This window comes from Aquarana catesbeiana, linkage group LG02 (assembly GCF_042186555.1).
Source record: "Aquarana catesbeiana isolate 2022-GZ linkage group LG02, ASM4218655v1, whole genome shotgun sequence".
NCBI classification, from domain to species: Eukaryota; Metazoa; Chordata; class Amphibia; order Anura; family Ranidae; genus Aquarana; species Aquarana catesbeiana.
The window spans coordinates 71,356,799-71,500,977 of NC_133325.1; the positions used below are offsets into that span (position 1 = coordinate 71,356,799).

At 43.8% G+C, this 144,179-nt stretch overlaps 1 protein-coding gene across 1 annotated transcript; it reads right to left on the reverse strand.

Moving 5' to 3' along the window:
* Positions 1-12,458: 12,458 nt before the first annotated feature.
* Positions 12,459-103,382, reverse strand: LOC141126957 (phosphatidylinositol-3,5-bisphosphate 3-phosphatase MTMR2-like). The gene is made up of 15 exons (XM_073613042.1): positions 103,296-103,382; positions 95,780-95,980; positions 92,403-92,468; positions 77,380-77,474; positions 70,260-70,370; positions 70,067-70,168; positions 65,785-65,868; positions 61,429-61,578; positions 58,390-58,578; positions 50,385-50,570; positions 46,636-46,842; positions 44,049-44,144; positions 41,655-41,768; positions 32,036-32,212; positions 12,459-25,712 (listed from the first exon to the last, which is right to left on the reverse strand). Exons 3-15 carry the CDS (start codon positions 92,458-92,460, stop codon positions 25,563-25,565), a joined length of 1,719 nt encoding a protein of 572 aa, XP_073469143.1. The 5' UTR covers positions 92,461-92,468; positions 95,780-95,980; positions 103,296-103,382; the 3' UTR covers positions 12,459-25,562.
* Positions 103,383-144,179: the final 40,797 nt, after the last annotated feature.

The window sequence follows — 144,179 nt, forward strand, 5'->3', positions numbered from 1 at the left end:
ATGATAAACGGTTTTCAATTTTTTTTTTTACAAATAAATATGTGAAAAGTACGGCGTGCATTTGTATTCAGCCCCCCCCCCCTCAAGTCAATATTTTGTAGAACCACCATTTGGCTGAAATACAGCTGCAAGTCTTTTTGGGGATGTCTCTACCAGCTTTGCACATCTAGAGAGTGACATTTTTGCACATTCTTCTTTGCAAAATAGCTCAAGCTCTGTCAGATTGGATGGAGAGCATCTGTGAACAGCAATTTTCAAGTCTTGCCACAGATTCTCAATTGTATTTAGGTCTGGACTTTGACTGGGTCATTCTAACACATGAATATGCTTTGATCGAAACCATTCCATTGTAGCTCTGGCTGTATGTTTAGGGGTGTTGTCCTGCTGGAAGGTGAACCTCCGCCCCAGTCTCAAGTCTTTTGCTGACTCTAATGCCCCGTACACACGGCCGGACATTGATCGGACATTCCGACATCAAAATCCATGGATTTTTTCCGACGGATGTTGGCTCAAACTTGTCTTGCATACACACGGTCACACAAAGTTGTCGGAAAATCCGATCATTCTGAACGCGGTGACGTAAAACACGTACGTTGGGACTATAAACGGGGCAGTAGCCAATAGCTTTCATCTCTTTATTTATTCTGAGCATGCATGGCACTTTGTGCGTCGGATTTGTGTACACACGATCGGAAATTCCGACAACGGATTTTGTTGTCGGAAAATTTTATAGCCTGCTCTCAAACTTTGTGTGTCGGAAAATCCGATGGAAAATGTGTGATGGAGCCTACACGCGGTCGGAATTTCCGACAACAAGGTCCTATCACGCATTTTCCGTCGGAAAATCCGACCGTGTGTACAAGGCATAACAGGTTTTCTTCTAAGATTGCCCTGTATTTGGCTCCATCCATCTTCCCATCAACTCTGACCAGCTTCCCTGTCCCTGCTGAAGAAAAGCATCCCCACAACATGATGCTACGGCCACCATGTTTCACAGTGGGGATGGTACATTCAGGGTGATGTGCAGTGTTAGTTTTCCACCGCACATAGGGGGTCATTTACTATAGCGCCGCTAATTAGCGCTATAACCGCAAATTGGTGCTAATTAGCGCTAAAACGGTATTCACTATAGCGCTCAGGGCCGATCCTAGGGTCACCGGCGCCTGGGTGCAGAAATATTTCTGGCGGCCCTACATGGGCGTGGTCATCTTACCAACTCCTCCCCTTTACAAATGTTTTCTATGGCAACGACTCAAACACAGAGATGCTCCCCTAAGAAGTCTTTGTTACCCTGGGATCCTCCTGTGATCTTTTAATAAAGAAAATACAGGAAGAGAGTACACTAATGAGACCTGGAGGGGAGTATCTCTGATGCACACAGAGAGGGCATCTGTTAGAGAGTCTGTTAGAAAGAGCCCCCAGACATAGTACAGGAGATGATCAGAGACTGCAGACATAGTACAGGAGATGATCAGAGACTGCAGACATAGTACAGGAGATGATCAGAGACTGCAGATATAGTACAGGAGATGATCAGAGACTGCAGACATAGTAAAGGAGATAATCAGAGACTGCAGACATAGTACAGGAGATGATCAGAGACTGCAGACATAGTACAGGAGATGATCAGAGACTGCAGACATAGTACAGGAGATGATCAGAGACTGCAGGATTGAGGGGTAGAAGCATCTGATATGGGTAAGGAATGGGGAAAACAGCAAAATTGTATCCTCTCCTGCCCACTCCCCCCCGCTCTCCTAACCCCCTCAGCAGATGCTGCTGCCCCCCCCCCCCCCCACGCCTCAACTCTAGATAAGATGGTCAGAACTTCTTTCTGCATGCCTCAATCCTCTTGGAGTACTTGTCCATCTCCTTTCTGTGCTGAACCTCTCTCTGCTTTATGTACTCCTCCATCCACTTTGTGTTCTCCTCCATGCACGTTCTCTGCACCACCTCCTCTTATTTTTCTGCACTTCTCTATTATCGCTGAGTACTCCTCCATCTTCTTTCTGTGTTCCTCCTCCTTATTCTTTGTGTCCTCCTCCAGAACATGCCCTAGCTTCAGAGGGAGGGAGGTAGGGACAAAATTATTTAAAGGGAGCTAAGGATTGGGAAGTAGAAGCATCTGATAGGGGTAAGTAATGGGGAAATCAGCAAAAATGTATCCTCCTACCCCCCTCATTAGATGCTGTTGCCTCACTTCCCCCCACTGCTCAACTCTAGATCAGAATGTCAGATTTCAATGGTAGTGTGCCCTTGTAGATTGCCAACTCAGGGTTCCCCAGGGTGCGGTGTCTAAGCCCCAGCCTGTTTCTTCACCAGAGCCTCTGATGGTGGGGATGGACTTGCAACAAGCTGGAACCAGGTCACGGCTCCCCTGGGTTGAACGATAAATAATTTGCCGTGTGTTCCAGAATTAAGCCCCCTTCCCTCATCTTCTCCTCCCTTCTGTCCTCTAAGAGATCTTCTTTCTGCACTCCTCAAATCTCATGGAGTACTTCTCCATCTCCTTTCTGTGCTACACTTCCCTCTGCTCTTTGTATCCCTCCATTCACTTTGTGTACTCCTCCATGCACTTTCTTTGCACATCCTCCCCTTTGTTTCTGCACTCTATCATCAGCTTCATCAATCCGATGTTAGTACAGCGATCTCCCCGCTGAGCTATTGTATTCTGACGGGTTTCCAGTCCAACATTGGCCTTTCAGCTGATATGCATGCAGCTTCATTTGATAAGAACGCCTGGTGACTCAAGCCCAGAGTAGTTGAAGGAGAAGACCAGTGAGCACTGTTGTGCTGGGTGGGGGGTCAAAGGTGCTATTCTAAAGCCTAGTACACACACGGGCCGCATTGGCCGACATTTAGACCGTGTGCGTCGCAGACGGGTCAGCTTCTGTTGAAGGCTCATGACCAAAAAAAAAAAAAGTGTTGACCGGCTCCTGATCAGCGCTCTCAAGGCCGTCCCCCTGTCAGAGTACAATAGCTCAGCAGGGGAGACCTCTGTACAAACATTGGATTGTTAGTACAGCGGCTCCAATCTGAGCTGTCAGTCTTTTTTTTTTTTGTTCCCGAACGGGTTGAAAAAAAAAAATAAATAAAAAACTAGTGGTGTGTACGAGGCTTAAAGTTAGGGTGGGAAGAAAAGAACGGCTGCACACCACAGGAATGTTCCAATGATTTTATTCCAAACAATAGCAATAAACAGCCAACAAAGACAGAGTGTCCGAACCCAGGAGGTGACGCGTACGTTTCACACTGACCTCAGTGCTTCTTCTGGTTTGAACGTTCCTGTGGTGTGCAGTCGTTCATTTCTTTCTATTGATCATCGGTGGCGGGCTGTGGCTTGCACCCAGCGCATTCGGACTGTAGTGACTGCTCGCCTGGAGCGGCGTCTTCCTTGTTTGAATCTTAAAGTTAGGGTGACCAGACATCCCCGGACTGAGAACACTGTCATTTTTAACCCGTTCTTTGGGGTTAAAAGCACCCCACTAACAGCCGAAAAGCGGTGCAAATGTGCCACTTAAACAGTGCTACAGCGCCGCTAAAACAAGCAGCGCTTTACCGCTAGCGGCTGGCGCTTTCAGTGTGAAAGGGGTCTAAAGGAAATGTGTTTTGTGCAAACATCTGATAGCTGCAAAGGTGAGGGCAGCTAGAATTAGTGAGCACCATGTAAAGACATGATAAATTGTGACATCTGAACATCTACAAACTAATGTGTAATGCATTCCTTACTATATTTAGCAAAATTTGCACACAATGGGGGAGATTTAAACTGTATCACTCAGAATCTGGTGCAGCTGTACATGGTAGCCAATCAGCTTCTAACTTCAGCTTGTTCAATTAAGCTTTGACAATATATCCTGGAAGCTGTTTGGCTGCTATGCAGAGCTGCACCAGATTTTGCACTCTCCAGGGTTTAGTAAATCAACCCCAATGTATTCTATTTTAGGGCTCATGATTCATACCATATACTGTATAGGTGCATCCAAGTTTGCATCTTTTTGTGTATTTTTAGCAGATCACCAATTTCAATTGGCTGGCAAACACAAAGAGAGTACAGCAGGCACAAATTTTAAAATTGCACCACAACTTCAACACACAAACCCCACAGTACTGAAGGTACTTTTCTTTCTGGTGGCTGCACACGCATCTGCGTTTTGCTAGATGCATGAAGTGCCCTAAGGAATTAATGACACCCTCACATGTCTGCAGACGGCAGTGCTTTTCTGTGCAGTTTGTCTGAACAAGCCCTTAGGATTAAAATCGTTGTAAAGTGAGTTTTTTTTTTATCTTAATGCATTACGATAAAAAACCTTCTGTGTGCAGCAACCTCTCTAATACTTACCTCAGGTTCATCTTGATCGAGCAATGTTGCAGGGGAGACTCAGCTGCCCGGGAGTCCCCCTCCTCATTGGCTGAGACAGCAACCCGGCACCATTGGTTTCCACTGCTGCCAATCAAAGTCAGTGAGCCAAAGAGGAGAGAGAGGGGGGCGGGGCCAAACCGTGGCTCTGTGTCTGAATGGACACACAGACCAGTGGCTCAGCTCCGGTGTCCCCATAGCAAGCTGTTTGCTGTGAGGGCACTCGGCAGGAGGGAGGGACCCGGGGCACAGAAGAGGGACCTGAGAAGAGGAGGATCTGGGCTGCTCTCTGCAAATCCATTCCACAGAGCAGGTAAGTATAACATGTTTGTTATTTTGAAATGTAAAAAACAAAACAAACAGACTTTAATATCACTTTAAGGATATTTAGGTGAATTTTCTCCTTTTCACTTTGAGGGCTCATTAACACCAGATGTGTTGTGCTGTGCTGATCTTCATTGATCATCCCAGGCTTAACACAAAAACACAGAGTACACAATTGTTCTCTATGTTCCCTATTCACACAGTACCTCACAAAAGTGAGTACACCCCTCCCATTTTTGTAAATAATTATATCTTTTCATGTGACAACACTGAAGAAATGACACTTTGCTACAATGTAAAGTGTTGAGTGTACAGCTTGTATAACAGTATAAATTTGTTGTCCCTTCAAAATAACTCAACACACAGCCATTAATGTCTAAACTGATGGCAACAAAAGTGAGTACACCCCTAAGTAAATGTCCAAATTGGGCCCAATTAGCCACTTTCCCTCCCCGGTGTCATATGACTCTTTAGTGTTACAAGGTCTCAGGTGTGAATGGGGAGCAGGTGTGTTAAATTTGGTGTTATCGCTCTCACTCTCTCATACTGGTCACTGGAAGTTCAACATGGCACCTCATGGCAAAGAACTCTCTGAGGATCGGAAAAAAGAATTGTTGCTTTACATAATGATGGCGAACCATGGCACCCCAGATGTTTTGGAATTACATTTCCAATTATGCTCAACTACACTGCAGAGTGCATGAGCATCATGGGAAATGTAGTTACAAAACATCTGGGGTGCCAAGGTTCGCCATCACTGGCCTAGACTTTAAGAAGATTGCCAAGACCCTGAAACTGAGCTGCAGCTCCGTGGCCAAGCCCATACAGCGGTTTAACAGGACAGGTTCCACTCAGAACAGGCCTCGCCATTGTGGACCAAAGAGGTCAGCGTCATATCCAGAGGTTGTCTTTGGGAAATAGACGTATGAGTGCTGCCAGCATTGGTGCAGAGGTTGAAGAGGTGGGGGGTCAGCCTGTCAGTGCTCAGACCATACATCGCACACTGCATCAAATTGGTCTGCATGGTTGTCGTCCCAGAAGGAAGCCTCTTCTAAAGATGATGCACAAGAAAGCCTGCAAACAGTCTGCTGAAGACAAGACTAAGGACATGGATTACTGGAACCATGTCCTGTGGTCTGATGAGACCAAGATAAACTTATTTGGTTCAGATGGCGTCAAGCGTGTGTGGCGACAACCAGGTCAGGAGTACAAAGACAAGTGTGTCTTACCTGCAGTCGATCATGGTGGTGGGAGTGTCATGGTCTGGGGCTGCATGAGTGCTGCCAGCACTGGGGAGCTACAGTTCACTGAGGGAACCATGAATGCCAACATGTACTGTGACATACTGAAGCAGAGCATGAACCCCTCCCTTCAGAGACTGGGCCGCAGGGCAGTATTCCAACATGATAACGACCCTAAACACACCTCCAAGACGACCACTGCCTTGCTAAAGAAGCTGAGGGTAAAGGTAATGGACTGGCCAAGCATGTCTCCAGACCTAAACGCTATTGAGCATCTGTGGGGCATCCTCAAACTGAGGGTGGAGAAGCGCAAGGTTTCTGACATCCACCAGCTCTGTGATGTCATCATGGAGAAGTGGAAGAGGACTCCAGTGGCAACCTGTGAAGCTCTGGTGAACTCCACGCCCAAGAGGTTTAAGGCAGTGCTGGAAAATAATGGTGGCCACCCAAAATATTGGCACTTTGGGCCCAATTTTGCCATTTTCACTTAGGGGTGTACTCACTTTTGTTGCCAGCGGTTTAGACATTAATGGCTGTGTGTTGAGTTATTTTGAGGGGACAACAAATTTACACTGTTATACAAGCTGTACACTCACTACTTTACATTGTAGCAAAGTGTAATTTCTTCAGTGTTGTCACATGAAAAGATTTAACCGCTTCCCGTCAAGCGTACGCAGATGTGCGTACTTGGCTTTCTGGGGTTATACCGGGATGATGTCCGCAGCTGCAGGCATTATCCCGGTACTGTTGTTTAGAGCAGGCGATCGGCTATCCAAGAATAACAACCGATGCGGCTAAAAGCCGCTCAGCTGTTATACCGGAGGAGCGGGAGGGGACGTCTCCGCCTCCAGCCGCTCTTACCGGGCCTCCCGTTCGATCGGGAGGCCCGGTGACCAATCGGCTGCCTCCGGTGGCCCACGCCTTCGTTCCAGCCTCCTAATCGTAAACATGGAAGCAACGTCATGACGTCACTTCCCGTTTACTCGGGGCGCCAATGGCGCCGGTTTTAAAAAAATACACAGTATTCAGAATCGCCGTTTTCGGCGATCTGAATACTTTGAAGTGCAAAGGAGGGATCGGGGGTCTTTGACCCCCGATCCCGCCATAAAGAGTACCTGTCACCACCTATTACAGTCACAAGGGATGTTTACATTCCTTGTGACAGCAGTAAAAGTCATCAAAAAAAATTTTTTTTTTTAAACACAATTTATAAATATATAATTAAATTAAATAAATAAGAAAAAAAATTTCTTTAAAGCGCCCCCGTCCACGCGAGCTCACGCAGCAAAGAAAACGCATACAGAAGTCGCGCCCGCATATGTAAACGGTGTTCAAATCACACATGTAAGGTATCGCCACGATCATCAGAGCGAGAGCAATAATTCTAGCACTAGACCTCCTCTGTAACTCTAACCTGGTAACTGTAAAAAAAAAAAAAATGTAAGGACTCACCTATGGAAATTCTTAGGTACCGTAGTTTGTTGCCATTCCACGAGTGCGTGCAATTATAAAGCGTGACATGTTTGGTATCTATTTACTCGGTGTAAATCATCTTTCACATTATACAAAAAAAATGGGGTAACTTTACTGTTTGGATTTTTTAAAATTCATGAAAGTGAACACCGCTGCACAAATACGGTGTGATATAAAATATTGCAACAATCTCCATTTTATTCTCTAGATTCTCTGCTAAAAAAAATATATATAATGTTTGGGGGTTCTAGCAAAAAATACGGATTTTAACTTTTAAACACCAAATTTCAAACATAGGCTTAGTCATGAAAGGGATAATAAAATATTTACAAAAATGTGAGGGGTGTACTCACTTTTGTGAGATACTGTAAGTGTTGGTGTCATGTAAAAATGCAGCATGTCTCCATTTTTATCACAGTCCAACACATGTCTCCATAGCACATGTAGCTGAATGAATTGTTTTTCAGTAATATTGAGTGAATCTTAAAAAAAAAAAAAAAAAAAAAAAAAAAAAAAAAGAGAAAAGTAAACTGTGCAATGCATTTTAACAAGATATTGCACTGCCCTTCTATAATACATAACAGCAGGCACACATCAAATGGACCATAACGTGTGCTCACTGGTGTGAATGGGCTCTAATTGCTAGTACCACCTTATTTTCTCTCCACCAGTTAAAGCATCTCCCACCCACCTCTCTCTCGCTGGCCACGGTGCCTCTCTGCCAACTACTTTACCTTAGAGATCACAGCACCTGAACTCAAACATCGCCTCCTTATTCCACCTCCATTCTACCCACCTTTTAACTCTCCAGAATTTCCCTCTTACCCATCTCCCCCCCACCCAATTTCATTACCGCCCCCCTATGTCATTCACCTCTCACCCCTCAGATCATAGCACATACCTTCCACCTCATATACCCTCTTCCCTGTAACCACCATTCCCCTTGAACCCCAACACTACCATCTCCCTTCCCTTTGGCAGAGGGGGGGGGGACAGCTTGGCAGCTTCACCCTGGGCACCAGCTGACTTTGTCCCAGCACTGCTTCCTTTTCCTAATGCCGAGTCCTCTCTCTTCCCGGGCTCAGCATAGAAGTTTTAGTTTGCCTCACCCGCCAGCTGCCCATAGCCAGTGAGGGGAGACAGGGAGTGCATAACCCGGCCCCCCTTTCTACACTGCCATTTAGTGGAAGTTCAGTACAGCTCAAATTTTCAATGCTGTGTGACGTCCTGCATGCTGCACCCCATCACATTATGAGTGCAACGTGAAGGCGGTACCAGTGCGACTGCAGACAAGTGAGGGGACGTGGGGAGGGAATAAACCCAGTTTGCATTGAGGAGGGGAGTGGGGTGGCAGGAGGATGGCAGTAGTGGTTGGAATGGGGGGGGGGGGAGGTTGTGGCAAAATGCACCTTCGCCTGTGTGGAAAGAGATCCTTGCACTGGCCCTGCCTGGGTGGGCAGTTTCCCGTTTGGCGGGGGCCATGTTGGCTGTGAGAGGAGTCAGTTTCAGCTCTGTGCACTTGGGCAGTAATACCCTGACCCTGGGCACTGATGAGGTGGCATGGATAGGCTGCACTGATGGGCACTGATGAGGTGGCATGGATAGGCTGCACTGATGAATTCGAGCTGATGAGGTAGGACTGATGAGACTACACTGATGGGCACTAATGAGGCTGCACTGATAAGTTGGCACCGATGAGGTGGCACCGATACAAGACATACATTGAAAAGTTTTTTTCTCTATCTTATCGTCTTTTTTATTTAATCTGATGGACAAAATCTGAGAAATACCGTATGTATCATACAATCATTCCATAAACACATACACTGCATATATATAATTTGCGGAAAATATGCTTATAAAATAGTAATACGGGACAATTCCCCCAAGGGTTTTTTTTAGCAGTAAAGTATTAAATTAAAAAAATAGTGATTTAGTAAAATCTTTTTATTTCACAAAATAGAATTCAAATACCAATGGGGTATTCATATGGATGGCAATTCTGTAATGTTCAATTTGCTCCACTGTATGACTTTCGCTATGTATGATGGAAAATGATTTTTAAGTCTGTAACCAGAGCACATATATTTTGAATTCTATTTTGTGAAATAAAAAGATTTTACTAAAATTACAATTTTTTTTCCTTTAATACTTTGCTGCTAAAAAAAACCCCTTTGGGGGAATCATCCCATATTGCAAGTTCTATGGGGTGTGCAGCTATACTGACTCTAACATATGTGTTTTTTCTACTTTTGCTTATAAAATAGTTTACTGTTTGCCAATAAAAAAATAAATATGTCCCCAGATTTTCTTTTGAAAATCCGATCACCTTACTTAAAGTGTTACTAAACCCACAACAGTAAAATCAGTCTGTATATGCAGTAAAGCATGCTGGTTATACTCAATGTAGAACCTAAGCGGTTAATCCTCTGCATTGTGTAAAAAGACTGTTTGATCCTGTCTTTGCTGATCCTCCCCTTCTTCCACTGTCCCCAATTCATCTGATCTAGCTGATAGTACAGAGCCTCCGAGACACTCTGCACATGCTCAGTTTGCTGTGTATTGCTAGAGTGTTTTTTCTTTCCTGGAAGAGTGCATGTGATCAGCACAGGGCCAATCAGCACTGTCCAGAGGGTCAGGGGTCCTGCAGCTTCATAGGACAGTCAGGAGAATGAAAACTCCTCCTACAAGCTTTAAAGTGGTTGTAAACCCACATTTGTAGGTTTTACCTATAGGTAAGCCTATAATAAGGCTTACCTATAGGTACTGCAAATATCTCCTAAACGTACGCCATTTAGGAGATATTTCCTGTACACTGCACCGATGATGTCATCCGTGCCGTTTCTTCACTCGTATGTGCTGTGACTGACTGCTCCCGCGCGCAGGGATGACACCACAAGGCTATGGCCAGAGCTGGAGTCTGCAGCCGCGGAAGTAGGAGGGCAGAAGATGGATGTGATGATGTGCAGGTGTGGGGTTGGTGGCGCTACCTACTGGCTAACTTATGAGGATGATTATAGTGGCAATGTGGATGCCAGTGGTGAATGCGTGTACGGAAGGGTTAGTTACCCGATAATGCAGGCTCCATGCATCCATACCAATGTTCAAAAAAATTAAAAAATGTGCAATACACAGATAAAAATAAATATTAAGTGAATCCCAATAAACCTCACATATACAGTGGGGACGGAAAGTATTCAGACCCCATTACATTTTTCACTCTTTGTTAAATGCAGCCATTTGCTAAAATCATTTAAGTTATTTTTTTTCCTCATCAATGTACACACAGCACCCTATATTGACAGAAAAACACAGAATTGTTGACATTTTTGCAGATTTATTAAAAAAGAAAAACTGAATATAACAAAGACGGAAAAATGTAAGGGGGTCTGAATACTTTCCGTCCCCACTGTATATGTGTGCATAGGAATAACCTTGAGAGATAAACCTCATGGGATCCATGTACCATCAAAAAAACCTTAATGTCCAAAAGATAAAAAATATATATAAATTATGTGCAAAAATGTATAAAACCCAAAACCAGCAAAATCCAGTGACACATATGTGTAGTCATAAACCGTAATAGAAAAATCAGCATGAAGATATAAAATATATATAAAAAATGATTTGTGAAGCTCCAAAAATTCCCAGTGAAAAACAAAAAAAGTCCAAAGTGCTCAAGTGACTCTTGTGTTCAGAGAATCGAGTGATTTCTGTGCTCCCCCTGATGGGTCCCCACTCACCAGCTCTCTGCACCCCTGCAGGGGTAATGGGCATGTAAAGATGGGATGGTTCCTGGTATCTCTCCTAGTGGTCCACACGTGGTATCTGTGGTCTGTAGGGCCTCAGCAGCTCACTCCACCCAGTAAGGGTATCCAAGGGAGTCTTCCTGGTCACTTTTCCCAAAGTTGATTCGTCAGCTGTTCATAGTTAGAGCCTCATAGAAAGAGATAGGGCTTCCATTGTGTAGTATTTTAAAAAAGTATTTATTAAAAGTTATAAGCAATAACAAAAGGTGTTCCAGTACAGGGAGACCTATAAGCACAATGAAACAGGCAATCTGTAAGGGCACTGGTTCACAGCCCCAGAAGATGGATGCGGCCACCAGTGGGGACACCACGGGCTTAGCTTGCAGGTAAGTGGCACATGATGGGCTAGTATGCGATGCACACTAGCCCATTATGCTTTTACTTTGCAGGGTTTGCAGGGGAACAAAGAGGAAGTAAAACCCATTAGGGTTTACTTACTCTTTAACCAGACACTGATAGAAGTCACAAGACTGCTCTAACTGACAATGAGAAAAGGTATTTAGCAGTTTATATTTACTAAAACTGTTGCATTTCTATGTTCTGTGTACCGTGGGAGAGAAGATATAGTGAATGCAGGGTCCTGGATTTAGTAACATTTTAACTCACCACCATGGCTCTGGTCCACAATGTGTAGTTTCTTGCTCATGCAGATTCCCTATAGGCCAAGAAAGCTTTTACATGACGTGCATGAACAATCAGCAGCCTGAAAGGGGACATTTAGACAATCACAGGCTAAGATGTAGATTTGGGTCAGTCCAAAGTTGGCCATTCGCTGATGAAAATTCGACCAGTTCAGCAGAGACTGGCTCTATTTCTATCAGTGTGGCCATCCCTGCTCAACAGAAGTCGATAGTTTGAGCAACTCCTGTTGAATGGACATGCTGGATAACTTTTATTGATCAGCAGCTGCAGCCGCTGATTGCTGTATTCTTAAAACTAAAGAACTGGGGGGGGGGGGGATTCCTCCACCCACCTCATTTGTGTGGATGGAACCAGTTAGGTTTTTTTTTTTCTCTGCATTCAGTAACATGAACAGTGTATGGCCAGCACCACACTACTGACACCATTCACCTTTCATCCACTGAACACTGCCCACTATAGATCGCCATCAAGGAAGGCTGGATAAACCGCAGCCCAGTGCTTCCCAAGGAACAGCTAGTTTCATGATCATCATATATGTAAACCTATATGCATACATACTGTACACCCATACATACATACAAAAATAATTCAGTCAACACAGAAAGAATATACTTTTTAGGAATAATCAGTTGTAAATGGTTTTATTCTGGTTGTTTTTTCCATTTTAGAAAATCAACATTTCTGCTATATTAAAAATAGATCATCATTCGTACATTATAAAAGTAATTACAGTATTTTTAGTTAATGTAATTACTACAGTACATTGTACAGTGATATTTCATAAACATTCACTTTAGTGCTTTTAATAAATACCGAACAATTACCTTAAAGTCCAATTGAACATTTTTATTACTGTAATTTACCTGTTTTTTTTTTTACACTCTTATATAACTGGTAGCCCTATGTGAAGGCTGTGTTTACTCACAAGCGAATGCACAGGTGTTGCATGCAACGCAGTGTAGGCAATCCCATTCAGGTCAATTAGGACGCAGCTGCAGGACGAACACAGCCGCTGCTTACAATATGATAGCCATGTGGGTTCAGGTGCATGGCACCAAACATACATCTGCGTTTTGGGACCATGCATTTGCACAGATTTTAAATTGGAAGCAGCTGATGTGTCTATGCAGTGCCTGCACCCCAACTGATATGAATGGGACGCCTGCATGCATCTAGGTGTGGGAAAACACAGCCCTCACACGGGTGTACACTGTAGTATGCCCATGTTAATGAGGCCATAAATGCTGCAGTAATCTGGAGAGTCAGGCTGCCCAGCTCTCCTGCTATCCAATGTTCCCCACCTCCCCCCCGAACGGTGCATTATTTAACACTGCTCAGGTAGTAAGAGGGGTTTGCTATGGGGCTTCTGTTGGATTGCAGGAACGCAGGGCTGCTGCTTTGTGTGAGAGAGCCGGGGTCAGACAATTGAAATATCGGCACTTTCCAATTAAATAAAGAGTAAAAAAAAAATTTAAAAATAATAATTACTGTATATGCAGCTTGTCTGACTTATGCCCCGTACACACGGTCGGACATTGATCGGACATTCCGACAACAAAATCCTAGGATTTTTTCCGACGGATGTTGGCTCAAACTTGTCTTGCATACACACGGTCACACAAAGTTGCCGGAAAATCCGATCATTCTGAACGCGGTGACGTAAAACACGTACGTCGGGACTATAAACGGGGCAGTAGCCAATAGCTTTCATCTCTATTTATTCTGAGCATGCGTGGCACTTTGTGCGTTGGATTTGTGTACACACGATCGGAAATTCCGACAACGGATTTTGTTGTCGGAAAATTTTATATCCTGCTCTCAAACTTTGTGTGTCGGAAAATCCGATGGAAAATGTGTGATGGAGCCTACACACGGTCAGAATTTCCGACAACAAGGTCCTATCACACATTTTCCGTCGGAAAATCCGACCGTGTGTACGGGGCATTACAGTAACAAATTGTGGGCATTCAACAGAGATTTACAGTGTACATATGGCCAAATATTTTAAAGTTTTGGATGGAGTAGGGAAGGGTTGTAAACCTAATTTTTTTCTGTATTTTGGCAACAAATGTCACCAGTTGTACCCAAAGCAAAGGTCCACATTGGAAGTTTTCCGCTTTATTTTCATTACGTGACAACTCAAAAGACCTGACAGAGGGTCTAACACTTCCCTATTCCATCACTATATATATATAAAAAAGTGGTCTCAAAATAATTATTATTTTTCTTGCAGTGTAAGGCACGTTGGGAAAAAAAACAAAGCATGCAGCTTTCTGTATCTTCTTTAATTCAGATATCAAAAACTTGCCATCACCCTCTGGCAGTTAAGTATGAGCAGTAAGGCCCCTTTTCACAATGGCTTTCCGATCAGGACCGCCTGTCAGTTTTTCTGATCGGAGCCTCCTTTCACTCCTATGGAGCGCTGGATGTCAGCGGTGACATGTCCGCTGACACCCGCTGCTATCTGATCCTGTCTGTGAAATCCAGACGGATGGAGACCCTATTTTCCACCCGTCTGTCAGATCAAATGAAAACGGACAGGTGGTCCATATTCATCTCATCTCCCCATAGAGAAGAGCGGCGCTCTGACAGGTCCGTCTCTGCACAGTGAGCGGAGACGGACCTGTCATCTGCCTGCTCAGAGGGGGATCAGCGGAGTTATCCCCCGCTGAGCAAGCAGAATCAGCTGGACGGATCGCCCGTGTGAAAGGACCCTAACTGAACAAAGCTCATACTTCCTATCAGGCATTAACATTCTGAAAGAACTGTCTAAGTCCTTAACAACAAATCAGCTTCCAACAAATGTGAATGGAATCCAATTTGTTGATTAGTCCAGCACTGACAGTTGTTCTTTCATACACCAATAAATAAGGCCTATAATGGGTACCTCCTTGCATATTCATTCTTTTATCAAACATACCATACCGCTGTACATACTGGCAATTATAAGACATCTAACATTAAAGGATAAGTGCAATTTAATACAAAGTGCATTTATCCTTTTTGCCCTGACCAAAATCAACCAACTCTACTAACCTTACAGTGATAATTCCGCTGTTTGTTTACAACCGTCGCACAAGTCTTCAGTGTCCTGGCCTCGCATTACAGCCCCATTGACTTCTATAGGACTGTGAGGCTGGAGATGAAGGGAGATGGAAGGAACCAGCCCTGAAGAAGTCTATGGGGCTGTAATGCACAGATGTGGCCAGGATGTAAACAAACACCAGCAACCACGGCTGTCAGATCCGAGTATGAAGATGGGTTAGTTTACATCAGGGCAAAGAGGAAGGGGAGGGAGGGGGGAGATGCACATAAAAGGTTTTAAATGCAGAGAATGCATTAAGGTAAAATACCTTTAGCCTTTGCAATCACTTTAACCACTTAAGGACCGCCCCACCCAGATATACTGAGGCGGGGCGGCCCTCCTGCACGAAATCACGTATAGGTACAGGATTTCGTGCAGTGGGTCTGGGGCGCACACCGCCAGCGACACGCTCCCGCTGTGATTGGACGCAGTGGGTGGCAATCAGCAGGCCACCCGCGATCGTTCACAGAAGAGGCAGAACGGAGTTCTGCCTATTTAAACAAGGCAGACCGCCGTTTGTGAAGGAGGAAGATGGAGATCTTGTGTTTCTGCTAAGCAAAAACACGGATCTCTGTGTTCCTCCAGTCACAGGATTCCCCCCCCCCCCCCCAGTTAGAAAGCATTATCTAGGAGCACACTTAACCCTTTGATGGCCCCTAATGTTAACCCCTTCCCTGCCAGTGTCATTAGTACAGTTACAGTGTATGTTATTTAGCACTGATCACTGCATTAGTGTCACTGGTCCCCAAAAAGTGTCAGGTGTCTGATCTGTCCGCCACAATCCCGCTAAAAATCGATGATCACCGCCATTACTAGTAATAAATAAATAAATAAAAATTCCATAAAAATATCCTCTAGTTTGTAGACGCTATAACTTTTGCACAAACTAATCAATATACGCTTATTGCGTTTTGTTTTTTTTTACCAAAAAATATCTAGCAGAATACATATTGGCCTAAACTAATGAAGAAATTAGATTTTTTTACATTTTTTTAATTGGATATGTTTTATAGCAGAAAGTAAAAAATCTAGTTTTTTTCCCCATTATTGTCGCTCTTTTTTTTGTTTATAGCCCAAAAAAGAAAAACTGATCAAATACCACCAAAAGAAATCTCTATTTCAGGGGAAAAAAAGGACATCAATTTTATTTGGGTACAGCGTCGCACGACTGCGCAATTGTCAGTTAAAGAAACACAGTGCTGCCGTATCGCAAAAAATGGCCTGGTCACGAAAGGGGGGGGGGGGTTGTTGGGGTAAACCTTCTGGGGGGCTGAAGTGGTTCAGGTAAATGCTTAATGTATAGGGGGGAAAAAACGCGCTTATTAAAAATGATATGATAAATAAAATCCAATAGATCAAAAAAGAGCAGCAACTCTCATGTGTGATATCCCTAAAGGATCAATAAGTATAAAAACAGAGTCGCGCTTAGACATTTAGTGAAGCATACTATTCATACACATATCAACATAATATTGAAAAAAATTATATGTAAGGAAGACGCTCTTCCATTTTTAAACAACTGTGTGTTGGATCTTACACTATGTGGAGCATCTTTTTTCTGAGTGGGATATCCCTGAGTCTATGAAAACGAGAGAGTGTCTGCAGGATTCTGGTTTACCGAGCATCCCAAAGGCCTTGGCGGGGTAAAACAGTCACAGGCGTTTTTGACCTTTTGCAGGTCAGATCTATCTGGTAAGCGGTAAGCAGACATCCTTCCTTGGGTGATGGTCGCATGCGGTGTTGATGTTATATGGGACTTGGAATAACTGGAATATCCTATGAACTGTGATTTAAGGATCTTAGTGTATGAGGTTTCTATTTTTGCACCATCCTTTGTCCTGCACCTGCCTCTCTTTACCCCACGAGACTGTGTCTAATTGGATGCTCATCCTCTCTTGTGAAAATTCACTGTTAAATGCTTAATGTGTCTGAGATTATTTTTAGTCTCACAGATGGTTTCACTGCTCCCACTACAAGAAGTGAAGGCCCAGGAAAACAAAATTTAGAGTTCACTAAAACCCGTTATTTCAGGTCTTAGAAGGCACTGGTAGGTTCAATTTAATATCCTTTGCTATTGCACCTCAGTAGTTTAAAGCTATGCATCTTTGCAAAAGGCAGGAATCTCTTCTGCAGCTGGATTTCCCAACCGCTTTATTCTATGTACACTAGCGAGAATCCTTCAGAGGACAGTAACACCCCTGAGGTTAGGGTTGTCTAATCATAAGAGTCCATGAAAGATGCACTAGAATGTCAAAAGTATGTGGACACCTTTTCAAAATGATTGAGTCCAGGTGTTTAACGTGAACAGTACTGATACAGCGTACAAATAGATTTTAGACAATCGTGCATTTCCAACCTTGTGGTAACAATCGGGAGGAGGTCATTTTCTGTTCCAGCATGACTGTGCCCCTCTGCACAAAGCCAGATCCATAAAGACATGGTTTGAGGAGCTTGGTGTGAAGGCACTTAAGTGGCCTAAAGCAGAGCCCTGACCTCAGTCCTAATGAACAGGAACACCAACTGTGAGACAAAAATTCGGAGGAAATTAGTACTAAATTGAGAACAAATTCACACAGACACACAATAAAAGCATGGAGTGGAGGCTGTTACAGCCACAAAGGTAAAGTGCGGTATCTTCATATTAATGCCTATGGTTAGAGTTTTGGCAGTGTTGGGGTTTAACAAGGTCATTAAAGTGGTTCTAAAGGCAGAAGTTTTTTTTTAATCTTAATGCATTCTATGCATTAAAATAAAAAACCTTATGTATGCAGCACCCCCCCACAGCCCCCCTAATACTAACCTGAGCCTCCTCCAATCCAGCGATGTTACACAAGAGACTTGGCTGACTGGCACTCTCCCTCCTGATTGGCTGAGACAGCAGCGGAGCTCGGTCAGTGAGCCAATGAGGAAAGAGGGAGCGGGGCCGCAGTTCTGTGTCTAAATGGACACAGAGCAGCGGCCCAGCTCGGATGCCCCCATAGCAAGCTGCTTGCTGTGGGGGCGCTCAGCAGGGGGGGAAGTGCCAGATGCGCCAAAGAGGGACCCAAGAAGAAGAGGATCTGGGCTGCTCTGTGCAAAACCACTGCACAGAGTAGGCAAGTATAAAAAAAAATCTTTTTTCCATTTAAAAATAATAAACAAGACTTTAGTATCACTTTAAGTGTAATAGTAAGGTGTTCCCAAATTTGTGGCCACATAGGAAGCTAGCCTATGATTCAACTTGCTAGCAATCATTTAGAACTGAAACATATGTTTTGTGGAAGTTGTTTTTTTTAAGTGTTACCCTTTACAATTACAAAGAAAATAATTTAAAACACACAGAAAATTAGCAAACATTTTGGTAACTTTAAACTAGTAACTTCAAGTAGTTCAAACCTTGTAGTAACAAAATAAAATCACTCATTTGAGGCAAAGCAATTAAAGATAAAGCCCCAATAACCAAAACACAATATGTAAGGAGCAGCAGTGCTAAACAATTATTGCTCTTGTGCTAGTGCTAAAATTAAGGCTTCTCTCAATGTTACTGGTAAGTGATCCCATGCAAGGTGACTGACAAAGCACCTTTGAACATTAAGACCTTAGTGCTACTATGAAACAGTCTAGCTTGATATACATGTCAATGCAATGATAGCCTCAGCACATTACAGCTGTACTCAGAAAGGCACATTTAGAAGTAGGAAAGTTATAGAATAGAAGCCTGCACAGGTACAGAGGTCTCCAATTTACTCACAGTAAAGTGGTTGCAGCAAAGGCCCAGTCTGGCCTTTTCAGCTCCTGCTCTATACTGCCCATGTCAACTACACGCAATGACGTCAAAACATTTTAAAGCACATTCTGTCTCTCAATTTTATTTCTCATTTGTCACATGCACCCCTGATGTAGACTACAATAGGTCAGGAAGCCAGTCCAAAGCATTGATTGGCAGCAGATGCTGGATTAAATAAATGCATATAGACAAGAAGTTATTGGGAAAAAAAAAAAAGGATGGATAATATGCGAGAACAGTATTTCATAAAAGAACATGGCAGTTGTTTATGATATACTGTACACAGAGCAAATTAAATGTCATCCAGTTATTGTTTACATCTCCTTTAACCTAGGTTCATACAGCTATGCAGTAACCAGCGCAATTCCAGTTCCCACATCGCATCTCTCCCACAAGCAGTTCACACTGCCGTCTGCGAACCGCTGCGGGTGCCAATACAAAGTTAATGACACCCCCAGATCGATTCACAGATCGCAGTGTGAACTGTGAATTCGGACAGGAATCAGATCGCATGGGTGTGAACACCCATGCAATCCAATTCCAGTGCGGGAAAAAAAAGTCCCTGTACCTTTTTTTGCAAATCCAATGCGAGTTCAGCCATACAAACTGTATGACTGAACTCCCATTGCACAGACATCGCATGTGATCAGCACAAAAATGTGGGTGAGAATCGCATGTGATGTCTGTGTTTGTATATGTGTGAACCCAGGCTTTAGGATGAAATAATAGAAGTACTCAACATAAAATACTTTCCTTAAGAGTCCACTGAGGGACAGAGAAAGTCTTAAATCTTTGGGTTATACTTTCACCCAAATGAAGATTAGCTAAAAAAAAAAAAAAAAAACTGTAGGCCAGCCCAGGGTATTATCTCTTTTACTACTGACATGCCTTAGTTTTGTAGGAAAGCAGTACATGATCTTAAATCTTGGAGGGATGGAACCTGTGTCCCTTAATGGACTTGAAGAAATGGATTTTACACAGAAAGTTTTAAACTTTTGTGATGTCCGAAAGCAGTCCACATGTTGCTCAGCCCACATGTGTGGGCTGAGCAACGACAAACAATCTCTAACAGGCCCAACGTAATGATAAGAACTAGGGCCTAGCTGCAACTTAAACAGCTGCCTAAAAGGACCTTATGCCTGAAGTCGGTAAATCATGAGGCAGAAAGGCCCACCTGGTTGAACTTATGGAACGTGTGAACAGAAGACCAGGTGGCAGCCTTGCAGGTCTGGGAAACAGAGGCTTGAAAAGTCCAAAAGGTGCTCACAGCTCTAGTGAAGTAAGCCTTTACAGTAACTAATCCTTGAGACCATAACGATGGTCTGTCTGCCACCTGGAGATGGTGGAACAAGAAGCACCCTTCCAGGCTCATGTGGAACGACAAATGAGAATCAGTCTATCGGAAAGAAGCAGTGACTGAGAGATAGATTTGCATAGCCTGAACCACATCAAGACAACAGAATTTCCTATTGATAAACTGGAGCCTGACAAAAGGACTGATCAACAATGTCCTGGTTAAGGTGAAAGGCAGAGACTTACCATGACAAGATGGAAGTTCTGGCCTGCAACACCACCTTGTCCCCACGTAGAAGCGCTGTCCGGATGAATCCAATGGAGGGCCCTTCAAAAAGGTTGGTCCAAAGCTGAAGGGACAGCCAAATAGCCCAAAGCTCCAAGATTTTTAATCTGGTGAAAAGATTTCTCTGACTACCAAGTCCCCTGTACCAACAAGATGCCCATGACTCCCATCCCAGCCCAAAAAGCTGGCATCCATCCATCCATCCATCATAAGAATCTTCCAAAAGATGCAAAAAAGGACTTCCCCGACGCCACAGCTGGATTACAGAGCCATGAAACCAGGGGTAGCTTGTCCAGGACCAGACTAAATTTCTTTACAATGGCTGAAGATGGTGTTGCAGATGTCTAGAGTGAAATTAGGCAAAGAGAAAAGCCTTGAAGAAGGCTACTATCAGTCCACAGTTTCTCATACAAAAGCAAAGAATTGGATGTCTTCGATTTTGAAGGGTTCAAGCTTGACACGGGAAAGGCTAAAGCCACTCCTGAAGAAGGAACACTGTGGCCTGAGACGTGTCCAGGACTGCACCAAGCAATGTTTCAGTTCTAGCAACGATTTTTTAAAAGTTCGGGATCCACCTGAACCTTTGCATTGTCTGGATATGTAGATACAATGTCCGACAAAACACTTGCGGACTGTTCCCCCACAATGGGGATATCCCGAGAACAAAATTGGAGCCAGCACTTTGTTGTACACACAAGGTGTAGTAGATAAGCCAAAGATTATACCCATGAACTGGTAGTATGGTAGTGTAGTGGCCCTGCAGCATACCACAGAAAAGGTTGGTGCTCTGGAAAGATGGGTACATGCAAGTAAGCATCTTTTATGTCCATAAAAAGCCAGAAAGTCTCCCTTGTGAAAGGGGCCAATGAGAGAGCTTGTGGATTTCAACTGGGAATTTTGGGCCTGAATGCAAATATCTGGGGCTTTAGGGTCTAAGATAGGGCAGATGTCCCCTTTTTGGTTTTTGAACATTTAACAACTTGGAAAAAACAAAATAAATGGGGAATTATTTAATTTAGGTGTTTTAGACTAAATATTGATTGGTCTTAGTACCTTCTTTTTCTAGGTTGGGGTTTAGCAGTGAGAAAACAAGGAGGGGCAGGGGAAAAAAACTTGACTTTGTAGCCCTGGGACATTACCTATTGAACTAAGGCATCTGCAATGCAGGCTGTCCAAGTATCTTAAAATGTTAACCGCCACTGTGAAAAGTGTGTGTGGGGGTGGGGGAGGGGTACACTCTCTTGTGAGGAAGGCTTGTCTGAAGATTTGGCCAACTTGGAATGCTAAATTTGCAGGTGATTGGACGGCCTTGCCACGTTAAAGGAGTGGAGAAATTAAAGGGATGCTTCTTGATGTTCAGAGAGAAAGATGATTTGACAGTCTACTTCTGAGGCTTCTTCCACTGGGGAAGATGAGTGCTTATCCCACCAGTAACATATTTAATGAGAACATCTACAACTAGAGGTACTGTCCTTGAAGGCCATACGGTTCAAACGCTTCTTACAAGGCAGTTCCACAGTCCGTACGCATATGTACTGACATGAGACATATGCAAGAAATTAGCCAGGAGGCTTTCAGTAAGCCATCACAACTGAAATTAACTCCACAGCAATCTGCTCCATGCGTTGAACGAGCAGAGGATCCAGCAACCAAAGAAAATGAAGAAACTCCTGATGCTGAGCCCAACCAGTGTACTCACACAGGGCAAGCCCTGAGGCAAAGCCAGCAGCTCTGTGTCTGGAAAGCAGTCCACAGTCAAAGCGGACCTTCAGTCATTTTTTCAACTTTCCATCTATTAAATCTTCTGCCCTTGTTGTTTTAACTTTGGAAAGGTAAAACATTTTTTTCTGCCAGTAAAAACCTTATACAGCCCACTTCCTGTTTCTTGTCTGGTAAAAAGTCTTGGCTTATGACATCATGCACAGCTCTCACTCTCTGAGAGTTTGCCATGAATGGAGGGGGGATGAGTCATAAAGGGTGCAATGAGAGATGGCTGCAGATCTGGAGGTGTGTCTGTGTAAATCCAGGAAGTGAACAGGCAGCAGCTTCAGCTGCCCACAGTTAAAATGGTTGCAGCCAGACTTTTTTTTTTTTTTTTTTTTAACAGAAGGAAAGGTTGCAGCCAGACTCAGTGGAGGGAGATTTCTGAAGCATATTTAGCAAGTACAGAATCACAGTATATATGAAATAATATGCAAAGTGGTTGGAGGGAAGCTTCAGAATGGCAAAGATGTTTTTATTACAAATTATGTGAGCAGACTGCAGTTCTTCTTTAATTTACCCAGCCTGGAAAACACCCCACATGGAACCCAGTGCCGGAAAGTCATTTCTAGGCTAGCCCCACAACATCCAGTCCAATGTGCTCTGTATACAGTATGGTCCAAAAGCCAGGCTGAGGACAACCATGTTGGATAGCTGAAATTTGGAGGTAAAACCTCCAGCAGCAGTGTAGAGAAGAAAAAATTTGTAGAAAAATGAAAAAAGTATTTAATACAACAGAGCGTATGAAAGGATGCCGATCCTCCTAAGACACTAGCAAAAAACTGAGGCGAGCTGGTAATTGAACGGGTAATACTCTGGGATAAACTACATTTTTTTGTTTGTCAGTGTCCAACCCTTCTGTAGGCGGCAGCATAATTCAAAGGTTAAGACTTCTTATGTCCTTCAATGGACGAGAAAAAAAAAAATGGTTGCATACCAACAGTGCTTTGGGAAGAAAGTGGTTAAGTGTTATATAGAGTGATTCATGTAGAAATAACAGTACATGTATACACGTCTTCAAAAAGAGTAGAGCAAAGGGAGGCTCCATTCTAAACAGTACATACAGCAGCAACCTAATACCTAGACGTGTTTCATGCTGTTGCACTTAGTCGAAAGGCCTTGCAAAACTGGAGAGTCGGCAATCAAAATAGTGTAGTTGCATGTGGCAGCGGTCTTTGTGTCTCTGTTCTAGAAATAACAGTAACTGCTACCTTTAGGCATTCTATTAAAAGCATTGGTGTTGAGTGAATGACATCCTCTGGTCAGCAGGAAGAGGCAAGCCATTTGCACAGAACCTGAGGATCTGGAAGACCACAGCTATCACTGTAGTAGCACCTACTAGTACAAATGATTTCCAGCTGCCCCAACTGTCCATCAGTTATAAGATTTGTATTTTTACAATGTGCCAAGATGGACCAAAGTAAGTATGCAATACAAATAATGGAGCTGAGCTTTAAGCAGCTCAGGTTCTCCTTCTTACCTGATGCTGATGGGCGCACTGTCTGAAAAAGAATAATCAGTAGGCAGTGGGAAGAAGCTGCAAAATCTCTCTTTAAGCACTGATTAACTGATTCCCTGTCTCAAGCCCAGCACATGGGTCAGTTTTTTTTTTTTTTCAGCCTGCTGGGTTGAACGAAAAAAAAAAAAAAAAAAAACCTGAGGAGCTTGCTCTACTAATAATCCGATAGTAGTTCAGCAATCTTCCTGCTGAGTTTTTGTATTCTGACATGGGGATTGCAACAGAAGCCACGGTGGGCATTTCAGTTGCTGGTCTGCAGGATGCCCAGTGCAGAACATACAGGAAATGGGCACAGGATAGACTTGCACTTACTGTGCTGCACTGAAGTCCCAAATTCAGTTTTTAGCACACACGCTATTAGCATTGTTTGCAAGTTTTTCCTATGTTTGTGTGGGTTTACTCAGTCTTCCTTCTGCAACCAAGGGAGCGAGGAGAGATAGACAGAGTACATTATTATAGGGACATTCGATCGTAAGCTCCTTTCAGAGAAGGCTGAAGTAAATGGTCCATGTACTCTGTAAAACAGGATATAAATACTGAAAGTGATAACATTAGTTAACTTGCAAACAACTTACATTAGGAAGGTACAAAACTAGCATTAATCTGATTGGAAAATTTAAGGATATCTAAAGTCATATCTTCTTTGTAGGTTCAGACGGGAGTAGGGAGGGGTAAAACCACTTATGGTTTTTTTTTTTTTTCCGTTTTTTTGTGTCACATTGGGGAGATTCCCTTTCACTCCAATAGACACATTAGAAACAGCAAGCCAGTTGTAACCGCAACAAATGTCCCAATTGAAAGACTCATCCCCCCTTCTTGTTCTGTTGACAACATAAAATTTAGAATTTTCCCTCACTTTAGGTCTCAATAACAGTGGCTATAGGGAAAAATTGGGAGGGTGAGAATCCCCAGTGGGGACACAGACAGCAGTACAAATTTGACAGAGTTCTAACCCCTCTATCCAATTAAAAATAAGTCAGGGCTTTAGACATACTTAAGTATTTCAGCACATCTTGAAATATCATTTAGTGAAAGACTGCTGGAGCTGTAGACTGTAAAGCTCACAATACATGTTACAATCTGACTGTACAACCTCCTTTAAACCTACCAACAACTCTGTAGTGTAAGGGCCTGCCTGACTGATACAAATTGAATAGTTTAGGTAGGTGCTCATATAACATGCTTTAGGTAAATCTAAAGGAAACTGTGCAGTCAGATAGTAACATGTATGGGAATAAAAAGCAGAACCCCAGGTATGGATTTTATTGTATAGTTATATTGGTCAAGCACGGACTAATGTAAGCATACATAGTCTATACCTGTGGGACTACTGTTGCTGTGGAAGTGGGGAATCACTGTAGTGGTTGCTGCTGTCTTCCAGGTCCCATGCTGAGCGGCTGCCCTGATGCGTAATAACCACAGCGGGTCACTTGCTTGGCACAGTCTCCATTCGCAACAGAGAAGACATTGTACTAATTGGGAAAAATGCAAGGCATTCTGTGAACAAGCGAGCGACCACCTGTGTTTACTATGCAGCCACTCAGCACAGGACCCGGAAAACAGCGGTGATCACTGTAAAACGGCTACTAGTGATTTTCTGCTTTCACAGTGGTCCCACGGGTATGGTATATGGATACCTTCATTAGTCAAAGCTGGACCAATATAACTATGCAATAAACTCTATACCTGGAGTTAAGCTTAAAGATTACCAGGTAATTCATATTTAAAGCCAACAGAACAAGTTATTTCCATTAAAGTCAATAGCTGATGATTAGTGTACACAATAATAATGGGGTGATCACTTCAAGATCTGAATTGCTACCCTTCATGTTAAACTGAGAAGATAAAGTCCACTGCAATTCCAGACATGAAGTCTAATCAGTGCATATAGAACTATTTTGGAGCACAGGACCCTACAGACAATGGTGAGCAACCTAACCACCAAATGCATGAGGTGCTCTTAAGACATAAGGTTATTATTAGTTCCAGATGAATAGAACAGGTTAAACGATGGTCTGGGTGACAGAATGCACAGACCCTCCCCGGTCAGAGGACAGAGAGCGGTTACTCATCTCCTGCTTGAGCTCTTCCAATTTCTTCTGTAGCTCCGCTCGCTTGACAAGCAAGTCCTTACACTGACTCTTGACAGCATCCTACAAGAAATAACCAGGTGCTCAGTGGCTGGGTTTCCAAGAAATATAGTACAAGGAGATAACAAAACCTATATATACACATGCAGTAAACCAACCAAAACAAAGGCTAATGCACTATTATTTGGTGTATTTTATATAATGGAAAAAATAAGCCATATAATGAAGCATGTGTAATACTGTAGTGAGGGCACCCTGTCCATATTTATCAGTGACCTCATTGTAGAAAGCACAAGATCCAAATGTTTCCTAAAGTCAGCAACCAGTCTTTCTATTCTGGCTCTAAAAATATTTTCCTTTGCAGAATGTTCCTAGTTCAGAAATAGGCTCAGGATATCTAGCAAACACTAAATTTCTGACATCTTCCTACACGTGTTAAAAAAAAAGTATATATTAAAAATTAAAAAAGTAAATATATATATATATATATATATATATATATATATATATATATATGTACACACACACACATATATATATATATATACACATACTCACACACATATAGATATATCTATATCTATAAGCTTTTTTTATTTCCAGCATGACTTCCCCAATGCACGAAGTCGGGTTCATAAAGACATGGTTTGGTGTGGAGAAACTCGAGTGGCCTACACAGATTCCAAACCTCAACCTTACTGGACATCTTTGGGATGCATTGGAATGCCTATTGTGAGTTAGGTCTTCATCAGTACCAAACCTCACAAATATTTTTTTTGCTGACCGCCAACACACTCCAAAATCTTCTGGAATACATTTGCAAAAAAGTGGAAGCTATTGTAGGTACAAAAGGAGGCCAACTCCATATTAATGTCTGTGGCTTTGGAATGGGATGTTTAATAAGTTCATAGGGCCAGGCATCCACAAACTTTTAGGGAAAATAGGATTTATTTTTTTTTGTCATACTTACCTGTAAAATCCTTTTCTTTGAATACACACCGTTGGGCTAATATTCATTACCTACTGGGTTATACGCCATCTCTAGGTGAATGGACGCTGGTAGACAGGAAGTCCGCCCCTATATAACCCCTCCCATACAGGAAGTACTTCAGTTTTGTAGCAACACTGAATCCTCAAAAGAGGGGAGGGACCTCTGTGTCCTGTGATGTATGGGATTTTACTGGCAAGCATGACGAAAAAAATACTATTTTCTTTATCATACATCACGGGACACAGAGTTAGGCTAATATTCATTACCTACTGGGACATCCCAGAGCAATATCCTTGAGGGGAGGGAGACACCCTGCCAAACAAAAATAGCCATCAGACTTTAAACGGCAGCCAGTAGTACACTACAGCCAAAAGGCGAATCTTCGGCTGCTCTAACATCTACCTGATAAAATCGCGTGCACGTATGCACTGAAGACCAGGTAGCAGCCTTACAAATCTGAGCCACAGATACTTGATGCCGAAAAAAGCCCAGGAGGTTCCTACACCCCTGGTAGAATGCGCTCTCACCCTAAAGGGAGGAGCCTTACGTTTCAGACCAAAGGCCTGAATGACCAACTGGCAGACCCAATTGGCAATGGAAGCTTTGGAAGTTGCCTGCCCCTTCTGGTAAAACAAAAAAGGAGTCTGATCCTCAAATTTCCACAGATCTAGACAAATAAACTCTGACTGCCCGAACGACGTCCAAGGAATGCAGTTATCTCTCTTCCGCCAAACGAGGCTGAGAGAAAAAAGCCAGGCAAAACAATGTCCTGATTTAAATGAAAGGCCGACACCACCTTTGGCAAGAAGGATGAAATAGGATGCAACACCACCTTGTCGTGGTGAAGAATTAGGTATGATTATAAAAGTGATTCCGCGCTACAGTGTAAAAGTGTAATATCAAATAAAATAATCATTCAATTAATAGATCATTAAAGCGTCAAAGCTTACTAAATGGTTAAATTAGTGTACATAGTGTTAAAAATAAAAAGTATATATTCAAACAAAGCCAGGGCAGGTGATTTAGAGTATGTTCAGTCTCTTGACCACATTATCAAAAAGATAAAAAGTTTTTATCCACAAACAGTATTATAAAGAAGGGATTTGAATGTCTGATAAGATGCACAAGTAGGGGTTAAAAAAAAAAAAAAAAGGGGGTTGAAAAAAGCCCACAAGTATTGGTCACAGAGCCCTCACCTTCATACACTGTTCAAAACTGCATATATTGGTGATCTAAAGTCCGTTGTTTGACGTTATTTCAACTTCCACCACTAGGGGGTCCTCCGTGCCAACATAAGTGAAATTGCAATTAGCCAAAGTGTCAGCATATAACCATAAATATAAATGTCATCCGTTATATTTATTTCCACCACCAGGGGGTCCTCTCCTTCGTCCACCAAATCTCTCAGATATTACTGCACATCCAACGTCTTCTTATACCTCGTATCCTCCGCAAAACGGGGGGACGGCAGCAAACAAGGGTGGAAGAGAGAGAGAAAAAAAGCCCCAATAGTGTAGTAAGGTTAGAATACACAAATTTTATTATAAGGTTTAAAATGGACTCTTACAATGATAAAAAAGAAATGGGCATAAACAGTTGCTAAGGTGTCTGAGCACCGCTCTCACATCACTTCCTGGTATCGCTCAGTCTCTACGGCCACTCCCTACGCGTTACGTCATCACGTGACTTCTTCCCTACATGAAAGGGCCACCAATTCCGACACCCTTCTAGCCGAGGTGATGGCCATCAGGAAGGCTAGCTTGCGTGACAGCATTTACTTGATAGGCTCAAATTGTTGTTTCTGTAACACAGACAGCACCAAGTTCAAGTCCGAAAGACACATAGGTGACCTAATAGGGGGTAGCAAATGAGTTGCCCCATGCATAAAGGTTGGGACCAGTGAATGGGATGCTAAAGGCCTTTGGACGGCCGAAATCTGACCTCCGATTGTACTCAAAGCAAATCTGATTTCTACAGCCGACTGTAGAATAGAGTGAGAATTCTCCCAATCAAGTATTTCCGAGGATGCCATTTTCTGGCTTCACACTAAGCCTCCCAGACCTTATAATAGATAATAGATGTTCCTAGTGACCACTTTCCTAGCATCCACTAGGGTAGACACCACTAGTCCCGAGATGACACGATCCTTCAGCACCCTGGCTTCAATAACCATGCCTATCAAATTTAGAGACTGTAAATTGGGGTGGAATATAGGACCTTGAGATAGTAGATCGAGGCAGCGTGGAAGCATCCATGGCCCGGCTGTTGCCAATCTCACAATCTCCAGGAACGACTGGAACCCCCTCTCACCGAATCCTGCGCAACAAAATGTGGAAGGAGAGGGATCGGGGTAAAGCATAAACCAGGGAGTAATGGCTCCATGGAGCTACCAGATCATCTGGTCCGATTGCCAGGGGATCCCTTGTTCGGGACACAAACTAGTTTGTTGTTGAACCTGGATGCCAAAAGATTGACATCTGGCCATCCCCAATGCTGGCAAATTTCCTGGAACACCCTCGGGTGTAGGGACCATTCCCCCTTGCAGATCTGCTGGCGGCTGAGATAATCTGCCTTCCAGTTCTCTACCCCTGGGATATGAACCGCCGACGGGTTCAAATAAAACCCTGCGTCTCTTTTGGATACAGGAACCTATATAAATCACTCTCATTATGATCTAGTGCCTGAAACAATAAATTTCTCTTTGGAGGATCCGCGGGAACGCTGGGTCTCAGAAACCTCTGAGGGGGAGCTTGTAACCGCGGGATACTGTCGAGGTGACCCACTCGTCGTGAACCATTGTTCTCCAAATGTCCGCAAAGTGCAGTAGCCTTCCCCCCCACCCGATAGAGTGGGGGCGTTTCCTCAAAAGGAGGGCTTGGTGCCAGGTTTAGAAGAGTTTTGGACCCAGGGTTTCTTCTGGCCCTGTGACTTGCCCCCCGGCTCTAGCGCCCTGTTGACAGTGGAACTGCCTTGGCGCTGAGACACCTGAAGAAGCGGTCCCTGAGGTTTTAAACGAGGGAGGTCTGGTCCTTCTCTTCACAGGAAGTAGAGAGCGCATCCCTCTGGAAATCTTTTGGACATATTTGTCCAAATCATCACCAAACGTTCCTCATGAAAGGGGAACCCTGCCAATAACTTCTTGCAAGGAAGCTCGGCTGACCAGTTCTTAAGCCACAAAAGTCTGCATATGTGTACAGACAGGAGAGCCAAACGAGAAACCTGCTGCATTGAATCCTTCAAGGCATCAACATCAAAACAAAACATTTGAGGTATATATTCTCTGCTTTCAGCAGGACCATCCTCCTGGTTAGGCCTGTCAGGCCGTCTGACCTGATTCCTCCATGGGATATAAAAGGGAAAACCTCTTAGGAAGAACGAAAATCCTGTCAGGATGTCCCCAATCAGCATACACCACCTGTTCCAATAGTGGGTGTAAGGGGAAAGCCTGTGCGGCCTGAGGAGGCCTCAGGGACCCCAAAGAGAACCAAGGGGGATCAGAAACCTCTGCAGGAGGCAACTTAAAGGCAAAATGAACCATCTCGGTAAGAGTCTGGATCAAAAGCCTTTGCGACTGAGAGGCTGATACCAACTAGACATCATCTGGCCCAGATTGCTCAGAAGCAGACTCATCTGCCAGGCCCTTCACAGAATCCTTGGCCTTTAGCTCTTCCCCATCCTTAACCCATTCCTGCTCCAAGATAGGAGGCTCAGAGGAGGGGGATCTGTCACGGTTCTTACCATCCTGCGAGATAGAGGCAATTATGCCAGCAATCCTGTCCTCTAACCCAGCTAGGGCTGAGGACAGGTCATCCCTGGTGATAAAGGCTGAAGCAGCAGCGTTGAATGTAGGCACCATACCATACCAGACAGGCACAGCGGCTCAGATTGCCCGGAAGCCTCTGGTCTTTCAGGGGATACAACACCAGGGTTTCAACTAGGCTCCTCAGGAGCTACTGACGACATAGATGTGCCCTTCCCTGTAGTGTTAGTCCTGCTCCACTTTTTTGAAGCCATTGCAAGCCACAAAAAAGGGAGTACCTGGGTTTAGTATTTACACACCCCAGAAGGAAGACCCTTTAATAGAGCTCAACAAGCCCCTATGTAACAATCCTGCTAAGCACCTTAGCCTGCCAAGCAACTCCTGGTCACTCACATGACCCGGGTAAGGAGAAATGAACCACTGAAAAATGACTGGTTCAGAGCCTGGTCTGTGTCCCACAGCTGTCCCCTGGAAGCACCGCATGTCTGCAATACTCAGCTTAAATAAGCTGGCTGTGCGCTGGGACTTCTGAGCATACATGCGTGGTCCCAGCAAATTGGCGTGGCAGTATTGGCATAGGACGCAAATCTGCGCACCAATATTAGGCTATGGCGCATGCGCAGCTTCATGTGCGCACAATGCCTGTGGAAAAGCTGCGTGCGCCATGGCCGCCAAACAGCCACGAACATTCGCGCACTTTGGTGAACCAAGATGCGCAATGGCGCACGCTCATGCGTGGACCAGCCATAAGAGAAAACAGCCAAGACAACAGGAAAAAAGGTACTCTTAGCAAACACCCACAGCTAGCCCAAACTCTCCCCCTGTGGTCACCGCACACAGGTGTCCAGCCTCTAGCTAGCTTGACATTGTTACAATCACAGGGGCACCCCACCATAAGTAAATAAGGGAGTTTCACTTACCCGACCGGGCGCAGGGCAGCCTTAGAAATGAAGAGCCCAATCTTCACCCATCACAGCGGGTTCCGTCACTTGGGGTCCTTCAAGGACTGGGTACCCTTTCATGTTTTAAGGTCCACTCCCTTGGATCTGTACAGCACCCTGCAGGAATGCCTTAGCTCTGTGGTGTCCAGGATTCCACTACACAGTGTCGAGCGCCCGAGGGTCGCATTAGAGGCAAAACCTCGCAGGATCCTTGCGTCTTCTTTGCAAGGCTCGGGTACCATTTAGGCATAAAAGCTTTTCTTCAAATGGATCCGATCGGTCAATGCCTTGATTCATTTAAGAACCGTTTTTGGCACTAAAGTCTTGGAGCTCCGACAGTTCAACAAACGTGCCCATCCACCTTGCAGACACTGGTAAAAAAAAACTGAAGTACTTCCTGTATGGGAGGGGTTATATAGGGGCAGACTTCCTGTCTAAGACTTTGTCTACCAGTGTCCATTCACATAGAGATGGCGTATAACCCAGTAGGTAATGAATATTAGCCTAACTCGGTGTTCTGTGATGTATGATAAGGAAATAGTATACCCTGTGCTAATCTTATCAAGAAACACTGCAAATGTTTTGTTAGATTGTTTGTTAAATGGTTTCAATGATAACAAAACCACCCAAACATGCAATTTGACAGGCGTTTTCTAAACTTTGCATAAGACCAAAAAAAATAGTACATACGTACATGCGGCTTAGTCCTTGGGTTCCACCTTATGTAATATTCTGCCCAGAGCTGCAGCTGCCTAGTGCTGGTCACCGGGTACAAGACGTGGTCAGAGTAATCCACAAACAGTGGATTAGTAAAGTCTTCAAGTTGGCTGTTAATGTATGACCACAAGGAGACAGACTCTTCCAGAACGGACTAAATTCAGACACAACAAAAGAAAATTAAGATGAATAACTGTGAGGTCCACATTTTAACTTAACGCTGAACTCTAGGCAAGCAGCTAAATACATACAGTTTAATGGTTTCAGTTGGCAAAGGATTTGTACAGGCAAGCACAGTGGCTAAGTGGTTAGCACTTCTACCTAGTAGTGCTAGGGTTGTCAGTTCGAATCCCAACCAGGTCACTACCTGCCTGGAGTTTGCATGTTTTCCCTGTGCCTGCATGGGTTTCCTCCGGGTACTCCAGTTTATTGACTCCTGTCTAAATTGGCCCTAGTATGTGTATGTACAGTATCTTACAAAAGTGAGTACACCCCTAAATATTTTATTATATCTTTTCATGTGACAACACTGAAGAAATTACACTTTGCTACAATGTAAAGTAGTGAGTGTACAGCTTGTATAACAGTGTAAATTTTCTGTCCCCTCAAAAAAACTCAACATACAGCCATTAATGTCTAATCCGCTGGCAACAAAAGTGAGTACACCCCTAAGTGAAAATGTCCAAATTGGGCCCAATTAAAGATTTTCCCTTCCCAATGTCATGTGTTACAAGGTCTCCGGTGTGAATGGGGAGCAGGTGTGTTAAATTTGGGGTTATTGCTCTCACTCTTTCATACTGGTCACTGGAAGTTCAACATGGCACCTCATGGCAAACAACTCTCTGAGGATCTGAAAAAAAAATGTTGCTCTACATAAAGATGGCCTAGGCTATAAGAAGATTGTCAAGACGCTGAAACTGAGCTGCAGCACGGTGGCCAAGACCATACAGCGGTTTGTTTACACACACAGATCCCCGTTCCTGCTCTGTCATGAGCGATCGTGGGTGGCCGGTGGGTATTACGGCCGCCGGGCGCGCTCATCGTCTCCTCAGTGATGCGGCGGCGCACGCACAACCTCTATACTTGCGGGAAGCTGAGGACGTCATATGACGCCCGCCCAGGATGGGAGATCCCATCTGCGGAGGTCATTTGACTATAACCGGGATGTAAAGTGGTTAATGGCTGCGTGTTGAGTTATTTTGAGGGGACAGCAAATTTACACTGTTATACAAGCTGTACACTCAGGGTGGATATAAATCAATGAGTTAAAAAAAAAAAAAACAGATTTTTTTGATTTGGACCGATTTTTTTGATCTGTATCAAATTTATTTTAATAAAATGCTTTTGGAGTGAAAAACTAAAAATCTGGTTTTCTATTTAAGATAAATTAATAATTTAGTTTATTCAGCATGAAATGGAGCTTTGTTGTGTAGCATGAGGCTGTATATGCTGCAATATTTACATTTTTGGTAAACTCATTCAATGAATCCAAGCTCTGCAAGCTGAGATAACATGCACTGCATTGATGTACAGTTTCACAGTAACAATGAGATAAACCAAAGTTCAGGAATATTCCTTTATCCCATTGTTTTGCAAATCTATGTACACTACAAACTGTATAATTGAATCGGTTCTTATATCGCTGTTTTACTGACCTGACAGCTTATTATTCTAAATAGGAAACCTTCATTTTGTTGGCAAATATTAAGGATTCAAACTACCAGCAAGAACGAGTCCTTGCATTTAAAGAGCACCTGTCATTTCAGATCCATCATGGCAGCGCCTGTTAACGGGCATTCACTCACCTGCTGCCGCCACGTACCTCACCTTGTTGTGTCACTGCCACATCACCAGCCGTCCCATTAAAGTGAATGGGACTGTCGGTAAGTCAACAGCGGGTCAGAGGAGGAGCCACTGCGGGACAGAGATGACAGTTGCTCTTTAAAAATTATGATCTAAATCAAGCCTTTTTACTAGTGATTTAAATCAAATCCACCCAAGAGGTACTTAAATTTGCCAATGTACATACAGTACTGTGCAAACGTTTTAGGGAAGGTGTGAAAAAATGCTATAAATCAAGAATGCTTTCAGAAATAGAAGTGGAAATAGTTTATGTTTATGAATTAACAAAATGGAAAGTAAATGAACACAAAAGAAATCCAAATCAAATCAATATTTGGTGTGACCACCCTTTGCCTTCAAAACAGCAGCAATTCTTCTAGGTAAAAATGCACCGAAATTTCGGCCGCTGAAAATTATCAGCCGAAAAAAGAGTTATTGGCATTTAGCCGATAGAGAAAAAGGTGCCGATAATAGCTCCGAAAACACACGCGATTTTACCGTGCTTACAGTGTGGTTTTTATAGGTCACGTGACTCAAAAATGGCAACAAATCTAACACAGGTGCGTTATTGATGCCCTCTTGCTGCATTTTTAATGCATTTTAACGAGGAGGTGCATTTTTGGTGCGTTTTTAACTGGCCAAAAATGCAGCAAGCAAGATTTTTAACACCACAACGGAAGTGCAACGCGGACCAGTGTGAAGACATACATAGAATTTAAAGGGATGCATTTTTCTTGAACTTTTCTTGCGCTAAAGGTGCAGATAATGACCGTCACTAAATTCATATTCATTTAAATTCATTATATTATTTTAAAAAAGTCGAATATAATACAATCATATATAAAAATATATATATATAATTTTAAAACTGTAATTTTCAGTTTCGGTCTCGGCCAAGTGAATCTTGAATTTTCATTTCGGTGCACCTTTACTTCTAGGTACACATACACACAGTTTTTGAAGGAACTCGGCAGGTAGGTTGTTCTAAACATCTTGGAGAACTAACCACAGATCTTCTGTGCATGTAGGCTGCCTCAGATCCTTCTGTCTCTTCATGTAATTTCAGACAGATTCGTTAATGTTGAAATCAGGGCTCTGTGGGGGTCAAACCATCACTTCCAGGACTCCTTGTTCTTCTTTACACTGAAGATAGTTCTTAACCAGTTGCCGACCGCCGCACGACGATGTACGTCGACAGAGCGGCACGGGCAGGCAAAAGGGCTTACCTGTACGTCCTTGCCTGCCCGCGGGTGGGGGGTCCGATCGGACCCCCCCCCCCGGTGCCTGCGGCGGTTGGCAAATCTCCCCCGGCGATCGGTGGTGAGGGGGAGGCCATCCATTCGTGGCCCCCCCCCCCCGCGATCGCTCCCAGCCAATGGGATCATTTCCCTGCCTCTGTATTGTACACAGAGGCAGAGGAAATGATGTCATCTCTCCTCGGCTCGGTATTTTCCGTTCCGGGCCGAGGAGAGAAGACTGTAATGTGAGTGCACAACACTACACACACACACACACACACACACACACAGTAGAACATGCCAGGCACATAAAACACCCCGATCCCCCCCCATCACCCCCCCCCCCCCCCCCGTCACCAACTGACACCAAGCAGGTTTTTTTTTTTTTTTTTCTGATTACTGTATTGGTGTCAGTTAGTGACAGTTACAGTGTTAGGGCAGTGAGTATTAGCCCCCTTTAGGTCTAGGATACCCCCCCTAACCCCCCCTAATAAAGTTTTAACCCCTTGATCACCCCCCGTCACCAGTGTCGCTAAGCGATCATTTTTCTGATCGCTGTATTAGTGTCGCTGGTGACGCTAGTTAAGGACGTAAATATTTAGGTTCGCCGTCAGCGTTTTATAGCGACAGGGACCCCCATATACTACCTAATAAATGTTTTAACCCCTTGATTGCCCCCTAGTTAACCCTTTCACCACTGATCACCGTATAACCGTTACGGGTGACGCTGGTTAGTTCGTTTATTTTTTATAGTGTCAGGGAACCCGCCGTTTATTACCGAATAAAGGTTTAGCCCCCCGATCGCCCGGCGGTGATATGCGTCGCCCCAGGCAGCGTCAGATTAGCGCCAGTACCGCTAACACCCACGCACGCAGCATACGCCTCCCTTAGTGGTATAGTATCTGAACGGATCAATATCTGATCCGATCAGATCTATACTAGCGTCCCCAGCAGTTTAGGGTTCCCAAAAACGCAGTGTTAGCGGGATCAGCCCAGATACCTGCTAGCACCTGCGCCCGGCCTAGCCCAGCCCACCCAAGTGCAGTATCGATCGATCACTGTCACTTACAAAACACTAAACGCATAACTGCAGCGTTTGCAGAGTCAGGCCTGATCCCTGCGATCGTTAACAGTTTTTTTGGTAGCGTTTTGGTGAACTGGCAAGCGCCAGCGGCCTAGTACACCCCGGTCGTTGTCAAACCAGCACTGCAGTAACACTTGGTGACGTGGCGAGTCCCATAAGTGCAGTTCAAGCTGGTGAGGTGGCAAGCACAAATAGTGTCCCGCTGCCACCAAAAAGACAAACACAGGCCCGTCGTGCCCATAATGCCCTTCCTGCTGCATTCGCCAATCCTAATTGGGAACCCACCACTTCTGCAGCGCCCGTACTTCCCCCATTCACATCCCCAACCAAATGCAGTCGGCTGCATGAGAGGCATTTTTATGTCCTCCCGAGTACCCCTACCCAACGAACCCCCCCAAAAAAGATGTCGTGTCTGCAGCAAGCGCGGATATAGGTGTGACACCCGCTATTATTGTCCCTCCTGTCCTGACAATCCTGGTCTTTGCATTGGTCAATGTTTTGAACGCTACCATTCACTAGTTGAGTATTAGCGTAGGGTACAGCATTGCACAGACTAGGACACACTTTCACAGGGTCTCCCAAGATGCCATCGCATTTTGAGAGACCCGAACCTGGAACCGGTTGCAGTTATAAAAGTTAGTTACAAAAAAAGTGTAAAAAAAAAAAAAAAAAAAAACACAAACAAAAATATAAAATAAAAAATAATAGTTGTCGTTTTATTGTTCTCTCTCTATTCTCTCTCTCTATTGTTCTGCTCTTTTTTACTGTATTCTATTCTGCAATGTTTTATTGTTATTATGTTTTATCATGTTTGCTTTTCAGGTATGCAATTTTTTATACTTTACCGTTTACTGTGCTTTATTGTTAACCATTTTTTTGTCTTCAGGTACACCATTCACGACTTTGAGTGGTTATACCAGAATGATGCTTGCAGGTTTAGGTATCTTGGTATCATTCTTTTCAGCCAGCGGTCGGCTTTCATGTAAAAGCAATCCTAGTGCCTAAATAGCCTCTAGACTGCTTTTACAAGCAGTGGGAGAGAATACCCCCCCCCCACCGTCTTCCGTGTTTTTCTCTGGCTCTCCTGTCTCAACAGGGAACCTGAGAATGCAGCCGGTGATTCAGCCAGCTGACCATAGAGCTGATCAGAGACCAGAGTGGCTCCAAACATCTCTATGGCCTAAGGAACCGGAAGCTACGAGCATTTTATGACTTAGATTTCGCCGGATGTAAATAGCGCCATTGGGAAATTGGGGAAGCATTTTATCACACCGATCTTGGTGTGGTCAGATGCTTTGAGGGCAGAGGAGAAATCTAGGGTCTAATAGACCCCAATTTTTTCAAAAAAGAGTACCTGTCACTACCTATTGCTATCATAGGGGATATTTACATTCCCTGAGATAACAATAAAAATGATTAAAAAAAAAAAAAAAAAAATGAAAGGAACAGTTTTAAAATAAGATAAAAAAGAAAAAAAATAATAAAGAAAAAAAAGAAAAAAAAAAAAAAGCACCCCTGTCCCCCCTGCTCTCGCGCTAAGGCGAACGCAAGCGTCGGTCTGGCGTCAAATGTAAACAGCAATTGCACCATGCATGTGAGGTATCACCGCGACGGTCAGATCGAGGGCAGTAATTTTAGCAGTAGACCTCCTCTGTAAATCTAAAGTAGTAACCTGTAAAGGCTTTTAAAGGCTTTTAAAAAAGTATTTATTTTGTTGCCACTGCACGTTTGTGCGCAATTGTAAAGCATGTCATGTTTGGTATCCATGTACTCGGCCTAAGATCATCTTTTTTATTTCATCAAACATTTGGGCAATATAGTGTGTTTTAGTGCATTAAAATGTAAAAAAGTGTGTTTTTTCCCCAAAAAATGCGTTTGAAAATCGCTGCGCAAATACTGTGTGAAAAAAAAAAAAAATGAAACACCCACCATTTTAATCTGTAGGGCATTTGCTTTAAAAAAATATATAATGTTTGGGGGTTCAAAGTAATTTTCTTGCAAAAAAAAATAATTTTTTCATGTAATCAAAAAGTGTCAGAAAGGGCTTTGTCTTCAGGTGGTTAGAAGAGTGGGTGATGTGTGACATAAGCTTCTAAATGTTGTGCATAAAATGCCAGGACAGTTCAAACCCCCCAAATGACCCCATTTTGGAAAGTAGACACCCCAAGCTATTTGCTGAGAGGCATGTCGAGTCCATGGAATATTTTATATTGTGACACAAGTTGCGGGAAAGAGACAAATTTTTTTTTTTTTTTTGCACAAAGTTGTCACTAAATGATATATTGCTCAAACATGCCATGGGAATATGTGAAATTACACCCCAAAATACATTCTGTTGCTTCTCCTGAGTACGGGGATACCACGTGTGAGACTTTTTGGGAGCCTAGCCGCGTATGGGACCCCGAAAACCAAGCACCGCCTTCAGGCTTTCTAAGGGCGTAAATTTTTGATTTCACTCTTCACTGCCTATCACAGTCTCGGAGGCCATGGAATGCCCAGGTGGCACAAAACCCCCCCAAATGACCCCATTTTGGAAAGTAGACACCCAAAGCTATTTGCTGAGAGGTATAGTGAGTATTTTGCAGACCTCACTTTTTGTCACAAAGTTTTGAAAATTAAAAAAAGAAAAAAAAAATTTTTTTTTTTGTCTTTCTTTATTTTCAAAAACAAATGAGAGCTGCAAAATACTCACCATGCCTCTCAGCAAATAGCTTGGGGTGTCTACTTTCCAAAATGGGGTCATTTGGGGAGGGGTTTGTGCCACCTGGGCATTCAATGGCCTCCGAAACTGTGATAGGCAGTGAAGAGTGAAATCAAAAATGTACACCCTTAGAAATCCTGAAGGCGGTGATTGGTTTTCGGGGCCCCGTACGCGGCTAGGCTCCTAAAAAGTCCCACACATGTGGTATCCCCGTACTCAAGAGAAGCAGCAGAATGTATTTTGGGGTGCAATTCCACATATGCCCATGACCTGTGTGAGCAATATATCATTTAGTGACAACTTTGTGCAAAAAATAAATAAATAAATAAATAAATAGTCACTTTCCCGCAACTTGTGTCAAAATATAAAATATTCCATGGACTCAACATGCCTCTCAGCAAATAGCTTGGGGTGTCTACTTTCCAAAATGGGGTCATTTGGGGGGGGGTTTGTGCCATCTGGGCATTTTATGGCCTTCAAAACTGTGATAGGTAGTGAGGAGTAAAATCAAAAATGTACGCCCTTAGAAATCCTGAAGGCAGTGATTGGTTTTCGGGGCCCCGTATGCGGCTAGGCTCCCAAAAAGTCCCACACATGTGGTATCCCCATACTCAGAAGAAGCAGCTAAATGTATTTTGGGGTGCAATTCCACATATGCCCATGGCCTGTGTGAGTAATATATCATTTAGTGACAACTTTTTGTAATTTTTTTTTTTTTTTTGTCATTATTCAATCACTTGGGACAAAAAAAATGAATATTCAATGGGCTCAAAATGCCTCTCAGCAATTTCCTTGGGGTGTCTACTTTCCAAAATGGGGTCATTTGTGGGGGTTTTGTACTGCCCTGCCATTTTAGCACCTCAAGAAACGACATAGGCAGTCATAAATTAAAGGCTGTGTAAATTCCAGAAAATGTACCCTAGTTTGTAGGCGCTATAACTTTTGCGCAAACCAATAAATATACACTTATTGACATTTTTTTTACCAAAGACATGTGGCCAAATACATTTTGACCTAAATGTATGACTAAAATTGAGTTTATTGGATTTTTTTTAGAACAAAAAGTAGAAAATATCATTTTTTTTCAAAATTTTCGGTCTTTTTCCGTGTATAGCGCAAAAAATAAAAACGGCAGAGGTGATCAAATACCATCAAAAGAAAGCTCTATTTGTGGGAAGAAAAGGACGCAAATTCCGTTTGGGTACAGCATTGCATGATCGCGCAATTAGCAGTTAAAGTGACACAGTGCCAAATTGGAAAAAGTGCTCTGGTCAGGAAGGGGGTAAATCCTTCCGGGGCTGAAGTGGATAATGACATTGGCTGTATGTTTAGGGTCATTGTCCTGTTGCAGAATACATCTGCCCCAATTGCACGCCTCCCTGATGGTATGGCATGATGGATAAGTATCTGTCTGTGTTTCTCATCGTTGAGGACATCATTGATCCTGACCAAATCTCCAACTCCATTTGCAGAAATGCAGCCTCAAACTTACCAGGAACCTCCACCATGCTTGACTGTTGCCTGCACACACACTCATTATTGTACCGCTTTACAGTCCTTTGGTAAACAAACTGCCTCCTGTTACAGTCAAATATTTCAAATTTTGACTCATCAGTCCAGAGCACCTGCTGCCATTTTTCTGCACCCCAGTTGCTATGTTTTCATGCATAGTTGAGTCACTTAGCCTTGTTTTCATGTCCTATGCATGAAAACATAGCAACTGGGGTGCAGAAAAATGTCAAACATTTTTTCACACCTGCCTAAGACTTTTGCACAGTACTGTGCTGGGGGAAATTTCTGAGAAAAACTTTATCTCCACTGGAGCACAACCAATCATCTATTAAATGTTCATTTTCCAAGCTGTGTGTAAAAAAAAGATAGAAACTAATTGGGCACTATAGCCCCCCCCCCATTATGTGAGTATATAATTTCACCAATAAATCATACATAAAACCAACCAGAGGAAGTAATGTGAAGTAATGTCTTAAGCATACAGTATCTTAACCCAAAACCAGAAATTTGATATTTGCTATCATTTGGCCCGTTAAATATGCAATTGAAAATGTTTTGTTATATCTGTTTGAGAAGTTTAAAAGAATCTGTTGATCCTGCCATAAATTTTTTGAGCTGAATGTTGGCTTGCTAGGACAGGGAGGGGGTTACTGCCAAGATCATCAGGTGAAAAAAAAATTAAAAAAAGGTCTGAATAGGAAACTATTGCAGCCACCACATCTAAGGACTGCTAAGCTGCAATATAGAACGTTTTTGTTTTTGGGTTTAGATACACTTTAACTACCTATAAGCACAATGTATTTCCTAGAAAATAATAATATCCCAGCCAGGACACTATCTGCATGTAGTTTTCAAGTCGTTTCTGTGCCTGCGTGAGTTTCCTCTGGGTATGCCGGTTTCCTTCTACACTTTAAAGATATGCTGGTAAGTTAATTGACTCCTGTCTAATTTGGCTCTATTATGTATAGGAGATAGGGACTATAGATTGTAAGCTCCTCGAGGGCAGGGACTGATGTGAATGTACAGTAAGTACAGCACTGAGTAAATTGTCAGGGCTATGTAAATACCCGTTTTAAAGAAGAGGTACATAAGATACAGTAAATCACAGCAGTGGGTACATAAACTTTAGCCATCATAAACGAATACCTACTTTAATAAAGTTAGGAAACAATTCCATCAATATGACTATAGTCAGAGAGGACCGTCTTAGGGGACTTACCTCTTGTAGTCTTTGCTGCTCGCTGTCACGCAGGAATGTTCCAAACAAGCAGCTGTAAAGGTGATCCAGAATAGTCAGCAGAAAATGTTCATTGAATTCAAATGCATGAGGAAACTGTGGAGAATATAGGCACAAATTACTTATAAACTTCACAAAGAAAAAGACCAAAGTGCCACAATCTAGAGGAAACAGAGGAATACGTTTTAACGTTTTTCCTACAATAAGAGAGCTGTTATTGAGCAGACCAAGACCTAACACCTAAAATAGAAAAAAAAAAAAAAAAAAGTTGTTTGCCTCTTTCTGCATTCTGCTGTATATCAGCCTGATTTAGTAGAAAGAGCCTCATCCATCATGGGAGTTTTTTTTCTAAAATAATATTGGGGATGTGTTGTCATTATGCCATATAAGAAATACTGAACAATATACAGTATAGCATATTCTAACACTAATGTATTTTGAGTTTCTAACCCAGAACAAGCATACATACCAGGGGTGCTAACCCTTTGACCGTGGGGCACATGAAGGACAGATCAAGTCCCTTCCTTGCCGACCCCTGGGACCTAGACAGGAGCAGGTTTGGCATTTACTGGAACAGATTCCCTGTAATTGCCTCCTGCAGAAAGGCGGCTTCTCCTTCTCTATCTCCCGCCAGCATTCAGCTGCTGCAGGAGGAAAATACAGGGAATTGGTTCCAATAAATGCCACCCCCACCTCCCCTCCTGTCCAGGATCCCTACCCCAAGTGCTCCCCAGATCCCCTCCTCTCATAGCACTACCAGTTTTCCCCCTTTTCTCTCCCGTCAGCTGCTGCAGGGGATCGTTTCAGATGAAGAGCGAGGAAAGGGGCCACTACTGGCCCCTCCTTTTCTGAATGAACACAGTAAATGGTCGGTAACGGTTACTGACACTTTGATCTCTTTAATGTTGTTTATGTAGATCTCTCACAGGTTGCTACACTGACCTAGAGTCTCTCAGGTTTTATCAAATGGACCCTAAAGCCATACAACAAAGCATAGTTTTGGATCTCTCTCCACAAACACAGAATAAAAAGTCAGAACACTACTAACATTACATATTACTGAAGCTCTAGAATGTAATTAAAAACAAAACTTTTTTTTTTTTTTTTAATCCTGCAAGGTAAAAACATAATGTGCCAATATGCATTGCATATTAGCATATTATGTGAAACTTACCTTAGAACGAACGAAGCCAGTCAGCTAAAGGCGCGCTGTCACTGCTTCCATCTTCACCCGGTCTTCATTCTGGGATCGCGGACTTCGGCTCTGTGAGTGGTCGAAGCCGCGATGACGTCACTACTGTGCATGCGCACGGGAGCTGCTGTTCATGGCACAGGACTCTGAAGGAATAGCACAGTATGCCGTTCCTTCAAAAGCGCATGTGTGGGTGACGTCACCGGCTAAATCCAAAGTACATATCTCTTAAACAGTGCACATTTAGGAGATATTTACTGTACCTATACGTAAGGCTTACTATAGGCTTACCTATAGGTAAAAGTCATGCATGGGAGTTTACTCCCACTTTAAGGAATTTTCCCCTATTTTGAGAGATTTCCTTTCACTTCCTGCTGTGTCTACTGCACAAAATAAAAGAGGGAATGTCCCAGTGGTGGCTGGTGCTGGATATTTAGGAGGGGGGGGGGGGGCAAACAAACCTGCCCCTCCCTCACTCGCACCACCACCAGCGATGCCACTTGCCGGGCTTCTGACTGGGAGGACCCGCTCCAACAGGCGTTGCTTCTCTTCCCAGCCCATTTCCTGATTGGCCAGGAGGAGAAGCAGGAAGACATTAGCGAATATTATTTTGCTAATGTCACACAAGTGGGTGGGCTCGGGGTGCAGTGCCCTGCGCCCCGAGCCCACCCTTTTTTTAAGCCAATTAGAGCCTCAGGCTCCAATCATGTTAAAAAAAAAAAAACCCATTGAAATCCATGCGTCCGTCACCCTGTATGTAGATTAGGGACCGGGACCCCTGCGCCCCGTATGGAGCAACTGCCACTGGAATGCCCCGAAATTTGGACAAAGAAGGGCAAAAAAAAACAAAAAAATGCATTCACTCCCTGTATAAAAATGAAAACAACATATAGAAATCAATCTTTCTGCCACAGTAAAAAAAAGGAAAAAGTTAAATTGCTTGTGATATGATATTTTTCTAAGCTCATTTAATTCTTTGTACGAAACATCTTTTAATCACAGCTAAGTCTTTTTTCTTATATCTCATTCATTCAGATGAATGTACACACTGCCATTCTTTGGCTGAGTCAGTTTCCTGTTCCCACACTGCTACAAAAGGTACCCCTGTATACATTGCCCAACATTACAGGTGGTACTTAACATGTAACCCTAAAACTTGAGTCTGTATGAGCAGAACAACTTACCTGCTTCGTCATTTGCCAAACACAGTCAATAAACTGCAGGAACACCGAGGACCTGTCAGCGTCTGCGTGGTTCTTGTTACCATGGCCATTGGCCAACTCTCTTCAGTGGGAAAAGGAAAAAAAAAAAGTATTTAGGATTGTGATGTAACTATTATCAATACTAAATAAAATAAAAAAGTAATGGGCACTGTACTGAATCTCTCTGAAATCAATCTTAAATGACCCACAGTGAAAAAAAAAAAATCATAAATCTACACAGTATTCTGATCTGATCAATAATATGAATACTGTACTAAGTCCATACCTGTACTGAAAAAAAAAAAAACAGCTTCCCACGAAAATTCTCACCACTCCAATCAGCTGTGGATACTGCCACAGAACTAATACAGCTCTCTTCCAACTCCTGCAGGTCTGTTCCTAATCTAAATCCTACCTTTACCTTTAACATATAAAAATCTCCAAAATGTGGAGCCTCTTCAGCAAGGAAAGGCATAAATGCTTTATTCAGACGTAATTGCAGCCTGAAACATCTTCCTTCCACTTTACTCACTTCTCATTCATGCCTTTGGGAGCTCTCCCAGTTTGCTCTGTTTTGTCTGGGACTTCCTTCCACGTGCCATTAGGTTTGTGCACACCATTAAAGCATATTTAAACCCAAAAACAGAAACCTCAACATAATGCAGCTTAAAAAACCTTAGATGTGGTGGCTGCATTAGTTTTATTTTTTTTAAGCTTTTTTTATCTTTATTTTCACCTTGTGATCAGTCCAGTAACACACCTCCTTTCCTAAGGTGGCTACACTAACTCCTTCACTGTATCTATGGAAGAGAAACATAGCCGCATTGGCAAGCTGTGGAAAAGGTAGCGTTAGATGAACTTGTAGATTTAGATATATGGTACATAAGTGACTAACATACTAAAGCCCAACTCCACCTAATACTCTTTAAGCAGTTACAGAACATTTCTTTTTTTCGATTAAGATTTTATGTATGTGAAGAAAAACCAACCATTGTAAGCCTAAGTGGGTAAGTCTTTAATGACCTTGGCTCTCAGAAAGTGGGTTAAACAATGCTGGGTGTCAGGGGCGGACTCACCATTAGGGCACTCGGGCACTGCCCGAGGCCAGTAGGGGGCCCTATGAGTGTACCTCCGTTCCAAGGCATCTATGTTTATCCCGGAGCCCAGTGCTGGAACAAGTTCCAGCACTGAGCTCCGGTAACTGGCCAGATAGGGGCACGCTAGTGCCGGACACTCAAAACACCTTCCCCGCATCTCCTGCGGGGTGCCCGGGCTGCCTCACGCATCGATCGCCCCTCTGTGGCAGCCGACACACTGGCTTCTCTCTCCCAAATGAGCCTGCACAGCACACAGATCTCACTGAGGATCCTCCTCCTCGGCTCTGATGTACACAGACAGGAGGAGGAGGAGCCAGGGAGGAGAGATCACACACTGCAAGAGCCACGCTGATCTCTCTGCTCTCTGAGGTCTGTGCGTAGTTAATGGATATTCCAGGCCCCCCCCCCCGTCCTCATCCAAGGGGTCCCCCTCATCTGTCCTCATCCCAGGGGACCCCCATCTGTCCTCATCCCAGGGGACCCCCATCTGTCCTCATCCCAGGGGACCCCCATCTGTCCTCATCCCAGGGGACCCCCATCTGTCCTCATCCCAGGGGACCCCCCTCTCCTACTTGAATGGATCGCGATCACCCACCAAAAGCAACAGGGAATATAATTCCTGCTGCAGCAAGTGTACATCCTGAGCTGCTGCCTCTGCAGCTAAAGGGGGTAGGGGTGAACGTATGTAATGTGGGCAGTGAGGCTTGAGTGTGGCAGGGACACAGAGGGTCCCTATGATCTCCTATTGCCTGAGGGCCCGATGAGTTGTCAGTCCGCCCCTGCTGGGTGTCATTCAACCTAGTAGAGGATTCGCCCTGACACCTGTAGCATTGAAGCTTCCCGGAGAAGGGTGAGATTTGCAGTGAAAGCTGCTTTTATTATTTTTATTATTAAATTTTATTTTTTTAACTGTAGCAAAAAGGTGGCATCAGGCTTTAACAGACTATAGATTAAAATGAACACTTTTACTGCCACCAACATGTGGTAGAAGAGGTGCTGTGGCAGCCTGGAGTGTGTGTATATCTCTTATCTTTCAGATGACAGCAACTAAGCAGCCCTATCATTTTCACGAACACCTGGAAGTGCACCACCCACCTACCACTATTTTATTCTCCAGGGTCTCAGCTTTCAGAAAATTATTGTTTTGGGGTTTTAGCTAATCTTCAGGCCTAAAATGATTTTTTTAAACGTGTGTAAAAAAAGCCACAAACATGTCTGGCAGTGAAAGGATTAAACCTTCATTGTCCTAAGCTGGAAAATGACAAAGCACTTACATTATTCACATTTTATGCCAAGGTATGGGGGGGACTATTGAACATATTTACAAATATCATTTGCCAAACTGTTATAAAAAAAAATAACATAATGGCTAGGATTACTGGCATTACTGAGCTTTGCTTGACAAGCTGGTTTCTAAATTTGCCATGTACTTAGTGCAATGTATGTTACCCTGGGCAATAACATAAACTTACAAGATAGAACCTGTGCCCAAAGCTGAGCCATTCTTTTTCTACAAGCACTTCGAAGCCGTGAATGGTGCGGTAGTAACCATCCAGCATCAGCATGGCAAGAGAGGTGAGCTGCGCAGTGCGGTCCCAGCCATCGCTGCAATGAACAACCGCTGAGGTCTTTCCAGATTCCACTTTGTCAGCAATCCGCAAGGCACCAGCCAGAATGGACTACAGGAAAAAGAAAGAGTGTAATGATAATTTAGGATTGGTACAGATGCCTGTTTGAAACATGCTGCTATCCTCTATTTAGTTTACTCTCTAAAAGAAGAGATAGGAATTTAAAGTCAACCTCAAATCAAAAAGTCAAGATTTGTCATGTTATAAGGGCAGGGGTGGACAACTAATTTTCCCAAGGGACCGGGTGAGAAACTGGGACTGTTGTGGAGGGCTGAACTTAAAGCGGACCTTCAGTCATTTTTTCAACTTTCAGTCTATTAAATCTTTTGCCCTTGTCGTTTTAACTTTGAATAGTAAAACATTTTTTTTCTGCCAGTAAATACCTTATACAGCCCACTTCCCGTTTCCTGTCTGGTCATTAGCCTAGGCTTATGACATCATACACAGCTCTCTCTCACTGACGAAATAGGTCATGAAATAGGTCTCCTTAAGACAAGCAGTTTGGAGGGGTGGTATAAAAGGGCGACTGAGCCTTTTGTCTAGAATTTCTCCTGAAAAATAGCAGCAAACTTGCCGGTATGTGAGGGTGGCTAGGCATTCCTGTGCCTACAGTCTTATAGCTGTATAATTGCGACGTGAGATCTAAAGCAGTCTGATACTTTTGCTCCTTGAAGCTACAATTTTTACTGTATGGAGTCTCAGCACTACCTCCTGAAACAGGTTTAACTTCTTCAGACCCGGAAGCTTTTACCCCCTTCATGACCAGGCCATTTTTTGCGATAGGACACTATGTTACTTTAACTGACAATTGCGAAATTGCGAGGTCATGTGAGGCTGTGCTCAAATAATAATAATAAAAATAAATAATCGCACAAATCCCACAAATAGAGCTTTCTTTTGGAGGTATTTGATCACCTCTGCGGTTTTTATTTTTTGTGCTATAAACAAAAAAAGAGCGACAATTAAAAAAAAAAAAAAAAAAACAATATTTTTTTTACTTTCTGTTATAAAACATATCCAATAAAAAAAAATGTATTCTGCTACATGTTTTTGGTAAAAAAAAATCCCAATAAGCGTATATTGATTGGTTTGTGCAAAAGTTATAGCATCTACAAACTATAGTATAGATTTATGGAATTTTTATTTTTTTAAGTTATTTTTACTAGTAATGGTGGCGATCAGCGACTTTTAGCAGGACTGCGACATTGCGGCAGACAAATCGGACACTAAGTGACACGTTTTGGGGACGACGTTTTGATGACACTGGCAGGTAATGCGTTAACATCAGGGGAGATCAAAGGGTTAAATGTGCTCCTAGGGAGTGCTTTCTAACTGTAGTAGGGATGCTTTGACTGGGGAAAGACAGAGATCCGTGTTCCTGGCTAGCAGAAACATAAGATCTCCATCTTTCCCTCTCACAGAAGGGCCGTCTGTCTTGTTTACATAGGCAGTCCACCGTTCTGTATCTCTCGGGAACGATCGCGGGGTGCCGGTGAACATCGGGTCCGTTAGACCCGCTGATTGACTCCCGCTGTGTCCAATCTCAGCAAAAGTGGGTCGCTGGTGGCGTGCGCGCGCGTCCCAGACCCTGAATTTGAAATCATGTACAGGTATGCGATTTCGCACAGAAGGGCCATCCTGCTGCAGTATATATGCGTGGGGTGGTCTGGAAGGGGTTAAACTCTTCCCACCCCTTTGCTGCAGTTCCTGGAAAGATGAGAAATAAATCAGGAAGCTACTAAGAGCATTCAGGAAATTTTGCAACTTTGCTACAATCTAAAAGGCCACTCACCTTACCTTAACATAACTTTACTGGAATCTACTGTAGCAAGATTAAATCAAGCTACTCACATGTGTTGTAAGGGTTTTTTCTACTGCACATGTGTCAAACACAAGGCTTGCAGGCCATTTCATGTGGCCCTCACATCTCTTCTGCAGCTGCAGTACCCCCCTTGTCTCAGCAGTCAGCAGCAAGAGGACAGAACTCCTCCACCAGATCCTGCACTTTTCCATGCAGCCGTGGAGAGGCTCGTCTCTACTCCCCCCATCTCAGCAGAAAGGATGACAAAACTCCTCCTACAGATCCTGCGCCTCTCTGCAATCTGTGCAGCTGTAGCACCCCCTTGTCTGCCCCCTCCCCAGTCTTAGCATTCAGCAGACTCCAGCCCTCCTCCAGACCCTGCACTTTCTGCTTCCCAGCTATGCCCCCAGCTTCTTCCCAGCAGCAGCACAAAGTAAGTGCACTGTGATGTAAGGGAGGGTGGGGAACTCTTGAATTCAGATAGTGGGGAGACTATTAACATCTGATGTAAGGGGGGGGGGGTGCTTTGGACATCAAATCTTACAGTTACAACCAGCCTTTTAAAGAGGAAGTAAACCCTGATGGGTTTTACTTCCTCTTTTTTCTCCTACAAAGTAAAAGCATAATGGGCTAGTATGTGTGGCATACTAGCCCATTATGTGGCACTTACCTGCAAGCGAAGGCCACAATGTCCACACTGGTGGCCGCATCCATATACGCCCCTCTTCCGGGGCCGCAGACTCTGGCTCTGTGACTGGCTGGAGTCGCATGACATCACGCCCGCTCATGTGCACAGGAGCTGTCAGTCACGGCACTTGCTAGTAAAGAAACGGCACGGTGGGCCGTTTCTTCACTGTGCATGCGCCAATGATGTCGGCGCAAGCGTATATATGGTAAATATCTCCTGAACCATGCAGGTTTAGAAGATATTTACAGTACCTACAGGTAAGCCTTATTATAGGCTTTACTGTAGGTACAAGTGCTGTAACAGGGTTTACAACCACTTAAAGGGCAACCATAATTCTGAAGCAGCCCATAATGACATTGAGTTTGACACCCTTGGTCTACTGCCTGAACCCTGCCTACCGTATGGCTTTCAACAGCTCATTTTTAATTCTGACTACATAAACACAAGCCACCTAACACCAGTGAGTCCAAAAAAAAGAAAAAAAGAGAAGACCTTTAAGCAGAGCTCAAACTCTGGCCACCTCTCCATTTCCTGTGAGCCCAGAGCATTAAGAATACAACTTGGACTCACAAGAGCGATGCTTAGCACATCGTTCACGTTACTATATAAGCATCAGTCTCTACATTGTTCAGGACTGTCCACAGCCGATGCAGAAAGAAGAAGACGACTCCAGAACATCACATGATGGGGACTGAAGACAACTCCAAAAAAGGTAAACCTAGAATTGGACTGAAAAACAGGGTGAAGGTGATATACTAACCAACAAAAAAGAGGGAAGAAAACGAATCCTGCTGAACCAAAAACCAGTGGTGGTTATTAAGTTATAAAAACTTGGATATTTAATACCTGAATATGGTGCTGTTGCTGTAGCTAAAGGAACTAAGCATACAAAAAAGGAACCCAAGTATTCCTACCAGGATTCAAAAGATGGCTACTTCCGCAACAGAAAGTCTAGGTCAATTTTGACCTAGACTTTCTGTTGCAGAAGTAGCCATCTTTTGAATCCTGGTAGGAATACTTGGGTTCCTTTTTTTGTATGAAGGTGATATACACTTACATGCATTCTGACATTTTCACAAACCATGTCTAGCATATAAAACTGACCTTAATGTGCTCCAGCCAGTGTGTGGACTCCAGATTAGACAGCCAGTGTGATTCCTGAATGATAGGATAGGAGATCTCCTTCAGTTTTCTTAGAGATTCCCTCATCACATGAATATTGTGGATGTCCAGAAAGATCAGCTCTGCGTTTTGGTATGCATCCTCACTTTCAAATCCTCCTCCTTTAGACTGTAACACCAAAAAGGAAATTGCTTAAATCGGTGATAGTGGATGACGCGAACACAGAAGTCATCCGTGTAACACACACCACTCTAAGTTCACACAGGACATTGCTCATTCCCATATTTGAATGGCAGGTAATGTATAGAGAAGCCAAACTACAGACTACTACAAACTAATTTTCTATGACCAAACTGAAGATGAAAGTGATTGCATGGGTTTGAAAATTCATTATTTTTCCAATAAACATTTGATACTAAACATTAATATATTGATACTGCCTAATTGCCATGTGTGGTACACAGAATGATCATTTAAAAATATTGATTACTCAAGAGGAATGGATCAAACAGTTCATTGTGTGAAAAATCGATCTGTGTATAGACAGCATCATTTTTTTAAAGAAAAATTTAGCATAATATTGTTAAATATAGCTAATAATAATTGGGGATTGGGGGGCGTGACCAGTTGTGATCGAGGCTGGACGTGTCTTCCTAGAGTTCCGTCTGACTCCTGTAAAATATCCATTCCTAGTGTGGGTATCTTCGCCCATTTCATCTCCTAAGCAGTGATCTGTGCTCCTGACATCCTAGAGATGCCCACTAGTTATTTCAAGCAGAAGGGGAAAGCGCAGTTAGATCAGTGCCAGTCCAGCTATACACAAGCCACGAGCTTAGGCTCCAACTCCGCCATCTTGCTTCCTGTGACATCCTCTCCGTGCGCCAAGGCATCAGCTGCAGTGATGGAGAGCGAGGGGGGCGGCGGCAAAGAGCCCTGGAGTGCCATCCATGGATCCTGGGGTGGATGAAAAGGATGTGGGAGCTATCACTAAACCCATCCTGGAGGAGCTGGCTGCCTGCAAAATCGAATTGCTAGTCCACCTAGGTCACCTCACAAGTGAGTGCACCCTTATCAGGCATGACTTGGATAAAATCCAGGGCAGATTAGCAACGGCCGAGGATCGTATATTTGAGGTGGAGGATGATGCTCACACTCATGGCTCCCAGCTCTCTGAACTGCAGTATCTGGTAAGGTCGCTCCAAAATAGAGCTGATGACGCAGAGGATAGAAAGCGGCGGAATAATGTGCGGGTGTTGGGGCTGCCGGAGGGATCTGAAGGCACCAAACCTGTTCGGTTTGCAGAGCAGTTTTTTAAACAGCACTTATCGCTTAAAAAATTGCTCCCAACTCATGTGGTTGAGAGAGCTCACCGTGTCCCCACAGGCAATTGCCCTCCAGGTGCTCCACCCAGGCCCTTTTATGTCTGGTTTCTAAACTATAAAGACAGGGATATGATCATGGCTGAAGCAAGGAAACATCAAAGACCTTCATAATGAAAATGCTAAAATAATGCTATTCCCTGATTTTTCACGTGAAACTCAGATAAGACGCTGTTACTTCAACGATATCAGAAAGAGGCTCAGGGCCAAAAGATATCCAGTACAGCATGCTGTACCCCAGCAGGCTCCGGGTTCAACACAACGGATCGGTCAAGTTCTTTGACACACCACAGGAGGCCTGTGATTGGCTAGATAGAGATCCCTGAACGCTTCTCCACTGCATCTACAAGCCATTTACAAGGTGCCTTGTTCCACTCTGTTGTTGCGTGTGTGGTTACACCTGAAGTGCCTTTTTGACTGCTATGGGGCCCAATATAAATGTTTTGATTCTGCCACGTTTTGCCCTATCTTGGCTTTTCACATCAGTTATGATAAATTTTGATGATCGCATGACTCATTGGTGGGTTGATCGGTACGGAACCTCACTGCTGTTACTCCTGCTTTTCGTATTTTCTCGCAGTGACACAGAAAATTCACTTGAGATGCTGACCTTTCGTGATCAGCGTTTGGACCTCATAGGTTTTCCTTTTTGGTTTTTGGTTTGGGAATAAGCTGCCAGACATTTTTTTCTGTTTTTTTTTTCTAGGTTCTGGTATAATGGCAGGGTTATTTGTGCCACTAGCTCACCGACTCTCATATGATTATTGCATCATCTTCCATATCTTCCGAGTAAATGTGGGGTTTCCGAATCGTTCTGGACGGTATACTGTCTCCTGTTGGGTATTTTTCAATGGGATTATACAATGACTAATGCAGTTAGAATAGTTTTATGGAATGTATGGGGGATGAATGACAAATATAAGAGGGCTGCTGTATTTCAGTATCTCAATCCGCTCAAGCCACATATCGTCCTCCTGCAGGAAACACACTTGGATGGTAGCAGGGTGTTGGCGTTACGCAGGCCTTGGTTGCAGAGGGCTCTGCATGCTACCCACTCTACTTTTGCCAGAGGGGTCTCAAGCCTCATAAGTAAGAAGGTCCCATGCTACGTTCATCAGGTGATTTCCGATCCAGAGGGTCTGTATGTGGCTGTAGTGTTGGATATCTGTCAAAGTACATTACTTGTTGTCAACGTATACCTACCTCCACCATTTCACCCCCAACTAATGTTTGATCTGCTAAACTGGCTCCTTTTGTACATCTTCCTATGGTTTTGATGGGGGATTTTAATACTATTCTTGATGCTGCCTTGGACTCCTCCAACCCGAATAGGTTGGGTTCTTCTTTCCTGGGCCTCAACAGCTGGGCTTTCCGAGTTGTGGCGCTGGGAACATCCAATGACTAAAAGTTACTCCCATCTCCCTAAAGCGCACCGCTTAGCGGCCAGAATTGATCTTGCTTTTGGTAACGCTCCTCTATTAACATTATTGCAAGAGGCTGAATACTTAGCCGGGGGTCTGTTTGATCACAACCCGTTGGCCATTACATTAGCTTTCTCCTTAGGAACAAAGAGAGGATCCTGGAGATCGTCTCTAGGCTGGCTGCAAGTAGACCAGATATCCTCCCACCTCCAAACGTCTATAGCCTCATATTGGTCAACTAACACGGTTAGTGGAGCCTCCTGTGGTGTGGGATGCGTTCAAAGCAGTTGTCAGGGGGGCAATTAACTTCTTCAATCAAATCGGCCATAAGGATCATAATGCCGAGATGACTACACTACAAGCTAGGGAGAGGGATTGTGCAGAGGAACACGCTGCGACTCCCTCGGATGAGTAATTTACATCTTTATTGGAGGCGCAGCATCTTCTCTCTTTATAAAAGTAGGAATACCGCGCTAACAGATTTGTAACAATAAGCGGCAGCATACAGTGCGATCACACCAATAATCAAAAATCTAGTAAAAAAAGCTGCGCTAAACATAAAATTAAAGTCCATACAAATGACATCAAAGGAAAAAATTATATGTCCTTCAAGAGCATAAACACCACCACCGTGCACCTATAGACAATAGTGCTAATCCACCGTAGTAGTTGATTCAGCTTACCAGATGGCAAGCATAAAGGAGCAAGTGGCTATAGCCCAGCCAAGGCCTTTCAGCTTGCTGCCGCTCCTGGTGTTCGTATGCGCAACTCTGCTAATTTTAATGTAAGTGACTACATATTTTATAAATAAATATTTGGAGGATATTACACTATGGCCAGTCTCTCTTTCCTCTGAGCTATCTGGGTTTCCATTGCAACATGTGGACACCGTGAGTGAGCTTGGAGATTTACCCCCCGCCATTTGAACACCGGGAGCGGCAGCAAGCTGAAAGGCCTTGGCTGGGCTATAGCCACTTGCCCCTTTATGCTTGCCATCTGGTAAGCTGAATCAACTACTACGGTGGATTAGCACTATTGTCTATAGGTGCACGGTGGTGGAGTTTATGCTCTTGAAGGACATATAATTTTTTCCTTTGATGTCATTTGTATGGACTTTAATTTTATGTTTAGCGCAGCTTTTTTTACTAGATCTTCTCTGTTTACACTACTCTGATCTGGCCCATACTGAATCTGGACATAGGGCAGAGTCTTTATTTTCCCAAGGAGATAAAAATTGCAAGCTTTTGGCCATGTTAGTGGCGGATCATGCACCTCCTCCAAATATTCCTACTATTAGAAGGTTAGGGGGTGACTTGGTTACAGATCCTTCAGCTATAATGGCAGAATTTATCCAGTATTTTTCCCTACTCTATGCACCTATCTAGCCCTGCGATACAGCAGGTTTGGATCAGTTGCTGGGAGAATTGTCCCTCCCGATCCTCTCAGATGAGGAGAGGGAAACCTTTGATTCTAGAATCACACGTCTGGAGAATGAAGCAACTATTTTTGCCTCCCCCCCATTAAGGTCCCTGGCCCTGATGGCTTTTCCGCAGATTTTTATAGGTCTTATGCTGAGCCACTGGCCCCTAGACTTTGTGCCTTGTTCGAGTATTGCTTAGGTCAACAGACCCTCCCAAATTCTATGCTTGAGGCTTATGTGATCCTCCTTCTCAAGCCGGGCAAGGATCCCATGGAGTGCTCCTCTTATCGTCCAATTGCTTTATTAACCACTTCAGCCCCAGAAGGATTTGCCCCCTTAATGACCAGGCCATTTTTTGCGATACGGCACTGCGTTGCTTTAACTGACAATTGCGCGATGCTGTACCCAAACAAAATTGGCGTTCTTTTTTTCCCCACTAATAGAGCTTTCTTTTGGTGGTATTTGATCACCTCTGCGGTATTTATTTTTTGCACTATAAACAAAGAGCAACACTTTTTTTTAATTTTTGCTATAATACATATCCAAAAAAAAAAAAAAATATATATATATATATATATATATATATATATATAAAAAAGGATTGATTCATCAGTTTAGGCCGATATATATTCTTTTACATATTTTTGGTAAAAAAAAAAAAAAAATCACAGTAGGCGTATATTGATTGGTTTGCGCAAAAGTTATAGCGTCTACAAAATAGGGGATAGATTTATGTCATTTTTATTTTTTTACTAGTAATGGCGGTGATCTGTGATTTTTAGCGGGACTGCGACATTGCGGCAGACAGATCGGTCACTTTTTTGGGACCACTGACATTTATACAGCGATCAGTGCTATAACTAGCCACTGAATACTGTGTAAATGTCACTGGCAGGGAAGGGGTTAACACTAGGGGGCGATCAAGGGGTTAAGTGTGTTCTAACTGTAGGGGGGATGGGCTACCAGGGACATGACAGATCACTGTTCCCGATCACTGGGAACAGTAGATCCCTGTCATGTCCCCTGTCAGAACGGGGAATCGCCTTGTTTACAAAAGGCAGTTCCCCGTTCTGCCTGTGTAATAGGCGATCGAGTCCGCCCAACCCACGGGCACGCTCCCGCATCGTGCAGCAGGAGCGAGAGAGCGCCATGTGCCCATTGTCGCGCCGCCGTACAGCTACGGCGATTTGCGCAGGAGAGCCGACCAAGTATGGTTAAACATGGACCTTCAAATCCTTACTAAAGTTTTAGCGTCTCGATTAGTCAAAATTATTTCCTCATTAGTGGATATAGACCAAACGGGTTTTTTGCCTGTTAAGTCAACTTATACAAACTTGCGTAGAGTATTCACCCATCTCCAAATTCCTAATGCTGGCATGTCACCCAGGGTGCTAGTGTCAATCGATATTGAAAAAGTCTTCGCCTTCAATTGGCAGTTTATGCATAAGGTCCTGGAGCTACTGGGATTTGGGCCCAATTTTGGACGTTTGATCGCATTGCTTTATAGTACTTCCCGAGTGGCAATTAGACTGGATCTTGCTGTTTCTCCCTTTTTTAACATAGGAAGGGGAACCAGACAGGGCTGCCCATTGTCCCCCTTCCTTTTTGCTCTTATTATGGAGCCTTTGGCCCTTAGAGCATCAAAACCATCCGGGGCCATTTGAGTGGCATCCATTAGTGAATGTCTCACATTATATGCTGATGACTTAATTTTATTTCCTAAAAGACCCAGGACCATCACTTCAAATGTCATTAAAAATTTAAAACAAGTTTGCTTCCTTTTTTGGCCTTAGGGTAAATTGGGGCAAGTCATCTATTTTACCGCTGGACGACAGGGCCAGGAAGTGTCCGACCCTGACCTTCCGTTGCGCTGGGTCACGTCCCTCACTAACCTTGGAGTTCGGATCACAGCAAATGTTCATGGCTATATGGCCCTAAATCTAGCCCCATTAGTGACAAAATGTAAACAGAGTCCAGGCTTGGAAAAGCTTCCATTGTCATTAATAGTCAGAGTAAACCTCCTTAAAATGAAATTTCTCCCTGTTATCTTGTACTTTTTGAGACACGCACCGACTTGGGTACCTAAAGCATTCTTTAAAAAGTTAAATATTATCACTAGCTCCTTCCTTTGGTCCCCATTAGCCCCTCAAATAGGGATAAAAGGCTTGCAAGAACCTTGGGTTCAGGGAGATCTGGCTCTTCCCGATTGACAAAAATATTACTATGCCGGGCAAATGGTATTTGTCTGTCTTTGGCTCACGGCAGACGATGGGGATGCGGCCACGGTACTGGAGGCAGCACACTTGGGCTCCTATGAAAGCCTACGTCTGGCAGTCTTCAGGGGCCCTAGCTCTAGTCTTACTCATACGACAACCACGAAGGCCACTTTGAAGGCGTGGGATGCAGCATTGAAACTGGCTTGTCCGAGTCATGTGGGTGTTTCGCCGTCGTCTCCTATATGGATGAACCCTCGACCTCCCCCAATTTTATCACATACCAGATGCCACACTTTGGTCTACAAGGGGTATCAAGTTATTGGGGACATAACCAGAGAGGGAGAGCTTTTAACCTTAAAGCGGAGTTCCATCCATAAATGGAACTTCCGTTTATCCAGTTCCTCCCCCCCTCTGGTGTCACATTTCACACCTTTCAGGGGGGAGCAGATACCTGTCTAATCCAGGTATTTCCTCCCGCTTCAGGCGAAAGATCGCTGCAGAATCCGCTGTAATCTACGGCCTGTCCGGCCCCTCCTCTGTTCCCCCCGCTGTCTTCTGGGAGACACACAGGTCACAGAAGACAACAGGGACCACTCAGAACGCACAGCGAGATTTAGCGTTCGCAGTAGGGAACCAGGCTGTGAAGCCGCAAGATGCTGGCACCTCCACCTGGAGCCGAGGGACGGGTCGGCTTCGGTGAGGATATCGCGGGCGCTCTGGACAGGTACGTGTCCTTATATTAAAAGTCAGCAGCTGCAGTATTTGTAGCTGCTGATATTTAATTTTTTTTTTCAGGCGGACCTCCACTTTAAAGCAAGACATGACCTCCCTAATTCCCATTTCTTGCTTTTCCTTCAGCTTCGTCATGCCTTTCAGGTTCAGTTTCGTAATATGGTGGTAGAGACTCTGCCTTCTGATCTTGTCAACTGAATGGTCCCAATTTACAGAGCAACCTATATTTACAGAGGGTGTGAATTTTTTTTTATAATGTCTGGCATAACTGATTATCAACAACTTCCAATGCAGGATGAATTAGTGTGGCATGATATTGGGTGATCCACATGTTCAGGAATATATATCTATGCTCCTGAGCAAGTTCCAGGTCTAGGTATATTGCTCCTCTTAGTTAGAATATGAAGGTTTTATGTCTCAATCTCCCTGCGTTAGTCCCAATGGTTGTACCATATTATAAGAAAGGTTATCACATTAAACAAGGATAGGTGACGCACTCCTCATCCTACCACTAACGTCTTGGGTTGTCAGTTGAGCTAGTGTTTGGAAGGGGGAGAGGGGGTGAGACTTTTGGGTTGTTGTGTTAGAAGGTCTTTGTTAGATAGCAATCTTTGAGGTGTTATGTTGGCCCTGTGCAGCCTCTTTGGTGGCACTGTCATAACACAGTGTCACTATGTTTTGTATTCCTTTATTGAAAATCTAAATAAATAGAATTTATTAAAAAAAAATAAAAAATGGGGATTTACTTATAATATAACCAAGGGTGCCTAGCCATGCATCTCGGGCAGGGTAACTTTGTGTGTAAATAAATAATACTACCTTATTAGCCACAGCATTGGCACTAGCCCTAGCATCAAAAATGAAGATTTTGTGGGATTGCGCATTGGCATCCATGATGGATTGGAGGTACTTCTCATCTTCTTTACACCTCTTCCCAGTGACCCCTGGAGTGGGCTGACTGCATCGTGTGATAGTAGCCTGAGTTTCCGGATGAATACAAGAGAGGACCTGTAAAAAAAAAAAAAAAAAAAAAAAAAAACAGTTTAGTGACCCAGATCATAACAAACCGCTCCAACACATTAGAATTGAATTTAATTTGGGGGTCCCTTCATATCTCGAGGAACTGTGGACAATGCAGCACCAGAGTTACACTGGGACAAAAGCACAAAACCTGTTTGAAAAGAAGTGCAAGAAGGCTAGTTTACTGGCTGTGATTCCGACGCTCTGACTCTGCCAGAGTTGCTGAATGAGAGAACATAGTATAGAATTAAGTCTAATGCCCCGTACACACGATCGGATTTGCCGAAACAAATGTTGGATGTGAGCTTGTTGGCGGAAAGTCAGACCGTGTGTATGCTCCATCAAACATTTATTGTCGGACTTTCCACCAACAAATGTTGGCTAGCAGGTTCTCAAATTTCCGCTAACAAATTTTTGTTGTTGGAATTTCTGATCGTGTGTACACAGGTCCGTCGGACAAATGCCCGCGCATGCTCATAAGCAGATACAGCCGGTCTTGTAAACTAGCGTTCGTAATGGAGATTTAACATTCGTGACGTGGCAAATTAGGAAATCTCCAAATGCAGCGCACAATTCTCTTCTTCTTTAATGGGATAATAATGAAGCTGCTTTGCTGGTGATACTGATGGAGTTATTGCAAACGAATTTTCAAAGGCTTTTTTTTCAGGTGATATCAAGAATAATAATAGCGCTAAATGAAAAAACGCAAAAAGAAAAGTGCGAATCAACACTCACCAAACTAAAGAGCTGAAAAACCACGTAGTACGTCTAGTATGTCACTACGTTCGTAATTGTTGGCCAACATTTGTGTGACCGTGTGTATGCAAAACAAGTTGGAGCCAACAGCCTTCGAACAAAATTTCACGGTTTTGTTGTCGTAAAGTCCGATCGTATGTACGGGGCATTACACTTTTCTAGCCCACATTTATAGGATAGTTTGTCCGACTTCAGTATGTCTCAGGTATGTTTCCTGGAACGAGTCCAAGTCACTTTAAAGTGCAGCTCCAGGATATTAGCGACCCCCCAACCTCCCCTTCCATCCCCTCTAACAGCTGGTATGAAAAAAAAAAAAGGGGGGGGGGGGGGAGTATAGTGGCACTTGGAGAGAGATGGATGGGTGGGAAACAAAACTATAGGTAAAGGTGATTATGATCATAAAATCCAGTTGTTGGGGGTAGCTTGGACCCTAGAAAGTTCAGGCTAGAATGGGTTAAGAACAAGTTCGATGGGTTAAAGATGTATATAGCACTCTAGAGGTGCAGCCAGCTGTGGAATAGGAAGCATCTCTGTAGATATATAATGTGGAGAACTCAGAGCTCTTCTGAGCGCAGTATATTAAAATGATTAATGATGAATTTATTAACAGGAAAAATTTAAATAAGAATTAACTTACAGGGTAAGGGTTAAAATGGCTAGTCACAAGGGGAGGCTCGCTGTGTAGTCCTGATCCAGATAGCCGGCGGTGTGGGATGCTGCTGCTGTCTCGCTAGCTGCAGGGGTTTCCAAGGCTTCGAGTCAAGGTGGCAGTCGTCTCCCCGTCACTGGATGTGGGGCACAGGGCCAGCAGGTGCGTGTTCGGAGCATGCGTGCTCCTTCTTCAGGCTAAAGAAGGAGCACGCATGCTCAGACCGGGTACCTGCTGGCCCTGTTCCCCACATTCAGTTATATCACAGACGGCTATCTGGATCAGGACTACAGAGCGAGCCTCCCCTTGTGACTAGCCATTTTAACCCTTACCCTGTGAGTTAATTCTTATTTTAATTTTTTATCTTAATAAATTCATCATTAATCATTTTAATATACTGCACTCAGAAGAGCGTCGCTGTTCTCCACATTATATATGAAAAAAAAAAAAAAAAACCTAACCAGATACCCATTTTACCTATCAGAAGCCACAGTCTTGCAATGATCCTTCTCTCTTCTTCTGTTTACTTCCTGGGTTGTCCACATCACATTACCTGCACAATGTGGACATCTCTTATTGATAGAGGTAACACTTGCTAAGACCAGGTCCACTCTCATAGGCTCCAGAGGCAGGAAGGAAAACCCACACGGGCAGTGAGGGGACCAGTGCCCAAGAGGATAATGAACAGGGAAAAATGTCTGGTCCTCAGGGCAGGAAATTAGTTTGGATCATAGGGGAAGCTTGAACTTTGATCCATTACATTGCAGGATGGCTTAAGCCTAGTACACACCAGTAGTTTTTTTTGTTCAACCCAGTAGGGTTGAACGGAAAAAAAAACTGACACCTCTGAAGAAGCCGCTGTACTAACTATCCGGTGTTAGTACAGTGATCTCCCCTGCTTTGCTACTGTGTTCTGAGAGGAGGACGCCAACTCTCCGAGAACACTCCGGTCAGCGCTGATCGGCAGACCTTTCGACAGACCGACTCTAGTAAACACGGGCCAAATGTTGGGCGATTTCCATTGAACCGGCCGATGCCGCTGGATATTCGGCCTGTGTGTACTAGGCTTTAGGCAGAGGTGTTTGAAATCAAGACTGAGAAATAAAGTAATTGATGCACAATGCACTATTTAAAGGATAAGGGGGGGAGGTTCCACCCTCTGGAACATGTTAAGCCGGCCATAGATGGCTTTGAACCAAGGGCAGGCTGATCCATCAATCATCTTGGGTACAACCAGTATGTCGTATTGTTAAGATGCAATTTATTGAGCAGTGGCTATAGCCGCTACCAATAATCACTGTGTTCTCCCAGCAGGGATGGCTCCCCATTCCCCCCCCCCCTCCAACCCTGCCAGGAGGGATTCCCCCAACACTGTGTTTATGGGGGAATTTGAACAGTACTGTATAATTAACCAGAAGAGACACTGGTCTTACTGGTATACGCCCATTTGCTCTGAATACGGCAATCCTCCTTAGTTCATCATCAGACATAGTTACTGGGACGACCAGAGTGGCTGGGTAGGTGTCACAAAGATCATATCGGTCGTTTACTCTTGTAATTCTCCAACTCTCATTAGGCACCCCCTAAAAAATATAACATTGAGGCATTGTTACAAACTGATTAAAAAAAAAAGGAAATTAAACAATAGTGATGTTTAACTCCTGAACTGATATTCTGCATTTGTGTTTTAATATTGATAGCGACTATATTAGCCATCATGTGAGATTAGAGGACCTATACAGGAGAACCAATACATTAAAAAGAGGTGAAGCGTTCACTGTGACTTTACCTTGACAGTTGACATCAAGAGAAGCAAACATGTTACTGGGCTCTTGTGAGGACAAAGTAATACTTCAGCCCTCCTATTTGGTATGGAAACCAATGAGGATCCCCACCATAAAGGATCACCAGTGGTGGACGGTGGAAATTTTTTTTTGGGGGGGCGGCAAACTGTATGCCACCACCCCCCCTCCCGGTCTGTAGCACTTACCCCATTACCGGCGGCTTCCCTTGCTCGGCGGTGGCGGCCTCCCATTCTCCTGCTCTCCATGGGTCATCACGGCGACGGCTTCCATTTCCTCCCTCCTCCTTGGCGGCCAATCGGGAGTCTTCTCTTTTCAGACAATCGGAAAACGGGTCTCACACACGCTTCTGATTGGCCGGATTAGGGATAAGTGTTTCAACAGTATATTCATTTGCTGTTGTAACACACCTAGGTGGGCTCCGTTCGCATTTTCTGCGACCCGAGCCCACCCTATTTTGAATCCTATTAGAACCTCTGGCTCTAATCAGGTGTAAAAAAAAATAAAAAAAAAAAAACAACCCTGGCCGCTGTAATTCACGTGCCCGGTGTTGTAATTATGATGAAGAAATAACCATCTCTCATAAGTTTAAAGATGGGAACATATGGTTGCAAAGTCAGGCCTCAAGACAGAAGTTAAGCCCAGGGCGGTCGCGTGAGAATTTTTTTAAAAGTAGAACATGCTGTGTTCTTATCACTCAGTTATAAATCTGTACATAGATTGTCTGATCAAAAAGTATATTTTATGATCTCTAAACAAGATTCATTTGAGAAGCTTTGAAGCAACAATAAAGCATGGGAAACCCAGCAAACGCCATTGTTTTCCCAGGTGAGACGAGCCACTATCAAACAATGTCTTACAAGAAAATTGTGGAGGGTGTTTACCCAGCTGGACGCTTCTAAGAATTGTAAATGAGACAAGAGTTAATAGATATCAGGCTTGTCTACTTAAAATCCTAAACTATGTAGGAATCCAAATATATCACCTATATCTATGGACATTCTATAATGAATATCATAATGTGCCTAATATGCCTAAAAGGAATTATTACATTTTGGTTATATGTTTAGGGCAATTGTTTATTGAAAATCATACCATCTATGCAGATATCTAACGGAACCCATTGTTTAGACTCTAGGAATTGTTTATACAGCTAAAATCTATCTAAATATTCATTGAGACTGAACAAAGTTAATTTCAAACATTTCTGAGAGACAGCATTCTGTCTACTCAGTGATATTTTAAAATACATATGATTATAAGTCATTCAAATTATATATTATATTCCAGGTCATAGATACAATTATGACTTTAGTGTCTACTGACCTAATGATCATTCTGCCATAAGGTAAAAATATAACATTTTGATGTAGATCAAATTAGAAGTAAGAATTGTTTTAAGATACCAATCATTGTTATGAAAGACATAAATCGTGACTACATCTGCATAAAAATGTACATATAGTATGTGTCGTTCCAAGATAAATAAGTATTCATAGGATATACAAGAATTATACGTTTATCCAAATAGATAATCATTTTATGCGATATTGATTATTCAAAAATTATACTGAGTGTATTGTATATTGTATCGGTTACCAGAGTCCCTGAATAAATATTATATATATATATATATATATATATATATATATATATATATATATATATATATATATATACACACATACATATATACATATATTCATTCATCAGAACCAATATACAAACAGATACACATTATGAAAATAGAAAATATTATTTAACAGATAGTTCAGAACACGTTTTTCTGCCCTCAGACATGCCTAGTGGTTGAAGGTGATATTACCTGAATTCACAAAAAAGTTAATCATTAGATTTTTTTCCAACCAATGGAAAAGAAGTCATACCTTTTGGGCTGAGCCTATTATATTTTTTATGATCCTATTGTCTAAACATGGTATTTAGAAGCAGGATAGATGCCATGAGAGGACACTCAATCACACATGCAGACACACACACTCCACTCATCAACTCATACCTCTACATTCATGAAGATGCCTGAACACCTTATGTTTTGAAACTCGGAGGTCGCAAGAAGCAATTCCTCTTTAAGAGTAGCCATCTTGAAAGCCACAGCAACCATTCTAAAAACTCTGGTAACCAGCAATTTAGACCAGTAGCTATTTTGGAACGGGTAATTATGTCGTGTTGGTTTTTACCTTATATACATTTGTGTTATCTTAAATATTTACTTATTGATTATTATACAGTTGAATAACTATTTCCCTCAAATCAGTAACCGCCTTTTAGATTTTTCACTAAAAGATTCAATTTTCAATATTTTCCATTTGCACAGTTTCCGTTTTATTGGCATAACAAACGTCTAATTTTATTTCACGTTGTTAACCACTTACTTACCTGCAGTATAGCAACAGTTGAAATTGTGAAAAACAGACATTCTGTCTTATTGTCATTTTTATAAGGTTATTAATTCTACAGGGAAGTTTATCATTGCTGTGTCCTTTCAAAATGTACTACACTCCCATTTCGCGGGTGTTTCAATTGATATTAAAGCTTTTATGTAACACAATTATTATTTTAATTTTATGTAACATTTGTTTTGTCAACCAATCTATATACAACTATTTTGTATGGTTATATGTCTGGGAAGTTTATCATTGCTGTGTCCTTTCAAAAGGTACAACACTCTTAATTTTGTGTAGCACAATCAGTATTTTAATTTTATGTAACGTTTGTTTTTGTTAACCAATATATAACTATTTTGTATGATTACATGTCTGGTGAATGAATTTCATATTTTTAGACTGCGGTCATATTTGATTGATCCTGTATCTTAAAAATATTATCGTTTAAAAATTACTCAATCATAAATACCATGCAGGAAAATTATCCTCATAAGCACGACACCTGCAAAAGGGGTTGAACGCATGAATAGGGGATGGCCGCGGCGACCATGGATAGATTCATGCATCCATTGCATATAGGGGGTGACCTGGAGCGAGGGGGGCGGCACCCGGGCGCTCCTAATGGACTGGCTGCCACTGAGTATCACTTGAATGCAGAAGACAATTTCCCTTTTTCACCAACAAATTCTAGCCTAAATTATAATCTGTTCATAGACTGCAATTAACATCCGATCTAAATGTAGAAGTGTTGTCTCCCTGTGCACAGGGTTGCCCTAGGCCTCGATCACACATGGTGTACACCTGTGCAGAGCAGTGTTTACCCACACAGGGAAGCACAGATGTTTTGTGCATTCCTGTGCAGGCAGTCCCATTGATGCCAATTGGAATGCAGCGGCTGCACAGAGACAGCATGGATGGAGGATGCACGTGGGTCCATGTAGTTTCAAACACACGTTAAGTAAGAGACAAATTAAAGTTTAACTCCAGCTAAAAATTTTAAGCAGTTATAGCAACAGCTTTTTTTTTTTTTTTTCAAAGTGGAACTTCAGTCAGAAAAGTCCTGCTAAAGACAGGTATAGCTATGTAAAACGATCAAAATAAGTCCCTATACTGTTTTAAATCCAGTAATGCACTGTCTTGTGTCTTGCTCTGCTCATACTCAGTTGCTCTCTATTTTTGGCACTGTGCACAAGTTGTAGAGTACGATCTGCTGACAGCCTAAAGTATTATTGCTGTTCGAGGGGGCTCTGGGCTTCAGCAAAATGGCAGCCTCTGGCAAGAAGGAGGCAAAGGACTGCCAAAGACACTTAGGGGTAATTTACTAACACTGGAAAGAGAAACATTTGAAAGTTAGAAGCTGATTGGCTACTATGCACAACTGTGCCAGATTTTGCACTCTCCAGTTTTAGTAAATCAACCCCTTAGAATTTCAGAATAATCAGTCTGCTCCATGAAAGAGAAAGGAGAATGTGTAGAAATGACTGGAGCTGCCACTTTGGACACAAATCATGTTTAGGAGTTTTTTTTGTTTTGTTTTTGTGTTTTAGACAAGAATATTGTGAATTTTAAATATACTACGTACCTGTCTTCTGTACTCTAGTATGGGGTCATACACCTTCCAGCCATTTTCCACAAAGGCTTCCTTGTATTCAAAGGCAAACATAGGCTGTGAAAGGCAAACAGTTACTATAATTAATGTATTTGAACAAGTCTACAAATACTAAAATACAAAAGAACACTATACTAAAGCTGACCATACATGGATTGAAATTGAGATGGTTTAAACAGGAACTGTGGAAAAAAAAATGGAACCACCTTTGGTCAGCTTAAGAGAGCTTTCCTTACAGATGTTAAGTAATCTGGGCTATATAAGAAGTAGCTAGGCTTACACCTCAAATAAAATGCCACAGACAGTGCTGAGAGGGGAATCCCTCCTTCTGAGACACTGTATTCTCCCAGTGGGCGGGGAGGAAGCCGTTCCAGCTGGGAGAAGAGAGTGATTATTGCTAGTGGCTATAGCAGCTGCTAGATATGACCGCCAGTGAATCCAGCAGGCTGGCTGTACCAAAGTTGATCAATCAACTTGGTACATTCAGCCTGCCCACACACGGTTTCGAATCTCAGCCGGTTCCTGCTGAACCGGCCGAAATTCAGGCTGGGTTCACACTAGTCCGGTGTGAATTGCAGCTCAGATTTCCCTGTGAAGATAAAAAGCAGTTGTTCATCGGTTCCTCTCTGTTGTAGCTGTGGATCAGCTGACCTGGGAGAGGGGGGGAGGTGTAGGAGGAGGGGGAGAGAACACATCTGCAAATCAGATGCATTGCCATTGAAGATTATGTGCCTGCAATTCGCACCGCACTACCTAGAAATTGAACACAAATTTTGTGCAATGTGGATGCAACGCACATATGTGAACCATACCCATTGAAAACTTTTTTTTTTAATGTTCTGTGAATTGGATGCGGTGTAGGCCACATTCAATTTGCAATAGTGTCAACCCAGCCTCAAACTGTCTAAGGCTGGCCTGAGTTCACCTTTACAAAAAGAAAAAAAAAATTTTTTAAAAACTACCTATGAAGATAAGGGGTGTTTGTAGATAAAAGCAAGCTGTGCAGCCCTGACTAAAGTTGAATAATGCCCTTGCTGTAGTTGTAGGCTTGGGTACAATCAGCTTGCTCATAGATGGTTCAAATCATTGAACCATCTATGGCTGGCTTAAGTGAGGCCTAGTCATTACCGCTCACCTTCAGCATCACAGGAGTGAGCTCTTTCTCTGATTCAAACCCCCTCACATGTGCTTTCTCTCCCCTGATGCAGTAGCTCTGAGCTCAGTGTTTGAGAGCTCACTCCTGTGATGGTGGAGGTGAGTAGTAATGACTAGGCCTCACTTAGTAATATCCTGGGAGTATTCCAGTCAGGCTTCATAAGAAATGTAAATGGCCTACACCTATAGCAAAGGCATTATTAAACTTTAGTCAGAGCTTCACAGTTTGTTTTCATCTACAGACACCCCTTATTTGCAAAGGCAGTTTTTTTGACAAGGGTGAACTAACCCTTTCAAGCGGAACCTCACCCAAAAGGGGAAGTTCCACTCTACTACCTCCTCCACCCCCCTGCAACATTTGGCACATTTTATATTCTTTGGGCGGAGGGAGCGGGTGCATGGTTTTGAAAGTTACCCGCTCCCACAAAGTTGCCTGCCCCCCTCCCTGCCCGCAGCCTTCTGAGACACATCACAGGTCCCAGAAGACTGCAGGACCATTCACAAACTGTGCATGCACAGTGGGCAACCGGCTGTGATGCTACAAGGAGTAACAGCTGGCTACCCACAGTTAAAGTGGTTGTAACCCCACTGTTTTATTTTCAGGCACTCACCTGTCTTCCTTAAGGCTATGTGCCCAGTATTTCGGCTTTATTAAAAAAATGCTGTTCTATACTGTATTTCAGAGCGCCCCTCGGCGCTCACCTGACCGTCTGCTGCTACCTCTCCCAATCTGACAGCTACAGCGGGAGGGGCCGAGAATCCCCCGCTGGCGTCAGCCAGGAGGAGAAGAGAGAGGAGAGAGGCGGCCGGTCACGTGAGCGCAGAGCGGCGCTTGGAAATACAGTATAGAACAGCATTTTTTAAATGAAACAGATACACTGGGAACATAGCATTAAGGAAGACAGGCGAGTGCCAGAAAATAACATTTATTTCTGCAGGGGGGGCAGGCACTGACACAACTGACAGGTGGGGGGGGGGATGGGGAGAGGACAGAGGAGGGCTGTGGATGATGGAGGCACGTAAACTGACCACGGTGCCAGGGCTCAGCAGCCATGATAAACCGTGGTCAGTTTCCAGGGGGAGGGGGGCAAAACCCGACAGGATCAGCCAGGTTTTTTACATGATACAGGGGGCCAAATGACACAGCACAAGCACTGTACTGTTATTCATGCTTTAAGGGAACAGGATCAAGTTTTTTATCAAACACTTTAAGATGCCAGCGCCGGGGACTAAAGACTGGTGAAAAAGCTGGCTCGGGTGTGGACAGCGCTGGGTCCCTGGGAGAGTCCCTGTTTATTAAAAGTCAGCAGCTACAGGATTTGTAGCTGCTGACTTTTCATTTTCATACATTTGACTGAAGCTCTTTAAAGCTGTAAATACATAACAGCAGTAAAATTACTTTGCTAGTAAAACTTATTACATTTAGTAATTTCAAAATCAAACTGTTTGAAAGACTTAAACCAGTTACACGAGTGCTTATAGTTTTGCGAACCCTTTTATTTTTCATAATTGTGCACAAATATGACCTAAAACAGCGTAAAAAACATTACACTTTTTATTCTTTTATAAGGGGAAAATGATCCAAAGATACAAGTTTGTGTGTGGAAAAGTATTTGAACCTCTAGGTTCAAATATTAGAAGGATAAATTAGGGTCAGGTGCTTCAATAGGATGATAATCAGGAGGGAGTGTGGGATGTTCTACCCTAATCTGGTCATACACTGAAAAACCAAAGGATTTGGCTGGAAATTTCTCAGTTGATAATCAGCTGTCAAAATACAACAGGTACAACAGGGGATGCTTCTATCATCACTGTGGTCAGCTTTAAGCCAGCCACACACAGTGCGAATCACTTTGGTTCCGCGGTAAAATCTGGCAGGCTGGTTGTACCCAAGTTGATCGGTTGATCAACTTGGCACATTTATCCTGGCCATACATGGCTCGAATCTCGACCAGTTCATGCTGAAGCGCCCAAGATTCGAACAGTCCATGGTTGCAGATACTACTTCCCTAGAGGGGCACACCAGTTAGCAAAGGTTTACATACAAATGTATACAGCAGTAGTTTTCCACTTGTCCTCCGGGAAGATTTAACCCCCTTTCATGACCAGGCCATTTTTGGTTATACGGCACTGCGTTACTTTAACTGACAATTGTGCAGGCATGCGATGCTGTACCCAAATAAAACGTATGTACTTTTTTTTCCCTACAAATAGAGCTTTCTTTTTGTGGTATTCGATCACCTCTGCATTTTCTATTTTTTGCACTATAAACAAAAAAAGACCAACAATAAAAAAAAAAAAAATGTACTTTACTATGTATTCTGCTACATATTTTTAGTAAAAAAAAAAAATCCCAAGAATCGTATTTTGATTGGTTTGCGAAAAAAGCTATAGCATCCACAAACTATGGGATATGTACAGGATTTTATTTTTTTATACTAGTAATAACAGCGATCAACGACTTTTGATATTGCAGCGGACATTCGAAAACAGACACTTTTTGAGAACCAGGGACACCAATACAGTGATCAACATACATAAACATATGCACTGTCACTGTACTAATGACACTGGCTGGGAAGAAGTTAAACAGCAAGGGCGATCAAAGGGTTAAATGTGTGCCTAGCCAGTGTTTGTGTGTACTATGTGTGATGCTTTTACTAAGAGAAGCGATAGATTTTCTTTCTCTGCAAAGCAGGGAAAAAAAAGTCTATCACTTCTCCCCTGTCAGGACAGAACTCTGCTTTATTTACATAGGCAGAGCTCCATTCTGTGCGTTTTCTCAATGATCGACAGGTGCCGGCAGACATCCATCGTCCGGCACCCACTGATTGGCTTCTGCTGTGACAACTTGCACCCTGCACCCACCCTCTAGCAGTAAATCTGCTATTGAGCGTTCGGCAAGCGGCTATACAGCAAATGAACAAGCATTGCATTTTTGACTCCTTAAATTGGTTCTCAATATTTAGTTTTAGAACATGAAAAACAAATCACACGGTCATATTCTTGCAGAATTATTAAATGTACAAGAGGGTCCGGAACTTTAAAGCACCACTGTATATGTATACAGCACTTTGCAATCCCCCGGGACAGGTCATACCAAATTGTGATTCAATGGGAAGGCATAGGACATGAGGCTCTCAAACACAGTTTTGCGAGGGTGTCCATCTTGCTTGTAGGCAAATCTCATGTTTCTCATGTCCTGGAAAATCAGCAGTAATGCCATTATTATTTGGAGAAGTAACATGAAAAACACAACGCAAGTAGTACATCCAAACCACACATCGTTTTACCTTGCACACAATTTCTATCCCATATGAATTATCTCCTCGACTTGCAGCTCCTCCAATTCTTTCAATTCGACTTATGATTCCCAGAGGAGCATCTAATATCAAGCGGTGATCCTGCCAAAAAGATAATATGATCATTCTGGGCTCTAGAACCATCATTATTTATAAACAAGTAACAGCCGTTCTTAAAGGCTACATCTACCCAGATCACAACCTTCCAATTCTCAGAGTCCTACAATGAGAGGCAGTTTTGAGATGCTTTTAGTTCCTTTACTACCAGGCCCAGCTCCAGGCTAATTAATGTAGTAATTCTTTCCTTTTTCTCTGCAATCAGAACAGATCAGATGTAACTTGACTACAGAATTTGGATTGGGCAAGAGTCCCATACAATGAAATCCTGGCGTCCATACTCTGATCCCGATCAGTTCTCTTCCAGAGACCTATTGCTTAAAGAGACCCTGTTGACCCATGCATTTATACAAAGATCTCTTCATAAGATTATATGTGTAGCCATGGGCAAAAGTTTTGAGAATGACACAAATATTACATTTTCACAAAGTCGGCTCCCTCAGTGTTTTTAGATCTTTTTGGCAGATGTTACTATGGTATACTGAAGTATAATTACAAGCATTTCATAACTACACGAAGTTCATGGAAAGAGCCAATATTTGCAGTGCTGACCCTTCTTTTTCAAGACCTCTGCAATTCGTCCTGTCAATCAACATTTGGGCCACATCCTGACTGATGGCAGCCCATTCTTGCATAATCAATGCTTGGAGTTTGTCAGAATTTGTGGGGTTTTTTTGTTCACCCGCCTCTTGAGGATTGACCACAAGTTGTCAATGGGATCAAGATCTGGGGAGTTTCCTGGCCATGGACCCAACATTTTGATGTTTTGTTCCCCAAGCCACTTAGTTATCACTTTTGCCTTATGGCAAGGTGCTCCATCATGCTGGAAAAGGCATTGTTCGTCACCAAACTGTTCTTGGATGGTTGGGAAAAGTTGCTCGCGGAGTATGATTCGTACCATTCTTTATTCATGAATGTGTTCTTAGGCAAAATTGTGAGTGAGCCCACTCCCTTGGCTGAGAAGCAACCCCACACATGAATGGTTTCAGGATGCTTTACTGTTGGCATGACACAGGACTGATGGTAGCGCTCACCTTTTCTTCTCCGGACAAGGTTTTTTCCGGATGCGCTAAACAATCTGAAAGGGGATTCATGAGAGAAAATGACTTTACTCCAGTCCTCAACAGTTCAATCCCTGTACCTTTTGCAGAATATCAGTCTGTTCCAGATATTTTTTTCTGAAGAGAAGTGGCTTCTTTGCTGCCCTTCTTGACACCAGGCCATCCTCCAAAAGTCTTCTCACTGTGCTTGTAGATGTACTCACACCAGCCTGCTGCCATTCTTGAGCAAGCTCTGCACTGATGGTGCCCTGATCCCACAGCTAAATCAACTGTAGGAGACGGTCCTGGTGCTTGCTGGACTTTCTGGGGCGCCCTGAAGCCTTCTTCACAAGTGCAGTGGAAATGTTTTTTTGTTTTTTTTTATGGAATTAGGTTAATTTTCATGGCAAAGAGGGACTTTGCAATTAATTGCAATATATCTGATCACTCTTTGTAACATTCTGAAGTATATGCAAATTGCCATCATAAAAACTGAGGCAGCAGACTTTGTGAAAATTAATATTTGGGTCACTCTCAAAACTTTTGGCCATAGCTGTACATTTAATGTATTTTATGCATGTTATTTACTTGCGAACCCCTCCCTTGTATAGACTCTGAAAGCCCTGCCAGCGGACTCAATAGTATTTCTCTTTGATCCTCCCTGAACAGCAACATAAAAGGTTATACAATATCATACACACTATAGTGAATAAAAGATTTTACATGCTTTTGTTTTTTTTTGTAGTACATGATGCTGTTATACATTAGGCATATGGGTGCTTAATCCCAATTAAGAATTATCCTTCAGGAAGTCAACTACCATCTACATCAGGGGTCTCCAAACTTTTTAAACAAAGGGCCAGTTTACTGTTCTTCAAACTTTAGGGGGGCCGGACTGTGGCTAGCAGATATAGAAAACGTCATGTGTTAGTGGACGTAAACGGTGCCTCATAGTGTCAGTGGGAGAAAAAGTGCCCCATCATTGGTGTCAGTGGGAGGAATAGTGCCCCATCACTGGTATCAGTGGGAGGAATAGTGTCCCATCATTGGTGTCAGTGGGAGGAATAGTGTCCCATCATTGGTGTCAGTGGGAGGAATAGTGTCCCATCATTGGTGTCAGCGGGAGGAATAGTGCCCCATCATTGGTGTCAGCGGGAGGAATAGTGCCCCATCATTGGTGTCAGCGGGAGGAATAGTGTCCCATCATTGGTATCAGTGGGAGGAATAGTGTCCCATCATTGGTGTCAGTGGGAGGAATAGTGTCCCATCATTGGTGTCAGTGGGAGGAATGTGTCCCATCATTGGTGTCAGCGGGAGGAATAGTGCCCCATCATTGGTGTCAGTGGGAGGAATAGTGTCCCATCATTGGTATCAGCGGGAGGAATAGTGTCCCATCATTGGTGTCAGTGGGAGGAATAGTGTCCCATCATTGGTATCAGTGGGAGGAATAGTGTCCCATCATTGGTATCAGTGGGAGGAATAGTGTCCCATCATTGGTGTCAGTGGGATGAATAGTGTCCTGTTGTCAGCGTCAGGAACTATGCCCCACTGTTGCTGACAGTGGGGGGAACAATGCCCAAAAAGCCACATAAAAGCAAGCAAAGGGCGGCATTCGGCCCCCCGGCCCGCAGTTTGGAGACCACTGATCTGCATTATAAATAATGAGTAAACACACCCAGAAATACAGCTGCAACTTCCCTATATTCAGATTATAAATAAGGTTTCAGCATTTTTTTTTTATTTTAATATATTTTATTATTATTTTTTTTTTTAATTGATTGCTATCACAAGGAGTTAATAAACCCCTATGTGATAGCATTTGGCAGGTGACAGGTACTCTTTAGGGAGACATTGGGGGTCAAACAGACCCCAGTATCTCCCCTGCCCTTCACACCATCTAACCAAGCACAGATTGGCTTGGTTAGATGTGTCTCCTGGTTGTGCTGGCCAGGAAAGGGTGCATCTGAAACTGGAAGTGACATCATTTTCGGTTCATCGATTGCATGTGAGCTCAAGGCATGCATGTGCCTTGGTCTCACAGCAATCTCTCTCCCCTAGCCGGCAGTTGTGTTCCTGGGCACTGGTAAGAGCAGAAGAGCCCACGAACCACGGGAGAAGGGTGGGCCGCCGGCGGGAGGGGGAAAGGCGCTGATGGCTCTGTAAAAATGATCGGCAGCTTTGGAGCTGCTGTATCATTTTCACTTTAAAGCTGAGAGGCAGCTGAACAAAACACACACAAGCTGATGGCTGCTACTGCAGCCATCAGCTTGTGATTAAAAGTTCACTCTTTGGATGTACATCGTACAAAGAGCTGCACTGGTTAAAGTATAGATGGCTGAACACACTTGCCAGCACAAATCCACAATCAGCAGTCTGTGTCTTAAGCCTTGTACACACGATCGGATTGTTGGCCAACAGAGCATCAGACTTTTGTCAGGAACTTGTCTTGCAAAGTAACGGCACACAAATGTCGGCCAACAAACATGAACGTAGTGACGTACTACGAGGGATTTCAGCTCTCGAGAGCCACCCTTTGGGCACCTTCTGCTAATGTCGTGTTTGGTGAGCATTGATTCCGAGCATGCGTATTTGTACTTTGGACTTTTGTGTGACGGACTTGTGTACACACGATACGAAAATCTGACAACAGACCGTTGTCCGCCAAAAATTTACTAGCCTGCCATCCAACATTTGTTGGTGGAAAGTTGGACAATTGTCTGATGGAGCGTACTAACGGTCGGATTTTAGGAAAACAGTCTGTCATCACAAAATTCCCTGCCGAAAATCCAATCGTGTGTACGAGGCTTTAGAGTGAAAATGCTGCTCCTGCAGAAGCACAGACTCTGTCAGTGTTGTCACCCCAGGACAGGAAGTCTGTTACTGGCAGGTCAATAGGTGAAAACTGAATAGGGCCTCGTGCACACTGGGTGTCAAAAGCCTCTTTTATGGGCACTTCACTTTTATTCTGCCTCTACAAGCCCCTTCATGTTAATACTTATTCACACCAGCTGCTGCATAAATACGCAGTGACTGGTGTGCACACATAGGCATTTAGCGGCAGAAAAAAAAAAACACGCATCACTTGCTAGGTATTTTTAGTGCTTGATCATTCATTCATTTCAATGGCCAGAAAAAAAATTATATTCTGGCCAATGGAATGAAATAATACCCCTTGATGCACTTAAACGCGTTTGCAAAAAGCGACTTTAGGCACGTTTTAGTTATGATCCAGTTTAGAGAAGCTGGGCAAACTCCCCAGTGTGCATGAGGCCCAAAAGTGTGAGTGATAAAACAATTCCCTCAAGACAAAGTAAGGCATGCTAACTGTATTTTTTCCTGTTTCAATACATTTTTCTTAACTACTTGCTGTCCGTAGGATGTCCTCGGGTTTCAGTAGTTATACCGGGATGATGTCTGCACCTACAGGTATCATCCCAGTACAGATCTTTTCATCCGGCGATTCCCAGTAAGGCAGAAGTGATCCGAGTGGCTAATTAGCCACTTGATCACTTCAGTGGGTGGCAGAAAGGTTTCCCACCCCTCTTCTACAGCCGCCACCACCTTTTCCATGCTCTACTGTCTCATCGCGGAGCCCAGGCGATATGCGTCTGGTGGCGATTGCTGCACTACACAGAGAGGAACTGAGGTTGTTCCTTAATCTCTCTGTAAGCCCGTGAAACGGGAGTAACGAGTAGTTTGTCATTTCCAGTTCCGCCTTTTAGTTTACCTGCCCACCAGTGTCTGATTGGCTGCATGGGAGGCTAGAGGAGAAATTTGGGGTCTAATAGACCCCAGATCTCTCCATTAAGGGGACCTGTCATGGCCCATGCCGTCACAAGGAATGTTGTTCATCCTTTGTGATAGCAATAAAGTTATTTAAAAAAAAAAAAAAAAAATAGTAAAATTTTTTTTTTTTAGTATAAAATAAATACTAAAAAGAATTAAAGTGCCCCTGTCCCACTGTGCTTACGAGCAAATGCAAACCCATACGGTACTCCCGCACACATATGTAAACAGTGCTCCCACCACACGTGAGGTACTGTCGAAATCAGAGCGAGAGCAATAATTCTAGCATCAGATCTCCTGTGCAACTCTAAACTGGTAACCTAGCAGAGAGCCAGCGATCCCCCTTACTCAGGGAGATCAATATGCGCTTGGTTTAGGCTTTGGATCCAGTCGCTTTAGCTCGGATGACATCAAACATCTCCAAACAATCAGTATGCAGATATGGTGGACCAACAATCATGGAAGGGCATGCTCAATGGGCGAGGTATATGTAAAACATAAAGCTCCACATAGCGCAATACTGTATAACTCACAATTTTTATTTAAAAAAAAAAAATAGTAGTGCACTTACACTTAAAACGACATAGTTACGCTTTAACATTGTCATTAGGAACAAATCCATTTCCCAAAAACAAGATCCAACTGGTCTCGGCCCATGAGATGTTCCTTTTACCATTACTGCCTCGCCAATGGGGGATGTATTTTTCCAGAGCAATAAGTGTAGAGCCAGAAATCTTGCTGATTGATAGGGGATCAAATAGTTATTGCACTCATTAAAATGCAAATCAATTTATAACTTTTTTGAAATGCGGTTTTCTGGATATTTTTGTTGTTATTCTGTCTCTCACTATTAAAATAAACCTACCATTAAAATTATCGACTGATCATTTCTTTGTCAGTGGGCAAATGTACAAAATCAGCAGGGGATCAAATACTTTTTTCCCTCACTGTATATGGTTAGAGAACAAAATATCTAATCCACTCTGAGAATAACAGATAGAAGATATATGGGGTCTTCAAAAAGTTTCCGTACTTTTTTTATATTTTTTTTTTTTTTGCAAAATCTTTTTTATTAAATTTTTCCCCCACCCATTTCCTGCGGAGGGGGGACAACTCGGGGCCGGCAGCAACCAGCAGGGACCAGTAGAGCTGAGACTGAGCTCAAGGGTCAGTATTTTGTATTTGGCCCAGGCCTGTGGATCCGGGATGGTATTGAATTGTGATAGGTTAGGGTTCAGCCACAGGGGGGTGTGAGGAGACCAGGAGTTTGACTGGGGTGCCCTCAGTGCCTCACCCACCTTCCATGCCCGCATAGTGGTACGCATAGAAGGGATGAGATGGTGAGGCGTTTTAGGCCCCCTGAATAGGGGTGAAAAAAAAAAAAATCGATTTGCTTAAATTTTGAATCGATTTGACCTCTCAACTCGATTCAAGTTTTAAATCAATTTTTTCCCCAGCCCTAGTACGGAGGTGTATATGTGATGCACTGTGTATACTGACATGTATTATGGATGATGTACTGAGCTGTATGTGTGCTTCAACTGTATTTTCTGATATGTAAACAAATAATGCATTCTGTATGCAGGCCATCTAATCGATTATGAAAATATTTAACAACTATTTTCGTAATCGATTATGCAGATTAGTTGTTTTAGCCTTAGTTGTGTATATTATTATATTATATTATATTCTTATTATAAATTCTCTTTTTCTATTTACATCACCTCTGTTCTCAGCTGCACAGAGAGGTGGTGGTGGAGACTGCAGGGGGATGTCAGCAGGAGGCCGAGAAACAGCAATACACTGATCTTCCCAGTCAGTGAAGAGCTGTGCAGGGAGGTGTTTCAGCACAAGTGGAGGACATGCAGGCTGTTCTCCCAGCGAAGCCAATAAACTGACCACGCTGAGATGGATGTGCTCTCATGCCTAGTGTGGTCAGTATGCAAAAGGAAAGCAGGGGGACCTCCTAGGATCACCAGGTATTTCACATAAAGGAAGCAATACAAAAGAGAACAAAATGATTCTTAACAGACATACATGGTACAACAGACACATATCAGGTATGAAATGTAGGGGTAACAAACAATTTAAATATATCAGCTGAATGAGGAATCTATTCACAAATACAAAAAAAAACAAATCAAAGAGAAATCACTAAATGGTCTTACCCGCTCCAAACTTTTAAAGTACAGTCTGTAGTTGGTAACTGTGAAGCTCCCCCGGATGGCCCCAGTAAATGGACAGATGTATGTGACATCTTTAGCTACAAAAGAAAACACAGAATTACCTCTGTGATACAAACATAATGTTCAATATAAACTCATTTTATAATGAGCAACATCATTTCATAAGAAACTGACTGAACTACATAAAACTCAGACCACCAATGATGGCACACAGATTAACCCCTTCACACTGACATAACACAAATGCGACCTCACTGGACTGGGCTTTTTGCCGTGGTGCCGCATATCTGCGTATCTGTACTTTGACACCCCCAGATCGGTTTGCATATCGCAGTGTGAACTGTCAATTCAGACAGGAATCGGATCGCATGGGTGTGAACACCCATGCGATCCGATTCTGGTGCGGACCAAAAAAATTGTCCTGCACGACTTTGGTCTGAATGCAATGCGTTCAGCCATACAATCTGTATGATAAAGAAAAAATATAGAGCGCCTAGGGTATGGGTGGAAAGAGGAGAAAATGTATTATGTAACAAATCGCTACCCCTCCAATTTTGGTATTAACTAAAAAGCTAAGTTGAATGAAGATAGGTGGAGTGTGGCGCTGATCTCCAGTATTAAATTAAACTAAATAAATATTTGTGAATACCTAATAACTGTGCATAATAATCAATTATCACATATCACAATGTTAAACAAACAATATAATTGCTGAATAAAAAATTCTTTACCATACAAAATAATGTCTGTGCAATACATAAAAATAAAGTGCAAATGCAAAAAACTGTGCAAGTAATGGTAAAGAGCTAAGTAAAAGTTCAAAAATAGTACCAAAAAAACTAAACAAAAAAAACCTGTTTGTTAATATATAATGAGAACAAGCAATCCCAAAAGGAACGTAAAGTGGACCTTCAGTCATTTTTTCATCTTTCCATTTATTAAATCCTCTGCCCTTGTAATTTTAACTTTGGGTAGTAAAACATTTTTTTTCTTCCACTAAATACCTTATACAGCCCACTTCCTGTTTCTTGTGTGGTCATTAGCCTAGGCCAGTGATGGCGAGCCTTGGCACCCCAGATGTGTGGAGTGCACCTATTACATCGTTGACCATTGCCTGAGAAATATATTATAATTTTTTTATTTTATTTTATATTTATAATATTTTTTTACATATATATATTTTTTTTATATTTATACCTTATTCAACATTTTTTATCTTTCAGAGTAAACTTTTGTGAATAAGAGAGCTTTTTTAATAATTTTAAATTGTTGAGTAGTATATTTTACTGTGTTTGTACACCATCTGACTTGGTGTCAGGTGGGTCTTCATGCGGAGTCAGCATCAGAGTGCCTCCTGCCTGTTTCTTCGCCCGAAACTTACGCTTTCCCACGTAAATGCTTCCTGTACGTGGAAATGACAAAGTAGTCTATGGGTGCAAACAGTGGGGTGGCCTATAGAGGGCAGCACAGGATTATCTTTGGATTGATTTGCGATGCTGTCCGCATTTTTGGTGCTTTTTTTTTGCACCTTTTTTCCTAGTTTAGCCTATTTCTAGTGCTATATATACACCCATTAATAGCGTTATGTGTTAATGGGGCTGAGTTGAGCTAAAGATACAACACAAGAGGTGTCCAGTTTACCCTCATAGGGAGGTTTGCCCTGTATGGCCAATAAGAGGCTTGGTTTCTGTACTGAGTCCTCGGAACTCAAAACGAGGCTTGGTTTGTTTGCTTGTATATTTAAGGCGATGACGCAGCACATCCCCCGTGCCCCAGGACGACGTCAATCTGTGACGAAACTAGTCAGACGGACGACGTGCTGACGTCATCGCGACATACGAAGTCCCGAAAGGGCGGGTGAATGCTTTTTGTACCGGCCGGTATATTCTTTTATGTGATAGAGAGATGTTCTCTCCTTTTTACATTTTTAAACTTTTTGGAATAAAATATCGTTGGATCTTACACTATGTGGAGCCTCTTTCTTCTCTTTTGAGTGGGACATCCGTGGACAGTGGAGGTGAGAGGACAAGAGGGAGCACTCATAGGACTACTGTGTACCAAAGTTACTGCAGTCCAAAGGCCCTGGCAGGGTAATCAGCCACAGGTGCAGTTGACCTTTTCTATAGGTCTGATAATCTGGTAAGCAGGCATTTTGTTTTTGGTGATGGCGACACATGGCGATAACACATGGGATTTTGAAATGTGTGGAGTGCACCTATGAACCCTGACTGGGACTGAGGAGTGTTTCTATCCCTTCACCACTTTGGTTCTGCATCTATTTCTTTTTCTACTGCATAAGACTTTATTGAATATTCATATATACATCCCAGCAATTGTAGCAAGGACCTTAATGTTGTAAATATATATGCTGATATTTTTATGAACATTTTGTAGTTTGAAATCATGAGAGGTAGGATGCTCCCCATATCCAGAAATACTTGGTGTTTTGCACAGGCTGAGACACAGGAAGGAGCAGGGTGGGAATCGCCAGATCCATGTTAATTGGTTGGAGGCTTAACCCCTAGGCACTTACAGCACACAAATATGCAGCGTCTTGGTGCCAAGCGACCTAATTATTGCGTGCAATATTGCAAAACAAGGTGAAATCGAGAGCGCACTCCCTGCACGCTCCCGTCACAGTTACTGGCGGCCAAGGGAAAGCTCCCGAACACTGCTTGCAGTCAGGAGCTTTCCAATCATTTGAAGTCACACGATCATAAACCCCGCCTCCCGGCATCTAAAACACCTTAAAGGGCCGGTGTTCTGCCGAGAAAGGTCCCCCAGCGGATAATGCCCCCTCTGTACTGCGCAGGCGCAGTGCTTGTGCAGTACGAACCACAACGGAGCCGCCGAAAATAGCCAAAGATGAACAGCTGTGAGTCAGCTGTACACGGCGCCTGCACAATGACGACGACGCTGCCACACGCTCCCGATGCTCATGCTACTCTGCAAGGGGCAGGTGTATTATTATTATATCGTGTAAGGGGCGGATAGCTACACAAGAGGGTGAATTTTAAATTGATGGGCAGAGCTGATAAGTTGGGATCAACATTGCAAAACCCGCCCTTCATTTGTTTAAACACGCCCCGCAAAGACGTGTGGTTTATTGTTAAAAGCACCCCTAAGTTACCAGCTCTGCCCATCAATTTAAAATTCTCCCTCTTGTGTAGCCATCTGCCCCTTACACGATATAACAGTAATATACCCGCCCCTTGCAGAGTAGCACGAGCATCGGGAGTGTGCGGCAGCGTCTGGCACAATGTCGTTGTCATTGCGCAGGAGCCGTGCACAGCTGACTCACAGCTGTTTATCTTCGGCTATTTTAGGCGGCTCCGTTGTGGTTCGTACTGCGCAAGTGCTGCACCTGCGCAGTACAGGGGGGGCATTATCCGCTGGGGGACCTTTTTCGGCAGGACACCCCGGGAGGTGCCGGCGCCAGGGGCTTAACACAGACGATGTCACTTAACCCATTTAGGACAACGGACAATGAGGTTGAGATACTGTGCACTGCAATTGTAGTTGCTCTATATCTAGACTCAGGAGGGATGCTCTGCTGATTTCCATAATCCAATCATGTGCAAACAAAAACGCTTTTTTTTTTTCCCCCCTTGCATGTGATTGAGTATTCTTTGCAAAGTGAACATTTATCTAATTTACTGGTTCTGGAGCAAGTGCACTTGCAGTGCACAGTATATTTGCCTTTAGTAAATCAACCTCAGTGTTTCTTTACCCTGCATTTCCAAAGCTTTTTTAAATGTATATCCAAAAATCATAAACAATTATGCTAAATAAATCCAACATTAGCAGCACTCTAAATGTAATTGAAATGTATAAATCCATCTATTTCAATATAATTGTGTAAAGTCCATCCATATATTCACATATATTGGATTAATAAAATCAAAGTTAAAAGTCCATCCATATTATCCATGTGCGGTATAAATCCTAAACGATTAGCCGTCACCACACCTCCTGAGATCTCTCCCCCATGGTAATGAACTCACCGGATAAACAATAGGAATGCGCCTGTGTTAAAATCGATTCAAGGAATAGCGATCCGGCCGTTCCATCTAAGTGTCACTCTCGATGAATGGGGGATGACTTGGTTCAGAGATCCCGACCTCTTTATCTTCCTCTGGCGTGTCAAAGGTTGTTTCTGTTCTCTGCCACTACCTGTAGATCACTTGCCCAGCTACTTCTCCCTCATCAGGTGTGGCCTCGCAGGGCATTCCTATTGATTATCTGGTGAGTTCATTACCATAGGGGAGAGATCTGAGGAGGTGTGGTGACGGCTAATCGTTTAGGATATATACCACACATGGATAATATGGATGGACTTTTAACTTTGATTTTATTAATCCAATATATGTGATTATATGGATGGACTTTACACAATTATATTGAAATGGATGGATTTATCCATTTCAATTACATTTAAATTTGAGCGCTGCTAATGTTGGATTTATTCAGCATATTTGTTTACGATTTTGTTTTGATTATAGTAGTTTCTAGTATTTTCCTTTTGGTATTTTGGTTCATAAGCGCTGGGAGTGGAGTGTGCCGTTTACAACTGTTCACTGATTATTCGATACATTTTGAGTATATCCAAAAATATTGACTCTACATTCCCTCTATACATCTATCCTTGTATCCCTCAGTGCCTAAAAACAATATTCATTTGGAAGTATTGTACAACAGCATCTGACTGCCCTACAGTGCAGGATCTCCTGCTTGCAGTCAAATTTCAGTTGTACAGGAGAGTATAGGAAGATATTATAGAGTCAAATTTCTGATAGTTGTGCTACAAGTATTTTTAAAGAAGAATTCTAGGTATCAATATGTTTAAATGATTGCATTGGTCCAGCTTGCAATTATGCATATACAGTACCATACCTGTGGAATCCCTCTAGAAGCTGGAAATCACTGTAGTAGGCATCCCTACTACAAATTATTACCACTAGATTCTGGGTCTCGTGCTAAGTGGCTGCTCTCTTGCAATGGGAACACAAAAGGTTGGCTGTTGGGCATGGGTGCCATTCAAAGAATGCTTTGCAACTTCTCAGTAAATGCAAAGCATCCTCTGATTGGATGAGGCAGAGAGCGTGACGTCACTGCCCTGCCTTTTATACCTTGCCCAATCAGAGCACACTTTGCATTCACTGAGAAATGCAAAGTGATCTCTGAATAGCACCTGCGCTGAGCGGGTGACCTCTGGCTTTGAGAATGCAGCAGGTTAGCTGCTCAGCAGAGGACCCTGAAGTGAAGCAAGGGCAAGTGGAGATCACTGGAGTAGTGATGCCTACTACAGTGATTTTCCAATTTTAGAGTAGACTTCCTTGACCTTTTTACCCTTTTTAGGGCTTGGGGGACCCCAGATAAAATGTAAACAATTGGGGTCAGAGGAAAGAATGTCCCTTACAGTGCTGATCAGAATGCCACCCATACAGACAGCTAAATATATAATTGCGTCATGCTGCTGGCTCTTGCCAAGTGGAGTTGGACTTGGAATTATGCAGGTACCATCAGAAAGAATCGATCAGCCACAGTTCAAGGAACCACTAGTAACCTCTGGAGGTACCCTAGGATTCCATTGAACCCCTGGTTGAGAATAGCTGTTTTAAAGGGATCCCACAGATATGGTATGTGCAAAGTTACACTTATCCAAGCTGGTCTAATGTAACTATGTGAACATATCTATACCTAGAATTCTTCTTTAAAATTCTATCCTATTCCTCTTATAGTAGAAGTGTAAGTTCTAGTTACATTTCATCTCTGGGGAATTTGGTCTTAAATATATCTGAACACAGCATGCTCGAGCAGTCTCAGCACACCCATTAGTATATAGTTTGCCATTGTGGACTTGCTATTAAAGAAACTGGGTGTAAGCCACCACGTTGATTCTGGCTTCATGATCCAACGAGTCACTGATCTTCAACAAGTATGCAGAACAAGAATCACAACTTTGTAGAAGTGCACGATTAATCGTTAGAGAATCGAAATCGCAATTCTGCCCCCCTCCTGAACTTAAAACAGCATTTCCATGATTCTATCTAACTAGTGCAGAGTTCTCTTCTCACTTCTGACAACCAACAAAAAAAAAAAAAAATCCAGGCAGCCTGCCAAGTTTATCTCAACATCGGAGATAATTATAAACAAAGTAACATTTCGTTCTTAGATCCAAGGAATGAACTTTGGTCTGTAAATGAGGGAAGTTTAAACCACTTAAAGACTAAACCTTTTTCTGACACTTGTTGATTACAAGTTAACCACTTGACGACCGCCTCACGCCGATGTACGTCGGCAAAGTGGCACGGACAGGCAAAATCACGTACAGGGTACGTGATTTGCCTTCCGCGGGTGGGGGGTCCGATCGGACCCCCCCCCGGTGCCCGAGGCGGTCGTCTTTTGTCCAGTGGCGATCGGTGATGAGGGGGAGACCATCCGTTCGTGGCCCCCCCCTCGCGATCGCCGCCGGCCAATGAGAACACTCCTTTGCTGCTGTATGCTAAACAGCAGCAAAGGAAGTGATGTCATCTCCCCTCGGGTCGGTATTTTCCGTTCCGGCCCGAGGAGAGAAGACATCTATGTGAGTGCACCAACACTACACAACACAGTAGAACATGCCAGGCACACAAAACACCCCGATCCCCCCCCCGATCGCCCCCCGATCCCCCCCCAATCACACCCCCCCCCCCTGTCACAAACTGACACCAGCAGTTTTTTTTTTTTTTTTTTTTTTTTCTGATTACTGCATAGTGTCAGTTTGTGACAGTTACAGTGTTGGGACAGTGAGTATTACCCCCCTTTAGGTCTAGGGTACCCCCCTAACCCCCCCTAATAAAGTTTTAACCCCTTGATCACCCCCTGTCACCAGTGTCACTAAGCGATCATTTTTCTGATCGCTGTATTAGTGTCGCTGGTGACGCTAGTTAGTGAGGTAAATATTTAGGTTCGCCGTCAGCGTTTTATAGCGTCAGGGACCCCCATATACTATCTAATAAATGTTTTAACCCCTTGATTGCCCCCTAGTTAACCCTTTCACCACTGATCACCGTATAACTGTTACGGATGACGCTGGTTAGTTCGTTTATTTTTTATAGTGTCAGGGCACCCGCCGTTTATTACCTAATAAAGGTTTAGCCCCCTGATCGCCCGGCGGTGATATGCGTCGCCCCAGGCAGCGTCAGATTAGCGCCAGTACCGCTAACACCCACGCATGCAGCATACGCCTCCCTTAGTGGTATAGTATCTGATCGGATCAATATCTGATCCGATCAGATCTATACTAGCGTCCCCAGCAGTTTAGGGTTCCCAAAAACGCAGTGTTAGCGGGATCAGCCCAGATACCTGCTAGCACCTGCGTTTTGTGCCTCCGCCCAGCCCACCCAAGTGCAGTATCGATCGATCACTGTCACTTACAAAACACTAAACGCATAACTGCAGCGTTCGCAGAGTCAGGCCTGATCCCTGCGATCGCTAACAGTTTTATTGGTAGCATTTTGGTGAACTGGCAAGCACCAGCCCCAGGCGTCAGGTTAGCGCCAGTACCGCTAACACCCACGCACGCAGCATACGCCTCCCTTAGTGGTATAGTATCTGAACGGATCAATATCTGATCCGATCAGATCTATACTAGCGTCCCCAGCAGTTTAGGGTTCCCAAAAACGCAGTGTTAGCGGAATCAGCCCAGATACCTGCTAGCACCTGCGTTTTGCCCCTCCGCCCGGCCCAGCCCAGCCCACCCAAGTGCAGTATCGATCGATCACTGACACTTACAAAACACTAAACGCATAACTGCAACGTTCGCAGAGTCAGGCCTGATCCCTGCAATCGCTAACAGTTTTTTTGGTAGCATTTTGGTGAACTGGCAAGCACCAGCCCCAGGCGTCAGGTTAGCGCCAGTACCGCTAACACCCACGCACGCAGCATACGCCTCCCTTAGTGGTATAGTATCTGAACGGATCAATATCTGATCCGATCAGATCTATACTAGCGTCCCCAGCAGTTTAGGGTTCCCAAAAACGCAGTGTTAGCGGAATCAGCCCAGATACCTGCTAGCACCTGCGTTTTGCCCCTCTGCCCGGCCCAGCCCAGCCCACCCAAGTGCAGTATCGATCGATCACTGACACTTACAAAACACTAAACGCATAACTGCAACGTTCGCAGAGTCAGGCCTGATCCCTGCGATCGCTAACAGTTTTTTTTGTAGCGTTTTGGTGAACTGGCAAGCACCAGCCCCAGGCAGCGTCAGATTAGCGCCAGTACCGCTAACACCCACGCACGCACCGTACACCTCCCTTAGTGGTATAGTATCTGAACGGATCAATATCTGATCCGATCAGATCTATACTAGCGTCACCAGCAGTTTAGGGTTCCCAAAAACGCAGTGTTAGCGGGATCAGCCCAGATACCTGCTAGCACCTGCGTTTTGCCCCTCCGCCCGGCCCGGCCCAGCCCACCCAAGTGCAGTATCGATCGATCACTGACACTTACAAAACACTAAACGCATAACTGCAGCGTTCGCAGAGTCAGGCCTGATCCCTGCGATCGCTAACGTTTTTTGGTAGCGTTTTGGTGAACTGGCAAGCGCCAGCGGCCTAGTACACCCCGGTCGTAGTCAAACCAGCACTGCAGTAACACTTGGTGACGTGGCGAGTCCCATAAGTGCAGTTGAAGCTGGTGAGGTGGCAAGCACAAGTAGTGTCCCGCTGCCACCAAAAAGACAAACACAGGCCCGTCGTGCCCATAATGCCCTTCCTGCTGCATTCGCCAATCCTAATTGGGAACCCACCGCTTCTGCAGCGCCCGTACTTCCCCCATTCACATCCCCAACCAAATGCAGTCGGCTGCATGAGAGGCATTTTTATGTCCTCCCGAGTACCCCTACCCAACGAACCCCCAAAAAAGATGTTGTGTCTGCAGTAAGAGCGCGGATATAGGCGTGACACCCGCTATTATTGTCCCTCCTGTCCTGACAATCCTGGTCTTGCATTGGTGAATGTTTTGAACGCTACCATTCACTAGTTGAGTATTAGCGTAGGGTACAGCATTGCACAGACTAGGCACACTTTCACAGGGTCTCCCAAGATGCCATCGCATTTTGAGAGACCCGAACCTGGAACCGGTTACCGTTATAAAAGTTAGTTACAAAAAAAGTGTAAAAAAAAAAAAAAATATGAAATAAAAAAAAATAGTTGTTGTTTTATTGTTCTCTCTCTCTCTATTCTCTCTCTCTATTGTTCTGCTCTTTTTTACTGTATTCTATTCTGCAATGTTTTATTGTTATTGTTATTGTTATTATGTTTTATCATGTTTGTTTTTCAGGTGTGTAATTATTTACACTTTACTGTGCTTTATTGTTAACCATTGTTAACCATTTTTTTGTCTTCAGGTACGCCATTCACGACTTTGAGTGGTTATACCAGAATGATGCCTGCAGGTTTAGGTATCATCTTGGTATCATTCTTTTCAGCCAGCGGTCGGCTTTCATGTAAAAGCAATCCTAGCGGCTAATTAGCCTCTAGACTGCCTTTACAAGCCGTGGGAGGGAATGCCCCCCCCCCCCACCGTCTTCCGTGTTTTTCTCTGGCTCTCCTGTCTCAACAGGGAACCTGAGAATGCAGCCGGTGATTCAGCCAGCTGACCATAGAGCTGATCAGAGACCAGAGTGGCTCCAAACATCTCTATGGCCTAAGAAACCGGAAGCTACGAGTATTTCATGACTTAGATTTCGCCGGATGTAAATAGCGCCATTGGGAAATTGGGGAAGCATTTTATCACACCGATCTTGGTGTGGTCAGATGCTTTGAGGGCAGAGGAGAGATCTAGGGTCTAATAGACCCCAATTTTTTCAAAAAAAGAGTACCTGTCACTACCTATTGCTATCATAGGGGATATTTACATTCCCCGAGATAACAATAAAAATGATTAAAAAAAAAAATATGAAAGGAACAGTTTAAAAGTAAGATTAAAAAAGCAAAAAAATAATAAAGAAAAAAAAAAAAAAAAAAACACCCCTGTCGCCCCCTGCTCTCGCGCTAAGGCGAACGCAAGCGGCGGTCTGTCGTCAAACATAAACAGCAATTGCACCATGCATGTGAGGTATCACCGCGAAGGCCAGATCGAGTGCAGTAATTTTTCCAGTAGACCTCCTCTGTAAATCTAAAGTGGTAACCGGTAAAGGCTTTTGAAGGCTTTTAAACATGTATTTATTTTGTTGCCACTGCACGTTTGTGCGCAATTTTAAAGCATGTCATGTTTGGTATCCATGTACTCGGCCTAAGATCATCTTTTTTATTTCATCAAACATTTGGGCAATATAGCGTGTTTTAGTGCATTAAAATTAAAAAAAGTGTGTTTTTTCCCCAAAAAATGCGTTTGAAAAATCGCTGCGCAATTACTGTGTGAAAAAAAAAAATGAAACACCCACCATTTTAATCTGTAGGGCATTTGCTTTAAAAAAATATATAATGTTTGGGGGTTCAAAGTAATTTTTTTGCAAAAAAAAAAAACTTTTTCATGTAAACAATAAGTGTCAGAAAGGGCTTTGTCTTCAAGTGGTTAGAAGAGTTGGTGATGTGTGACATAAGCTTCTAAATGTTGTGCATAAAATGCCAGGACAGTTCAAAACCCCCCCAAATGACCCCATTTTGGAAAGTAGACACCCCAAGCTATTTGCTGAGAGGCATGTCGAGTCCATGGAATATTTTATATTGCGACACAAGTTGCGGGAAAGAGACAAATTTTTTTTTTTTTGCACAAAGTTGTCACTAAATGATATATTGCTCAAACATGCCATGGAAATATGTGAAATTACACCCCAAAATACATTCTGCTGCTTCTCCTGAGTACGGGGATACCACATGTGTGAGACTTTTTGGGAGCCTAGCCGCGTACGGGACCCCGAAAACCAAGCACCGCCTTCAGGCTTTCTAAGGGCGTGAATTTTTGATTTCACTCTTCACTGCCTATCACAGTTTCGGAGGCCATGGAATGCCCAGGTGGCACAAAACCCCCCCAAATGACCCCATTTTGGAAAGTAGACACCCCAAGCTATTTGCTGAGAGGTATAGTGAGTATTTTGCAGACCTCACTTTTTGTCACAAAGTTTTGAAAATTGAAAAAAGAAAAAAAAAAAAGTTTTTTCTTGTCTTTCTTCATTTTCAAAAACAAATGAGAGCTGCAAAATACTCACCATGCCTTTCAGCAAATAGCTTGGGGTGTCTACTTTCCAAAATGGGGTCATTTGGGGGGGTTTTGTGCCACCTGGGCATTCCATGGCCTCCGAAACTGTGATAGGCAGTAAAGAGTGAAATCAAAAATTTTCACCCTTAGAAATCCGGAAGGCAGTGATTGGTTTTCGGGGTCCAGTACGCGGCTAGGCTCCCAAAAAGTCCCACACATGTGGTATCCCCATACTCAGGAGAAGCAGCTAAATGTATTTTGGGGTGCAATTCCACATATGCCCATGGCCTGTGTGAGCAATATATCATTTAGTGACAACTTTATGAAAAAAAAAAAAAAAAAAAAAAAAAAAGTGTCACTTTCCCGCAACTTGTGTCAAAATATAAAATATTCCATGGACTCAATATGCCTCTCAGCAAATAGCTTGGGGTGTCTACTTTCCAAAATGGGGTCATTTGGGGGGGGGTTGTGCCACCTGGGCATTCCATGGCCTCCGAAACTGTGATAGGCAGTGAAGAGTGAAAGCAAAAATTTACACCCTTAGAAATCCTGAAGGCGGTGATTGGTTTTCGGGGCCCCGTACGCGGCTAGGCTCCCAAAAAGTCCCACACATGTGGTATCCCCATACTCAGGAGAAGCAGCTAAATGTATTTTGGGGTGCAATTCCACATAGGCCCATGGCCTGTGTGAGCAATATATCATTTAGTGACGACTTTTTGTAAATATTTTTTTTTTTTTTTTTTTTTGTCATTTTTCAATCACTTGGGACAAAAAAAATAAATATTCAATGGGTTCAACATGCCTCTCAGCAATTTCCTTGGGGTGTCTACTTTCCAAAATGGGGTCATTTGGGGGGGTTTTGTACTGCCCTGCCATTTTAGCACCTCAAGAAATGACATAAAGTAGTCATAAACTAAAAGCTGTGTAAATTCCAGAAAATGTACCCTAGTTTGTAGACGCTATAACTTTTGCGCAAACCAATAAATATACGCTTATTGACATTTTTTTTACCAAAGACATGTGGCCGAATACATTTTGGCCTAAATGTATGACTAAAATTTAGTTTATTGGATTTTTTTTATAACAAAAAGTAGAAAATATCATTTTTTTTCAAAATTTTCGGTCTTTTTCCGTTTATAGCGCAAAAAATAAAAACCGCAGAGGTGATCAAATACCATCAAAAGAAAGCTCTATTTGTGGGAAGAAAAGGACGCAAATTTCGTTTGGGTACAGCATTGCATGACCGCGCAATTAGCAGTTAAAGCGACGCAGTGCCAAATTGGAAAAAGACCTCTGGTCCTTAGGCAGCATAATGGTCCGGGGCTCAAGTGGTTAAAGTGATTTTTTGGTAGAAAATTACTTAGAACCCCTAAACATTATATATATATATTTTTTAGCAGAGACCTTAGAGAATAAAATGGTGGTTGTTTCAGTATTTTATGTCACATTGTATTTGCTCATCGGTCTTTCAAATGCAATTTTTTGAGCAAAAATACACTTTAATGAATAAAAAAAAATAAAGGAAAGTTAGCCCAATTTTTTTGTATAATGTGAAAGATGATGTTACGCCGTGAGAATCGTGATCTTTATTTTTTCTAAGCAAAAGAATGGTGATTCTCATCTTAGCCAGAATCGTGCAGCTCTACAACTTTGTAGACTGTTCATTCTTGCTGAAACAAGGTGTCTCACTAGCTGGTAAAGCCAGCATAAGCATGACGTCTTCACAACACAAGCAACCACTTGCCTCCCAATTATCTACAGAATGTGATGGGACTGATAGAGAGACGATAATAGCGGGTCATTTTGTTTCTGTAAAGCAGCGTTTAGTTTTTATAATTAGCTGGGTGCTTTACAAAAGAAGTAACTACTATGTATACAGGCTTTACAGGTGACAGTGGAAGCTCCCATTTGCCCATCATTAGGATTAATCACTTTCGGTCCCTTTCACACAGGCAGACCAATCGGTCTCTCCATTATCCTCTATGGAGCAGCGGATGTAAGTGGACATGTGCTTGTTTACACCCGCCGACATCCGAACTGATCCGATAAAAACAGATGGATGGGGATCTGTTCCTTATTCGTCTAACAGATCGGATGGCAGTCGGGTGTAAATGGACAGGCAGTCTGTTTACATCTGACCGCCTATAGAGGAGAGCGGGCTGTGTCTGCTCTGCATAAGCATGAACCAGCCATCTGCTTGTTCAGCAGGGATCAGCAGACAGATTCCCTGCTGAGTAGGCAGACTCCTGGCAGGGTCCCCCCACCACGTGGAAGGGGACTTATACGTTATATATTATTTAATTTAGTGCCTGATCCCCTCCGCTACTATGTGCAAAAAATACATAAAAAAACAACTCAAAGTTGGGGTTTGCTGCTGTACACGTAGATGTGTTCCCACAAACTCAAATAGTACATGGTAAAGCTCTACCCCTCTAATATGCCATGTTAAATAAAGTGCAAAATAAGCAAATAACCTTAGAAGTCAAAAAATGTGCAGGAATAGTACCTAAAAGGGAATCGGATGTGCAAAAATATTGCCTGCTGACAAGGAATAAAACCTTAATGCATAATATGGATTATAAACATAGAAACGTGAAAAAATACAGGAGTGAATAAAAAACATCAAATATAAAAGCAAAATCTAATAATATCAGTCTATGTGATCAAAATAAATAAAAAATTATATACATAAAATCCGGGGAAAATCGTGCATGTTATACGCCGATCTCTGCTGATTGTGAGCGAAGCGGAGCGCCACCGATATACACATAGCCGAGTGTACTCGGCTCCGCTCACAGTCACCCCCAGCCCCGCCATTGGACCTGTGTTATGTCCATCATAGGGGCGGGACTGCGAGAGGAGCCGAGCTTAGCCGAGTACACTCGGCTTTGTATATGTCGGCTGCGCTCGTTCCTCTCCGCTCACAGTCAGCGGAGATCGGCGCCAATTTTAAATAATCAGCTTGCAATGAGGCTGGGCAATGCTGCAAAGACACTGGGGCAAGGCTGCAGATGGACACTGGGCAAGGCTGCAATGATGGACAAGGCTGCAGATGGACAATGACAAGGCTGCATTGATGGGCATTTAAATGTAAGTTTTTTTCCTTAAACCTCCCCCTTAAATTTGGGGTGCAAGTTATACGCCGGCGCCTGTTATACGCTGATAAATATGGTATATATAATATATAAATAAATCAGCCGTGACCAAAAGTTCATTGAATAAAAAAAAACTCCTCTGCGCATGTGGCGTTTATCACAAATCACCTCCAGTGCCTCTTCACCATCCAAACTATGCGCTCACCTCACATACAGACCTTCCACAGGTCACTGTAAGCCTTCCCCTTTAAGGGGTATATATTCCAATGGCTGGCAGCTGGGATCCTGTTCCAGGGACACTCGTTCCGTTATGCAGTATTCCTCATATATAAGGTGCTCATAAAAATCAGACAAACTGACACAGTGCTGAATTGTTTAAAAAACATTACACTTAAAACAATCAGGGTGTGTGAGCCCCTTATTCGTCACTTGGATATTGCCGTGTCTTGGCTCTGTGAAGCTAGTGATTTCCTGTTCATGCGCAATGACGTCACCAAGCCCCGCCCTGTTTCGTCACCCGTCTTGTGACTTCAAGGATTTTTTTTCACTTGATATGTTTATGATCCATATTATGCATTAAGGTTTTATTTTATGTCAGCAAGCAATATTTTTGCATATCCTTTTTAGGTACTATTCCTGCGCATTTTTTGACTGACTTATTTTGCACTTTATTTAACATCACATATGTCATGCCCCGATTTATAAATAGAAAGGTATTTTGCTTACCCATATCTTTTACCACCTCTCCAGGCAACAGGAGCAGCTCTTCCATTCCAGCAAGCATTTTGGGACCTAAAACCGCAGAAAGGTAAAAATCACAATAACGGAGCCTTCTGAATGCAGGGCCGCACCTGGCCTATAAAAACCCAGCTATTCAGGAGCAGATCCTTGGGACATGAACAGAGCACCAAGTCATTCACCAATCACAAGTTTTTCTGGCAGAATTCTGCATAATGCTTTCAGGGCACATTACACAATACAAGAGAAATGATATGTAAATGCAAGTGGGTCTGTTTCCACATTAAACAAGATTGGACAAGACATCTGCAATATCAGTCTACTGAAAGCAAGAGATAAAAAATGTAATCACAAAGTCCTAGAACTATCCAAATCCAGAGATTCTCAAAAAGTCACATTATTTTTGTGCAGTTATGAGTCTAGGTTGGTATGGCACCTAATCCAAAATCATTCCAGAAACCTTTGAGTTTCTGCACAGTTCCTGAGTATAGGCCTATTATTAATAGAGGTAACAGGTTCCCAGAAAAAAAAAAAAAAAAAAAAATTATATAAGCTTCAAAGTGTACTTCCACCTTTGTAGCCAATTTGGGATAACACCTTCGTTATATCTGGTTACATGTTCCTATTCGCATAAGAACGTTTAAAAAAATATTTAAAAACTGCTGCTTACCTTTTTAATTGCTGTTTTCTGAAAACTCCAAAATCCTACCTATCTTTCCTCTTGTATGTAATAAGGAGGGGGCTGGGGAGTTAAGTATACCATAATTAACCCTGTCTGTACTGTGCTGCCAGATCTTCACAATTTGTTATACCACTAGATGTACACACTGGGGGAAAAAAAATTAACTAAAAGGCTCGGTTCACACAGGGGCGGCACGACTTGCAGGTCGCCTCACCGAGGCGACCTGCACATGACTGCCACGGCGACTTGCAAATCGACTTCTGTATAGAAGTCTATGCAAGTCGCCTCAAGTCGCCCCAAAAGAAGTACAGGAACCTTTTTCTTGCGTCGCTCCGATTAGAACGGTTACATTGTACAGAACGGGACGCTACTTGTCAGGCGACTAGGTTGCCTGACAAGTCGTCCTAGTGTGAACCGAGCCAAACTGGAGAGTGCAAAATATGGTGCAGCTCTGCATAGAAACCAATCAGCTTTCAGGTTTTATTGTCAAAGCTGACATTAGAAGCCGATTGGCTGCCATATACAGCTGCACCAGATTCTGAGTGCTCCAGTTTAGTAAATCTCCTCCAGTGTCTTTCCTAACAAAAGTGTTAAGCCAACCATACATGGATTGAAATTTGGCTGGTTCAGCAGGGACTGGTCAAATTTCGATCCATAAATGGGCAGGCTGATTGTACCCAAGTCGATCTATCTATCAGACACTAACTGACACTTTTGAAACTTTGTGGGAACCAGTGACACTAATGCAGTGATCAGTGCTAAAAATATGCACTGTCCTAATGACTGGGGCTGGGAAGGGGTAGAACACCTAGGGTTAACTGTGCGCCTAGCCAGTGTTTTTGTGTACACAGTGTGCTGCTTTCACTAGGGGAAGAGATCGATTCTATTCCCTACTTTGCAGGAACACAGGATCGTCCCTTCCCCTATGTCAGAATTGAGATAAGCCTTGTTTACATAGTAGAACACAGAGAACTGAGTAAGCCTAATGATCGCCGGGTGCTGGAGGACATTGGGCCCCCGGGACCCGCAGATTAGTTCCTGCTGTAAATTATCACAGCAGAAGTGGCCCGCCGGCAGCGCACGTTTTCTGCAGGCGGAAGTGTAGGATCACGTATATATACACACACGTGATCTTTCGGACAGCTGCTGCCCTGTAGCAGTAAAAGTGCTATAAAGGCGGTCAACAAGTGGTTAAAGTTGTCAAGGCTCGGGTGGTACATTGTATGTTAATGCACTTTCAATCCAATCTGTCTATAAATAAGCATATTTTAAGTTAGTCAGAACAACAGAAGCTGCCTAAAGAGTAGAAAAGGTAAGAAATATTTTTTGCAGTTATCATTTGTAGTGCTGTGTGAATGAGAACACATAACAAACAAAGTGGAGTTTCTAACAATTGGCTGCAGAGGTGGAAATATGCTTTAAAAGGGATTTCTGTATTGCTGCAGTTTTAAAGCCCCCCTCACCTCCCTCAGCCCATTGTAAAGAACAGAAGGCTAGTGTTTACCACGCCATTGTATTTTATGGTTATGGTATAACACAAGATTTCAACAGCAGGTGGCGGGCAGGTGAACACTAATTGCGTCTCCAAATAACCAAAAAAAAAAAAACTTAGAAGAGCTCTGGAAGAGAATTCACAAAAAAAAAAAAAAAAAGCGATTTTAAATTTTCTCATAAGCTTGGCCCAAACAAACTATTTAAAGTGATAGGAATTAGGATTTAATAAAACTCATTATATAAAAAAAAGTTACTCTTTAGACCCCTTTCACACTGGAGGCATTTTTCAGGCGCTTTAGCGATAAAAATAGCGCCTGTAAAGTGCCTGAAAAAGGCCTCAGCTGCAATCCCAGTGTGAAAGCCCGAGTGCTTTCACACTGGGGCGCTGCGCTGGCAGTAGGGCTGGGGGAAAAAAAACAATTTAAATCTTGAATCGAGTTGAGAGGTCAAATCGATTCAAAATTTAAGCAAATCGTTTTTTTTCGATTTTTTTTTTTTTTTTTTTTCAACGCGCCGGTCCCGAGGAGCTGCGGGCAGGAGTTTTTAGACGAGACCGCGGCTTTGGCCTAGTCCGTGAGGCCAGACGCCGTGGACTAGGCCGAAGCCACGGCCTCCCCTAAAAACTTCTGCCCGCAGCTCCTCGGGACAGACGCTGTGTCGACAAAAAAAAAAAAAAAAAACTCGATTCAAATAGTGAATCGAGTTTTTTTTTTTTTTTTAGGAAAATCGCAGATTTTTTTATTTTTTTTTTTTAAAGAAAATCTCCCAGCCCTAGCTGGCAGGATGTCAAAAAAAGTCCTGCAAGCAGCTTCTTTGCAGCGATGTAGGAGCGGTAAATACACCGATCCTAAAAGCGCCCCTGCCCATTGAAATCAATGGGCAGCGCCGCCAAAACGCCCAACCCTTTTTCGGCCGCTAGCGGGGGTTAAAACCCCCCTGCTGGCGGCCCGAAAAGCTCTTTAAAAACTTAGCTAAAAATAGAGGCACTTTACCGACAACGCCCGGGCGCTGGCAGTGTGAAAGTAATTGTAAACTTATTTTTGGTTAGTCGCCTTACATATGGAAGTCAGGGGGTTAGCATGAAGGCCAGGCAACCAGTATTTTTAGTAGGAGAGCTCAGCAAGGAATATTTCTCTCATAACGGGTGGTCTATCCACAACATACTGTATGATACGGAAATATAAAATACCTTGGTAGTGTGTGTGTGTTGCTTTGCTTGCCTGCTCAGAAGATTGTCCCCGTGGGGTGTGGTCACATGATCATGACATCATCACAGCTGCGGAGACCGTGACCGTCCTGGTGATGCAGTTCCAGAAGTAACAAGGACAGCTCAGTTCCTCTCTTGTAATCCTCCACTCAGCATTTCTTCTGTTCATCTAGTGTCTTCTCTCTGCACCAAATAGAGATCACACTGTTCTACATAAAGCAGAAGATGCTGAACAAGACAACATTTGCTCTGGAAAGTTATATTTAAAAAGGGTGTTGCCAGCTTCTTTTAATAATTATATATGCATCAAACACTTTTGATTACCTGATCAATGAACTTACAAGAAGCCAGTAATTATATAAGACCTCTTTTGGTCTGTTAATACAGTGGGGGAAATAATTATTAGATCCCCCTGCAGATTTGGTAAGTTTGCCCACCTACAAAGAAATGAAGGATCTATAATTGTTATCATAGGTGTATTTTAAATGATAGAGACAGAATATCAACCAAAATCCAGAAAAAAAAAAACACACATGATACAAATGTTATAAATTGAAGTCCAGTGAGTAAAATAAGTATTTGATCCCCTACCGCCCAACAATAATGCTGGCTCCCACAGACTGTCTATAGCAGTGATGGCGAACCTTGGCACCCCAGATGTTTTGGAACTACATTTCCCATGATGCTCATGCACTCTGAAGTGTAGTTGAGCATCATGGGAAATGTAGTTCAAAAACATCTGGGGTGCCAAGGTTCACCATCACTGGTCTATAGTATTTGCTCATGTGGTACACAGATCAGTCCTGTCAATTCGTCAAGAAGGTGCTGCTAACAACAGCTCCTTATGTGTATAAAAGACACCTGTAGACAGAATCTCCTTCTTCTATTCAAACCTCACCATCATGGGCAAGACCAAAGAGCTGTCAAAGGACGTCAGGGAGAAGACTGTAGACCTGCACAAGGCTGGAATGGGCTACAAGACCTTCAGCAAGAAGCTTGGTGAGGAGACAACTGTTGGAGCGATTATTCGCAAATTGAAGAAATACAAAATAACCATCAATTGCCCCCCTGGTCTGGAGCTCCATGCAAGATTTCGCCTCATGGGGTAAGGAGGATCATGAGAAAAAAAGTGAGGGATCAGCCCAGAACTACACGGGAGGAGCTTGTGAATGATATCAAAGCAGTTGGGACCACAGTCACCAAACAAGCCATTGGTGACACAATATGCCGCCATGGATTGAAATCCTGCAGCACCCGCAAGGTCGTTCCCCCTCAAGAAGGACCATGTACAGGCCCGTCTGACGTTTGCCAATGAACATCTAAATGATTCAGAGAAGGATTGGGAGAAGGTGCTGTGGTCAGATGACACCAAAATTGAACTCTTTGGTATTAACTCGACTCACCTGTTTGGAGGAATTAAAATGCTGACTATGACCCTAAGAACACCATCCCTACAGTCAGGCACAGAGGTGGAAACATTATACTTTGGGGCTGTTTCTCCGCTAAAGATACCGGCTGACTTTGCCACATTGAGAGACCAATGGACAGGACCATGTATTGTAAAACATTGCATGAGAACCTTCTTCCCTCAGCCAGAACACCGAAGATGGGTCATGGATGACCTAAAACATACCGCCAAGGCAACAAAGGAGTGGCTCAAGAAGAAGCACATCAAGGTCATGGAGTGGCCTAGTCAGTCTCCAGACCTTAGTCCTATAGAAAATTTATAGAGGGAGCTGAAACTTCGAGTTGCCAAGTGACAGCCACCAAACCTTAAAGAGGAAGTAAATCCTGATGGGTTTTACTTACTCTTTTGCTCCCTGCTCAGTGCTAAACCTTTAGCCTTTCAAGATTAAACATGCAAACGGCATCACAGATGTCATTATACTATATTTATTTATATACGCTCACTTTATTGCTAAAATTACTGTGAAATTCAAGCGGTAGCTGGGTGTAGTAAGATGTCCGCTGCCTTCTTCTGATGCAGGTGTTCTGTCAGATTAGCAAACCTGGTAGCAGTGGAACGCATGCGCAGCTGACAGAACGTCCATTCCGTTACATTATCTAAAGGGTTCGCCAATCTGAAAGAACACCGGTGTTCTATCTGAAACCACTACCCATCAGAAAATGCAACCGAAGTGACGTTCCCTCATGGTCATCTTGGTACACCCTGCACTCTTCCGCAGTCCGATGGCAGCAAGCGGACATATTTTTACACCCCCCGAAGACTTGCATTTCACACTTATTTTTACCAGTAAATCCCGCTTATTTAGTGAAATACAGTATTTGGAAGTCTGTGACACTGTTTTGATGTTTAATTTTAAAAGCAGCGGTGTTCTGTCAGATCAGCAAACCTGTGAGATCAGCAGGCTTGCCGATGCTTTTAGTGCCGGTTTACACAGGGGCGACTTGTCAGGCGACCTAGCCGCCTGACAAGTCGCGTCCCGTTCTGTACTACGGCACCGTTCTAATAGGAGCGACGCAAGCCGCTCCGACTTAGAAAAAGGTTCCTGTAGTATTTTTGGGGCGACTTCAGGCGACTTGCATTGACTTCTATACAGAAGTCGTTTTGCAAGTCGCCGCTGAAGTCGTGTGCAGGTCGCCTCGGTGAGGCGACCTGCAAGTCGTGCCGCCCCTGTGTGAACCGGCACTTACATTTCAACATCAAAACAGTGCCACGGACTTCCAAATACTGTATTCCACTAAAAAAGCGGAATTTACTGGTTAAAATTAAGTGTGAGATGCAAGTCTTCGGTGGGTGTAAAAAGATGTCTGCTTTGCCGCCTTCTGACTGTAGGCTTACTGTGGACAAGTGCGGGGTGTTCCAAGATGGCTGCCACAGAACGTCACTTCCGTTGCCGTTTCTGATGGGTAGCGGTATTCTGATAGAACGCCGGCTCTAAAAACAAAAAACAAAACAAAAACATATGGTACCTGCAGGCATCATCCCGGGATAACCAGCAAAGGCCCAGCGACATACCAGAAGTGGTTAAACTCGGGCTAAAGAGTTTGACAGGTGGCACCACCCGCCACACTCACCCCATGAGACCAATGGGGCCAAACCGTAACCGTGACCAGACGCTGGGCTCACAGTTGCGGTCCTCCGGATTGCTTTCAAAGGGCAGTGAACACACCACCTATCTGAAAGGGACAATAAAGGGTAACTGAAGACACTAGTTCCAGTGACAACCAGGGATTCCCTTCACTGTGCAGGGATTTCCTCTCACTTCCTGTTTTGGTTTTGGGACAGGAAGTGAATGTAAATTCCCTCCCCCCAATGGGATACAAATGGCAAAAAGAAACCTGACAGGGGTTAGAACCCTCCCTTATGCTATCCAAAATGATATATAAAAAAAGTTGACCTTTAGTTCTAGTTTAACCACTTATGGACCGCCCGCCATCATTATATGGTGGCTGTTTGATAGCTGCCATAACCGCGGTATATTTTTAAACAGCGGGCGGTCCGTCAACAGATAAAAGTGGTCTCTGCGGGGGATTCGCCACAAGATCACTTTTATCGGCGGTGGGACAGGTGCCCCGCCCATCCCTGGTGGTTTCCGACGCTTACCGGAGATGATAGGGGTCCTTTCCCCTCAGAGACACAGAGTCGAGGGAGGGAAAGATGACCCCCACTCCGCTCCATAACACTGGATGACGGAAGCGACGTCAAACGTCAATTCTACCCAATGCTCTCAAAGGGGACATTTTTTTTATTGGAAAAAAAAAAAAACTAATTTTTATTTATTTTTTGCTTTTAAGTGTAAATATGAGATCTGAGGTCTTGTTGACCCCCCAGATCTCATATTTAAAGCGGGGGTCCACCTACATCATCTAAAAAAAAAAAAATATTAAAAGCCAGCAGCTACAAATTCTGCAGCTGCTGACTTTTAATACATGGCCACTTACCTGTCCCAGAGTCCAGCGCTGTTGGCGGGGGACGCCGAGAACCCGCTCGGTTCTCGGCAGCTGCCGCCGCCATCCTAGGTGAGGGAGTCAGGAAGTGAAGCGTTGCGGCTTCACTTCCCGGTTCCCTACTGCGCATGCGCGAGTCGCGCTGCGCGTCCCAAGTGGTCCCCGCTCTCTCTCCTGGGAGCTGTGTGTTTCCCAGCAGACAGCGCGGTCGGGACGGGAAGAGGCATAGACTCCCATGGGAGTGTATGCCGGAAGTGGGTGCAAATACCTGTCTTAGACAGGTATCTGCACCCCCCTCCCCCCTGAAAGGTGGCAAATGTGACACCGGAGGGGGGGAGGGTTCCAAAAAGCGGAAGTTCCATTTTTGTGTGGAACTCCGCTTTAAGAGGTCCTGTCATGCTGATTTCTATTACAAGGGATGTTTACATTCCTTGTAATAGGAATAAAAGTGACCCAAATTTTTTTTTTAAAAAAAGACAGTGTACAAATAAAAAATAAATAAGAAAAAATGTTTTTTTTAAAGCGCCCCGTCCCGCAGCGAAGGCATACGTAAGTCGCGCCTGCATATGAAAACCACACATGTGAGGTATCAACGCGATCGTTACAGCGAGTGCAATAATACTAGTACTAGACCTCCTCCGTAACTCAAAACTGGTAACCTGTGGAAAATTTTAAACGTCGCCTATGGAGATTTTTAAGGATCAAAGTTTGTCGCCATCCGCGAGCGGGCGCAATTTTGAAGCGTGACATGTTGGGCATCAATTTATTAAATTATCTTTCACAAGAAAATGTTTCACATTATCTTTCATAGAAAAAAAATTGGGCTAACTTTACTGTTGCTTTATTTTTTAACCACTTACTGGGCACTTACACCCCCCTCCTTGCCCAGACCAATTTTTAGCTTTCAGTGCTGTTACACTTTGAATGACAATTGCGCGGTCATGCTCAATGTACTTGAATGAAATTTTTATCATTTTTTTCACACAAATGGAGCTTTCTTTTGGTGGTATTTAATCACCACTTGGGTTTTTATTTTTTGCAAAACAAACAAAAAAAACAGAAATAGAAAAAAAAAAAAAAAAAGTTTCATAGTTTGTTATAAAATTTGGCAAACAGGTAATTTTTCTCCTTCATTGATATTCGCTGATGAGGCTGCACTGATGGGCACAGTAAAGGCGACACTGATAGGCACAGAAAAGGCGACACTGATGGGCACAGATAAGGCGACACTGACGGGCACAGATAAGGCGACACTGACGGGCACAGATAAGGCGACACTGACGGGCACAGATAAGGCGACACTGACGGGCACAGATAAGGCGACACTGACGGGCACAGATAAGGCGACACTGACGGGCACAGATAAGGCGACACTGACGGGCACAGATAAGGCGACACTGACGGGCACAGATAAGTCGACACTGATGGGCACAGATAAGGCAACACTGATGGGCACAGATAAGGCGACACTGATGGGCACAGATAAGGCGACACTGATGGGCACAGATAAGGCGACACTGATGGGCACAGATAAGGCGACACTGATGGGCACAGATAAGGCGACACTGATGGGCACAGATAAGGCGACACTGATGGGCACAGATAAGGCGACACTGATGGGCACAGATAAGGCGACACTGATGGGCACAGATAAGGCGACACTGATGGGCACAGATAAGGCGACACTGATGGGCACAGATAAGGCGACACTGATGGGCACAGATAAGGCGACACTGATGGGCACAAATAAGTCGACACTGATGGGCACAAATAAGGCGACACTGATGGGCACAGATAAGGCAACACTAATGGGCACAGATAAGGCGACACTGATGGGCACAAATAAGTCGACACTGACGGGCACAGATAAGGCGACACTGACGGGCACAAATAAGTCGACACTGACGGGCACAAATAAGTCGACACTGACGGGCACAAATAAGTCGACACTGATGGGCACAGATAAGGCAACACTGATGGGCACAGATAAGGCAACACTGATGGGCACAGATAAGGCAACACTGATGGGCACAGATAAGGCAACACTGATGGGCAGCGATAAGGCGACACTGATGGGCAGCGATAAGGCGACACTGATGGGCACAGATAAGGCGACACTGATGGGCACAGATAAGGCGACACTGATGGGCACAGATAAGGCGACACTGATGGGCACAAATAAGGCGACACTGATGGGCACAAATAAGGCGACACTGATGGGCACAGATAAGGCAACACTAATGGGCACAGATAAGGCGACACTGATGGGCACAAATAAGTCGACACTGATGGGCACAGATAAGGCGACACTGATGGGCACAGATAAGGCGACACTGATGGGCAGCAATAAGGCGACACTGATGGGCAGCGATAAGGCGACACTGATGGGCACAGATAAGGCGATACTGAGGGGCACTGATGAGTGACACTGATGGGTGACATTTATAGGTGGCACTGTGGACACTGATGGGTGGCGTTAGTGGGCACTGGTAGGCAGCACTGGTGGGCACAGAAGCCTCTGCAGAGGCTCTCCATGATCGGGACTGATGTCCCTCTCACAGCCGCCGGTGATCGGCTTTTTTTTTTTTTTTTCTCGCGTGAGGAGAAAAAATAATCGATTATCGGCTCTGTTTACATCACATGATCCGCTGATCAGGTGGTAATGTATCGACCACTTACTCCGATCTGCGATCAGCCGAGTCTCATAGACTCGCTGATCACAGAGCGGGGCGCGCAGGCCTGCTTGAGCACGGGAGAACGTCTATGGACGTCCTACTGACAAAGTAGGTCCGCGCTGCAGCCGTCTTTCGGCTATAGCGCGGACGGGAGGTGGTTAATTTAAGAAAAAAAAAAAAGTGCATTTTTTTTGTAAATTGCGCTTGTGAGATCGCTGCGCGAATACGGTGTGACATAAAGTATTACAACGACCGCCAGATGTTTTGGAACTACGTTTCCCATCATGCTCATGCACTCTGCAGTGTAGTTGAGCATCATGGGTAATGTAGTTCAAAAGCATCTGGGGTGCCAAGGTTCATCAGCACTGTCCTAGGGTGTCTGAAAAAAAAATGTATATGTGTATATATATATATATATATATATATATATATATATATATATAATGTTTGGGGTTCTAATAATTTTCTATAAAAAAAAAAAGATTTTACCTTGTGAACAAGTTTGAAAAATAGGCGTGGTTAACGTTGTCATGAGAGTGAGAACACTTCCAATGGGGACACCACCAGTGTAAGAGGGGACCCCCTCCCCCCACACTCTGGGGGACTTCCTGTGGTGTCCCTGGGACAGGAAGTGAAGGGAAACCCCTCTATGGTATACAGACAGTACAGAACACCCCGGCAGGAACTTTAACCCTTAAATACTCCATCCGAATCTACAAAATACAAGTGTTTGTCTCTCCATACAGTTTATTCCGCCCCCACACACTGCACCTGTCACCTCCTACTGCACTACAAGTCCCAGCAATGCTGCCAGCCCTGAGTGGTGTCTGTGATCAGTGACGTCATGGACAAGTTCTATAAGAGGGACCCGAGTAGTTCTGACACCCCACCCCCCCACGCTTCCTCCTCACCTCTCCCGGAATCCTCCGACACTTCTCGCGAGAACTCGCCCCCCCCCGCGCGCTCACACACACACAAGTGATTCAATGTAGGGGGCGCGCGGCAACGCACGGAGACGCGCCGGAGCGCGTGCACGCCGTTGTAGTATCTGGGAGGAGGAGGGGGAGGGACTGAGGTTTTCACCTGTATTACAGTCATGTTCACCTCTCCAACGTATTCCTAACCACACCCCGCCGGGCGCTCCAGCATTTCCATTGGTCACAAATCACACTTTTCTACGGATTGCTCTTACTAGGTCATGTGACCACTCCGCTTTGGTTTCTGAAGTTTTCTCCCAAATCCTGGAAATGGGAACAGCCCAGATGTGACCAGCAGGGGGCGCTTTATGTCAGGGAGGATGAAGTGTGGTGGGGGTATTGGGGATGCAGAGTGAGCTGTAATGAGGGTGCAGTGTGGGGTGTGCAGGGTAAGGGTGGAGGGACACAGGGTGAGATGTAATACAGATGGCTACAGAGAGAGCATATTGGGGAATTCTGGGAGTGATGTGTAATAGGAGGTGTGGGGTGTGCAAAGTGTTGTATTGGGGGTGCAGAGAGTTGGGTAATGGGGGTGCAGAGTATCCGGGATGCAGAGAGGTTGGGGAAATGGGGGGGCAGGGTGTAGAATGGTGGGGTATTGGGGATGCAGAGAGGTGGGAGGGGGAAAGAAAGTAGGGGTATTGGGAATGCAGAGTGTTGGGGTATAGGGGGTGCAGAGAGTTGGGTATATGGGGTGTAGAGTGTTGGGGTATGATGGTTGCAGTGTTTTAGGGTATAGGGGATGCAGAGTGTTGGGGATTCAGAGAGTTTGGGTATAGGGGGTGCAGACAGTTGGGTATAGGGGGTGTACAGTGTTGGGGTATTGGGAATGCAGAGAGGTGGGGTAATTGGGGGGAAGGAAGTTGGGGTATTGGGGATGCAGAGAGTTGGGTATGGGGGTGCAGATTATTGGGGATGCAGAGAGGTTGGGGAAATGGGGGGGGGGGAATTGGGGGTGCATAATGTTGGGGTATTGGGGGTGCAGAAAGGTTGGGTAATGGGGGTGCAGATTATTGGGGATGCAGAGAGGTTGGGGAAATGGGGGGGGGAATTGGGGGTGCATAATGTTGGGGTATTGGGGATGCAGAGAAGTGGGGTATTGGGGGTACAGAATGTTGGGGTATTGGGGGTGCAGAGAGGTGTGGTATTGGGGGTTCAGAATGTTGGGGTATTGGGGGTGCAGAGAGGTGGGGTTGCAGAGGGTGCAGAGTGTTGGTGTATTGGGGATGCAGAGATGTGGGGTATTGGGGGTGCAGAGAGGTGGGGTTGCAGAGGGTGCAGTATGTTGAAGTATTGGGGGTGCAGAGTGTTGGTATATTTGGGTTGCAGGGGGTGAAGAGTGTTGGGGTAAAAGGGCAGGGCTGCTGACAAGGCAGTACAGCCAGCCCTCCTGTACCAGGCCCATGCCCCAGCAGTTCAAAAGGGGGCCCAGGCACCTTATGAGTGGGAGGGCCGGCTGTACTGCCTTATTGCAGACACTGATCCTCTTGTACCTCCCCCATTAGTGCTGCCGGATCATCTTCTTCTTTCTCCCTCTGGCTGCACAGCAAGGGGATCAGTTCTAGAATTTGTGCCCCCATCCCCCTGCTGCCAACCCCCCACTAACACGGCAGTTACAAAAATGTAAAATAAACAAATAAAAAAAAACTTAAATTCTAAAAAAAAAAAAAATTTAAATTTAAATTCTAAAAAATAATAAAAAAAAAAATTAGGGACTCATTAACATATCCTTTGCGCTCTATCATTTCTGCCATGGCTGCAAAGCCACTGCCTCTGTTGCTAAAGGGGGTAGCGGTTGGTGCGTGCAGCTCAACCATAGCAGGTGGCAGGTGTGGGGGTGGCCCTGAATGCACACTGTGTTGGGGATTATACAGCCGCACACACACACACACCTGTCAAATTAGGACCTGCGGCTGTGTTCATACAGCTACTGCATCCCCATAGGGTAACAAAAGCTGCCTGCACACAGCTCCAGCCACATAAAAAAACATTGACTCACATTGTACAGGCCACAGCACCAGCCCCAAGACCTCATTCACATACAGAGCTTTTGCTGGAGTTTTGTTGTGTTTGTGTCTACTAATAATGATTTTAGTGTGTTTTTAGCGAAAATGTAATTTGATATATGTGAAGAGGGGGGGGGGACATATGTATAGCCGTGGCCATAAGATTTGAGAATGACACAGATATTATTTTTCACAAAGCCTGCTGCTTTGGTGTTTTAAGATCTTCTTGTCAGATGTTATTATGGTATACTAAAATATAATTACAAACATTTCATAAATGTCAGGCCTTTATTGACAATGACATTAAAGAGGAAGTAAACCCCTGATGGGTTTACTTCCTCTTTGTTTCCCTGCAAAGGTAAAGCATAATGGGCTACTATGCATCGCATAGTAGCCCATTAAGTGTCACTTACCTGACACAGGAGCCTGCAATGTCACCGCTGTCCCCTCTGCTACGGAGCGTCCATCTTCTTTCTGGGTATCGTGGCTCCGGCACTGTGATTGGCCGGAGCCGCGATGACGTCACTCCCGCGCATACGCACGGGAGCCGCCACTAACGGCATATCGCCGTCAGCAGCGGCATGCTCAGTGCGCCTGCGCGCCGCTGTCTACGGCGCATGCACCGTAGACAGCGGTGCCTGTCTTTTTGCAAATATCTCCTAAACCGTGTAGGTTTAGGAGATATTTCTTGGACCTACAGGTAAGCCTTAATCTAGGCTTACCTGTAGGTCAAAGTGGTCTGTAAGGGTTTATGCAAAGAGTCAATATTTGCAGTGTTGACCCATCTCTTTCAAGACCTCTGCAATTCTCCCTGGCATGTTGTCAATCAACTTCTGGGCCACATCCTGACTTATGGCAGCCTATTCTTGTATAATCAATGCTTGAAGTTTGTCAGAATTTGTTTTTTTTTGTTCATCTACCTCTTAAAGATTGGCCACAAGTTCTCAATGGGATTAAGGTCTGGGGAGTTTCCTGGCCATGGACCCAAAATGTCAATGTTTTGTTCCCCAAGCCACTTGGTTATCACTTTTGCCTTATGGCAAGCTGCTCCATCATGCTGGAAAAGGCATTGTTCGTCACCAAACTGTTCTTGTATGGTTGGGAGAAGTTGCTTTCGGAGGATGTTTTTGTACAATTTTTTATTCATGGCTGTGTTCTTAGACAAAATGGTGAGTGAGCCCACTCCCTTGGCTGAGAAGCAACCTCACACATGAATGGTCTCAGGATGCCCTACTGTTGGCATGACACAGGACTGATGGTAGCGCTCACCTTTTCTTCTCCGAACAAGGTTTTTTCTGGATGCCCCAAACAATCGGAAAGGGGATTCATCAGAGAAAATTTCTTTACCCCAGTCCTCAGCAGTCCAACCTCTGTAGCTTTTTTTTTTTTTCCATAAAAGTTTTTATTGAGGCGATTGTACATACAGCTTTTACATTTTGTTTAACATATATAACAAACAAAAGAAGCTTCCATGGTGTATACAAAAATACATAGTCTTATATCCAAAGTCATGGAAAATCGAACAATATGTTTTATTTGTAACCCAACCTCTGTAGCTTTTACAGAATATCAGTTTGTCCCTGATGTTTTTCCAGGAGAAAACTGGCTTCTTTGCTGTCCTTGACACCAGGCCATCCTCAAAGCCTTCTCCTCACTGTGCTTGTAGATCTAATCATATCTGCCTGCTGCCATTCCTGAGCAAGCTCCATGGGCGTCACCAGGGTGGGGCCTGAGGAGGCCATGACTCCCCCAATTTTACTGTGTCCCCCCCCCCCCATGTTCCTCCCCCAAGTTAAGTACTGTCTGAATGTCAGTTACCATAATAACCGAATAGCCGCCTGCGGCTGTCCGAGTGCAGACAGTCCGCCCGCTTGAATGACTCACTAGTATGACTGTCAGTCTCTGAGCCAGTAAGCGGGGCTAGCTATTAGCCCAGGTGACGCCGCACGACAGCCTCCGTCCGCTGCTGTTGTTTATGGGAGTTGTAGTGTAGTCCGCTGCGAGGCGGCGGCTGTGTGCTCAAGCTCCCTGCTCCTGCTCCCGGGGGGGTGGAGTCAGTCTAAGGAGAGGAGAGCAGCGCAGCCCGCCTGAGCCTGCGTGCTACAACAACTCTCATCGCGGTCAGATATTGCCTGGACACCACATCACGTGGCTGGCCTGGGCGCACCTGGTGGCTGCAGTAAAGAGTACTGTGGAGTGGAGTGGAGACCCTAGCCAGGAGCAACATCACTGACCATGACCGACCCCTACGAGCCACGACTGGAGGAAGCAGCAATGCAAGGAGGAAGGAGAAGGTGGAAGAGAGAGGAGGACCCGTCCTGTCCTGCTGACAGTGCTGAGCTCTGAGTCTGCCGAACAAGGTGGGAGACCCTGACAGACACCCCCCCACAGGATCGATCTCCCCCCCATACACCTGACCTCAACTATCTTGCACATCATGGCCTCCTGTGATTCCTGCTGGGGTGCATTCTATTCTTGAATTTATTTTTTAATAAAAATGTGTGTATATGTGTATATATATATTTGCGTTTTTATGGTTGGCCCCCCTACTTTTGTCCTTGTCCCCCCATGTGCCCCCCCCTAAATATGAAAGCTAGAGATGCCACTGTCCAGTGGGGGTATAAGTAACACCCAACACTCCCTGGGCTCCTCCCATATATAATCATGGATAGGAAACCAGCACTAATTGTTGCCTGGAAAAGTAAAGGGGGTGGTGAGTTCAAAGAGAAAGAAAACACACCATACAGGGAAAAAAAATAGAAAGGTGAAAAATCGCATGAGGGTCATGCAATTTCACAAAAAAGAGAGAAGGGTGATAAAAAGCAGGGGAGTGTGCGAGAGGTAAAAGAGCACCCACAAAAGTGGACTAACAGGACCAGAAAGTGAAAAGTGGGATGCAGAAGGAATGATATGGGGGAAAGGTAGCCTACCAACCAAAAAGGGAGGTAGGCTGTGTATAGTGTCTAAAGGAAGAAGCAGAAGCCAAATGCTAGAACCATCCAAAGATGGCGCCTAGAGGGGCATCGCCGCGAAAGTCCCATCAACGTCACACATATGCGAGCAAAGGGAAGGGGAGACGCCATCACCAATGCGGAAGAGCCACCTGGTGGTTTGACACCAAACCGGGTCCCATAGCGCTCGTAGGTAGAATAATCGTCGGCAAATGCAGCGCCACAGAAACTGATGCCGGCGTAGAAAGTGTGATGTCGGCACGCAATACGCGTGCACCCCCCCCTGCAGGAAGACAGGGAGGGAACGCCCGCAGTGCGCGTCGCAGCTCCCGGATCAGAGGAAAACCAAGACAGGGACAGCATAGACCACATCAAGACCGCCACCAAGCACACACAACCCTGAAGGATCCTATAGGGGAAAGGGGGATTAAAAAATTGTTTTTGGTGTATATAAAGGGCCATAAATTTTTTAAATGATGGTATCATAAAAAAAGAATAAAAAATATAAATACAGCATGAAATAATTACAAAGCAGGAACATGATGGTTAGAATGCATTCTATGCATTAAGATAAAAAGTCTTCTGTGTGCAGCAACCCCCCTAATACTTACCTGAGGTTCCTCTCTGTCCAGCGATGTCCACGAGTGTCTCAGCCATCCGAGATTCTCGCTCCCTGATTGGCTGAGACATTGGCTGCCACTGCTGTCAATCAAAGTCAGCTAGCCAATCAGGAGAGAGAGGGTCCAGGCTGGGGTGGGTCTCCATGTCTGAATGGACACAGGGAGCTGTGACTCGGCTCAGGTGCCCCCACAGCAAGTTTATGGCCATAGGGTTCGTGGTCAGTAGGAGGAGGAGTAGTGCCCCTATTAGTATGAGGAATAGTATTATACTGTATAGTATAGTCATTGGTATCAGTGGAAGAAATAGTGCCTCCCTGTTGGTGTCAGTGGGAGGAATAGTGCTCCATATCAGTGGGAGGAATAGTACCCCAACGGTCGGATAAAGGCTAGCAAAGGGCCACATCTGTCCATCAGGCCACAGTTTGGGGCCACTGCTATTCTAGATCAGTTGGAAAAACCCCCAAGCAATGTTTTGAGTCCTCACTGAATCAGAGGATGTAACTGAGTCTGATTTTACCCCCCCCCCCAATATAAAAACAAATCAAGTAAATTTCTTTCCTTCTCCAACTCCAATGTAAAACTATTTGTGGAAAGAGTAACCCAAGATATCCAGAAAGTACATGCAACACAAAATAACTAAACACACACACAAAGAGTAGCCTTCAATCAATTGAAAGCCAGGCAAGACATAATTATAAAACCGTCAGATAAGGGTGGCAACCTTGTCACACACAATTGATGGCTGTATGACAATGTGTCACAGAATTTAAAAAAAATCCATCATGGTACCAGAAAATACCAGCTTCCACAATTGTAGACTATCGAAAGGAATTTTTCAATATCATAGACAGGGCTTACTTTATTTACTCTATTACCAAAAATACCAGAGGATTTTTAAAAGTAAATCACCCAGTAACCCCCACGTTCTATGGCCTACTAAAAACCCACAAATCCCTTTCAGATTCAACCGAGAGACCCATAATTTCAGGCATTGGCTGTTTAACATACAAAGCCAAATCCCTCATTGATTATCTACGACCACACGTGGAGAGCCTTTCGACATATCTCAAAGATACAATTCATCTACTTACTATCTTGGAGGGACTATCGGTCCCCATGAATACAATTTTGGCCTCCATTAATATGGAGGCCTTGTATTCAAGCATCGCCCATACTAGGGGAATCTCTGTTACAGCAACATTCCTGAGTGAGAGGTACATAGGAGCCACACGCTTCTCCCCCCGAAAGATACCCAATCCCCCCGAAAGGTGCCAATTGTGACAGCAGAGGGGGAGGAGGCAGACAAGCAGAGTTTCCCCTTTTGGGTGGAAATCCACTTTAATATAGCCTTCTGGCACTTTTTAAAGATTCCCCCTTATATGCTAGACCTCCTCCCTCTAATTGGCACCCCAACCAGCCAATCTGGAGTAGGGTGGCACCTAACCCTTACAAGCACTAAAGAACAATGCAAACATAGGGATTAAAGGATAAATTCACATTTGTACAAAAAATAATAAATGCACATCTTTTTACAGGTAAAAAAATTTGAATCTATTATTTTTTATATCAGGAGCATGTAAAGCATTGTACCAGCGATCAGGAGATTGTTAATGCCATGCAGGTCTCCTGCACACTGTCAACACCGGGCGGGGGGGGGGCGGCTTATTTTACTCCCACTGAAACCATCAATGAGACTTATTTTACTCCTACTTGTCGCTGGCCTTGACAAGTTTGTAGCAAGTATAATCAGAATGAAAACTGTACTCCTGATCTGCATACTTGGTTGAGTGAGGTATTCAAAGTATTGAAGCCAGTAGATCAGAATTGTAGGCAGGTGTTAATATGGAGTCCTTGTGGTTTGAACTTAAAAGGGACAAATGGTAAACTAATTGTGGGGGTATGCTATAGGACCCCTAACCTTAAGGATGAGGATGAGACTCATCTCCTTTAACAGTTAGAGTCAGCAGGGAGGCAGGGCAATGTTATAATCATAGGGGACTTATCAGTTATCCCAATATTGATCTCAATATTGATTGGGCAGATGGAACTGAAAACTCATCTAAGGCAAATTTTTTTCTCGAACATGACGCAAGACAATTTAACAAGTCAAACGGTGAAAGCCACAACTAAAAATAATCCTCTGCTGGAGCAAAACAGAGCAGATTACAAATGTGGAAGTAGGGATAACTTAGAAAAAAGTGATCACCGAGTAAATACATTTGTTATCAATTTTATGAAAGGGAGACACGGGGAAGAATAAGAACACCAAATTTCAAAAGAGTGAACTTTACTAAGCTGTGCTCTATACTACATCACATCAAATGGGATCAAATTCTTGAAACAAAGAACACTGAAGAGAAGTGAGAGTGCTTTAAGGACATATTAAATGGTGACATTTGTCAGTGCATTACATTTGGAAACAAATTTAAAAGAACAAAAGTCAAACCTGGGTGGCAAAATATGAATGTAAAAAGGCACATACAGTGGTAGCTCGGTTCACGAACTTACTTTGTGAAACGACTCTGGTCACAAGCCGAATTGGTTGTGAACCGAAGCAAATTTTCCCAAAGGGATCAATGTACATCAGGTTAATCCGTTCTGAACATGTATATATATATATATTAATGGTAAAATGGTAAGGTCAGAACATATTGGCCCCATAAAAGATGATCATGGGAAGTTGGTAACAACTGACAGGGAGAAGGCAACTGTATTACATACATTCATTCATAGGGACCTTTCCTCCCCAGAGGGCCCTGTACATAGGAACCTGTCCTCCCTAGAGAGTCCTGTACATAGGGACCTTTCCTCCCCAGAGGGCCCTGTACATAGGGACTTGTCCTCCCCAGAAAGCCTTATTCATAGGGACCTGTCCTCCCCAGAGAGCCTTGTACATAGGGACCTGTCCTCCCCAGAGAACCTTGTACATAGGGACATGTCCACCCCAGAGAGTCCTGTACATAGGGACCTGTCCTCCCCAGACAGCATTGTACATAGGGACATGTCCTGCCCGGAGAGTCCTGTACATAGGGACCTGTCCTCCCCAGACAGCCTTGTATATAGGGACATGTTCTTCCCAGAGAGTCCTGTACATAGGGACCTGTCCTCTTCAGAGAGTCCTGTACATAGGGACATGTCCTCCCCAGAGAGCCTTGTATATAGGGACATGTCCTCCCTATTGAGCCTTGTACAACCATGGCCAAACATTTTGAGAATGACACAAATAGTAATTTTCACAAAGTCTGCTGCCTCAGTTTTTTTATGATGCAATTTGCATATGCTCCAGAATGTTATAAAGAGCGATCAGATAAATTGCAATTAATTGCAAAGTCCCTCTTTGCCATGAAAATGAACTTAATCCCGTAAAAAAAAAAAAAAAATTACACTGCATTTGCGAAGGCTTCAGGCCACCCAAAAAAGTCCAGTAAGCACCAGGACCGTCTCTTACAGTTGATTCAGCTGCCGGATCGGGGGAACCACCAGTGCAGAGCTTGCTCAGGAATGGCAGCAGGCAGGTGTGAGTACATCTGCATGCAGAGTGAGGAGAAGACTTTTGGAGGATGGCCTGATATCAAGGAGGGCAGCAAAGAAGCCACTTCTCTCCAGGAAAAACAGGGAGGACAGACTGATATTCTGCAAAAGGTACAGGGATTGGACTGCTGAGGACTGGGGTAAAGTCATTTTCTCTGATGAATCCCGTTTCCGATTGTTTGGGGCATCCAGAAAAAACCTTGTCCGGAGAAGAAAAGGTGAGCACTACCATCAGTCCTGTGTCATACCAACAGTAGGGCATCCTGAGACCATTCACGTGTGGGGTTGCTTCTCAGCCAAGGGAGTGGGCTCACTCACAATTTTGCCTAAGAACACAGCCATGAATAAAAAAATTGTACAAAAACATCCTCTGAGAGTAACTTCTCCCAACCATCCAAGAACAGTTTGGTGACGAACAATGCCTTTTCCAGCATGATGGAGCACCTTGCCATAAGGCAAAAGTCATAACTAAGTGGCCTGGGGAACAAAACATCAAAATTTTGGGTCCATGGCCAGGAAACGTAATCCCCTTAATCCCATTGAGAACTTGTGGTCAATCCTCAAGAGGCGGGTGAACAAAAAACCCCCATAAATTGTGACAAACTCCAAGCGTTGATTATACAAGAATGGGCTGCCATCAGTCAGGATGTGGCCCAGAAGTTGATTGACCGCATGCCAGGAAGAATTGCAGAGGTCTTGAAAAAGAAGGGTCAACACTGCAAATATTGACTCTTTGCATAAACTTAATGTAATTGTCAAAAAAAATCCATTATGAAATGCTTGTAATTATACCTTAGTATACCATAGTAAGATCTAACAAAAAGATCTAAAAACACTGAAACAGCAGACTTTGTGAAAATTAATATTTGTGTCATTCTCAAAACTTTTGGCCATGGCTGTACATAGGGGCCTGTCCTCCCCAGAAAGCCTTGTACACAGGAATCTGTCCTCCCCAGAAAGCCTTGTAAATAGGGACCTGTCCTGTATAAATCCTGTACATAAGGACCTGCCCACTGAGAGAGTCCTGTACATAGGGACCTGCCCCCCCAGAGAGTCCTGTACATAAGGAACTTGTCCTCCCTAGAAAGCTTTGTACATATGGACTTGTCCTCCCAGAGAGTCTTGTACATATGGTCTTGTCCTCCCAGAGAGTCCTGTACATAGGGACCTGTCCTCCCCAGAGAGTCTGGTACATAGGGACCTGTCCTCCCCAGAGAGCCTTGTACAGGGCTGTCTTAAGTGGGCAGACCTGGGCACTGCCCAGGGGCCCCAGCTGCATAGAGGCCCCTGCACTTTCCCCAAAGCAGCTGGTCCTTGAGCCCACGCTGCCCCAAAATTGGGGGCCCCATGATGGCACTGAGAGTGATGGATACCTGGGGGGGCAGGCTGGCAACGGTGCACTGTGCTGTGCAAAACGATACCTATTATTTCACAGCCAGCAGGGCCGGAGCGCCAGTGATGCTCTGACCCCACCCCATGCAGCTTGAATGCTCGGGACTTGGAGGCCGCGGGGTAGAAGCTGGAGTGGGAGCTGCTGAGTCAGCAGCACTGAGAGCCCACCTGCCAAAGTAGCATTGTGGATGGTGTCATGGGGAGCCCAGCTGTCCAGCACTGTTTTCACCGAAGGGCTTGGAATGCCCGGAGGGATGCTCCCTCCTCCGCCCCTCCTTCTGCCTGCTTGATTGGCATAGGTGAGTCCAGTGCTGGAGGTTGGCACATAGCCAAAAGTTTACATGCACTGTATCTCCACTGGAAAAGGGGGTACTACATGGATGGAATAATGGTGCTGGGGGATATCAAGGGTGTATGGGGGAAAAAAATGCTGAGGGCGGATCTGGGGTGTAAAGGGGGTAGCAGTGTTTGGGGTAGCTTGGGTGGATATAGTGCTAGAGGTATCAGGGATGTAGAGAGGCCACAGTGTAGGGGGTATCAGGGATGTAGTGGGGTCACAATACAAGGGGTATCTTATGGTATATGGTAACAGTGCTGGGCAAATATCTAGGGTGTAGAGGGGTCAGAATGCTGGGGGGGGGGGGATATCTGGTGTGTAGAGGGGTCAGAGTGCTGGGGGGATATCTGGGGTGTAGAGGGGTCAGAGTGCTGGGGGGATATCTGGGGTGTAGAGGGGTCAGAGTGCTGGGGGGATTTCTGGGATATAGAGGGGTCAGAGTGCTGGGGAGTTATCTGGGATTTAGAGGGGTCAGAGTGTTGGGGGGATATCTGTGGTGTAGAGTGGTCACAGTGTTGGGGGGATATCTGGGGTGTAAAAAGGGGTCAGAGTGCTGGGGGGATATCTGGGGTGTAGAGGGGTCAGAGAGTGGGGGGGGATTTCTGGGGTGTAGAGGGGTCACAGTGCTGGGGGGATATCTGGGGTGTAGAGGGGTCAGAGTGCTAGGGGGATATCTGGGATGTAGAGGGGTCAGAATGCTAGGGGGATATCTGGGGTGTAGAGGGGTCAGAGTGCTAGGGGGATATCTGGGGTGTAGAGGGGTCAGAGAGTGGGGGGGGGGGTTCTGTGGTGTAGAGGGGTCACAGTGTTGGGGGGATATCTGGGGTGTAGAGGGGTCACAGTGTTGAGGGGATATCTGGGGTGTAGAGGGGTCAGAGAGTGGGGGGGGGGGTTTCTGTGGTGTAGAGGGGTCACGGTGGTGGGGGGATATCTGGGGTGTAGAGGGGTCACAGTGTTGAGGGGATATCTGGGATGTAGAGGGGTCAGAGAGTGGGGGGGGGATTTCTGTGGTGTAGAGGGGTCACAGTGGTGGAGGGATATCTGGGGTGTAGAGGGGTCACAGTGCTGGGGGGATATCTGGGGTGTAGAGGGGTCAGAGTGCAGGGGGAATATTTAGGGTGTAGAGGGGCCATAGTGCTGGGGAGGCATCAATTTAGCAGATATATTATATGTACAGGACAGCTTTGTTACTTTATGTATGTAGTATTTCCCCACTGTTTCTTTGCTGTACAGAATGATTGTTCATGTAGTTAATGCGGAGCTCCACCCAAAAGGGGAAGCTCCGCTTGTCTGCCTCCTACCTACTTGATGTCTGTTTACCTGCCATGTCTCCATTGTAGTGGCCCCAGAGCATTCATTTGCCCAGGGGCCCATGATGCTATTAAGATGGCCCAGGCCTTGTACATAGGGGCCCATCCTCCCCAAAGAGCCTTGTACATTCCTCCCCACCCCTCCGGTGTCACATTTGGCACCCCTTCAGGGGGGGGGAGCAGATACCTGTCTAATACAGGTATTTGTTCCCACTTCCAGCGAAAGATCGCAGCAGAATCCGCTGCGATCTACGCCATGTCTGGCCCCTCCTCCGTCCCACCCGCTGTCTCCTGGGAGACACACAGGGACCAGTCAGAACGTGCAGAGCGACTCGCGTATGCACAGTAGGGAAACAGGCTGTGAAGCCGCAAGGCTTCACTTCCTGATTCCCTTACTTAAGATGCCGGTGCCTCCACCCAGAGCCGAGGGACGGGTCGGATTCGGGTGAGGACATTGCGGGCTCCCTGGACAGATAGGTGTCCTTATTTTAAAAGTCAGCAGCTGCAGTATTTGTACCTGCTGACTTTTAATGTTTTATTTGCAGGCGGAACTCCGCTTTAAACTCAATGCTGGAAGGATAACCTTCAACCAGAGAAGGTGGAAATAGTGTGGTTACCTCCCAGGCACCACCTACAGCTGCTACCATAACGAGGGATGGTGTGTCAACTCCCAGTGGGCGCTAGAAAAAAATTGCAAGGATCTACTGTCATGTTGAAACCAGACATGATATAGAGGTAAAAGGTGATTGATCCATCACTAGGACTCTGTCCAAGGTGCACCATGTTGGGCAATGTGGATTAAATACCACCAAAAGAAAGCGCTATTTGTGTGAAAAAAATATAAAAATTACAAATGGGTACAGTGTTTCTTGACCGCGCAATTGTAAATTGAAAAATTATTTATACAACATTAAATCATCAGCCTTTCCTGTCTGCAGCTCTGATAGTGTCATATTGCAGACACTGTTGGTTAATTATTGCTGGTTTGTTTGAAGTTTAGGGCCCTTTCACACTGATGAAATTTCCTGCATTTCTACCTTGCAAGAAAAACGCAATAAAAATGGTTCCTTTTAAACCCTTTGGGACTCTTCACACCACTGGGTGCGGTGCATTTTGAAAAGTCCTGCATGCTGCATCTTTGGTGCAGCTTTCAAAACCGCAGCTTCCCACTGAATTGAATGAAAACTGCTGCAAAAAAGCACTAAAAATGCACTGCGTTTGCATTTTTGGTGCATTTCATGAGTTACACGTCCATTTTTCATAGATGCAGTCAACCAAAAAAAGCACTGGAAATGTGGCACAAACACAATGTTGCTACAGAGCAGTGTGAATGTAGGCCTAGACTGCTAACAGAGTTCAAAAAGAGCTCAGACTGATGTCAGGAGGCGGGGTTTTGAGACTACTAAAGAACTACTGGAAGGATTAGAAAAAAAACAATTTATTTTGGGTAATAATGATAAATTGTGATAACAACTGATGCAGCTAAAAAGCCTTTCGGCCTTTATCACAAGCAGCGGGACTCTGGGCCGCTGATAGGGCAGTACAGCCAGCCCTGTTGTACCGGGCCCAGCCACCGGGGGGGGGGGGGGGCGAGCAGATTTCTAGCTAAAAAACAAACAAATTAGCTAAAGAACTTTATTAACCTGCACCTACTTGATTGGCAAAGTATATAGTACCTTCCTGGGCCCATCAGGTTAATAGAGGGGCCCAGGAGGTGCGAGCAGAAGAGGGACTTTTTCTCCATTTTTGGGTGGAAGCATACAATCCCTGCTCTGTATCAGTGAGGGGACTTTGTGCTCACTGTATGCTTTCCTCGGCGGATGGATTCAATTGTAATGCGGCTCCCTTCCCTCAGTAAGGGACGTGCTGCAGCCTGAAGGAGACACTGAGAGTAATCCCGACGTTGGTCCACAGACAAGCAATCCCCCTCCACACTGATATATCACACATCACACAGGCCGAGGCTCAGTCCCCACACTCCCCATTGTGTACTCATGGTCATTATGATGATCAGCAGGTTCTCTATGGCTCTGTCTATCTATTTACTCTGCGCAACATCATTTTTCACAATATACATAAAAATTGGGCTAACTTTATTGTTTAGTTTTCGCAGTGCGAATGTAGGCCTAGACTGCTAACAGAGTTCAAAAAGAGCTCAGACTGATGTCAGGAGGCGGGTTTTGAGACTACTAAAGAACTACTGGAAGGATTAGGAAAAAAAACAATTTATTTTTGGTAATAATGATAAATTGTGATAACAACTGATGCAGCTAAATAGCCTTTTGGCCTTTATCACAAGCAGTGGGAGGGGGCGTTCCCCCCGGCCACTGCATTCCACCGCTCTGCCCGTGTCTCCCGTCCCACCGGGAGACCCGAGCGACTAGCAGGCGCGTCCACCAGCTGGCCGGAGACCCGAACAAAGCCGGAATTGGCTTTGATGGGGTCTCCGATATACCCTGTTTCCCCGAAAATAAGACCTAGCGTGATTGTCAGTGATGGCTGCAATATAAGCCCTACCCCCCAAATAAGCCCTACCCTGAAAATCAGACCTACAAGGACTCTAACTAGAGCTTATTTGGGGGGTAGGGCTTATATTACAGTCATCACCGACAATCATGCTAGGTCTTATTTTCGGGGAAACAGGGTAGTAACCCGGAAGCAATGTCACAACGTCACTTCCAATTTACTCTGCAGCCAACGGCGCCAATTTAAAAAAAAAATGATTATTTAAAAACAGCGAATTGCAGAGAAAGATTTGGAGTCTTTTAGACCCCAGATCCCTTCATAAAGAGTACCTGTCACTGCCTATTACTGTCACAAGGGATGTTTAGATCCCTTGTGACAGCGATAATAGTGATCAGAATTTTTTTTTAAGGGACAGTGTAAAAGAAAAAAAAAAAAGAAAAAAAAAAAAAAAGAAAATGTAATTTTTTTTAAAGCGCCCTCATCCACGCGGGCTCATGTGCCAAAGAAAACGCATACATAGGTCACGCCCACAAATGTAAACAGTTGTAAAATCACACATGTGAGAGAGCAAGAGCAATAATTCTAGCAAAAGACCTCCTCTGTAACTCTAAACAGGTAACTGTTACATTTTTTTAAAACATCGCCTATGGAGATGTTTAAGTACCGTAGTTTGTCGCCATTCCACGAGTGCATGCAATTTTAAAGCATGACATGTTAGGTATCTATTTACTCTGCGCAACATCTTCTTTCACAATATACGAAAAAAAAATTGGGCTAACTTTATTGTTTAGTTTTTTTTTTTTATTCAGTAAAGTGTATTATTTTCCAAACAATTGCGCTTGAAAGAGGGCTGCGCAAATACCATGTGACATGAAATATTGCAACTACCACCATTTTATTCTCCAGAGTCTTTGCTTAAAAAATATATATAATGTTTGAGGGTTCTAAGTAAGTTTTTAGCAAAGAATACTGATTTTAACGTGTAAACAACAAATGTCAGAAAAAGGTTTAGGCATGAAAGGGTTAAAAGATGATTTTAAAAAATTAAATAAATAAAAGCAGGACAGAAATTAAAATATCTGACCTACAGGAAAGCTTTTATATGAAGTGATAAGACTCAATGCACAGTGCTAACATAGGAATAAAGATCTTTATTTAAGCCATGGGACTGTAAATTTTTTTTTTAACAGAGAAAAATGGGACTGTAAATTTTAAATATCGAACAAAATAGCTGTCACTTTAATTTAAAAAAATAATCATTTGGTATGTGAGATCTGTATACTGAGCCTAGAGGCTGAATTCACAAAGCTACCACACCAGGAGAAACGTCAGTTATTCCTGGCTCAGTGCCAGAGATCTAAAAATAGAACGTCAGTTAGTCTTGGCTCAGTGCCAGGGATGATGATGTCATCAACTGCCAACATATAACACAGCTCTCAGCAGGATCCTGCCAGTCCCAGAGTGATTGCTGAACGGTGCAGACGTGCTGTTTTGTTTCTGGCGACCTTTTGCTTGCGATTTCATTCTACTGATTTCGTTTGATTCTATTGTATTTTAATTTCATTCTCCCGCGCTTAGAGCGTGCTTGGATTATTCTTCAGAATGAAATTTTTTCAGTGTAAAAAAGCTGTTTATCATATTAACACCAATGATAAACAGACCACTGGAAGACCACCTATGGAAGGAGGTATCATTGAACAGCTTGCAGATACCCCAATGAAGAAGCCCGCAAAAATGAAGCGGGCACGAGATTTTATGCGCGGCTGCTTTAGAGCCGCAGCTGGATGCTTTGGTCTCGGCTATAAAGTCTATGGCCCAACCCAGGAGATCAAGGATTGGAATGGTGAGTACTGTAAATATTGATAGATTCGTTTTCTACTTTTCCCCATTGATGACAGGTGACATTCCCATGTGTATATATGTATAGGGATGGCCATGGACAGGGCACAGTGACTGGCACACATAATCCTAGACAGACATGCATTGGAACAAGCAGTGTGGGGAGTAAATCACATGGTGGGGTGGGAAGAAGACAAGCCTGGTCCACATTAGAGTTGCTGTGTTGTGTCTTGTAAACACCAATCTGCAGATTTTTTTTTAAATTAAATTATAACTAAAGGCAACACTTTTTTTTTTTTAGTTTTGGATTGAGTGGAAAGGGATTAGAGCCCCTGTCAATTTTTATTGCTGTATGTACCCCCATTAAGGCAATTCCCCCTCTCTTTTTTGCTGCGATTTTGCCACGATATATACACACACATAACAAGAGATTTTATATATATATATATATATATATATATATATATATAAACTTCGTGTGGGTTACTGCCTTCTCTTTAGTCCTGGTTTCAGCGGGAGCAATGTCAAGGTGGGCTCCCTGTCTTATATATAAAATCTGCACAAAACAAGGGATACCATTTACAAATATTATCTTTTAAAAAAGTAATTACCTTTTGCAGGAGCTTTTTATATTTCTAGATTTATAATCTTTGTAAATGTAGATAAACTTCCTGGTCTCTGGAGGGGGAGGAGAGGTTTCCATAGCTAAGGGGCGACCTCTGACACTGCTGTTGCTATGGAAACCCAACCTACAACCTATTACACTGCTCGTGCTGGTCCACAGACAAGCAATCCCCCTCCACACTGATATATCACACATCACACAGGCCGAGGCTCAGTCCTCACACTCCCCATTGTGTGCTCATGGTCATTATGATGATCAGCAGGTTCTCTATGGCTCTGTCTATCTATTTACTCTGCGCAACATCATCTTTCACAATATACATAAAAATTGGGCTAACATTATTGTTTAGTTTTTTTTTTTTAATTCAGTAAAGTGTGTATTTTCCAAACAATTGCGCTTGAAAGAGGGCAGCTGCACCTGGGTGGTCAGTTGCTAGGTGACCATCACTCAGTGCAGCTGCACCTGGGTGGTCAGTTGCTAGGTGACCATCACTCAGTGCAGCTGCACCTGGGTGGTCAGTTGCTAGGTGACCATCACTCAGTGCAGCTGCACCTGGGTGGTCAGTTGCTAGGCGACCATTTTTCCCTGTGATGTCACCAGCTGCACTACATGACCCCTTTCACACTGGGGCGTTTTTCAGGCGCTTTAGCATTAAAAAAAGCGCCTGTAAAGCTCCTGAAAGAAGCCTCATCTGCAATCCCAATGTGAAAGCCCGAGCCCTTTCACACTGCCAGCGCCCGAAAAACGCTGGTAAAGCGCCGCTTGAGACCCTTTTCACACTGGGGCGTTTTTCAGGCGTATTTCGGGCGCTGGCAGTGTGAAAGGGCTCGGGCCATCGGCACACCCAGCCCGGTGGCAAAAACAGGAAAGCGCTGCAAAGAAGCTGCTTGCAGGACTTTTTTTGACGCCCTGCCAGCGCAGCGCCCCAGTGTGAAAGCACTCGGGCTTTCACATTGGGATTGCAGATGAGGCTTCTTTCAGGAGCATTACAGGCACTTTTTTTAACGCTAAAGTGCCTGAAAAATGCCCCAGTGTGAAAGGGGTCTCAGTGTGAAAGCACTCGGGCTTTCACATTGCGATTGCAGATGAGGCTTCTTTTCAGGCGCTTTACAGGCGCTTTTTTTTAACGCTAAAGCGCCTGAAAAACGCCTAAAAAAACTCTACTGACTCTTGAACAAAGAGGAAGCGAGTTGTGAAGCTCTTGCGATTTGTAGCGTTTAATATTAGATTATAATGAAGCGATTTCGTAAGCAAAATAAGATACATCCTCTGGTCATAAAAGAGGAATCTACAGAGCAGAAAAGGAATTCCTCCCCCGAGGATCTCCAGCCTGCTTTACAACATGATACACAGCCCAATGTAGCTGCCCGGCAAAGGGGTATTGGTAGCAGCATTTTGCGGGGTATTAGGGCAGCTGGGCGCAACATCAGAAGGTTTTTCAAACCCAAAATGGTGGTTGAAAAAGCAACAGAAGACCCATCAGGAAATCATAATGATCAATAGTGTATATATAATATAAGGGTGCTGTCATTCCTATACACATACTGGGATCAGCGCTTTATACCTGGATTAGAGTCCCCCCTATATACACAAATCTCTGATTATAAATGAACACATATTAGGCGCACTGCACCAAGCTGGAGCACAAGTGGCAGTTATTTTTCAAATCTCAGTGGCCTCAGCTAACAATAAACTGCCACTTTTTCAAACAAAAAGGATGAAATCTATCCATTTAAATGAGTATTAAACGCAAATCCAAAAATGTATTATATTGCAGCTTACTGATCATTAGTGGGACTGCTTCAGCAGTCCCACTATTGTTATTTGTTTTTATTTATTCGTTTTTTTCATTTTAATTTTATTCCGTATGTTTTTTGGCTCTGCGTAACTTCTGCATACTTTCAGCTATTAAAACCATTCAACTTTTAAAATGTTCAGCGCTTTCATCTTATCATGGGACTTCTTCAACTTTTTTTCTACTATTTATACTTTTTAAAATATTAAGCTTTTTAACACTTTTTTTAAACATTGAAGTCAATGAGAGCATGCCCTTTTCATTTGGACAGGTTTAGAACTGTTAGCAGCTCTCCGGTCTCCTTGGACTGTAGAATGATGTCTCTGTTCATTTCTAACAATAAAAGCCTCTACCACGGAACATCAACAGTCACTGTCAGTGGGGGAGGGGGGGTGTCAGTTAGGTGGCTCAGTAACTGGACTCTCATTGGTGGATATTTGTGTCTTCCATGATTTCTATATCCTCACTGATGACAGTCTGATATGGCACTGAGAATTACACTCAATTCCTGATGTTGGGTGTCATTGGAGTCCCGGGTATCATCGATCAGAGCTGTATACAGGGAGCCAAGTCTCAATCCCTCCACTCACCCCCACCTCTCTCTTTATTTTTTAACAAGCATTGCATGCCCCTTACTACGGGGTGGGCTGAAGACCTCAGTGCCAACCAACAAGATGGTGGTGCCAACCAGCCACCAGTAACATGCAACTTGGACATGAAAGAAACCCCACATACAATGCAATGTTTAAAAATAATTAAAGCGGTATTACACCCATAACCAATAATGTGATGTAATGCAGCTGCATTCGTTTTTTTAGCCTTCTTCCTACTGTTTTTACATGGTGATCTGGCCAGTAATATATCTCCTGTACTAGAGTGCCTCCAGTCTGATAAAAGGAGCACAGGGGCACAGCAGACAGCAGCACTGTCAGTCTAGGGGGAGGGGAGTGTTAGATATACTTTCAGATTTAGATACACCAACACATTGAAGCCAAACTCCACATCACACTGTATTTAAACAGTTACTGTGACCCATCTCCTGTCTGATCTTAGGGATAACATGCACACTTTCTGAGCAATATTATCAGTTAACAAAGCCTTTCCTTTTCTTTTAAAACACATTTGTCATTTTTCATAGCTGGTCCGATGATTTACCAACCCCTGCCACAATGCACAGCCAGGCAGGTGACACAACTACTTCCTGATGCAGCTTCGCAACTTCATTTGTGACCTGCCTTCTAATTTAACTCTAAATTATCACATCACTCAAAATACTTGTTGGCGGCTTCTTGACTCACTGACTTGTAGAAAGTATAACATCTAGTGGGCCGGGATACTTGCCAACCGGCATTTTTATAAGAAGAAGAAAAATAGTAGTCCCTGTCATGGTGGGTTTATTAATTGTCCCTGGCAATTGAGTTTTGACCTTTACTTCCTATAATTGTATGTTCTACAAAGAAAACTGTATCAAATGTAGATGAAGGTTTTAAATCCAATTTTTTTTTATTGCAGATGTACGCGGTATTTACCGCAGATGCAGCTCACACGGCAGGCCTGCCTTAGTGAGCGAGACCCAACGTGAAATCCACATCGAGATGCCACCAACAAGTGAAGTCCACATTGAGACTCCACCAACATGTGAAGACCACGTTGAGGCTCCACCAACATGTGAAGTCCACGCTGAGACTCCACCAACATGTGAAGTCCATGCTGAGACTCCACCAACAAGTGAAGTCCACGCTGAGACTCCACCAACGTGTGAAGTCCACGCTGAGACTCCACCAACATGTGAAGTCCACGTTGAGACTCCACCAACATGTGAAGTCCACATTGAGACTCCACCAACATGTGAAGTCCACATGGAGACTCCACCATGTGAAGTCCACATGGAGACTCCACCAACATGTGAAGTTCACATTGAGACTCCACCAACATGTGAAGTCCACGCTGAGACTCCACCAACATGTGAAGTCCACGCTGAGACTCCACCAACATGTGAAGTCCACGCTGAGACTCCACCAACATGTGAAGTCCACGTTGAGACTCCACCAACATGTGAAGTCCACATTGAGGCTCCACCAACATGTGAAGTCCACATTGAGGCTCCACCACGTGAAGTCCACATTGAGGCTCCACCACGTGAACTCCACGTTGAGACTCCACCAACATGTGAAGTCCATGCTGAGACTCCACCAACATGTGAAGTCCACGCTGAGACTCCACCAACATGTGAAGTCCACGCTGAGACTCCACCAAGTGAAGTCCACGCTGAGACTCCACCAACAAGTGAAGTCCACGCTGAGACTCCACCAACATGTGATGTCCACGTTGAGACTCCACCAACATGTGAAGTCCACATGGAGACTCCACCATGTGAAGTCCACATGGAGACTCCACCAACATGTGAAGTTCACATTGAGTCTCCACCTAAAAGTGATATTCACATTGAGACGCCAACAAAAAGTGACAGTCAGTGCCCCAGCACTAAGGAGATAATCCCAATGTCATTGGATGGCTTCAGATTCTTTAGCCTTCTCGGAAAGGGGAGTTATGGAAAGGTAAGTGGTCAGATATTTTCTCTGGTTTAAAATGTTCAGATATAGTGTGAAAGGATTTCCCCTCACTTCCTGACCTGCTGACAATGATTTCACCAGGCTGGAAGTGATGGAAAACTGCAACAAGGACACAGACAGCTATCGCCTCCCTCTACTCTACTAAAGAAAATATTTTTATTTCTGTCTGTGTGGCTGTTGCAGAGCTGGGCATACACTTTAAAGCCCAAAATAAACCTTTCATTTTATTCAGATAATTCCATTCCAGGTGCATTAACATAAAATGTGTTTATAGTTATTTTTTTCTTTAGCAGCTAAGTATAAAAGCCTGTTGTTTGCCAGCATTTTACAGAGCAGAGCCTCTTGGAAAGCAGTGGTCTCTCTACAGTGGTTCAGCATAGCCCCTGATGAGTCAGCGCTAGAGCTCTCCAATCATCAAAGCTCACATTCCAAGCGGATTGGAGAGCTCTGGGTTCTGCTTCAGAAAGACGTGCCAAAGTTCTGTAAAGAGATCACTGCTTCAGGGGGACAGGGGGCAGGCTTTCTATTCTATCCAGGTCGCTGCTGCTGCTTTTTAATTAAAACAAATTGTAAGACTTATATTAAACATATTTTGTTTTGATGCATCTGTAGTGTATTTAGCTGATTTCATCTTCAATGTTTAATTAGACGTAGAGAAGGAATCAGGGTGGTGAAACTTAGTTTCAAGAACAACTTCTTCACGAAGGAATGAGTTGTAGTGAAATGAGATGATCTCACTTTTCTTGGTGGATTCTTCATTGACTTATCTCCAGCCAGGAGTGAGAGAATGTCCCATAATTTCAGCTGTTTCACCATTGTAGACCCTGTGATGATAAAAATGCCATTATAATAATTCTACCATTATTGTGGACCCATAAATAAAGTATTAAATGGCAATGAATATCTCTAATTTTCAGCTATAATTTCTCTCCTTCTGTTTCCTCCAGGTGGTTTTGGCATCACACACCACCACTGATGAACCGCTGGCTGTCAAAATCCTGATTAAGGACAGGGAAGACTACGAAGAAGTCCTCAAGGAGAGCCGCATACTGAAGGAAGTTTGTACCAGTCCATTCTGCGTTCGTGCATACGGTACCTTCCAGACAAAGGTAAGTGACTACCTTATATTTATTTTGTGAAAGAGGTTGGTGTTAAATGGTTATCCTCTCAGAATACAACTGTGACACCTACCATTCTCATTATCTACCCAAAGCTGCATAGTGATTAAAGTAGCGAATCATTTCTATAACCTGGATCTTTCTTTCCTTTGCACAGGATCTCTTATTCTTCGTCATGGAATACCTGAGTGGTGGAGACCTTGAGAACTTCTTACAGAAAAGGGCACCATTAACTATTGAGATGATAAGGTAAGGCAGTGGGGTACTAAAATAATAGGAATGGGGGTATAACATAGTGCTGTATATAGAGCACATCAATGTGTAGCCTTGTTCTAGATATGAGATAGATAAGACAATAGTGTACCATCATAATAGGGATGGAGGTAGAACATAGTACTGTACATAGATGACATTAAAGTGTAGGCTTGTCTTAGATACGAGATTGTGGCAGGAAGGTCTGATTTTCAGTACATCTGTCCTACCAAAGCTCTGTCCATACATGTACAATCACACACTCAGCAGACGTCCCAGGCACCAGACATATCATAGCAAGCATCTAGTGAGACTGATTCCAGACAATAAAGTTAGTTTGTAAATGTAAAACTTTTTTTGTAGTTTTGGATGGAACGTGGAAGCTTTTTTAATGCTTTTTGTTTAGGCCTTACATACACTTTAGGAAAGACTGTACAATTTCATTCAATCATATCTGAACACTTTTACTATCATAAAAAAAAAAATTCATGAGATTTCACAAAGCATATTTGTTAAATATTTATCAGCGATGTCAAATATCCCTATAAAACACTTCTATGTATCGTGCTAAATTCTGCCATTACCAGTGGCGGTCCATCCATACAGGGCACAGGGCGCCGTCCCCCCAATCCATGCGCTCAACCCCTAATTTACATGCAGGGCGCCGGACGCATGGATTTTAATGTGGGGTTTTTTGTTTTTTTTTAAGCACCTGATTAGAGCCCGAGGCTCTAATTGGCTTCAAAAAGGGTGGGCTCGGGGTCCAGAGCACTGCACCCTGAGCCCACCCAGTTGTATGACAATAGCAAATTAATATTCGCTATTATCTTCCTGATTCTCCTCCTGGCCAATCAGGAAGCTGGTCCTGAGACCCAATTGGCCAGGGGGTCTTAGGAGTATATAATTTGTTAAGATTCTGCGCTTTGGAGTGAAAAGGGCTGCTGCCTCCCCTTTATATGTATATAAAGAGGTAGGTGGCCCTGCCCTATATCTAAACCGACCCAAAAAAGTGAATCACACTCTTTAGTGTGCTGAGTGTAGATGACAAAGTAAAAAAAATGTGTATAGGTGCATCAAGGCGAAAATCAAGATAGATCTTCAAAAAACCGCATCATAAACCAAATTCTGTAGATGCAGTGTGCAATCAACATAAATAGAAATAAAAAATAAAGTGCAAAAAATCCCAATGACTAATATGTACCACACCTATTGGTGCACTGCAAGTGCTTAAAACAGAGCACTCCATATGCTCAGTTAAAAATGTATGGGACCAAGTCCATAGGTCCCATACATTTTTAACTGAGCATATGGAATGCACTGTTTTTAGCATTCGTTTTAAATACATTTACCCATTCGGATTCACACTATGAGTGCCTGTTCTTATTGTCCATATGTGGATATCCCATGTTCTGACACACCACGGAGGATGTGACCACTTTGAACACCACGATATCGAGACCAAAGACAGACCTGACTACATGTGCTTTACCCCTGCAGGGGTGCAGAGATCTGGTTAGCGTGGACCTGAAGGGGAGCACGAGTGTCACCTCACTTTCTGCACAGGAGTTGTGATAAAGTGTATGCACCAGTCACTTTGGATATCTGCACAAGTCACTTTTGGAATATTGCATACAAGGACACTTTGCACTAGCACGTTTTACTAATTTAAGGACTTTTAAGTTTTCACTATATATAATTCAAGGTTCATTATCATATTACATTGATTTACACTTGAACTAATTTGCACTTGCAGTGCACAAATAGGTGTGGTACGCTTTATTTTTTTATTATTTTTATTTATGTTGATTGCACACTGCATCTATAGAGTTTTGTTTATGATGCGTTTTTTTGAAGACCTAGCTTGATTTTCGCCTTGATATACACCTATACACATTTTTCTCACTTTGTCATCCACACTCAGCACACTAAAGAGTAGTGTGATTCACTTTTTAGGGACGGTATAGGTATAGGGCAGCGCCACCTACTTCTTTATATACATACGGGGGTCTTAGGACCCACTTCCTGTTTGGCCCGGGAGGAGAAACAATGGCCCCGGAGCGAGGAACAGCAGCCCTACCCCGAATCCTCCTCATCTGCCTCCTAAGGTAATGAGGCCTCTGATCACCTCCTTCCCATCTGTCTCCCGTGGAGGGGGAGGTTGATCGCCGTCTTCCCGTCCGCCTACTGTGGGGGGATCTCCACCTGCATATCCGTCTCCCACGTGTGGGGGATCGCCGCCTTCCTATCCATCTCCCGCCGGGGAGGGGGGATGGTGGTGTTGGTTTGCTGCCCCCTTCAAAATTTTGACCACCAGCCGCCACTGGCCAGTATCATAATATTTTCTTTCAACACAATTTAGTTATTGCAAGTATGCATGACTATGCCTGATAATTGGATCGTTAGAATCAATGATTTCCTATTTTCTGGCTTAAGTTACCATAAAAATAATGCTTTATATCAACCTTTTCTATCTCTCCATTAGATTCCTCACCGCCGAGATCATTTGTGGCCTGCAGTCCTTTCATAACCAGGGAATTGTACCTCGGGATATCAAACCAGAAAACATTCTGCTGGAAAGCAGTGGACATGTTAGAATCGCTGATTTTGGCGTGTCAGAAACGGATGTGCATTCCTCCCAGGCCCTGACGTCCTATGTCGGCACTCCATTCTACATGGCACCAGAAGTGAGTATTGGATCATTTTGCTATTCCCTTCTTCTTGTCAGTAAAGCAACCAGTAATGACTATTCTACTCTTTTTTGATATTTCTACAGGTCCATTTGGAAATGCCACACGGATTTGCTGCTGACTATTTCTCCCTGGGAGTTATGGTCTATGAGATGGCGACTGGAAAATATCCATTCGCCTACTCCAACTCAGACACCGTTTCGGGCACCAGCTCAGAGACCGGTTCAGACAACGACTCGGACAGCGACTGGGCCACCGACTTGGGCACTGACTCAGACATCGATCAGGTGCTCAAAGACTCAATCTGCAACGATTTTCCAAGTTTCCCTGAGGATTTCAACACAGATCTCAAGGACCTCATAGCGGACAAAGTAAGTAAACACCATCTGTAGCCAGCCAGAAAATGTCTATTTTATTAATATTTATTAAAGAAGAATGGCATAGTTATTGCCTTTGTACCAATGTTAACCTTTGTTTTTTTTATATTATTACAGCTTCTATGCAAATGTCCAAACGTAAGAGAGATGCATGTTAAGGATCTACAAAGCCACCCATTTTTTAGCGGCGTAGACTGGGTGAAACTGAAGGCTGGGGAAGTAAGCCCACCATTCGTCATGGAGACAGTAAGTATACAAACCACACATTGGTCCTTCTATATTCTAACAGCACCTGAGTGTGCATAACCATTTCAAATAGAAAGGCTATCATTGTACATATTCTTCAGTAATAATGTTTCTTCTCTTCACAGAACCAGATCACAGAGCTGACGATTGAGGAAAACGAAGAACTGGATGCTGAAGTATCAGAAGAGGACCAGGAGCTTTATTGTGGATTCTCTTTCACCAGCAGCAGATGGGGAGAAATACAAAGACCAACATGTGAAGTCCACGCTGAGACTCCACCAACATGTGAAGACCACGCTGAGACTCCACCAACATGTGAAGTCCACGCTGAGACTCCACCAACATGTGAAGTCCACGCTGAGACTCCACCAACATGTGAAGTCCACGCTGAGACTCCACCAACATGTGAAGTCCACGCTGAGACTCCACCAACATGTGAAGTCCACGTTGAGACTCCACCAACATGTGAAGTCCACGCTGAGACTCCACCAACATGTGAAGTCCACGCTGAGACTCCACCAACATGTGAAGTCCACGCTGAGACTCCACCAACATGTGAAGTCCACGTTGAGACTCCACCAACATGTGAAGTCCACATGGAGACTCCACCAACATGTGAAGTTCACATTGAGGCTCCACCTAAAAGTGATATTCACATTGAGACGCCAACAAAAAGTGACAGTCAGTGCCATAGCACTAAGGAGATAATACCAATGTCATTGGATGGCTTCAGATTATTTAGCCTTCTCGGAAAGGGGAGTTATGGAAAGGTAAGTGGTCAGATATTTTCTCTGATTTAAAATGTTCAGATATAGTGTGAAAGGATTTCCCCTCACTTCCTGACCTGCTGACAATGGTTTCACCAGGCTGGAAGTGATGGAAAATCTGCAACAAGGACACAGACAGCTATCCCCTCCCTCTACTCTACTAAAGAAAATATTTTTATTTCTGTCTGTGTGGCTGTTGCAGAGCTGGACATACACTTTAAAGCCCAAAATAAACCTTTCATTTTATTCAGATAATTCCATTCCAGGTGCATTAACATAAAATGTGTTTATAGTTATTTTTTTCTTTAGCAGCTAAGTATAAAAGCCTGTTTTTTCCCAGCATTTTACAGAGCAGAGCCTCTTGGAAAGCAGTGGTCTCTCTACAGTGGTTCAGCATGGCCCCTGATGAGTCAGCGCTAGAGCTCTCCAATCATCAAAGCTCACATTCCAAGCGGATTGGAGAGCTCTGGGTTCTGCTTTAGAAAGACGTGCCAAAGTTCTGTAGAGAGGTCACTGCTTTAGGGGGACAGGGGGCAGGCTTTTCTATTCCATTCAGGTTGCTGCTGCTGCTTTTTAATTAAAACAAATTGTAAGACTTATATTAAACATATTTTGTTTTGATGCATCTGTAGTGTATTTAGCTGATTTCATCTCAATGTTTAATTAAGCATAGAGAAGGAATCAGGGTGTTGAAACTTAGTTTCAAGAACAACTTCTTCACGAAGGAATGAGTTGTAGTGAAATGAGATGATCTCACCTTTCTTGGTGGATTCTTCATTGACTTATCTTCAGCCAGGAGTCAGAGAATGTCCCATAATTTCAGCTGTTTCACCATTGTAGACCCTGTGATGATAAAAATGCCATTATAATAATTCTACCATGATTGTGGACCCATAAATAAAGTATTAAATGGCAATGAATATCTCTAATTGTCAGCTATAATTTCTCTCCTTCTGTTTCCTCCAGGTGGTTTTGGCATCACACACCTCCACTGATGAACCGCTGGCTGTCAAAATCCTGATTAAGAACAGGGAAGACTACGAAGAAGTCCTCAAGGAGAGCCGCATACTGAAGGAAGTTTGTACCAGTCCATTCTGCGTTCGTGCATACGGTACCTTCCAGACAAAGGTAAGTGACTACCTTATATTTATTTTGTGAAAGAGGTTGTTGTTAAATGGTTATCCTCTCAGAATACAACTGTGACACCTACCTTTCTCACAATCTACCCAAAGCTGCATAGTGATTAAAATAGCGAATCATTTCTATAACCTGGATCTTTCTTTCCTCTGCACAGGATCTCTTATTCTTCGTCATGGAATACCTGAGTGGTGGAGACCTGGAGAACTTCTTAAAGAAAAGGGCACCATTAACTATTGAGATGATAAGGTAAGGCAGTGGGGTACTAAAATAATAGGAATGGGGGTATAACATAGTGCTGTATATAGAGCACATCAATGTGTAGCCTTGTTCTAGATATGAGATAGATAAGACAATAGTGTACCATCATAATAGGGATGGAGGTAGAACATAGTACTGTACATAGATGACATTAAAGTGTAGGCTTGTCTTAGATACGAGATTGTGGCAGGAAGGTCTGATTTTCAGTACATCTGTCCTACCAAAGCTCTGTCCATACATGTACAATCACACACTGAGCAGACGTCCCAGGCACCAGACATATAGCAAGCATCTAGTGAGACTGATTCCGGACAATAAAGTTAGTTTGTAAATGTAAAACTTTTTTTGTAGTTTTGGATGGAACGTGGAAGCTTTTTTAATGCTTTCTGTTTAGGCCTTACATACACTTTAGGAAAGCCTGTACAGTTTCATTCAATCATATCTGAACACTTTTACTATCGTAAAAAAAAAAAAATTCATGAGATTTCACAAAGCATATTTGTTAAATATTTAACAGCGATGTCAAATATCCCTATAAAACACTTCTATGTATCGTGCTAAATTCTGCCATTATCAGTGGCGGTCCATCCATACGGGGTGCAGGGCGCCATCCCCCCAATCCATGTGCTCAGCCCCTAATTTACATGCAGGGCGCCGGACGCATGGATTTCAATGTGGGTTTTTATTTATTTATTTTTTAAGCACCTGATTAGAGCCCGAGGCTCTAATTGGCTTCAAAAAGGGTGGGCTCGGGGTCCAGAGCACTGCGCCCTGAGCCCACCCATTTGTGTGACAATAGCAAATGAATATTCGCTATTGTCTTCCTGATTCTCCACCTGGCCAATCAGGAAGCTGGTCCTGAGACCCAATTGGCCAGGGGGTCTTAGGAGTATATAATTGGTTAAGATTCTGCGCTTAGGAGTGAAAAGGGCTGCTGCCTCCCCTAAAAAACCCCACAAAGTGAAGTATGTAGTAGTATGTATATAAAGACGTAGTTGGCGCTGCCCTATATCTAAACCGACCTAAAAAAGTGAATCAAACTACTCTTTAGTGTGCTGAGTGTAGATGACAAAGTAAAAAAAATGTGTATAGGTGCATCAAGGCAAAAATCAAGATAGATCTTCAAAAAACCGCATCATAAACCAAATTCTATAGATGCAGTGTGCAAGCAACATAAATAGAAATAAAAAATAAAGTGCAAAAAAATCCCAATGACTAATATGTACCACACCTATTGGTGCACTGCAAGTGCTTAAAACAGAGCACTCCATATGCTCAGTTAAAAATGTATGGGACCAAGTCCATAGGTCCCATACATTTTTAACTGAGCATATGGAATGCACTGTTTTTAGCATTCGTTTTAAATACATTTACCCATTCGGATTCACAATATGAGTGCCTGTTCTTATTGTCCATATGTGGATATCCCACGTTCTGACACACCACGGAGGATGTGACCACCAGGATATCGAGACCAAAAACAGACCTGACTACATGTGCTTTACCCTGCAGGGGTGCAGAGATCTGGTTAGCGTGGACCTGAAGGGGAGCACGAGTGTCACCTCACTTTCTGCACAGGAGTTGTGATAAAGTGTATGCACCAGTCACTTTGGATATCTGCACAAGTCACTTTTGGAATATTGCATACAAGGACACTTAGCATTAGCACGTTTTAATCATTTAAGGACTTTGAAGTTTTCACTATATATAATTCAAGGTTCATTATCATATTACATTGGTTTACACTTGAACTAATTTGCACTTGCAGTGCACAAATAGGTGTGGTACACTTAATTTTTTATTATTTTTATTTATGTTGATTGCACACTGCATCTATAGAGTTTTGTTTATGATGCGTTTTTTTGAATACCTACAGTAGCTTGATTTTCGCCTTGATATACACCTATACACATTTTTCTCACTTTGTCATCTACACTCAGCACACTAAAGAGTAGTGTGATTTACTTTTTAGGGATAGTATAGATATAGGGCACCTACTTCTTTATATACATATAGGGGGTCTTAGGACCCACTTCCTGTTCGGCCCGGGAGGAGAAACAATGGCCCATGAGCGAGGAACAGCAGCCCTACCCTGAATCCTCCTCATCTGCCTCCTAAGGTAAGGAGGCCTCTGATCACCTCCTTCCCATCCGTCTACCACGGAGGGGGAGGTTGATCACCACCTTCCCGTCTGCCTACTGTGGGGGGGATCTCCACCTGCATATCCATCTCCCATGTGTGGGGGATCGCCGCCTTCCCATCCATCTCCCGCCGGGGGGGTGGTGACCACCAGCTGCCACTGGCCAGTATCATAATATTTTCTTTCAACACAATTTAGTTATTGCAAGTATGCATGACTATGCCTGATAATTGGATCGTTAGAATCAATGATTTCCTATTTTCTGGCTTAAGTTACCATAAAAAAAATGCTTTATATCAACCTAGCAGTAAGAAGGGTCGCTGGTTCGAATCCTGACCACGACACTACCTGCCTGGAGTTTGCATGTTCTCCCTGTGTCTGCGTGGGTTTCCTCCGGGTACTCCGGTTTCCTCCCACACTCCAAAGACATGCTGGTAGGTTAATTGGATTCTGTCTAAATTGGCCCTAGTATAGGTATGAATGTGAGTTAGGGACCTTAGATTGTAAGCTCCTTGAGGGTATAGGGACTGATGTGAATGTATAATATATATGTAAAGCCCTGCGTAAATTGACGGCGCTATATAAGTACCTGAAATAAATAAATAAACCTTTTCTATCTCTCCATTAGATTCCTCACCGCCGAGATCATTTGTGGCCTGCAGTCCTTTCATAACCAGGGAATTGTACATCAGGATATCAAACCAGAAAACATTCTGCTGGATAGCAGTGGACATGTCAGAATCGCTGATTTTGGCGTATCAGAAACGGATGTGCATTCCTCCCAGGCCCTGACGTCCTATGTCGGCACTCCGTTCTACATGGCACCAGAAGTGAGTATTGGATCATTTTGCTTTTCCCTTCTTCTTGTCAGTAAAGCAACCAGTAATGACTATTCTACTCTTTTTTGATATTTCTACAGGTCCATTTGAAAATGCCACACGGATTTGCTGCTGACTATTTCTCCCTGGGAGTTATGGTCTATGAGATGGCGACTGGAAAATATCCATTCGCCTACTCCAACTCAGATACCGTTTCAGACACCTGCTCAGAGACCAGTTCAGACAACGACTCGGACAGCGACTGGGCCACCGACTTGGGCACTGACTCAGACATCGATCAGGTGCTCAAAGACTCAATCTGCAACGATTTTCCAAGTTTCCCTGAGGATTTCAACACAGATCTCAAGGACCTCATAGCGGACAAAGTAAGTAAACACCATCTGTAGCCAGCCAGAAAATGTCTATTTTATTAATATTTATTAAAGAAGAATGGCATAGTTATTGCCTTTGTACCAATGTTAACCTTTGTTTTTTTTTATATTATTACAGCTTCTATGCAAATGTCCAAACGCAAGAGAGATGCATGTTAAAGATCTACAAAGCCACCCATTTTTTAGCGGCGTAGACTGGGAGAAACTGAAGGCTGGGAAAGTAAGCCCACCATTCGACATGGAGACAGTAAGTATATAAACCACACATTGGTCCTTCTATATTCTCCCAGCACCTGAGTGTGCATAGCCATTTCAAATAGAAAGGCTATCATTGTACATATTCTTCAGTAATAATGTTTCTTCTCTTCACAGGACCAGATCACAGAGCTGATGATTGAGGAAAACGAAGAAGAACTGGATGCTGAAGTATCAGAAGAGGACCAAGAGCTTTATTATGGGTTCTCTTTCACCAGCAGCAGATGGGGAGAAATACAAAGACCATAGGTGCCATCAGCTCCAACGTAGATTTTTATAGGAAGAAAGGAAGAAAGGAAATCAGCGCTGTAAATGTGTGGCGGCAGTGGGGTCCTATCCGACGCGTTTCATCCTCTTAGACGTCGTCTGGGGGGCCAACGTCTAAGAGGACGAAACACGTCATGTAGGACCCCACTGCCGCCACACATTTACAGCGCTGATTTTGCAAAGACAAGAAAGAAAGAAAGAAGGAAAGAAAGAGAAGGGGATGGAGAAATAAAGAACAACAAAAAGAATGGTAATGAAGGAAGGAAGAAAAGAAAGAGAGGGGGATGGAGAAAGAAAGAAAGAGAAAAAGAATGGAAAGGAATAAAGGAAGAAAAGAAAGAGAGGGGGATGGAGAAAGAAAGACAAAAAGAATGGAAAGGAAGGAAATATGCCAAATAATTCTGCGCTGCCTAGAAAAACAAAACGAATAAACAGCTAACACGGCCAATAGGATATATGCATATGGAAAGAAAACAGAATAAGTGTAGCGCTAAAACAATCTTAAATGTCCAACATAGAGACAATGTAGTCCAAGAGATGGTGAAAACATCTTAAGTGAGACTTAGAAGAAAGTCCTCCATGTTTATAAGACGCATAATAACTGATAGTCCATAGAAATTACGTGACTTTATGTGAGGAACAAATCAATAAGTGTGTGACATCTGGAGTGAAGACAAAAGAAGCACACCACCACCGACAATAAAAAGGCTTACTATTGGACCCAAAGAGACATACGCCCAATTGGGTCAAAACAGGCTTGGGTGGTGGGTGGTTGTAGGTAATCCAGAGGGGTTTGTGAAGATGGAGATCCTGGAATGAACCGTGGACTGGTGTGTCCCTCAGGATGATGTTAGGAAACAGATGGTAATAGTATAAGGTGGAGAGGAAAAAAGGAAGGCCACATAGTGTAAATCCATAAAACAAGTCCTCGTTTCGTCCTCTTAGACGTCGTCTGGGGGGTCAACGTCTAAGAGGACAAAACGCGTCGGGTAGGACCCCACTGCCGCCACACATTTACAGCGCTGATTTTGAAAGATTTACATGTGAGTGTATCTCTCATTTTTAATAAATTTGATACTTGTTTTATGGATTTACACTATGTGGCCTTCCTTTTTTCCTCTCCACCTTATACTATTACCATCTGCTTCCTAACATCATCCTGAGGGACACACCAGTCCACGGTTCATTCCAGGACCTCCATCTTCACAAACCCCTCTGGATTACCTACAACCACCCACCACCCAAACCTGTTTGAACCAATTGGGCGTATGTCTCTTTGGGTCCAATAGATCCGGTAAGCCTTCTTATTGTCGGTTGTGTGCTTCTTTTGTCTTCACTCCAGATGTCACGCACTTATTGATTTGTTCCTCACAAAAAGTCACGTAATTTCTATGGACTATCAGTTATTATGCGTCTTATAAACATGGAGGACTTTCTTCTAAGTCTCACTTAAGATGTTTTCACCATCTCTTGGACTACATTGTCTCTATATTGGACATTTAAGATTGTTTTAGTGCTACACTTATTCTGTTTTCTCTGGAAAGGAAGGAAGGAAGAAAAGAAAGAGAGGGGGGTGGAGAAAGAAGGAAGGAAGAAAAGAAAGAGAAAAGAAAGAAAAGAAAGAGAGGTGGATGGAGAAAGAAGGAAGGAAGAAAAGAAAGAGAAAAGAAAGAAAAGAAAGAGAGGGGGATGGAGAAAGAAGGAAGGAAGAAAAGAAAGAGAAAAAGAAAAGAAAGAGAGGGGGTGGAGAAAGAAGGAAGAAAAGAAAGAGAGGGGGATGGAGAAAGAAGGAAGGAAGAAAAGAAAGAGAAAAGAAAGAAAAGAAAGAAAGAGAGGGGGATGGAGAAAGAAGGAAGGAAAGAAAGAAGAAAGGAGAGATGAAAGGAAAAAAAGAAAGAGAAAAGAAAGAAAAGAAAGAGAGGGGGATGGAGAAAGAAGGAAGGAAAGAAAGAAGAAAGGAGAGATGAAAGGAAAAAAGAAAGAAAAGAAAGAAAAGAAAGAGAGGGGGATGGAGAAAGAAGGAAGGAAAGAAAGAAGAAAGGAGAGATGAAAGGAAAAAAAAGAAAGAAAGAAGGAAGGAAGGAGAAAGAGAAAGAATGGAAAGATAGAAAGAAAGCTAGGGGGTGGAGGAGGAAGGGAAGGAAGAGCATCCCCTACATCAGTGTACTCACTGGGAGGCAGGAGGGACTGGATAGATGGATCAGACTCCCCTTGTCCTTTTCTGTTTGCTGGGCTTCAGCTTGAATCTTCTTGCCCACACATCCCCTTCTCTGAGGCAGAACAGAGAACACTGCCGAGGAGAGTGGGCGGGGCAGACACAGGAGGAGAGGGCGGGAGGAGGAGGAGCAGAAGCTCTCTCTCCTCTTCTGTCTGGCTGTGCGGGCAGCAGGGGGAGGGGGGAGATCTGTCAGAGCAGGCTCTACTGAGCGGCTCTCCCTGTCTGTGATCCGGAGATGTACGTGAGCTCCGATCACACGTCTCACTCGCAGCCTGTATCTCTCCCTGTAGCAGAGCGAGGGGACTCGGGACTGTGTGATGGCGGAGATCTCTGCTGCTGGAAGAGGCGGCTCTATAATTAGGTAAACTAGCAATCTGTGCGAGGCCCCTGTGACTGTGAGGCCTGAGGCTACCGCCTGTTTCGCCTAATTAGAGAGCCGCCTCTGCTGTCCTCCAACCTCCCCCTATAGCTGGCCCATTAAATGCTTGAAAAAAAGTACCAACCTATAGGGGAGGCCGAAGGCCAGTTTTTTCTTTTCAAACGTGTGTTGGATCAGCTAAACTAGGAAGGTTGGAGACAGGTAATATTTTTTGCAGGCGTGTTTTGGACCAGCTATAGGGAGAGGTTGGAGGACAGTACTTTTTTTAGGCGTGTGTTGGACTGGCTATAAGGGGAGGTTGGAGGCCAGTATAAGGGGAGGTCGGAGGCTAGTGTTTTTTTCAGATGTGTGTTGGACCAGCTAAAAGGAGAGGTTAGAGGTTGGTACTTTTTTTAAAGCATTTAATGGGCCAGCTATAGGGGGAGGTTGGAGGACAGTACTTTTTTTAGGCGTATGTTGGACTGGCTATAAGGGGAGGTTGGAGGCCAGTATAAGGGGAGGTCGGAGGCTAGTGTTTTTTTCAGATGTGTGCTGGACCAGCTAAAAGGAGAGGTTAGAGGTTGGTACTTTTTTTCAAGCACTTAATGGGCCAGCTATAGGGGGAGGTTGGAGGACGGTACTTTTTTTAGGCATGTGTTGACTGGCTATAAGGGGAGGTTGGAGGCCAGTATTTTTTTTTTCTTTTTGCCATTTGGCACTAGATGTGTGCAAACCAGCAATAATATATTGACTGGAATATTATAACGTTACTCTCACAATAAATGGTAAAAATAATCCTTTCAAGTGCTAGTGACTTTCCAAACTTTATTAACACCATCCGTTGTATCACTACAAGCACCCAAGGCTTAGAATAGATTATGCGAGGTCTCACTGTGATCAAGTACAAGCCATAAAGTAGATCCACGCGCTCTGCTGTGGGAAAGCTGTGTACGTTCACATATGTTTGCAAATATATGCAACAAAAACCTCTGTTGTATCAACATTTTTGCACTAGTTTAGCTGCTAAATGTATTTATTGCTATAAATGTCTCAATTTGGAAATGACATTAGAGTAGAGTTAGGGACTGCACTTTGCAGAGGGGCCTTGACGTGGCAGTGTGGCTTTACATATATTTGCAAATATACATACAATGTAAACCTAATACAAATTGTTGAAACAGTTTAGACTTGTTTTATTTTGCTGGCTAGCTGGTAAGTGTGCCAGGGAATTTTGTATTTTTTTTACTATGAGCTACCATGCATAAAGGGGTTGTAAAGGCAGAAGGTTTTTTATCTTAATGTACAAAATAGAACAGGGGGGCGGGACTTTAAAAGAAGTACGCGGAGTGTCAAATGTTGTGTGGCATTATAATTGACATATCTATAATATATGTAAAGGAATTGGACATTTGTCTCATAATTCATATTCGATAGAAAATTGATATACTACACATATAATTAAATACCTGTATGGAGTAAGATATTAAATGAAAGACTTTATTTCATACAGCAATACATAATACATAAATAATCCAAAAAATGGATGGCACATAATACATATAGAAAAGCCCAAATTGGATAGCACATGATTGGAATATAGTCAAATACATAATGCATGAACAGAGTCCACAATGACGTGGTAGGATGAAGTATGCGATTTGAACATGACATCTGTTAGCTCAACGCGTTTCGTGACTTGATGTCACTCATCAGGAGCAAGCGTGTACACGTGCAAGATATCTCTGTAATGATATATTGTTCATTTCTTTTTTTTTTTTGAAAAAGTTTTTTATTATGCACAACAAAAGTATACATACCGCACATATTACACATATTACATATGTTCCATCAGTATACAAATTCCATAAACATAACAATCATATTGCAGGCTTAGAATATGCCATTCCCATCATCGATTCTTTCTCATGTTAGCATACACGTGCATTTAAAAAAACAAAAAAAACAAATAACAGTAAACCTCCCAACCCCCCTCCCCTCCCACCCTCTTCCCCTGGGATGTCAACATTTCAGTATTACTGCCCAGTCTCAAAACTAACATACCTGGCCCATCTAGGAGAAAGAAGCAAAGCAATCAATATCTAGCTCTCCAGAGTTTTATTTACCACTCATGCAACAGACTAGGGCTCTCCCTCATCCAGAGTATTCTCAGAGTCTATTCACCGGAACCAAACCTTCCTAAACTTCTTGGTAGCCCCCCTAGCCTCGTAAGTCATTTTATACATCATCAAATCTGCGTTTATTATTTTAATCCACATCCCCAGCGTCAATTGTTCCTCATGTATCCATCTCCTTGCTATGAGCTTTTTTACACCAAAGTACAGGATCCTTAGGAACAATTTAGTGTGGGCATTTAACTCCTCTTGATCAAAAATCCCAAGCAAACGCCGCATAGGAGAGCAAATATTTGGTAAAGCAAACTTATCTGATATAAATTCAGTGACCTGAGACCATAGCGGTCTCACCTTTATACATTCCCACAAAAGTGCCCTCCTTTTTCCCACATTTATGGCAAGTAGCAGAATCCCTCCCATGCATTCGATGTAATCTGGTCTGTGTATAATACTGTTGGTGCAGATATCGATACTGAATCATTCTGTCCGTGGAGGAAATAACAGACACCAAAAATGTGTCCAATACCTCCTGCCACAGTTCCTCCGACAACTCCGGGACAATCATCTCCCATCTCCCCCTAGCTCTAGAGGTCAAAGTTACCTGCCCCGGGCCCACCGCCCCGTAATATCTGGAGATCCTTTTTGATACATCCGGGTCAATCAGAACCCTTTCTAGGTCTGTGTTCTGTACCCGAATCTCTGACCCTCCAAACTGAATGTATGCTGCATGCCTCAGTTTTGCATATCGGAAGAGCCAAGACCTCGGCACTCCAAATTGCTCACGCAACTGGGTAAACATACACAAACGGCCATCCCTGCAAATTTGATGTAGATATTTAATACCATATTTTGCCCATGTCTTTGGACCATCAGAAAGTTTCATAAACTCCCCCAATGAGCGGTTGTACCATAAAGGACTGTTAGGAGATAGCCACAAGGGGTCATCCCCCCGTCGTTGAGAACACAGGTGAAAAACCTTCCACTTTAACGCCATTACCGAACCCACCTTCCTCCCCCGGAATCCCCCTTCTATATAACACATTCTGAAGGGTCTCCTGTGAAGTGGCAATTGCGGCCTCCAACAAGATAGTGGCATTGGGTGTCTGTGGAGACAGCCGCCAGTGCAAAAAAGAGAGCTGTGCCAAAAAATAGGAGCGCAAATCCGGAAGGGCGAGCCCTCCCAACGTAACTGGTAGTTTCAAGATCGTTAAAGAGACCCTGGGAGCTTTGGATCCCCACAAGAAACCTACAAAAGACCTGCAATGTCACAAAAACCGGGGAGTTTGAGAGGATATATAGAAACTTTGGCAGGAAAATCATCTTAAACAGATTTATCCTTCCCATCAAGGTGATCGGCAAATTCTGCCACCTTTGAACTTTTTCCCGAAACTTCCCCACAATCGGCGACAAATTGGCCTCTAGGAACTTAGAAATGGGAAGTTGAATCTCAATTCCCAAATATCTAAAAGATGTAGACAGTGGAATGGGGGACCCCAGTGGGACATCCACCCCCTCATCAATAGAGAAAAGGGAAGATTTTTTCCAATTTATACGGAATCCAGAGTAATCTCCAAACTTCTGTATGAGTCGGAAAGCCTCCAGGAGCGAGGGTCCAGGGTCCTGCAGATAGAGCAACATGTCATCTGCATAGAGTGACACTCGCTCCTCGAATTCCCCTATCCTCAAACCAGTCAACTGTGAACTAGACCTCAGCTGTACCGCTAAAGGCTCTATAGCCAGGGCAAACAGGAGGGGTGAAAGTGGGCACCCCTGCCTGGTGCCCCGAAATATAGGAAAGGGATCTGATATAATGCCATTGACCCGTATTCTGATCAGTGGATCTGCATACAGCAACCGCACCCAGGAAATGAATACCGGGCCAAAGCCATAGGACTTCAGCAACTGAAACAAATACAGCCACTCTACCGAGTCAAGGCCTTCTTTGTATCCCGGAGTTGTCACGAACAGTCTGAAGATTCAGAAAAAGCCTCCTGATATTCATTTGAGTGCACCTACCCTGGATAAATACTGTTTGGTCTGCATCCACCAGTTTAGGGATGACTGACTGCAGCCTACCTGCAATTATTTTGGCCAATATCTTTGTATCAACATTCATCAGCGAGATCAGGCGGTAAGAGTCACATTCCCGAGGATCCTTCCCCCCCTTAGGTATCAGGACCACCAAAGCTTCCCTTATAGAAGGGGGCAACCCACCGTCCGCCCTGGCCGCATTAAACACTCTAAGCAAGCGGGGAGCTAATCCATAGCGAAAGGTGCAATACCACTCTGATGGAAAACCATCTAACCCAGGGGATTTTCTAGGGGGGAAGGAGGCAATCGCCTCCTCCACCTCCTCTACCATAATGCCAGCCTCCAAAGCGGTGCTGTCATCCTCCGCCAATCTAGGGAGATCAATGTCGGCTACATAGGTTTCCACTGCTTCTGACCCCAGCGGAGCACAAGACTTATATAATTCTTTATAAAAAATGACAAAAGTATTCAAAATATCCACCGAGTCATAGACCTCCAGCTTACAGTCATCAAAAACCGATTTGATATGGACCGGAACGTAATCCGGCCTCGCCAAGTATGCCAGCAATCTGCCATTCTTGTCGCCACATTCAAACAGACGCCTACGTTGAGCCAGGCCAAGCTTCGTAGTATGGTCTGTTAGTGCTGTCTTGTACTCCCTTGTTGCCATCCGCAATGTCAGCAGCCTATCCTCAGTGGGATCCTTAACATATTCTGCCTCCGCCAGAGATACTTCTGTTTCCTTATGCTGCAATGTGGAAGCTAACTGTTTCTTAAATCCCTTTACTTCCGCCATGAACACCCCCCTCAACGTGGCTTTAAAGGCTTCCCATTGAAGCAGAAAGGACCTGGAACCGGCATTGTCAGCCCAGTAATGTTTCATAGCCTCTGTGCACTTAATTGTAACATATTCTTCCTGAAGCCAGCTAGCCTCCATCCGCCAGAGTCGCAACCCAGGCCTCGGTCCCGGATTAAGCTCCAGCAGCATAGGGGAGTGATCAGAGAGAGCTCTGGGTAGGTAAGACACCTTCTGAACTAATGTCATTCCCTCCCCCTCGGTTAGGATAGCGTCTATTCTGGAGAGCGTCTTGTGCGTTTCCGAGTAGCAGGAGTATTCCCTAGTATCAGGATGGTGAAAATGCCAGACATCTCTGAAACCATGAGCAGACATCCACCCCGCCAAGGGGGCAGGTGCTCCAACCGTCCCTCCCAACCTGTCCAACACTGAATCAGAGACTGAATTAAAATCCCCCAATATGAAGATACCTCCCCTCCGCTACCTCATATGTATCCTTCATCATATCATCCAGATGAGTTAGCGCAAAGGGAGGAGGAACATACAGATTCACGAATGTTAATGTCCTATTCATCACTTTCAAAACAAGTATAACATACCACCCTTTAACATCTGTTCGTACTGTTTGAATGGATATGGGCATGGCCTTGGTGACCAAAGTAGAGACTCCCCTCGCATAAGAGGAATAGCTGGAATGATAAGCCCCAGCAATGTGAGCCCGTTTTAAGGAAAGAAGCCTGGAGCCCTGCAGATGAGTCTCTTGGAGGAGTATCAGGTGAGGTTTGTATTTTTTAATATACTCAAAAACCAAAGAGCCAAAGACAATCCCATCCGTACACTAACATAAAACCCTTGCCCCAAAGAACATCCCAACTTACCCCACCCCCCTCCCCGCACCCAGCCCCAACTTGCCAAGCACTTTATTCCCATAACCTGAATTTGAGTAGGTAACAGAGGTGCGACTCAAAAAACTGTCACATGAGACCAGTCGCCAAAAGGGCGGCCGGCTCTAACCGTATATTTCAATAACTGTTCACCTGTTATTGTACAAAGAGGTAAAAGCAATAGACAAAGTTCAATAATAGGTAAATGTAGTGCCTAGAGCATCTTGCAGACTTAGC

Excerpts from the sequence above, each read along its gene's own strand:
- LOC141126957 (XM_073613042.1), bottom strand. The coding sequence starts at position 92,460 with ATGCTTGCTGGAATGGAAGAGCTGCTCCTGTTGCCTGGAGAGGTGGTA. Across the intron at positions 70,169-70,259 it reads GGATAGAAATTGTGTGCAAG|GACATGAGAAACATGAGATT; the intron begins GTAAAACGATGT and ends CTGATTTTCCAG. Across the intron at positions 58,579-61,428 it reads GAGCAAATGGGCGTATACCA|GTCCTCTCTTGTATTCATCC; the intron begins GTAAGACCAGTG and ends TTTTTTTTACAG.